Here is a 144,179-nt window from a genome sequence, read left to right on the forward strand (position 1 = left end):
CAGTTTTGGGCTCCCCAGTTCAAGAGAGACAGAGAACTGCTGGAGAGAATCCAAGGGAGAGCCACAAGGATGGTTAGGGGACTTGAGCATCTCCCCTGTGAAGAGAGACTGAAAGCCCTGGGGCTGTTTAGTCTTGAGAAGAGAAAACTGAGAGGGGATCTGATCAATGTCTATCAATATCTGAGGGGTGGGCATCAGGTGGACAGGGCTGAGTGCTGTTCGGTGGTGCAGAGTGATAAGATGAGGAACAACAGGTTCAAACTTGAACACAGAAGATTTCAGCTCCACATCAGGAGAAACTGTGTGGTCTGCTGGGAACTTTCACTGGGAGAGCTCTGAGCAGCAAAGGCTGTCCAAAATGGATATAAATACATCTCCAAACTACAGTGACAGATCCATTATGGGTGAGCAGCTTAGCAAAATGAACTCGATCTCAACTGTCTCACAATATAAATGCCACAAGCTCAGAAGGACTTCAGCCTCCAGTTCCCCCATCGTTTCCACTTATATTAGCAAGAGAGAGCTGCCATCAAAGAAGCAGTGGGTCAAGCCAAACCTTACCCACAAGAATAACTACTCTAGGAAAGACCCTCCTGTCTCATGCCAAATCTGCTGCACTGTATGACTACCCACTTTCAGAAACACAGACTCTCCCAGTGGCTGTCACTTGAAGGAAGGAAACTTCACTGCACTCACTGACAATAAAAAATTTGACTCTCTGTGCATGCTGATTTCTCAAGTTACACCAAAACATCAGGGCACATGATATTTTTTTCTGACTGAGAACTGAATGAAAGGGCACAAAAAGGATAAATGACCTCATGCTGATTGCAGCTTGAAACTTCTTGAATGATATCTCCCCAGAGGTACTTAGCAGTAAAATTTCCAAACTCAGTAAAATTTCCAAACTCTATGAGGTATAGATATGACATACATGTGTAAGTAAAAATCCAGAGCTTTTAAAATGTATTGAATTTTCAAACACAGAATATGTAACACAAAAATGAGTTTCTTTATAACAGTCAAGGCCAAGGTTTAAAATTTTGGCTGATGTGATTGTTCAGTAGAATCATAATCATAGAATCAAGCAGGTTGGAAGAGACCTCCAAGATCATCCAGTCCAACCTATCACCCAGCCCTGTCCAATCAACCAGACCATGGCACTGAGTGCCTCATCCAGGCTTCTCTTGAACATCTCCAGGGATGGTGACTCCACCACCTCCCTGGGCAGCACATCCCAATGGGCAATCTCTCTCTCTGTGAAGAACTTCCTCCTAACATCCAGCCTATACCTCCCCTGGCACAGCTTGAGACTGTGTCCCCTCCTTCTGCTGCTGCTTGCCTGGGAGAAGAGACCAACCCCCACCTGGCTACAACCTCCTTCAGGTAGTTGTAGACAGCAATGAGGTCACCCCTGAGCCTCCTCTTCTCCAGGCTAAACACCCCCAGCTCCCTCAGCCTCTCCTCATAGGGTTTGTGTTCCAGACCCCTCCCCAGCTTCGTTGCCCTTCTCTGGACACATTCCAGTACCTCAACATCTCTCTTGAATTGAGGAGCCCAGAACTGGACACAGGACTCAAGGTGTGGCCTGACCAGTGCTGAGTACAGGGGAAGAATAACCTCCCTTGTCCTGCTGGCCACACTATTCCTGATCCAGGCCAGGATGCCATTGGCTCTCCTGGCCACCTGGGCACACTGCTGGCTCATGTTCAGCCTACTGTCAACAAGCACCCCAAGGTCCCTTTCTGCCTGGCTGCTCTCCAGCCACTCTGTCCCCACCCTGTAGCCCTGCTTGGGGTTGTTGTGGCCAAAGTGTAGATCCCTGCACTTAGCCTTGTTAAATTTCATCCCATTGGCCTCTGCCCACCCAGCCAGCCTGTCCAGGTCCCTCTGCCGGGCCCTCCTACCCTCCAACAGATCAACACCTGCTCCTAACTTGGTGTCATCTGCAAACTTACTGATGATGGGCTCAATTCCCTCATCCAGATCATCAATAAAGATATTGAACAGGATGGGGCCCAGCACTGATTCCTGGGGGACACCACTAGTGACTGGCCACCAACTGGATGTGGCACCATTCACCACCATTCTCTGGGCCCAGCCCTCCAGACAGTTCTTGACCCATTTCAGAGTAAAAACAACTCCAGCATATGCTTCAGTGTCATTGAGGACTCAAGAATGTGAGCCTAGTTATTTGCTGAGCCATGGCATCAGGGAATGACTCATTGAGAAAACTGAAAGTATCTTCAGAGTATTCACAGCAGCAAGGTAGCAGTGAGGACTGAGGAATCGTGAAGTACGTCATTTTTCTCTCTTGAGTCACTTAATAGTTGTCTCTTCTGGTGCCTGGTGTTATTCCTCCCTAGATGAAGGGCACTACTCCTGTCCTTACTGAAATTGATGAGGTTCCCTTTGCCCTGCTCTTCAGCCTGTCCAGGTCTCTTTGGGTGGCAGCCAATGAGGGATGCTACCTCTCTCAGTTTGGGATCATTAGTGAACTTGATGAGGGTACACTCTATCCCCTCATCCAGACTGCTGATGTAGATATTGAACAAAAGTGATCATAGAATTGTTAGGGTTGGAAGGGACCACAAGGATCATCTAGTTCCAACCCCCTGCCATGGACAGGGATACCTCAATGCTCCATCAGGTTGCTCACAGCCATGTCCAGCCTGGCTGCAAAAACCTCCAGGGATGAGGCTTCCACCACCTCCCTGCACAACCTGTTCCAGTGTCTCACCACCATCATGGTGAAAAACTTCTTCCTAACATCCAGTCTGAATCTACCCATTTCTAGTTTTGCTCCAGTCCCCCCAGTCCTATCACTCCCTGACACCCTAAAAAAGTCCCTCCCCAGCTTTCTTGTAGCCCCCTTCAGATACTGGAAAGCCACAAGAAGGTCTCCTGGGAGCCTTCTCTTCTCCAGACTGAACAGCCCCAACTCTCTCAGTGTGTCCTCATAGCAGAGGTGCTCCAGCCCTTGATCCCTGGGGAACATCACTGGCCACAGGCTTCCAACTGGACTCTGTGCCATTGACCACAACCCTCTGAAGGCTGAAGTGGGGGAAGTAGAGAACAGAGAGTAGAACTGGGCCCAGGAAGAGGGGAAGTGTGTGGAGAAAGGGTTGTGATTAAAATCCAGTTGTATTTCTGACTGTCCTACTCTGATTCAATTGGTGAATTTCTGTTTTTTAAGTTAAATTTGTTTCCCTAAGTTGAATCTGTCTGTTGCCCATGACCATAACTGCTGAGTGAGCCCTCTCTGTCCTTTGTCTTGACAGCCTTTTTGTTGTATTTTTCACCACCCCATCCCACCAGAGTGGCAGGGGTAGGAGTAAGCAAAATGCTACTTGGTGCTTTGCTGCTAGCTGGGTGGGCTCAGACCACACCAGATATCTGATCTAACAAACTGAACATTTTGCACATGAAGCTGAAAGGACTGCATTGGATTATCAGTACCACTTGATCAAAGTGCTCTCCAAGCTTTCAGTGTGCCCATATAACATGAAGAGAAACACCAGCTCTATGTTCCCAACTCCCTGGAATCTCCTTCTCTGAACTATCTGCCTGCCCTCCATTTTTAACAAAGTGCCATTTCTCTTGCAAGAGTAAAAGTCTGGCTGACACTTATTTTCCTTTTTTTTTTTTTTTTTTTTTGAGGACATTAATAACATAATTTTCAGAAATTTCAGGTTTGTTCTATGTCTTGATAGCATTTTGTGTGTATCAGAGACTGCTATTCTATCCCCCTCATATTTCGTTTCAGCTCTGTGGTAAGGCTCTAACCTTCCAAAACAATGAACCCTTGCTCCTGACACAGTGAATGAAAATGTTGACCTTGCATATGTAGCCTCTTTTAAGAAAAGATCTAGCTATAGAACCACAGAATCATTGAGGCTGAAATAGACCTCTGAGATCATCAAGTCCAGCCTATGACCTAACACCACCACATTGAGAAGATCATGTCATTAAGTGCCACATCCAATTTTTCCCTAAACACCCCCAGGGATGGTGACTCCACCACCTCCCTGGGCAGTCCATTCCACTCACTAATTGCCCTTCCTGCGAGGAAGTGCTTCCTAACATCCAACCTCAACCTCCCCTGGCACAGCTTCAGGCCATGCCCTCTCCTCTTGTCACAGGTTGCCTGGGAGAAGAGCCTGACCCCCACCTAGATCTTTAGCTTATAGCAAAAACACTCACACAGAGGCATACATACAAAGAATAAAACCTCTTCTGAAAAGAGGAGTTCATGGAGTGTCCTCTGCTGATTATAAATCCTTCCCTTTCTGCAAGGAAGATGAATATATTTCTGCAGCACTGCGTTTCCTTTTTCTGCTTTCCCACAAGCAAGCAAGAATTGATTTATCCAATCCCTAATAAAAGGCAACACAGCAATGGAAAAATACATCCATCTGATCCAGTGTTAACCATTACACTCACACAAAACACACTCTCAACACTGATTTCTCTCATGCACTCCCACAATATGAGTGCACCTTGCATTTGAGGAATTCATGCTCAGACCACATTAAGTGCCTGCTTGTCTAATTTATCACAAGGTACTACACACACAGAACCCCCAAGTCAAAAAATTTTAGCTAGGAAGAGATGAATTTTTGAGCCACAAATCACCACATAGTGCCATTTTAGAAGCTACTCAATCTAGGTGTGATACAGAGGTGTGGCTAGCAAACTCTCCTGTTGTGGCTGCTGCTGTTCTGCAGGTGACAAAAGCTTCTAAGGCAATGCAGAAGGTATGGGCTTGTGAAGCCTTCCCTAAGTGAAGACCTACAAGCTGCAAACCTGTTTATGAAGAAAAAAAAAAACCCAAAACATTGTGTGCATGCCAAAAGAAACATCCTGCAAAAACTGGACCTCTGGATGTGCTTGGAATCGCTTTTATAGGGAACTGTTTTGTTTTTGTAGGGGACTGTTTTTAGCTTGTGTATGGGGCTGAATTCTTAATGTGCAAGATAAGAAATAATATAGATTTCAGTGATTTTGGGCAGTAAGGCATTTCTGGAATTCTGTAATCCTGCAATTCAGTTATAAAGCAATTCTGTTGTGAAGCAGCAAGAGGGTTCATGCCTTCATTCGCTGCCTTCTGGTGCTAAAAACATTCTATATTTGACATTCCCTGTGATTCAATTTACTGTCACTTCATTGTCCCAGTGTTGGACTGGTGCTACTAGTTTCCTTTAGATGGTCAGTACTAAAATGAATGAAAAATGCAAGTTAAAAAGATGCCCAAACGTTTTTGATACCTTTATAAGAAGTGGTGGAAGTAAAACAGACCTGAATGGAGGTAACTCTTTTCTATACAGTTTCATAAAAAGAGAGGTCTGAAGTATCAGTATCTAGACTAGTAGAGAAAACACTGACACTTTCTCCTAACTTTATTCTTCTATCCCAAACATAAAAAAAATGAATGTAGTCAGCAATATGTATTGCAAATAGGACTCAAAATCCTACAAGAAATACATGTTTTAGCTAAATTACTTCAGAAAAAGTTACCACTTGAAAAACTACATCATTAAGCAGTCTCCCACACCAGATTACAGAGGTGACAAACTAGTAGTTATTTGCTGTTCCAATGTTTTTTGCATAGTTGGAAATTTCTACAGCAAGTTGCAGTTCAACTCTGCCTGCAGATCAGCTCTGCCCAATTAAACACACTTCACCACAATGCATCTGCTTGAGGGACACAAGTAAGTGCAGGGCACTCCCAAATGTAGACCTGCTTTTGACTGTCACAACCCTTCCAGTAATCATTTCCACAGTGGATGGCCCTGCAACAAGGGGTTTCTAAAGCCTCACACATGCTTAGTTCAAATCCTTTCACATTTCACATGGAACAGCCTCACAAACTCCATGGAAAAGCAAAACTCCTGCTTGATCACAGCACTATTCCACAACTGTAAGAAGAAATAGGTCTGCAGATCTATGTCCCAAGTATTAAACAACTGTTATGAATAAAATTCAGTAAGCAACACAAATATAAAACTCTACCCTTAATTTAGTCTCTTTTTTTCTCTATTACTGGCATGTTTGGATATCTTCTTTACAATACTGCCCATCTGAAGAGAAGAGAAGAGAGGAGAGAGTGCTGCTAAGTAATTTAGTGTCGTTGACTACTATCATACTCAAACACCTATTAATTGCTCTATGTGCATCTAGACTACACATCAATTATACCCAGGTTTTCTGGGCTGTCTTCTTCAAAGCCTAAACACCCTTTTTCACAATAAAAGATCTCAACCACATTATTTCAGGAAATAAGGTATATCAATCTTACTTTTTTTTTTTTCTTTTTGCTCACTCTCTCCTGCTGTATATTATTGCTGAAGACTGAATTTGTTAGGAACAGTATAAACTATGGTTTTGAATTGTCATTTGGGAGACAGGAAAAGAGATTAATTTTCTTCTCAATTCCACCAGTGTAGATGCAAAATAAGTAAGACTATCTCTACATAGCAGCAGCACTTAACAGTAACAGCATAATCAAGATCAATATTTGTCACATAACAGCAATGGAATAAGACATGGCAAAATCAACTTACCTACCACATCAGATGTCCATGAGCCACAATTATTCCTCCATTTGAAGAAAAGTTGATCTGTTAAATACAAAGCAATAGATTTTCACCCATGATGAAGTTTAGATCTCTTCAGAGCAGTTTAAAAAGACATATTTTTGTGGGGAGAACAAAAAGCACTGTCACTACAGAGAGCTCAGCACCCCACAAATTTCTTTTTGCTTTCTGTTATAATTCAAATACTCAAAGATAACTTAGATTTGCCAACAGTAGCCTCTCCTGTTTTAGGATCACAGTATATCAGAGGTTGGAAGGGACCTCAAGAGATCATCATGTCCATTCCCCCTGCCACAGCAGGATCACTTAAGGGACTCTGCACAGGAATGCATCCAGGTGGGTTTGGAAAGTCTCCAGAGAAGGAGACTCCACAACCCCCCTGGGCAGCCTGTTCCAGGGCTCTGTCACCCTCACTGGAAAGAAGTTTCTCCTTGTGTTGAGCTGAAATCTTCTATGTTCTAGTTTGAACCCGTTGTTCCTTGTCTTATCACTGGGAACCACCAAAAAGAGCCTGGCCCCCTCCACTTGACACCCACCCCTCAGATATTGATAGACATTGATGAGATCCCCTCTCAGTCTTCTCTTCTCCAGACTAAACAGCCCCAGGGCCCTCTGTCTCTCTTCACAGGGGAGATGCTCAAGTCCCTTAAGCATCCTTGTGGCTCTTTGTATTTATACAGACTATTCATGGAGGTTCAGTTCTAAGAATTATCTCAGAAAGATTAAAAAAAAAAAAATAACTCTGACTGAAGATTACTGACTGTAAAAAATCTGTACACACCAATTTTTACAGTGCCCTTTGAACAAATCTGCCAAGACCGGAAAGCATTATTACTTTCTTTCCACTTTTCATCTTTTCTTCTTTCTACATATTATTTCACTCTCAGAGTAAAGTCAAAAGAAAGGAGTAGAAAAGTAGGGAAACTTAAAGAAATAATGACTGGGAATATGAGAGGGACTGTTTCCTGACAACAGTACTATTATATTAATTACATTTTTAGAAAATCAGCTCTCTGAAAAGCATAGCTGTCAAATATTTAATTTTCTTCTATTCACATAACCTAACTGAGATTTAAAACAGTTTTACTAAAATTTCTTGAGCTTTAAAGCAAGGCAAAAAAGGACTCTGTAGCAGCCTGTGTTCACTTGAAAGCAAGCAGGGGTTAACTTACCCTCATTAAGGCATGTCAAATATATTGTTAATGCTAACACTCTTCTTGGAAAGAAAACAGGTTGTGTTTCAACTCTACTAGCATAGCAATATAATAAAAAGTTTTATTATCTGACTGAATTTGAGATGATACATAATACAAAACCTACATATTTTGGTGTACAGAACTGTAGTGTCCTATATTAATTCCCTTTGAAGTGAAGCATAAAAACATGAATCCATCATTACTGACACCAACATGTTAAACTGTTTCACCAACTTCGCTTAACCAGTGCATGAGATGTGGTTTCAGGGTAGCTAGGAAAAGATACACAAGCAAGGAATGTTTAACTTATGACACCTGACATTCATTTCCACACCCCACCCCCCCCCCCCCCCCCCCACACACAATCTATATTAACATTGGCCTCCCTATTTCACCCATGGTTTTAAGGGTGCAGGAAATTCCAGTGCATCAGAATGAGGTCAGTAAGCAAAGGCTCAATCCTATTTCCACTTAACTGAGTGGCAGAACTTCTATTAACTTGAGAGAGAGAGGTACAACAGTGCCTGAATTGCAAAAGTTAACCTGCAGACCCCTTTTTCTTGCCTTGGGGAGGGATTATAGGTGACAGTATTTTAGGATATAAAAGAGAGGGGAGAGAGGAGATTATTTCCCTGGTTTTTTTTTGGTTTGTGTTGAGTTGTGTCGACGCACAGCCAAATGCAAATAGAAAGTAAAAACTAATGCTGTGCTACATGCTGCAAGGGAAGTAACAACAATCTGGTTTTGTAATGCATCAGGAAATTTCCTCAGGAATAATGCTGTCACAGCATGCTTGCATGCTATACAGAGGAAAGAGATGCAGAAATGAATAAACAGTTGAGCCAGGAGAAGATTTGTAACAGACCAGTTAAAGATCATCAAGACTCTGATATTGCCTGCAAGCGAATTGCCTTGTTACACACTTACTTACATAATCAATGATCCTACCAGTTTGTGTGGTAGGACATGCCAGAAGGGTGCTGAAGTTCTGCCAGGTGGACAATGAACCCCACCTGGCAGAAGGAAGCATTTGCCACAACTGACATAGCTTCCCAGACAGAGCTCCAGCAGGAACATGCAGCTACACAGAAGTCAGAACACAGACTGAGCCCTACTCTTACACCAATGCAGCAGAGCAGCACTAATCACACCTGTGGGAGGTGCATGCAGGTGAAGGAACTCCACTTAATGACAGAGCTCCAGGAGGAGCTGAGTAGGTTGAGAAGTATCAAGGAGGCAGAGAAAGTCTTCTGCAATCATACCCTACGTCCCCTGAGACAGTCCCAATAGGCTGATAGGATGCATGGTTACAGGATATTCCCTGTACTCTCTCCACCTGGCTGAACACAGTCACTTAAGGGGTAGGGGGAAATGGTGATATGTTCCTGTCCAGTGCAGCTGGTATGCCACTTCTGTGGCTACCACAGCATCCCAGGTTTCCTTGCATAACGGATGTGGCTCTACAAAGGAACCAATCAATAACAAAGACCATGGAGGTGGCTTGGAGATGTTGACAAGATTAAGCCAGCCCTTGCCCTGCATCAAAATTGCTTCCATAAATTAAGAAAGACAAAGCATTGTCATAGGAGACTCCTTTCTGAAGGGAATACTAATAATCAGAAGGCCCAATGCAGTGCAGAGTGGACCCACTTCTTAGGGAAGTCTGCTGCCTCCTTGGGGTCTGGGTTAAAGATGTGAAGAGAAAGCTTTCTTCTCCTGGTATAGACTTCAGATTACTCTCTATTATTGATTTTTTCAGGTCAGCAGTGGTGAAGTTGCAATAAGAAGTCCAAGGGCAATCGGTAGAGAATTCAGAGCCCTGGACTGGGCAACAGGTTAAGGGATCAGAAGCACAAGTAACATTTTCCTCTATCCTTATAATTGCTTTCAAACAAACAATCCAAAGCTGTTTTCTCTCAGCCCCCACTTGTGAACAAATCTTCACTTTGCTTTACCATTCTCTAGTTCTGGTGCCTGAATACCATTACATTGGCATTAAGTCCTTGGAAGCATTAAAACCTCTGCTTTTCTACTTACTAGGAGTCGGAAATGAAACCAGCTCCTTTGCTTCCCTGTTGTTCTCAGAAGGGTTTCTCTCTGCTTTTCCCTGAAGGTGGACTACAGCAAGTAGTCTAGACATCTGAAGAGGCTCTGCCCTAGTCACAGTCATAAATGAGAAAGGTTTTCACAGCCTCTTTCTATAAGCATCTCAAAACCTCTTGAAAGTTGAGTCCCAGAACAAACACTGGCACATCTACTACATCTTCATCACCTATTTACTAAAGACTGAAGGGGAAAAAAAGTCTTTAATATCCATAATGTCTTTGGGAATATTACTCACTGCATTTTTAACCTTTCTTGCCTTTTTGACTAGAGGAAGGCTTATGAATCAGCCACAGCATATATTCAATCATTTATACAGACATTCATCTAGATAACAAAATTACCTTGAAAATTCACACATTGAGTTTAATACACAACATTTTTCTTCTTTTAAACTGTGCTTCTTCACATACAGAATTTAAGTAGCATTTTGGTTTTTAGATTAAGATGAAGCCCATCACATAATCTTCTCTTTGCTTCTTTCTTTCAAAAAGATGGTCCTGTGCATCATTTTTCAGTGCACAGCACACAGTTATATGACACTAATGAATCAAGAGGTCTTTGAATGAATGCTGTTAGATGTGCTCATTGCTCCTTGCTTGCAGTACAGGTGTTTATGGTAGGGAACATTTTGTCTCTGAACTAGACCTTAAGAGAAGGAAATGTACTATAAAAAAGTTGATATGAATAGAATTAGAAAAATGTGCAAACAGAAAGCAGCACCTGATTTCTATAGAGTTAAAGCTTCCAAAAAGAGTAATGTGTTCAGTGGGGGTTGGTCTCTTCTCCCAGGCACCCAGCACCAGAACAAGAGGACACAGTCTCAAGCTGCACCAGGGGAGGCTTAGGCTGGAGGTGAGGAGAAAGTTCTTCACAGAGAGAGTTGTTAGATGTTGGAACGTGCTGCCCAGGGAGGTGGTGGAATCACCATCCCTGGAGGTGTTCAAGAAAAGATTGGATGTGGCACTTGGAGCCATGGTTTAGTTTGTCATGAAGTGTTAGGTATTAGGTAATAGGTTGGACTTGATGATCTCTGGGGTCTTTTCCAACCTGGCTGATTCTGTGATTAATATTAACTAATCAGCACAAAGTGTTATTCCATTTTCCTCTTAAGGTCATTTTACCTGTACAGAATGTGTGTTTATATTACATCAAGCAACAATTTAAACCCCTAAACTTTAAGTTACTATTCCCTGATGCCCGAGACAAGACATTAATTTCCTGTTTCTTGTATGGAAACAGCAACAGTTCAGATATTGGATCACCTCTAAAGACACAGGCTTGCTCAGCCACTGCTCTGCCCCTGAGCAGAGCTTCCCAGCAATGGGATAAGCAGAGCAAAACTGGATGCCCTGATGGTTAAACTGCTTCCCCTCATAGAAAGTACAGACACCAGAAGTCAATGCAAGCCAAAGACCCTGTGGGATCCTTGTCTGTTGCTTCCAAAGGAACAGGTATTCTGGGGAGATATTGCTGACATGAATTTTAAGAGAAATCCCATGATGCTGCTTCTTTTTTATGCCACTGGAAAAAATCCTGTGATGGAGCAATTTTTGTGTTGTAGCAGTGGTGCATCAGGAGACAATAACTCAAAGCCAAAACAAGAGAAAAAAAAAAAAAAGGCAAAGAAAGAACAATCAAAACAACATGTGAAAAGACAGGTTCTTGATTTGGGATCTAACTTTAATCTTTTGCACATTATTGTAAGAGACTGCATCTTGCCTCTCTTAATGTGAAGCAACAAAGATAAAATCACCTTTGTTCCTCACCCAAACATCAGCTGCCCAGGGAGGGGATGGTGAGAAGCCCCTCTGGGAACAGCAATGTGTAATGGGTGGACACCACTGGTACCTCCATACAATGGATTCAGCACCTGGCATGCTAAGCCCCTGATGTGTATTGTGTGTATGGGCAGGCAAAAGGTGAAGGAGGAGGCGGAGGTCCCCCCTGCTCCGCTGGACCCCTGTAAGCACAAAAGGAACACACAGGAAGATTCCCTGGGGGCAATACCTGGACACATACTGTGTCTGAAAGTCACACCTGTGACTACAAAAAATGTATAAAAGACCTGAGCAATGCCTGCTCAGGAGGAGAAAAAGGAGCAGAGAAAAAGACAGACACAGATGAAAAACCATCACCATGAACACCCAGCCTGGGAGCAGTCCAGGAGCCTTCTCTTCACCACCACCAGCAAAGCTGTGCCTGAAATTTTGCCTGCTGTAAGAAGAAAAGAAGAACTCCTAGAGAAGAGAAATGACATCTTACTGAAGACACCACATATTGGAGGCTGCTCAGACAAGGACTTGGACTTTGGGATCTCACCCTCCCCTCCTCCGGGGTGGACAGCACAAGCCACAGACCCAAATCGTCTTGGGGCAGGGTGTGGAGGGTGGTAATATAATGTGTTTCCTGCTCTCTCTCCAGTTTTCCTCTCTCTCTCCTTCCTTCTGCTAATAAATAGCCTGGCTTTTGATATTTTGGCCTCCTTTGTGCCTCTAATTTCACAATATGGGAATGTTCAAAAAGAGCCAAGTCTCTCTCCACCTCTGGACTGAGGCAATTATACTAGCCAGCACTCTACTGTAGTGATCAACCAAGATAAAGTTTCACTGTGCTCTGTTTCCTAGCCATGAAATGCTGTAAAGCACTAGAAGAATTACTACTTTTATCCAGCACACCAGGAGACTACTGGCAATTTATTTGAATGAAGAGGATTTTAGATAGAAACAGAAAAGTCAATGTTAACATAACTCAGTATTTGCTTTTAAAAGGGAGTTTAATGTATTTGAAAATGTGAAAGGTTGCTGATCTGAATTATGAACTATTTATACACTCAGAAAATACAGAATGAACATGAACAATGCAAGCTTTGCCAAGGCTGTTTCCCTTGGAAAGGTTCATTACCCATGGTCTTCTGAAAACAAACACACAAAACCCCAAACCCCTCAAAATCAATTCCACCAATCAAACCAACTACCCAAGCCTAAGAGATTAGTCAGGCTCCACTCATTCAAAAAATGAGTTGGCAGTTCCAGAATATAGATGCATGTCCTCAAAGAAATGAAGTTATACAACCAAACTAATTTCTTGAGGTAGTTCCACAACTTGTTAAACAATAGTTCACCACTAAAGATTTAAACCTGAAAACATTTCCCTTAATAAGCATATGATCTCCATTGCTGCTTTGTAAGTTGTGTAGGAATTTACACTTGCATAAAGGACAGAAAGAAAGCAAAATTTCTCTACCAGATCATGGTGGTAATATGTGACTGGCTGGAAGGCAGGAAAGGAGAGGGACTTGGGGGTGCTGGTGGACGAGAAGCTCAACATGAGCCAGCAGTGAGCACTTGCAGCCCAGAAAGCCAACCAGAGCCTGGGCTGCATCAAGAGAAGTGTGGCCAGCAGGGCCAGGGAGGTGATTCTCCCCCTCTGCTCTGCTCTGGTGAGACCCCACCTGGAGTACTGCATCCAGTTCTGGAGTCTCTATCACAAGAGGGATATGGACATGCTGGAAGGTGTCCAGAGAAGGGCCATGAGGATGATCAGAGGGCTGGAGCACCTCTCCTATGAGGAAAGACTGAAAGAGTTGGGCCTGGAGAAATCTGGAGAAGAGAAGGCTCCAAGGAGACCTAATTGTGGCTTTCTGGTATCTGAAGGGGGCTACAGGAAAGCTGGGGAGGGACTTTTTAGTATATCAGGTAGTGACAGGACTAGGGGCAATGGAATAAAGCTGGAAGTGGGGAGATTCAGACTGGATGTGAGGCAAAGTTCTTCCCCATGAGAGTGGTGAGAGCCTGGAATGGGTTGTCCAGGGAGGTGGTTGAGGCCCCATCCCTGAAGGTGTTTAAGGCCAGGCTGGATGAGGCTCTGGCCAGCCTGATGTAGTGTGAGGTGTCCCTGGCCATGGCAGGGGGGTTGGAACTAGATGATCCTTGTGGTCCCTTCCAACCCTGACTGATTCTATGATTCTATGATTCTATGAATGTTGCAGGACCATTTTACAATGGAACCACTGAAGACTGCTTGAGCATCTACCTCTATGTTACCAAGAAAACATTAATTTCTTCATTTTATTCCTTTTTTTTCTAATAGAAACAAAAGCATTTCACTTTATGCATATATACATATATTTAAATGTATATGCACACACATTTAAATCCACAACCATTACCAAACCTCAAACCAACTTGTTGTAGCCCCAACAGAATATTTCACATATGAAATTCCTTCACTGGAAGGAAAATTCCAGAATTAAAAATGTTAAAGGGTTAACACAGGCCCAAAACAGTAATTCTTTTTAAGAGATCTTCATTAACTTTCAAAACTGTTTGACCATCTGCAATGCCCTTGCCTGACAAATTTTGAAATCCAACATCACAGCTGTGTATGCAGCCTCTTAATCCTTCCAAAACAGACACACAAAGGAAGTCACAGAAATAATGCCTGAAATAAAAGCAGAGGGCTAGGTATTGTCATACCTATGGAACATTTACATTCACAGACTAAATCCATTCCAGATGTTGACAGTTTAGATCTATGTATTACAGTTTGAGGAATAAATGCCATTACACATTTAGCCTTTGCAGGGCAAAGCTTTTCTTTTGTGTATAAATCTGTGTTTAATGAGCCTTGAAAGAGATGATTGCTGAATAACAGCCTGCTGTATTCAAGCTCAACTGCCTCCAATTATATTGTTTATAATTACATAATTGTACAACATAATGTGTCCAACAACCCCTGTGCTTTAGTACTGCATGGCACCATGAAAGTGGCACATAAATCACCTTTTCACTTTCACAGCCAGCCTCTTTCATTTTGCTTACTCAGCCAACACAAAGGCACGTGGAACTGCACTTTTGACTGCTGAATGCATCAAAACATCTCACCAGCCTCAGCAGAAGAAAGGAATGGAAATGGTCAGCTCACAAAGATGAAAGGAGACAGAAATGCATTGTCTGTGCAAGGAAACGAGGGAGGCAAGACAGTAAAAAAAAATCATTTAAAAAAAAACAAACAAACAAAAAAACACAAAAAAACCCAAACCAAACCACCCACACATGGTGCTTGAGAGTTCTGATTCTTAGAGTGCTTCTTGTTGGCAGGTACTTCTGAACATACTGCCCATCAAAAATTCCCATTGGAACAATTGCAAAGGAGCTCACACTAACAGGCAATGTTCTTTGTGTTTTGTTCCTATATGGATACTGTGAGGTCTCCTGCTAATCTCCCCATAAGTAGAGGGCAGCATGCAACTGCCTGCTACAGTCACCTCTGCATCCTCTTTGCTCTTGCCTGCCTGTAAAGCATTGACTTTGAGTTGGTCCATCCTGACTTTTCAAGTCAGCAGTTTAGCCTTACTTGAAATCAATAGGCTGAGTTTTGCCCTTGTAAAACTCTGGTGTTTTATAAGGTTTGCAGTGTTGTTAGGTGGCTAAGGGATGAGCCCTTAAAAGGTGCTCCATGTTTACAGCCTCACATTCACTGAACTACCCATCCTGCCCTCCTCCCTCCTCAGCATTTATGTATCTTTAAATGTCCTGCACCAGCATGCCTACAGCAGAACATCTCTCTTGTTCTTGATTACTCAGATCATTGTCTTCTGAAATCTGCTCCTATCCTTCTTTTAACAACTTGGACAATTCTCCAAATTGGAAGAAGCTGGTTTAAAACTATGATTATTTTTTTTTTCAATGTTGCCAATAAAATTGCTGCAAACACTTTTGCAGGTCAATTAACTTCACTATTGCACATCAGTTCCTAAACAGTCCCTTAACTGGAGTCAATAACCATAGAGAGGCAAGTCAGCCAAACTTCTCTTCAGTTCAGACATTGTTTTGAAACTGAAGACATCTGAAACTGAAAACTAAATGAAAAAATAACCTGGCATTATAATCATGAAGTTATTTTCAAATAATCACTTTCTGATTTTGAGGAAAGGTTCTCTTCCCCCTCTGCTCTGCCCTGGTGTGACCTCACCTGGAATATTGCGTCCAGTTCTGGTCTCCCCAGTTCAAAAGGGACAAGGATCTGCTGGACAGAGTCTAACAGAGAGCTACCAGGATGATTAAGGGACAGGAGCATGTGCCCTATGAGGAGAGGCTGAGAACCCTGGGGCTGTTTAGTCTGGAGAAGAGAAGACTGAGAGGGGATTTAATAAATGTTTATAAATATCTGAGGGTTGGGGGTCAAGAGGGAGGGGACAGGCTCTTCTCTATTGCACCCTGTGACAGGTCAAGGAGCAAGGGATAGAAACTACAGCACAGGAGGTTCCACCTCAATGTGAGGAGGAATTTCTTCCCTGTGAGGGTCACAGAACACTGGCACAGGCTGCCCAGAGAGGTTGTGGAGTCTCCTTCTCTGGAGACTTTCAAGCCCCATCTGGATGTGCTCCTGTGTGACCTGTGCTAGATTCTGCAGTCCTGCTCTGGCAGGGGGGTTGGACTTGATGATCTTTGAAGGTCCCTTCCAACTCCTCACATCCTATGATCCTATGATCCTATGATCCTAATCAAGCAACCCACTTTTATGTGCCATCTCTCATAAAAATTCTTCAGACTGTGCCCATAATGCAAATCTTTGTACTATGTTAAAGAGAAAAGTATCAGGGAGTGACAAAGATGATTTTTTTTTTTTTTGCAAACTTGAAAAACCTGTTGTCACAGCAAGGAAAACCACACAAATGACAAACACCAATATTAACAAATATTAATATTTAATCATAGAATCATAGAATCAAGCAGGTTGGAAGAGACCTCCAAGATCATCCAGTCCAACCTATCACCCAGCCCTATCCAATCAACCAGACCATGGCACTAAGTGCCTCATCCAGGCTTCTCTTGAGCATCTCCAGCAATTGCGACTCCACCACCTCCCTGGGCAGCACATTCCAATGGGCAATCTCTCTCTCTGTGAAGAACTTCCTCCTAACATCCAGCCTAGACCTCCCCTGGCACAACTTCAGACTGTGGCCCCTCCTTCTGCTGCTGCTTGCCTGGGAGAAGAGACCAACCCCCACCTGGCTACAACCTCCCTTCAGGTAGTTGTAGACAGCAATGAGGTCTCCCCTGAGCCTCCTCTTCTCCAGGCTAAACACCCCCAGCTCCTTCAGCCTCTCCTCATAGGGTTTGTGTTCCAGACCCCTCACCAACTTCATCACCTTCTCTGGACACGTTCCAGTACCTCAACATCTTTCTTGAATTGAGGAGCCCAGAACTGGACACAGGACTCAAGGTGTGGCCTGACCAGTGCTGAGTACAGGGGCAGAATAACCTCCCTTGTCCTGCTGGCTACACTATTCCTGATCCAGGCCAGGATGCCATTGGCTCTCCTGGCCACCTGGGCACACTGCTGGCTCATGTTCAGCCTACTGTCAACCAGCACCCCCAGGTCCCTCTCTGTGTGGCTGCTCTCCAGCCACTCTGCCCCCAGCTTGGGGTTGTTGTGGCCAAAGTGTATAACTTAGCAAAGTGTATAATTTAGTAAAGCATTTCCTACAGCCAGGAAAATGTGTTAAAGTGCAAGCAGAAACCAGTTAAATGAAACATTCGAGAGCGGGAGAGAAAGCTGTAGTGAGAACGCAGGCTGCAGAGTCATGCAACCAATTCCACTGAGTCATTTCAAAGAAGTCTGTGGTTGACTATGGGGCCACAGGGAAAAGCAGCATGCTGTCAGTACAGAACATGGCACTGCTTGCATTTCCAGCCCAGAGATCTCCCACAGCTTCCAGATCACCAAACGTACTCAGTGGTACTGATAACATTTTCAAACTCACTACTTTGCGAGATAAAATAACCAGCACCCTCCCCAGGTGCATAGCCTCTTCCAAGGTGAGCATCTGTGCATCTTGCTTTGAACATTGCTCCTCATTACAGTAACAGGAACAATACTGCTAATGGAAGAAACATTTTCTGCTGAACTATGAGAATATATATACCTCAAATTCCTAAAGCTCTCAAAGAAGATATTTCTAAAATTCAGAGTCCTTTCATTTGCCTCCTTGTTTCCAGGTCTCTGGGATTTGCTCTCCCAGGTTTATAAATTTTACTTACACATTTTTGGCTTTTTTTCAAATTTTTTTTTTCCAAAGAAAAAGTTTCAAGTGTTCTCCTCATCCTTTTTCCATTTTGCTGTAGGGGAAGGAGGGGTGAGCATTGTGAGATTTGCTGTAAATGATCATTTTGAGTTCAGGCACCTTGGGGAGCAGCTCCCTATGGCTGCACTTTTTATAAGCAGCTTCCTGACACATGAATCTATGTCACCCCATTTGTTTTGACATTTTAGATAAAGAGGAATCTGAACTTTTCTCACCTGGCTTGTTCACAACCAGAAAACTAGGTACCAGCCACAGAGATAGGAAGCATTTGTGGGTTGGCAGCTAAAGGGTTGGCCAGGGGCAAATTTCAAAATGGCAATGGAGGCAGAAGAAATCAGACAAAAATTTGCTAACAGCTGCAGGAAAAACAAATATTACAAACTCCAAGGCAGCTTGTATCTTGAATTTGGGCTCTTTTTCTTTTTCTTTTTTATTTTTTTCCAATAGATCTATCTGCGTTTGGTTCTGCTTTCACAGTTCTGTAAAGTCAGGACTGTTGCAGTGGTTTGGGGGTTTCTGCATGTGTTTTAAGGGTTGTGCTCCTGACTGCTACACTTGTAGTCTTCCTCAAGACATCACTTTTGCTTTGCATTTTCAAGCTATCCATGTAATACAAGAAATTGTCTGCTGTAGAGAAACTGCTTCATAAGATACATTTCTATTTTTTTTTTGTTTGTTTGTTTTTTTGTCCCTCTCTGGAGAAATAGAATCATTAATTGAAGCAGTCATATTTGGGTTTTGTTTGTTTGTTTGCTTGCTTGTTTGTGGGTTTTGCTTGTTTGTTTGCTTGCTTGTTTGTTGGGTTGTTTTTTGTTGTTTTTTTTTTTTTGGGGGGGTGTTGTTTGTTAGTGCTGACAAGAATGATTAAACAATAGTGTTTGTTGCAACTCAAATGGAAAAAAGTACAGGAGATGGATAGAATAAGCAGATATATACAAATTTAAGAGTAAAGTCTTTTTGTCCTAACCATTGATAAAGGACACTGTCCATCATTCAGAGGGATACATTGACAGTAGATAAGGAAGGAGCAGAGAAAGACTACGCACTAGTTATCAGAATTTTTCCTGAGGATTAGAAACCCTGATACTCTGCAAATGGTGGGTGTACCAAACACTTCAAACTGATCTCAGCTTACTACACATACATAGAGGAACTGCATAGGGCAGTGATTTTTTGTAGGGCATTTTGAGACCAATTCCAAGCTTCACCTATGCAATCAGATCTTCAGTTGTCTGGCAGCTATACGAGAGCCCAAAACACCAACAGCCATATATCTGGAGATTGTCCCTAAAATGGTCTTAGGCTCTTCAGAAGTGCATGATTCTTGAGGGAACTGAGCACCACCACCAGATACTGCCCTATCCCCTCACTTTAATTACTCATCTCCTAAAGCAATTTATCAGCTTACTGGGAGAAGAGCTTCCCACAGGTAACTCTACCTTACAAGGAGAAAAGACAACTTAGTTCCCTTCTGTGACTTCACACAGTCTCTTTAAACTTCTCATAAATCCTCATTGGGAAGCTTCTCTGAAACATTTTGAGGACTCTGGAGTGTTGTTCTCCTTTCTGAAAATGCTGATGTTACTCCTGTGTCTCCCTTCAAAGATTTTGTCACAGTTAATACAGGCAGATTTTTGCCTTCTGGGACTATCAGTATCCCTCTGGGCTGTCAACCAGGAAAGTTTCCATTCATCTGATGCTTTTTTTTTTTTTTTTTCCATGTTAATGGCACTCTCCTCATAGGGCTTGTGCTCCAGACCTCTCCCCAGCCTTGTTGCCCTTCTCTGGACATATTCAAGTATCTCAATGTCCTTCTTGAATTGAGGAGCCCAGAACTGGACACAGGACTCAAGGTGTGGTCTAACCAGCGTTGAGTATAGGGGCAGAGTGATTTCCCTGCTCCTGCTGGCCACACTATTCCTGATCCAGACCAGGATGCCATTGGCCTTCTTGGCCACCTGGGCACACTGCTGGTTCATGTTCAGCTGCTGTCAACCAGTATCCCCACGTCCCTTTCTGCCTGGCTACTCTCCAGCCACTCTGACCCCAGCCTGTAGTGCTGCATGGGGTTGTTGTGGCCAAACCTCAAGCAGGAGAGTAAGCATGCATATGCATTATAAGGAGATGATAAATCAGATTCCTAAAACGTGGTATTTTAAGTCACAAATCCAGAGGACAGATACTGTCCTTTGTTGAGAGTCAGTGTTAACATTACTGCACTGCATAGAAGGTGGAAAGCATGTCTGTGCTGGAAAGAGAGGGGATGGAAAATAAGGAGATGGATATAAGTCCCAAGGCCTAGATATGGAGGCATCACAGTGGGAAAGTGGGGAAGGCAGTGAGATTTAACAATGCAAGATGTTAGGTGATAAGGTGGCTTACTTAACAGCTTATCCATTTATTTGGTTTGGGTAGCACACAGAAAAGTCATGAACTGATTTTAGATGATGTAGACATCTTCACTATTATTCAGTGCCTGCACAAAACAGCTGGACAAGAGATGGGAGTTTACTCTCTTTCCCAAGCACTTTAAAAGAGCCTTTCACATAAACAACTCCCTAGTTGCAAACAGCAGGCAGGTTATTAGAAGTAAGGATGTACCCCTGAAATGACTGCTTCATGTTCTTGGCAAACTGCACAGATTTTTGTCCTTTTATATTTTCAAGGCACTCTCCAAACTTACATATAACTACAGGTTTCAGAGATAAAAATGACATCACGATCCTCTGACCTCGAATGAGTAAAAGAAAAACAAAAGCAAAGATCTTCAGAAACGCTTCACTAATTCTGACATCTGACAGCTGGTCACTTGTAGCTATAGTCCAGGATTTTTTGACATGCTCTTGCTGACTTTCAGGAGTCAGATATCCCCCTCGCACCCTCCCCCCCCCCCCACAAAAAAAAAAAAAAATCACACTACATTTAATTTTAAAAGATTCATTCTCATATTTATCTCTTCATTTTCACCTGATAAACCTCCAAATTATCCAAAAATAGTTTAGGACTGAATCTTGACAAGGAAACCACAATCTTACATTCAAGACACTCATAATCCTTCTTCATTTAGAAAGGTCAAAGCTAGCTGTATAAACCAGAAAATGTTATTATAATAAATAATAATAAAAAAAAAAAAAACAACAGATCTAGAGTACTTGGCAAGTTATTTTTAACTTAGATACTTTAATCTTCAAAGCTCACACTTGAATTTCTGAAGACAAATAAACAAACAAAAATTAGGATTGTTTTGTATCATGGGTGAGATACCTAGAATTATATATAGGTAATTATACATTGTCTTTGTAGTCTTCTAGGGTGTATTGCACATCTGTGCAGTACACCTGACTGCTAGGCATGATTTTTTTTTCCTTTAAGCCAGCAAATGATTATAAAAGTTCTCATACACCTGACAGCTCACAGTTGAATACATTTCTCAGAGGATTTTACAAAGGGAGTTTTATTCCCACTAAGAAACATATATCTCAGTACATTTTTGCTAAAAATTTCCCTGGCCCACAGATCTACTACACAGGCAGCTGCTGAGTCAGACAGAGAATGATATTTCAAAACAAAATGAACCAGATTCAGAAGAAGGAAGAAGGATAAAAGAGTATGGAGATCTGCAGAAAACAGGAAAAATGAAAAAAAGAAAAGGGCAGACAGAGTCACTGAGTCACTCAGTGACAAAATAAACCAAAGAATCTATTAATGAAACTGGGGGTGAATTTCTGCATCTGTAAGCATCCTTTAGGATGAGTTAAATATGCTGGAAGGTGATTGACAATTTTCATTAGTCCTAAAGATTGAATGATTTTCATGCAGGGCTTCTTCTCATCTAACATAAATTTCTGAGCACAGAATGCTAAACAAAGACTGTTGAATTCAAATCTGGTCTGCACAAAATTTGAAATGAAGGAAACTGTCTAACCCAACATGAGCCTGCACACTCTGTGGCTGTAGTACCATCTGATTACTGAGAAAGCAGTAGGAAGATCTATCCTGACTGCAAAGGGAGAAAATAGAAGGCATATTCCACTCATCTGAAAAAAAAAAAAGCCAAGAACAACAAAAATCCCAGGCCCTGTAACTTTGCTAGTGTTATGTGTGTTTGCTCTGACTCTTGTTACAGCAAAGTGCTGTGTTAGTGGGAGATAAATCCAGATTCTCATGTGGCCCAGAAGAACCACACTGTTGTTTATAGAAAGCCTCAGAAGAGCTTCAGAACTACAGGAAAGAAGCAGAACAAATCCTTTAACTTGAGGAGGAACCTACAGGCACGTGGGCAGGCCAGCTGCACTCAGCAACTAGAGCCAAGGAAGCCGATGGACATGTGCTTCCTCTAGTGTCCCAGATCATAGCATCATAGAATCACAGAATGTTAGAGGGTGGAAGGGATCATCTAGTCCAACCCCCCTGCCGAAGCAGATCATTCTACATTATGAGTTGTTATTTCAACTCTGTTAAGCCAGTCCTTTTTAAAAGCCATTCATCTGGTCTTCCCAGCAATATTCACACAACTTAATTTCCATCATTTAATCTGCAAATTCATCCTAGAGTTGCTTTCTGTGGGCTTCACCATCACCAGCCAGTGACATATAACTCTGGTGGTGGAATGCTCTGGGACAGTCCTCTCACTTGGGTTTCGTTCTTCATAAAACTTGAGTTTTGTAAGATTTTCCTCTCTGCCTTTCCTCATATCTGCAAGACCCTTGCAACTCTGACAGTCTTGTCTTAGAGTCAAAACATCTCAGCCTTCAGCCTTCCATGCAGAATGTTCAGAACCACTCAATTTGTTATAGATTAGTATTCAATTTGGTGCCATTGCAGTTCTCTCTGTCCCTGTTGGGAAAGGGGTACAGAACTGCTGTAGAAAGATTCCCTTTGAAGAAAGGGAATCAAGCTTCAGCTAACCTACTGTCCTGTAAATAAAGTTGTGAACTTTACTTAATAATTATCTGTCCAGACTGCCAATGTCCACTATAGAACATCCAGATTTCCATAGGAGGGAGGTAAATAAGCCAATGCTCACTTAAAACCATATAGATTTAGGACATGGCATCAATGTCCTCATATAGATTTAGGACATTGCATCAATCTCCTCATAGGACTTGACTACAAATAAAACTGTGTTTGTAGCTTCTGGACAAGATATTCTGTTCTCCCATCTTCATTTTTATAAAACCACATCAAAAAGCAAGATAAATTCTGATGAGGATCAGAAAATGCATCAATATGAAAAGTGACATACATGCACATCTCTAAGACTTGAAATACCTCCAACAACATTAACATTAAACAACACATTTAGTGAATATAATTACCAGTTAAATAACATTAATAACCAAAGTGTGAAACATTTCTCTGATGATGAGATTTCACTGATGAGGCTCTGGCCAGCCTGATGTAGTGTGAGGTGTCCCTGCCCATGGCAGGGGGGTTGGAACTAGATGATCCTTATGGCCCCTTCCAACCCTGACTGATTCTATGATTCTACGATGCCCAGAAAGCTTGTCTTTTTCTTTTCATAATGTGTCACTACATTTTTCTTCAGTTTTAATCCAGATGCAATCTGGCATGACAGAAACTTCTGGCATCCCAGACATAGTCTGATAAGCCAAATTCCATGCTGATTTAAACCTTGCTTCAGTAGGAACATGTTTCAAAGGTTTCAAAGGCAGCATACAACACTTGGCACTGTTGAGATCAACTTCTGAAGGGAGCTGAATCACCACAGCCAAAGCAAAATTGCAAATTATGGAACAAGGATCCTAACAGCTTCCCTGTTTTCTTTCTAAGGTTACATGACTTCATAGTGGTCATTTTGTGCTTTCGTTACTGCTACATCAAACAATTTCATTTCTGTGCAAAGACCATATTCCACTGGAAAATAAATTAAAAAACAAACAAACAAACAAACAAACCAAATCCCAAACAAACAAAAAAAAAAAACCCACAACCCTGAAAATCACTGTTATGCTAAGCAGAATCATTGCTTTCCTATGCTGCCTTATTTTCCTTCCTGATAATAACAAGTGTTTTTTTCCAATTAACACTTCCATTTTTGCTGCCATAGTCTGGCAGCAAGAAGTTCTTTGCTCTATTATGAAAGCAAAAGAAGAATAAAACAGATTGAGTCATACTTTGATTCTCTATTTCAACTGTGAAACTGAGATGCATTGCCACTGACGTCAATAGAATTACCCAGATTTAGACATACAGCAATAAAAGACAGGTATAATCTAAATAGAAATTTGAATAGAAAAAAAAAATCAGGCTTAGCTTCACATAAAAGGTTCTGATAACATTGCAACTGACAGAGCACATTTAGCTAAATATGTATGGGTACAGATAAAGTAGCATATAGGCTGTGCTTGTACCTGGAAAAAATGAATGAAGATAAAGATGAAATCTGTTTCACCCTCTGAGAAAGTGAATGTGAAAACCAAATTGGAATCTGGAGCACTTTCACAAAAATATTCTTTCAGTTCATAAAGTATTCTTTTATAGCTACACATACATGCAGGAAGGCCTACTGCAAACTAGCTAATGCTTCTGTAACAGAATCACAGAATCAACCAGGTTGGAAAAGACCCCAGAGATCATCAAGTCCAACCTGTCACCTAACACCTCCTGACAACTAAACCATGGCTCCAAGTGCCACATCCAAGCTCCACCAGGGATGGTGACTCCACCACCTCCCTGGGCAGCACATTCCAGTGGGCAATTACTCTTTCTGTGAAGAACTTTCTCCTCACCTCGAGCCTAAACTTGCCCTGGCTCAGCTTGAGACTGTGTCCTCTTGTTCTGGCACTGGTTTCCTGGGAGAAGAGACCAACCCCCACCTGGCTACAACCTCCCTTCAGGTAGTTGTAGACAGCAATGAGGTCTCCCCTGAACCTCCTCTTCTCCAGGCTAAACACCCCCAGCTCCCTCAGCCTCTCCTCATAGGGTTTGTGTTCCAGACTCCTCCCCAGCCTCATTGCCCTTCTCTGGACATATTCAAGTATCTCAACATCCTTCTTAAATTGAGAAGCCCAGAACTGGACACAGTACTCAAGGTGTGGTCTGACCAGCATTGAGTGTAGGGGAAGAATAACCACACCTGATGAAACTCCAATGCATACCTATTTGTCAAGAAAAAGGATTTTCCCCAGTAAGTTAATGTCCTCAATTATAATTTGTCATAAAACCTTGCTATCAGTATCCATTCTGAGCAGAATGGCAGCTCTGATTATGTCTCCATGCATTTGATTTTTCTCTACACACGTGGCCCACCTGCTGCTAATTATCAGAGAACAAGCCTTGGGTATAGAAGTTTATATTAAACAGATGTTTTATAGGAACTAAACAAATTTTTAAAGTCAACACTGTTTCCAGCATCTATAACAGAAGATCCCAACTATGGAAGTCGAATCTTCTTTCAAATTCTCAGATCATATTTCATGTCTCTGATCTAAATCATTAAAGCACCAGGGCAAAAGAGAAACACAAAGTGGAAAGCACTATCCTGGGGACAGTAAGAGGGAGGGGATGATGTATGTGGTTAGAGAGCACAAGCTGGTGCCATTAAGAAGGAATCACATCCTTTCTTTAGTGGTCTGGGGGTGTCCATGTCAGGAGGATCACTCTTACAAACCTATTCAGTAGGGGCTCAGTAGCAGAAGACAAAAAATATGGCCCAGGGATTCTTTATACAAGCCTGAGAAGGCTACCGTAGTAAACTTCCAAACTTTCCCTTCCTTCCTGTCTTGCCTGACTACTGGTAAGTATATAAGTACATGATGGAAATGAAGAAAACAAAGAAAGTTTGTCCAAAAGGAGATAAAGGGAAGACAACTCAGTGAAAGTTAGAGAGTTACAGTCTGATCATGTTATGAGCTTTTAAGACTACACCAAAGAACCACCATAAAATGTAGAAAGAAAAGGAGCAGTTCCTTTAAATTTAGAGGCTCATCATCCTGGTTGGATGCAGTCCAGCTGGACATCCAGCCCTACCTCCACCACTGTGTAGGCTACTTCATTTAAACGTGCTAAGGCTTTTATGTAGCACCCTTGGTTCCTAAAGTTAAAACAAAACAAAACAACACCCCAAAAAACATCCCTCAATAAACTGACAACAACAACAACAAAAAAAACCCCAAACAAGCATTATTTTCAAGTCATGCATAAGAAATGCAGGAGCAAAACTGAACAAACATACAAACAAATAAATAACTATCTGTGCAAGGCAGTTTCTCAGACTGTGCCTGCTCTCAGTGCAAACCAGGCTCGCCTCGAACGTCCCAGAAACAACACTGCCAGCAGTACGAAGCGATCAGCACAATGGTTCAAGTGTGTGCTGAGAAAGAGGGAGAATCACTCTGGAACATAACCATGCTATGAAAATACACAAGCAATGCTGCCTGTGGGTAAGGTGCCCACATAAACCTACCCATTCCCAGATGCAGCATTAATTTGCCTGTAGGTGGAGCTCGAGAATACGGATACAATTCCTGCATTTTGTGGGATGAACACCTTCATGCATTACCCGGGCTCCCTCTCCTGAAGCTACACAAGCCTTACATGATAAGTTAGCAGAGAAATTTTAAATAGAAATTTCTATACAGGGTCCAAGCCACATAGGTGTTCGTTCAGGATACTACATACCTGACTGAGGAGATGAACTGTTCTTACTTTAAATTGCACAACGTTTGGTAATTTAGTTAACTATCCTACTAATCTATTCACAGAAGTGACTGTATCTCCTAGGAACTCCCTTCTTCCCTTGTCCCCACCTAGATTCAGGCCTTTTCCTGTAAACTGCAGGGAAACGGATCACAAAGATGACCCCCAAAGCCCAAACACCACAAGCAGTACCAACCAAGCCTCCATTTCCATTTATCCTAATTTTACATCAGCAAAACTATGTTTTTCAGGGGATCTTACAACATTATCAGAGCAAGGCAAGACCTCTCCTGGCATTGGTTTCATTCATTTTGCTCATAAAAGTATTCTAGATTTACACCAACAGAAGAACAGAATATGCCTTGTGGAAGATGTTGAAAGGTAGATACTAGTGGTGTTCCCCAGGGATCAGTGCTGGGCCCCATCCTATTCAATATCTTTATTGATGATCTGGATGAGGGAATTGAGCCCATCATCAGTAAGTTTGCAGATGACACCAAGTTAGGAGCAAGTGTTGATCTGTTAGAAGGTAGAAGGGCTCTGCAGAGGGACCTTGCCAGGCTGGATGGGTAGGCAGAGGCCAATGGGATGAAATTTAACAAGGCTAAGTGCAGGGTTCTACACTTTGGCCACAACAACCCCAAGCAGCACTACAGGCTGGGGACAGAGTGGCTGGAGAGCAGCCAGGCAGAAAGGGACCTGGGGGTATTGGTTGACAGTAGGCTGAACATGAGCCAGCAGTGTGCCCAGGTGGCCAGGAGAGCCAATGGCATCCTGGTCTGGATCAGGAATAGTGTAGCCAGCAGGACAAGGGAGGTTATTCTTCCCCTGTACTCAGCACTGGTCAGGCCACACCTTGAGTCCTGTGTCCAGTTCTGGGCCCCTCAGTTCAAGAGAGATGTTGAGGTATTGGAATGCGTCCAGAGAAGGGCAACGAAGCTGGGGAGGGGTCTGGAACACAAACCCTATGAGGAGAGGCTGAGGGAGCTGGGGGTGTTTAGCCTGGAGAAGAGGAGGCTCAGGGGTGACCTCATTGCTGTCTATAACTACCTGAAGGGAGGTTGTAGCCAGGTGGGGGTTGGTCTCTTCTCCCAGGCAACCAGCAGCAGAAGGAGGGGACACAGTCTCAAGTTGTGCCAGGGGAGGTATAGGCTGGATGTTAGGAGGAAGTTCTTCAGAGAGAGAGAGATTGCCCATTGGAATGGGCTGCCCAGGGAGGTGGTGGAGTCTCTGTCCCTGGAGATGCTCAAGAGAAGCCTGGATGAGGCACTTAGTGCCTTGGTCTAGTTGATTGGATAGGGCTGGGTGATAGGTTGGACTGGATGATCTTGGAGGTCTCTTCCAACCTGGCTGATTCTATGATTACATAAGTTTAGTGTAACAGTGACTTAAATGATTCACTAAGCTAGTATCCACTAGGGATTAGTGGACATATGCATGATCATGTTTGATTGATGCATATGTTCAAGAGGGCTATTCTAAGAATCATTTAAGAAAATTAGGAACGAGCCCAAAAGCAAAACCTTATAACTAATGTGAGTGAAATAGGAACAGTGATGGCCAAGGGCATCAGAACCTGAAGCACAACAAAAGCAGAAAGCAGCAGTGACATCAATGACTTTTTTGCATTCTTAAGAGAACTTTCTAACCATTTCTTATGAGAACCATTCTAACCAGAAGTTACAGCATCATTTGTGGAAAAATAAGTAAAAAAAATAAATAAAAATAATGGTGGCCAGAACTACAGAACTGACTGTGTAAGGAAACGGCCTGAAAGCAATCCAGGCCACACTGGCAAGGACAAAGGAGGAAATCCACACTGAAGGAACCAACACAGAAGAATCATAGAATTGTTAGGGTTGGAAGGGACCTCAAGGACCACCCAGTTTCAACCCCCCCTGCCATGGGCAGGGACACCTCACACTACAGCAGGTTGCTCACAGCCATGTCCAGCCTGGCTGCAAAAACCTCCAGGGATGAGGCTTCCACCACCTCCCTGGGCAACCTGTGCCAGTGTCTCACCACCCTCATGGGGAAAAGCTTCTTCCTAACATCCAATCTGAATCTACTCACTTTTAGTTTTGCTTCATTCCCCCTAGTCCTATCACTACCTGACACCCTAAAAAGTCCCTCCCCAGCTTTCTTGGAGCCCCCTTCAGATACTGGAAGGCCACAAGAAGGTCACCTCAGAGCCTTCTCTTCTCCAGACTGAACAGCCCCAACTCTCTCAGTCTGTCTTCATAGGAGAGGAGCTCCAGCCCTTTGCTCATCCTCATGGCCCTTTTCTGGACACCTTCCAGCACCTCCAGATCCTTCCTGTAACAGGAGCTCCAGAACTGGACTGTTTGCTCTGCAGAGTACTTTGCTCCACAGTAGTAAGCAGGCTAGCCAATAGCACTGAAAAGGTAAACCATCACAGGAAAACAATGATGGCAGCTGAAAAGTAAAAAGGGAAAAGTCTTAGATGTTCCACAGAGAGGCCCCAAACAAAGCAGTGATATTGAAAACTTAAAATGCAAAACAGAAAAAGATCTTCAGAGAATAGCATCTCTCTAGATGTCCTCCCACAATTTAGCATCTGACCTTGTTACTGGGATATTTACAGGATTTTTCTGCATGTAGTTCAAGTTAATTTACAAGTTAAGGGTTCAGATAAACACATGCAGTGCTTCTGTAAAACATAGAAGGTACAGACTGAAAAAGGTTCCCGTTGTTTCTACATTTACACTCTTGACTAGAGAGACACATCTCATGGCAGTGCTCTCTATTTTACATCTCCCAGTTTTATAGAAGTTGGCTCAGTAGCCAAAAACTCAGAAAGAAGCTTGGAAAAAGTACTCAGATGTACACCACCCCTTAACATGTTTTGAGTAGATTACTAAAAAAAAAAAAAAAAACAAAACCCCACATCAGTCCCTGAGGAGGGGGACTTGGGGGTGCTGGTGGACAAGAAGCTCAACATGAGCTGTCAATGTGCACTTGCAGCCCAGAAAGCCAAACAGAGCCTGGGCTGCAGCAAGAGAAGTGTGGCCAGCAGGACAAGGGAGGTGATTCTCCCCCTCTGCTCTGCTCTGGTGAGACCCCACCTGGAGTACTGCATCCAGTTCTGGAGCCTCTATTACAAGAAGGATATGGACATGCTGGAAGGTGTCCAGAGAAGGGCCACCAGGATGATCAGAGGGCTGGAGCACCTCTCCCATGAGGACAGACTGAGAGAGTTGGGGCTGTTCAGTCTGGAGAAGAGAAGGCTCTGAGGTGACCTTCTTGTGGCCTTCCAGTATCTGAAGGGGGCTACAAGAAAGCTGGGGAGGGACTTTTTAGGCTATCAGGTAGTGACAGGACTAGGGGGAATGGAATAAAGCTGGAAGTGGGAAGATTCAGACTGGACTTGAGGAAGAAGTTCTTCCCCATGAGAGTGGTGAGAGCCTGGAATGGGTTGTCCAGGGAGGTGGTTGGGGCTCCATCCCTGGAGGTGTTTAAGGCCAGGCTGGATGAGGCTCTGGCCAGCCTGTTGTGTGAGGTGTCCCTGGCCATGGCAGGGGGGTCGGAACTAGATGATCCTTGTGGTCCCTTCCAACCCTGACTGATTCTGTGATTCTATGATTCTAAGATGCCAAATGAATAAAATTATGAGAATGCTGTTATATCACTGTTGACCCATATAACTTAAGTGGCAAAAACTCCAGGGGTTCTGATGATCTTTATTAGCTAATAGAAGAAGCCTATTTTCTAATTTGTGCATGCCAGCTCCAGCACAGGATAATCAATTTTCAACAAAGGCTAAGTGGACATAGACTGTAGCAATGAGCAATAAATCTCCAGAGCTCTCTCTCTCTCTCACACTAAGAGTGAAAGTGGGAGAACAAACCAAGAACAGGAAAGGGCATTAGCAGGAAATGAGCCTGGTACATTAGCTAAATGCTCTTCCCTATGCAATACCAATGGAAGCTGTGCACCTCCTCCTCCAGTTTTGCTTTTCCCACTCCAGAAGGGTAGCAGCAGGATTTCCATTAACACAGGATGGGGTCCCCTTTATCAGCTTTCTGAGATTTGAAACACACACTCATCTCTGCATTTTTGTCATGCAAAACAGAGTTCTCATGAGGCAAAATGGAGACACTCAATTCCCAGACCAGTTGCCAGTAACTAAATTAAGTGAGTTAGCTCAAAATAGCCAGTACCTCCACCACTGGCTGCATCTGTGATTTAGCATTAAGACCCTTGTAGTCTGTTTGCCACACTTCCCTCATCAAATTTATGCACTAAATTTGAGCTATGTAGTGTGCTAAATATGTGCTGACTCAAACTCAACGTGTTTCCTGCAGACACATTCATTTCAACTTTCAATTCTTAATTATAGTACCTGAGATAAAGAAAATTTAGAAGCCTTGGAGAATGAGGTAAAATGGCAGCAACATCCCCCAGCTGACCAGAGCCTGCCCTTCCACTGATGGCAGATGCTCAGAGACAGGCTCTTTTATCCTGCTGTTTTGCTTGTCACATGTTATGCCAACACACACAGAGGTAAGGGAAAAATAAATTAAAAAAAATCATTAGCATTGGGTTTGGTTCTGTCAGTGAACCTCTGCTACCTTTCAATCATGACAAAAAAAAAAAAAAAAGAGAGACTTCAAAATGAATTTCTAGACTGTTCTTGAATAAAGAACTGCAACTGATCTGCAAACTCCTTAATGCTAATTAATAGTTTTGGACATTGTTTACATTGCTAAAGGTAACTGTAATTGTCCCTCAAGGCACCCTGGCAATGAACCACAACAAATCAAGTTAAATATATTAAGTGAACTGCAGTATCAGGTGGCATTGTTTTAACATTTTAACATCTGCTATAAGAATAACTTGAATGACAGGAACAACTGACCAGAAAAACAATGAGTTGAATGACACTTGAACAGCAAAACTGCCCTTCATTAACCACTGATATATCAGTCATCATTTCTATTTCATCCACTGTTCCATAGCAACAGGTTGAACAGATAGAGAAAGAGAAAAAGACAATGAAGGTGGTGAGGGGTCTCAAACACCAATCCTGTGGGGAGCAACTGGGGGATCTGGGGTTATTTCAGCCTTGGCAAGAGAAGGCTGAGGAGAGATTTCATTGCTCTCTACAACTACCTGAAAGGAGGTTGTAGTGAGGTGGGGGCTGGCCTCTTTTTCCAGGTAACAAGCAACAGGGTGAGAGGAAAGGGTCTCAAGTTGCACCAGGAGAGGTTTAGATTGGATATTAGAATCTTAGAATCAAGCAGGTTGGAAGAGACCTCCAAGATCATCCAGTCCAACCTATCACCCAGCCCTATCCAATCAACCAGACCATGGCACTAAGAGCCTCATCCAGGCTTCTCTTGAAGGGACAGAGACTCAACCACCTCCCTGGAGATGGAAACATCTTCAGCAGCACATGACCAACAGTAAAATTTTGCAGGAGTATTTAAGGCAAGTCAAATTACAAGGTAATTAATCCTGCACACTATAGACCTTATTCAGCATCTCTCTCCCAGTCAAAACTCCTGCTGAAACCCCATGTATTTCTGCATAACGAGGTACTAAGGTACAAAGGAAGTGGTTTCACAATTGCATCTGAGGAAATCTGGCTAGAGATGTGTGCCTCTGAACGATGGCAGCCACTTCAGAAGTATTGCCATGTCAGTGTTATGTTGCAAATCAGAATGAAAGATTGGGCAGTTCAAGCTAACAGGAGAACAAATAGTAAGTAAAAGAAGCCTTCACAAATATTAGAGCTCTCTTTTAGGGGAAAGCAGACACTTCCAAGTAGGACAGGATCTTCTGGCTTTGAGTCCTAGGAGATGCTGCAGTCCTGAGAGGACTAAACTGTCCCACCTGCCAGCTGTTGCCCTGCCTCCTCAGCATTGACATAAGCATTTGTCTAAGCCAGTGCCTGGACGTTTCACCTCACTAAACTGACAATAAACAATTCTTGGCTGCTCTGGATTTATGCTGCCTTATGTCTACAGTCCTGTGAAAGGAGGGTACTACAGCACCTAGCAGATAGATTGCCATGTACAGCTGTGGCTTTGCAGCACAAGGGCAGAGTGGCACAAGGCAAACTCCAATGCAGACAGATGGGGTGGTGCTACTCCCTTGCCTCTTCTTGCTTCTTCACAAGCATCCATCCTCTCCACCTAGAAGTGGCTCTAAGTATCTGAGTTAAACTAGAATAAGCCACTTCCATCTTAAGAAAGGAAATCAAACTGTTCAGGAGGAAAAATAAACTAAACAAATTAAAAACTCATCATTGTTTTTTTGCTGGCCAAGTGTGCTGGCTGGCCAGTTAGTAGCAGGGTAAAAGCAAGTGAGAAGGCAAGAAGTCAGTCACAGTTTTGGTTGGAAGAAGGAACAGGATCACCATTTTCGGTGACAGCCACCTGATGGATTAGGTGAGTAAATTTTTGCAACCTGAGAAGTTGTGTCAAACAGAAGGGTCTGCTTCTGAGAGTGACTCCTGAAAAGTCACCAAGATTAGGAAGATGGTTTGTCCTCTGCAGGACAAGTAAAGACAATGATTTCTTCTCTCCACAGCACACTTTTATAGAGCATGCCTTCTCCTAACTTGTCTTTCCCTTAATAAACATAACCCTCCCCCCCATCCCCTCCCAAAAAAATGTCCTTTTAATTTGAACTATTTCCTTCTCTTTAAGGCAGGGCATAGAACAAAATTTCAGATCAAGCACACTTCAATGCAACAGAGATCAAAATGGGAAAAATAATAAAAGACACCTTCTTACAAACCTTAAAAGCCAGGCTTAGTCTTACATCAATATGGAGTAGATCTGTACATACACTGGGGAGATGCCTCTATTACAGGAAGGATCTGGATGTGCTGGGATGTGTCCAGAGAAGGGCCACGAGGATGGTCAGAGGGCTGGAGCTCCTCTCCTATGAAAACAGACTGAGAGAGTTGGGGCTGTGCAGTCTGAAGAAAAGAAGGCTTCCAGGAGACCTTAGTGTCGCCTTCCTGTATCTGAAGGGGGCCTACAAGAAAGCTGGGGAAGGACTTTTGAGGGTGTCAGGTAGTGATAGGACTAGGGGGAATGGAGCAAAACTAGAAATGGGTAGATTCAGATTGGATGTTAGGAAGAAATTCTTCCCCATGAGGGTGGTGAGACCCTGGAACAGCTTGCCCAGGGAGGTGGTGGAAGCCTCATCCCTGGAGGTGTTTAAGGCCAGGCTGGACATGGCTCTGAGCAACCTGATCTAGTGTGAGGTGTCCCTACCCATGGCAAGGGGGGTTGGAACTGGGTGGTCCTTGAGATCCCTTCCAACCTTAACAATTCTATGATTCTATGTCAAGCCTGATAATACAGTTTCACAGACATCTAAATATACCAAACCCCACACCCCTGCAGCTGAGAAGTTTCCAGTCCAACTAATTTTCAAAGGGATAAGTTGTGCAAGTAACTTTAGATCTTGAAGAATTTGGATTCATTGAAGCAAGAGAAATACTGTATTTACACAGTAATTTTTAAATTGTGATTTTTTTTCAGATACAGGAAGGAGAGCTGTCAAGTTTGGCCATGCAAGAGGAAAGTGAAGGAAGGTTTAGAGTTGATGGCATAGTCATTCAGTTGGCTAGGCACTTCCTAATGGAGTAAAACTGTGTCAGGGCAATTTCAGGTTCAAGATGAAGAAAAGTTCCTCAATGAGAGGATAGTTGGTCATGGGAACAGGCTCACCAGCAAAGTGGTAAAGGAGCCAGGCCCATCAGAGTTCAAGGACAGCATTCTTCATCATATAGTTTAGTTTTAGGTCATCCTGAATGAAGCAGAGAGTTGCATTTGATGATTGTTATGATCATGATATATTCTATGGTTTGCTGAAGTCAGTGGAATTCCTGATGCAGAATTTTCATTATTTTCTCTAATACAAGCATGTTGCAAGCACATGGGAAATAATGAAGAAATCATTTTTTGGCATTCAGAAAGTTCAACAGAACAGTAACATATGTTCAAATCTGGCAAATTGTCCATGTCATCACTAAAATGATTAAACTCAGCATGGAGAAGACAGACTGCAGAACTTCTCATGTAAAAGAGACACTCAAGAGGGAATTTGTACCATGTGAAAAGATAAGAGAGCAATTCAGAAGTTTTAACTGCAATCTTCAACTAACTCCAAGTTTTAGATCAAATGTAAAGAAAAAAAGGAATAACATTTATCTACAGACCTCACCAGACGAAAGAAATGGACCACCTAAAGCAGCAACTAGAAAAACTTTATTTTTAGTAGTTATTTTTCACAGATTCTTTGCCAGTACAACTTGCAGCATATCCATTTAAAACACAGGTGACCACAGTTTATGTGCACATTTTTATTTACAGTGTTAAAATGTGTACACACACACACACTCCTAGAAAACAAGACACAGGTGTTCCATTGACACACCATCACAGAATCACACAGAATCACAGAATTAACCAGGTTGGAAAAGACCTTTGAGATCATCAAGTCCAACCTATCACCCAACACCATCTAATCAACTAAGCCATGGCATTAAGTGCCTCATCCAGGCTTATTTTAAACACTTCCAAAGACGGTGACACCACCAGACTCAAAACTGACCAAACTGATTTGCAATGTGAACACACTGAGACAGTTAATGCTCTTACCATGCAAATACATTAAACCACATCATCAAAAGTCTCCTTCTCTGGAGAATTTTCAAACCCACCTCGATGAACTCCTGTATGGACTCTCCTAAGTGATCCTGCTCTGGCAGGGGGGTTGGACCTGATGATCTCTTGAGGTCCCTTCTGACCTCTGATATACTGTGAGACTGTGAAAAGTAAAAGTGGATTAATTTGCAAGGAGGTGTGAATCTCCTTTGATTTACACAATTTACAACCCTTAATAATTGATAATTGCCATGGGTTGTTGGGGGTTTGGTTTGTTTTTTTAAAAAGAGAAACAATACAGCTTCCTTTGCCATGCATGACATGTTGCTCCCTAAGGAATATCTGGGAAAAACCAGCTCCTTGGAGGACAAGTGACATCTGAGGCTTGATATGAACTAATGTAAATAAGTCTGAGTGCTTATGACAGAAGTGTTTTGAAATGGAAGAAAGAGGTTACTGGTAATGCAATAAGCAGTTTTAGTGAGCCAAATCACACTTACATAATAAAGCATCTCTTAAGTGGCAAATAGGAAACTGACAAATATTCCTAGCACAAAGGGCTAGAGGGCAAGGGGGAAGGAAAGTATAAATTACAGTTTTATGAAAAATAAAGATGTGCTTAATGGCACTAAAAACAAGCAGTATATGGGAAGGAGCAAGGATTATGTGGTGTAGAGAACTAGAAGGGGCTCTAAGCACATTAGAAATGTGACTAGAAAGGCCACATTCAGTGTTATCCTGTTCTAAGAGGCAAAGTCCCTGTCCTGCTGCCAGCTGATGCATAGACTTCATTCCCTTTGAAGTTATAGTTGGCACATTACAATAGCTATTGTTCTGAAGATGGTTCTCATACCCATTTCCAAGAGCCATTAGTTTGCTCTGATAAAAAAAAAAAAAAGAGTAAGGCTTGAAAAGGTGACATGAATGGTTAACTTCTCTTTGTTAATAAATGGAATCCAAGAATTCTCCTTCCTTTCCTCTTAGAGTAGATTATCACAATATCACAGTAGCACCACCAAAAAGAGCCTGGCCCCCTTCACTTGACACCCACCCCTCAGATATTTAAGGCATTGATCAGATCCCCTCTCAGCCTTCTCTTCTCAAGACTAAACAGGGCTCTCAGTCTCTCTTCATAGGGGAGATGCTCAAGTCCCCTAAGCATCCTCATGGCTCTCCCTTGGATTCTCTCCAGCAGGTCTCTGTCTTTCTTGAACTGGGGAGCCCCAAACTGGACACAGGATTGCAGGTGTGGTCTCAGCAGGGCAGAGTAGAGAGGTAGAAGAACTTCCCTAGCCCTGCTGGACACACCTTTCTTGATGCACCCCAGGATCCCATTGGCTCTCTTGGCCACAAGAGCACATTGTTGTTCCATGCAGAACTTGCTGTCCACCAGCACTCCAAGCTCTTTCTCTGAGGAGCTGCTTTCCAGCAGGGCAGCCTCTAACCTGTCCTGGTGCCTGTTGTTATTTCTCCCCAGATGCAGGACCCTGCACTTGTCCTTATTAAACTCCATGAGGTTTGCCTGCAGCCAGCTCTCAGCCTGTCCAGGTCACGTTGGATGCTGCACAGCCTGACAGGTGTCAGCCACCCCCCAGTTTGTATCATCAGAACTTGCTGAGGGTACTCTCAATCCTCTCGGTCAGGATGTTAATAAAGATGTTGAACAAAACTGTCCCAGTGCCCATCCCTGGGGGACACCACTTGCTGCAGGCCTCCAAGTTAACTCTGTGCCACTGATGACAACCCTCTGAACCCTGTTGTGAAGCCAGTTTGCAATCCACCTCACTGACAGCCATCCATGCCATGTCTCCTGAGCTTTTCTATGAGGATGTTATGGGAGACAGTATCAAAAGCTCATCATCAACTCAAGTCTAATGGGTCTCCTGCTTGCATTCAAAAGATACCAGTTTTAGTCTAATGCTGTGTTCTTTTGGTATTTGGGGTGTGAAATACAACCTGTTACATATCAACCAAGCACACCCAAGAAATATCAGTCTGGAAGAGAATGATGTTCCTAAAAGTGAAGACTGATTTATGCCTCTTCATATAAAAATATCATGCATTTCAAAGGGGGAGAAGCTGCAAACCTAGAGTGTTTATGGAAATATGTTTGTTTTGCAGAGGAAGATGGTAGGCATTTCTAGAACCCAAAGAATGACTCCCTGTCCAGAATTCCTACCCCACGGTGAAAAAAAAGATCGACTTGACAAATAGCTGGCACTGCACACACAGAAAGACAACTAACTGTGATGAGCTATGTTACTGAAGTATAAAAGTATTAATACAAACTTCTAAAGATACAAGATTCTTTAATAAACATCAAGGAAGCAGGTAACTTCTCCAGGCTGACGGATGCAATACACAAATCAAAATCTCAGTGAGAGACTGACCATTAATTGGATACTCACTATGATCAGAAACAAACTCTTGAGTAAGAGGACTGCTTGAAACCTCAAATTAAAACCATTAAAAATTACTCATAATCCTGTTTGACGATAGCTACAGGTGCTAGGTGGGAATCCTTACTTCACTGAGCATGCCATAAAGAAAAAAAAAAACAACCCTCTTTGTCAAAGAGCAATCAGGGATCCTGAGAATGATCACTTCCCAGGGATCAATTCTGGGCCCCATCCTGTTCAATATCTTTATTGATGATCTGGACAAGGGGGTTGAGTCAGCCATCAGTAAATTTGCAGATGACACCAAGTTGGGAGCAGGTGTTGATCGGTTAGAGGGTAGAAGGGCTCTGTAGAGGGACCTTGACAGGCTGGACAGATGGGCAGAGTCCAACAGGATGGCATTCAACAAATCCAAGTGCTGGGTGCTGCACTTTGGCCACAACAACTCTATACAGTGTTGCAGGCTGGGGTCAGAGTAGCTGGAGAGCAGCCAGGCAGAAAGGGACCTGGGGGTACTGATTGCCAGCAGCTGAACATGAGCCAGCAGTGTGCCCAGGTGGCCAAGAGAGCCAATGGCATCCAGGCCTGGATCAGGAATAGTGTGGCCAGCAGGAGCAGGGAAGTCATCCTGCCCTGTGCTCAGTGCTGGTTAGACAACACCTTGAGTACTGTGTTCAGTTCTGGGGTCCTCAATTTAAGAAAGATTTTGAGATATTTGAACTTGTCCAGAGAAGGGCAATGAGGCTGGGGAGAGGCCTCAAACACAAAACCTACGAGGAGAGGCTGAGGGAACTGGGATTGTTTAGCCTGGAGAAGAGGAGGCTCAGGGCTGACCTCATTGCTGTCTACAACTACCTGAGGGGAGGTTGTAGCCAGAAGGGGCTTGGACTCTTCTCCCAGGCAAGCAGCAGCACCAGAACAAGAGGACACAGTCTCAAGCTGCACCAGGGGAAGTTTAGGCTCAGAGGTGAGGAGAAAGTTCTTCACAGAGAGAGTTGTTAGCTGTTGGAATGTGCTGCCCAGGGAGGTGGTGGAGTCACCGTCCCTGGAGGTGTTCAAGAGGGGATTGGACGTGGCACTTGATGCCATGGTTTAGTAGTCATGAGGTCTTGGGTGACAAATTGGACTTGGATGATCCTTGAGGTCTTTTCCAACCTTATTGATTCTGTGATTCTATGAAATTGACATTGTGATGGGACAGATTTCCTCTTTGTCCAAAGAACTTAAAGGCAGAGATTTTGGAAGTGTTTTGGTTTTGGTTGGTTGATTTGTTTTTATAATGTCCCTGTTGTCCATTTTCTCTGCAACAAAGGGGGCCACCAAATGTATAATATTAATCATTCCTTATAATATTAAACACTCCTTAGTGTTAAAAACAACCACCTGCTCTCTGGCTTTATGCATGAATTTCAGTTTATCCTGGAACTGGTGACACCCTGCATTCTCCTTGGGTCAGTTCTCCACTCCCATTCGCTGCAGAAGTTATCTGAGTCAGCTTTTTACTTCTAACCCTGAAAGAGAGAAACATGGCCACAGCAGACACCTGGAGTTTTCCTAAAGGTTACTTGGAGCTATTATATAGTCACTAAAGCTCTACTCTAGAGGGCAGGGAATAAAGTGCAGGCAGCAACAACACAAGACTAGCCGTTGTGGGATGAAAGATTTACATACTGCTCAGTGGCAACTGCTTCCACTTAACAAATATAAGACACAAAAGAAGTTAACTGTGTTAGTAACATAGTGAGCCCTGAAGAGTGCTGACCAATGCCTTGAAGTACCCTTAACCAATCTAGCAAAAAAGATCACTGATCTACACACCCTGTTCCCCTTACTTAGAGATATTTGAGCAGGAGAGCTACCAGTCATCACATTATGCTCTTTTACACTGAGGGTTTTCTCTAGGTACTGGGTGATACCCTGCAGCATACAGGGACTGGATGTAAGTCCCATCGAACTCTCAAGTTAGCATCCAACGACCTCCAAGAACTTCAAGCACCTAAGGCTAACTCTCCTGACTTCTCCAGCTATTATCAGTTGTTAAATACAAGTCATTGATCCATCACCATATAAATGACCTGAGCCTCAAATGCTGTTTAGTAGCAAAGTCTCTTCAAGAATTACAGTAGATAATGCCTAATGAACACTAATACGGAAATAAGTGCCTAGCTCCTTACCCTTTATTTAAAATACCCATAGAAACCATGAAAAAGCAGAAATAATAATAAAGTGCACCAGCAACAGAAGGAATTTAATCAAAAAAACATATGGTTCTTTCATAGAGGATTCCCACAGGTAGTGTTTGAAAAATGTATAGATCTTTGGAGGGTAAAAAAAAAAAACATCCATCAGTATACTATGTGTTATTGTTGTACAGCAGAAAATGTCATATTGAATTTATTGGAATTGTTGAGGGAACAGAAAGATAAAGAGAAGTGCTAGGGCTCAATGGTGAAAAACGTTTTGATGCTGTGTAGCAAGCTGACTTTATAAAGTATGGCAGTGCACCAGATTTCAGTTCATATGACCCTGAGCACCAAACTTGATACTGAGGCCAGTGATTCACCACTACTACTGAAGACAACAAAAATTATTTTGGGTAACTTTTGGCACAGGGAAAGAGTACTCACTAAGCCTCCTAAGTCTATGCCTTGTCCTTAGACCTTAATGACTAAGATAAAAGTGATAAGATGTTGCTCTGTTTATTTAAAAACAACAACAAAACAAAACCAACCAACCAAACAAACAAAAAAAAAAAAACATAAAAAACCCCCAAAACTAAACAAAAAGATTTCAGGAGAAGGAAGAAAATTTTTTTTAAAAAAATCAGGAAAGCACAGAACATTTGCACACAAGAAAATTGTAAACTACAGTATAAATACTTTGTTATTTTCCCTGGTGAATTTAGGAAAAAAAATAATTAGACAAGAGACAAGAATTTTAAAATTAAATAGTATGACTTTGGTTTTGTTTTGTTGTTGGTTTGTTTTGGTTTTGGTAGTTTGTTTTGTTTTGTTGTTGATTTGGTTTTGGTGGTTGATTGGTTGGTTTTTTTGGTTGGGTTTGGTTTGGTTTGGTTTTTATGGAAAGGCTGCTGCCTTTGGAACCATTTTCTTTGACAGCCCTATAGGCATTTCACCTAAAGTTACAGCTATACATTGTCATTTCAGGTCTAAGCCTCGGATCTTGCTATATAATCAAATATCCTTGGGATTTCCATGGTAAAGGAGAAAAAGTTGTGACCCAGAATAGTTTTTTTCTGGGCTTTCACTGACAGCAACTCACTGAGAGACAAAAAAAAATGTCTTACAAGTGATTTATATCTCTCACTAGAATGAACTTAACTCCAGCAACCAGCCTGGGGAGCATCACTATTAAGGACTAATGAAGGACAGGTTGCTAAAACTCTAGGTTTAAAAAATTGAATTATTTGCCAGTCATCTGAAAATTTGAATATTTTTTTGCCCTCTGTTTTTAATGTAGGGGTTTTTTGGGGGTGGGGGTCTTGAAGGTCTCCAGCGAAGGAGACTCCGCAACCACCCTGAGCAGCCTGTTCCAGCGCTCCGGGACCCTCACAGTGAAGTTCCTCCTTGTGTTGAGGTGGAACCTCCTGTGCTGTAGTTTATATCCATTGCCCCCTGTCCTATCACACACCATTCTGTTATGCCAAACTCACATTTACCAAAATTCTGAAGTATATACCTCAAATAGAAAAGAACTGCTGGGACACTTAGAAGCCAGAGGTATTATTTCATCAGAGAAGTTCATTTTTTTTTTCCTTTGGTCAGCTGAAATTGTGGTGTCCCCTGTATTTATTTGAGGACTGAACATTCTGAAAGCCAAGGGAAAAAAAAAATAGGATACTTGGGGGTAAAAATCTGTTACACTGCTTTTTAGTTTAAAAAGAAGGAAGCAATGAAAGTCATACATCCGTACAGGTCTCTCTCAGATGTTGCCTCTGAAGTCCTGTTGAAAGTGAAAATGAGAAACAATTCAAACATGCTGTTTTCTCCCCACTAGTTGTGCTACTTTAGTCATCACACCATCAAACCAGCCTTCTGACTGCTCTAACCTGAGCTGTGATAGTGAATCACAGACATGTAATAACCTGCTGCATCTCAGCTTCCTGTTTATGCCCTTCTCGAGCTGCTAGGGAAGGCTACCTTCCAAACCCGTGTTTCATAGGCACATTCCCCCTGGGATCGGTACTGCATCCAGTTTTGTTCAACATCTTTATTAACATCCTGGCTGAGGGGATTGAGAGTACCCTCAGCAAGGTCATTGATGATACAAAACTGGGGGGGTTGGCTGACACCTGTCAGGCTGTGCAGCATCCAACGTGACCTGGACAGGCTGAGAGCTGGCTGCAGGCAAACCTCATGGAGTTTAATAAGGACAAGTGCAGGGTCCTAAATCTGGGGAGGAATAACAACAGGCACCAGGACAGGTTAGAGGCTGCCCTGCTGGAAAGCAGCTCCACAGAGAAAGACCTTGGAGTGCTGGTGGACAGCAAGATCTCCATGGGACAGCAATGTGCTCTTGTGGCCAAGAGAGCCAATGGGATCCTGGGGTGCATGAAGAAAGGTGTGTCCAGCAGGGCTAGGGAAGTTCTTCTACCTCTCTACTCTGCCCTGCTGAGACCACACCTGCAATCCTCTGTCCAGTTTTGGGGCTCCCCAGTTCAAGAGAGACAGAGACCTGCTGGAGAGAATCCAAGGGAGAGCCATGAGGATGCTTAGGGGACTTGAGCATCTCCCCTGTGAAGAGAGACTGAGAGCCCTGGAGCTGTTTAGTCTGGAGAAGACTGAGAGGGGATCTGATCAATGTCTATTAATATCTGAGGGGTGGGTGTCAGGAGGAGGGGGCCAGGCTCTTCTTGGTGGTTCACAGTGATAAGACAAGGAACAATGGGTTCAAACTAGAACATAGAAGATTTCAGCTCAACATGAGGAGAAACTTCTTTCCAGTGAGGGTGACAGAGCACTGGAACAGGCTGCCTAGGGGGGTTGTGGAGTCTCCTTCTCTGGAGACTTTCCAAACCCACCTGGATGCATTCCTGTGCAGACTACCCTAAGTGATGCTGCTCTGGCAGGGGGTTTGGACCTGATGATCTCTTGAGGTCCCTTCCAACCTCTGATATAAATGTGAGACTGTGATACTGTGATCCTTTGCCTCACACAGAGCCTCTGAGTTTCTACCTAACCCTCCCCATGGTCACACAGGGACAGACATGTATCTTATGCTCAGAAAAACCATAGTTTCAAAATGGCAAGGAGTTGGAAAACAACACTTCCTCTCAAAAGCCAAAAAGTGTGTATTTTCTCAAAATTATCCAAAAGCCACAGAGTAAGGCCTGAAGATCCAAGCCTGTTTGAAAGCCACAGGAAAAAGTATACCAGGCTACAAATAATTTTAAAGATAGGAGGTCTGTTTCTCAAGCTTTTTATAAAGTGCAAACTCAGTTTTCACTGATTCTTGCTCATTTGTGAGCAAAAGTCTTCTCAACATTATAATCACTCAGCAAATTTGCTGCATGTGCTAAAACTGGATTCCTTATAAAATCCCAAATACTCCTAATTACTGGGAAAGTCAAAACCAACCAACCCCAAATAAAAATTTCTCTATCGTAGTTCTAGCTCTCCACTAGCACAAGTCTTTCCAATGTGAAAACTACTTCCTACCTCAAATACTAGCATTAAATATATGACACCCTCTCCTCTGAACAGGTAGAAATAAAGGCAGAAATAATTGTGCCAGGATTTTTGCACTCTGTTTACTGTCTACTCAGAGCTACTGTGATGTGAAATACTCCAAAAAATTTAGTGCCTGCATCCTGTGGGGGACTTAGGCACATCTCCACATCAGAGGTATAAGGATGGTCTCTGTTAAATGTGTTATGGCAAATACTTTTCTTTTTTTGTGGCAGGCATCACTACAAAATGTCTGTGGTCCAGCTGACATGCTGGAGGGAACAGATGCCATCCAGAGGGACTTGCACAGGCTTGAGAAGTGGGCCCAAGCCAATCTCATGAAGGACGAGTGCCAGGTCCTACATCTGGGTCAGGGCAATCCCAAGCACAAATATAGGCTGGGTGAGGAGTGGCTTGAGAGTGGTCTCAAGGACAAGGACTTGAGGGTGTCAGGTGATGATAAACTCATCATGAGTGGGTCCAGAGAAGGGCCAGGAAGATGATTAGAGGGGTGGAGTACCTCTCCTACGAGGACAGGCTGCAAGAGTTGGGGCTGTTCAGCCCAGAGAAAAGGGGGCTCTGGGGAGATCTTGTAGCAGCCTTCCAGTACCTGAATGGGGCTTACAAGAAAGCTGGGAAAGTGATAGGCTGAGAGAGAATGTTTCTAAGCCTGAGGAGGGTAGATTTCAACTAGGTATTAGGAAGAAATTCTCTACAGTGACAGTGGTGAGACACTGGAACAGGTTGTCCATTGAGGTAGTGGATGCCCCCTCCCTGGAGGTGTTCAAGGCCAGGTTGGATGACACCCTTGGGCAATCTGGTCTAGTGGAAGGTGTCCCTGCCCATGGCAGAGGAGGTGGAACTAGATGGTCTTTAAAGTCCATTCCAACCTAAACCAATCCACGAACCTACACGATTGACTGATTTATTCTTCATAGTCTGTCAAATACATTTCTCCTTAAAATGCTTGTTACAGTTTCAATTGCAAACCCAAGGTTGTCATCAAAACATTACAAAAATAAAACAGTTTTCCCTAAAATGGCTTCAGACAAGGAAGCCTTGAGATCCACACTTTACAAACAAGGCAACTGAGAGCATAAGAATTAAGTTTCAAAATAACACCGCTAGCAATAAGGAATGAACGCCGAATTTAGGTCAGCCTGTTGCATCATGTTCACTGAATCATCCTACCCTCAGTTTAATAAACCTGAATGCTAAGAAGGGCTCAGAAGATCATTTAAAAGAAATAAAATCCGAAACTTGTTTATTCTTCAGTCCTTCTTCACTCTTGATTATATGAAAATCTCACCTTCACGTTTCAGGGTAGGCAGCAAATAAAAAGCACAAGGCAAAGGCAAGCAAAGTCTGCACCATTACTATACTAAATTTAACTAATCAAATCAGTTCCCATGAAGACAAATGGATGGCAATACTAACCAGCCCAGAAAAATGCATGTGCATGGGCACAACTCAAAGGAGAGACCAGAAAGAAGATGGCATGATTTAGTTTTTTGGAGTTACTGATGTAATTCAGGGATGCAGTGAAGTGCTCTTGATTTCATGCTACCAGTCAATCAAAGCAGGCTTCCTGCTGCTAACAACATCAGCTCTCAGAATTGTTTTTAAGCTGTTAATGAGCCTGCAGGGCATCTGCAAGAGGGTTTATTTTGAGGTGTAAAAATCAGCATATTTTTGTGCAGGCTTACAGAATTAACCTAAATACCAGAGCAAGTCCTCAGCTAGAAAGATCTGTCCATTCATTTTGGCAGAGCTGCCTCCTCATATTTGCATATTTCCAATTGACCCTGTCAAAGACATTGGCAAGTATTACTTGCAGAAGACAAGCATCTCAAACGTTTTTACATTTTCATTGACCTTAAATTAAAAAAAAAAAAAAAGGAAAAAAAGAAAAAGTTAAAATAATCCTGGCACTTAAAGTAGATTAACTAATATCCATATTAACTAATATCTGAAAGAAATCATTACAAAAAATTGCAAATTACTTTCCCACTGCAATTACATTTCTTTTTCATGTTGCATGATATTTATAGTTGTGTTTGTTACATAGCAAAAAATAGCCTTATGAAAACAAAGGTGTTTAGGTTAATTCCATGCTGTTTAAGTGGGCTTTAGATTTTTTTTTTTTGTTTTCCTAAATGCATATGCAATTAAAAAAAAATATTCTATCTGGAAACAGAAGAAAGCAAACTTAAAGATTAACATTTCCTTTTTCAGTTTTTCAAAAGAGCTTTGTTGCCTCTGTGGTGTTTATGTGAAGTCTGCCAGATGCAAAATTAAAGATTTTGAAACTGGCCTAAAGTTTTGGACTTGGTTTCAAGGCATGAAGTTTTACAATATCAGATGCATGCTATACTGAAGAGACAAATAAAATAACCCCAAACCCTATGGAGACAAGTAAGTCTCTATGTCTTCTAAGCCAAAGATATTTTTTCTTTTCCACCTAAATTCCACTATTTTAAAGCAGTTTTGCATCTCTCATGAAACAAGACCCAGCTCTCAGGCATTAAGAGCAAGATGGTAAATGGTAAAAACTAAGATCAATAACAATTCCTTCTACCTTTTCTACAAATTCAGCATCTGAACCTTCCCTTTCTCTTACTCCAGACGCAAAGTGTCCAGAGAAGGGCAGTGAGGTTGGTGAGAGGTCTCAAGTACAAGCCCTATGAGGAGAGGCTGAGGGAGCTGAGGGTGTTTAGCCTGGAGAAGAGGAGGCTCGGGGGAGACCTCATTGCTGTCTACAACTACCTGAAGGGAGGTTGTAGCCAGGAGGGGATTGGTCTCTTCTCCCAGGCAACCAGCACCAGAGCAAGAGGACACAGTCTCAAGCTGTACCAGGCAAAGTTTAGGCTGGAGGTGAGGAGAAAGTTCTTCACAGAAAGAGTAATTGGCCTTTGGAATGTGCTGCCCAGGGAGGTGGTGGAGTCACCACCCCTGCAGGTGTTCACAAAAGTATTGGACGTGGCACTTGAAGCCATGGTTTAGTTAGCCATGAGGTGCTGGGTGCTAAGTTGGACTTGATGATGTCTGAGGTCTTTTCCAACCTTGTTGATTCTATGAAAACTCTCCTTGCAGCTAAATGATCTTGCTCAAGCACATGTGTACAATCTGAATGCTCAGTAAACTGAATGTGAATGTTCAGTAAAAGCTCTAACAGTAATCTCTTGCTCTTGCCACCAGTGAAGATTTTTTAGTTATTTAGTTGTCTGATACAACAAATTGATTTCTCTTGAGATCCATAACTGCTTCTTTCAGCTTCCCTATGAGAATCTTCACCTTTGATCAAAAACTTTAAGCTTAACTTAATATAGCAAAAGGCCAGAGATGAGCCAGTCTGCTCAGAAGCACCTAGAAATTCAAGCTGTACTGTTTTGACATTGCCAACAACTAATTTCATGCCGCATAGTGCCTCAAGTGCAAGAAAACTCCCAAACCTGTTGAAACCTCATTATGTAACGACAATAAACACTTTCAACAGCATTCAAGGTACATACCTGAGGGAAATACAGACTTAATTATCCGTTTACATATGAGATTGCTATTGCTTTGTCATATATTTTTTTCAAGGTGTCCCAACATATTTAGTTAATGCCTTACAACATGAATTAAGCTTTGCTCTGTATAGTGGGTTGAAAATTCCCCCCGGCATTAAATTTGCCAGACTAGCTCAGGTTGGAAGCAAATGAAGCTGTATTTACAAGCAAACCTACAATCTATGATGGAATCCAACGAATGTGTACAAAATATACAACATTTACATACATTTACAATATTTGCAATTTATAAACAGCACAAGAACCTCCCCTGGCCAAAAACCAAGGGAGCTGCAACAGCTTCTCCCCATGCTGCTCCTCTCCATACCCCACCTTGGACATAAAAGGGACAAGAGAAAGAGCAGAGAAGTTGTTGTTAATACCAGTTACAACACAAGGAATGCAGACAAGGTCAGTAAAGCCAGGAGAACCATCAGCCAGAGCCGAAGAAGTGAAAAGAGGGAGATTGTTTTGTACAACTAGTTTAAGTCCTCCCTGCCCATGGCAGGGCGGTTGGAACTAGATGATCCTTGAGGTCCCTTCCAACCCTAACAATTCTATGATTCTAAGTCCATCATTTTTACAATGGACTGTTTAGAAGTTATCATTATTTTCCTTTTGACAGGAAAATAGTGGTTTATTTACATTTTACCACTTTCTGTTCAAGATCTGTGAAAAATTTTTAAAGGCATATCTTAAAACTACCACACTCCTACATTTTCAGTGCTGCTTAGTCATGTTTGACTGAAAGCATACATTCTAGACCAAATCTGAGGCAACAGGAAACCTGAAATGAAATTTACTTTGTATTTAATCTATGCAGTTATTGTACAAGTATTGACATAAATTACGGAATTATTTCACACATATTTCACACATATAAAATGATTGCATTTTAGAATCATAGAATCAAGCAGGTTGGAAGACACCTCCAAGATCATCCAGTCCAACCTATCACCCAGCCCTATCCAATCAACCAGACCATGGCACTAAGTGCCTCATCCAGTCTCTTCTTGAACATCTCCAGGGATGGAGACTCCACCACCTCCCTGGGCAGCACATTCCAATGGCCAATCTCTCTCTCTCTGAAGAACTTCCTCCTAACATCCAGCCTAGACCTCCCCTGGCACAGCTTGAGACTGTGTCCTCTCCTTCTGCTGCTGGTTGCCTGGGAGAAGAGACCAACCCCCACCTGGCTACAACCTCCCTTCAGGTAGTTGTAGAGAGCAATGAGGTCTCCCCTGAGCCTCCTCTTCTCCAGGCTAAACACCCCCAGCTCCCTCAGCCTCTCCTCACAGGGTTTGTGTTCCAGACCCCTCCCCAGCTTTGTTGCCCTTCTCTGGACATGTTCCAGTCCCTCAACATCTCTCTTGAATTGAGGAGCCCAGAACTGGACACAGGACTCAAGGTGTGGCCTGACCAGTGCTGAGTACAGGGGAAGAATAACCTCCCTTGTCCTGCTGGCCACACTATTCCTGATACAGACCAGGATGCCATTGGCTCTCCTGGCCACCTGGGCACACTGCTGGCTCATGTTCAGCTACTATCACCCAACACTCCCAGGTCCCTTTCTGCCTGGCTGCTCTCCAGCCACTCTGTCCCCAGCCTGTAGCACTGCTTGGGGTTGTTGTGGCCAAAGTGTAGAACCCTGCACTTAGCCTTGTTAAATCTCATCCCATTGGCCTCTGCCCATGCATCAGGGTACTATGGTTTATGGTGGTTTGTAGCTTTTCGTTGTTATTGGTAGGGGAGTTTATTGGGTGGTTATGCTTGCTTTAAATAAATATATATATATATATATATACTCAGGTAGGTGAGAGTACAGAAACAGGCTTTCAGATTGCATAAGTGTCCACACAGCACCACAATAATTTTTATCCCTTTCAGCTTTTTTAGTTAAACAGGTACTTGAAGAACACATACAAGGCTTTATAAGAAGTAAGCAGGTTTACAGAAATTACCTTACCCTGACCCAGCTCTTGTCACCTGAGCTCCAAAGCAAGAAGCCCATGTGAACTGAATTGGGGAGGGGGTGGGGGTGGGGGGGGGAACCAAAAGCAAACTCAACAAATCCTTACAACCAAAGACTCTACCTTTACCCAGCATAGCAGATGTAGCCCATTTCCTTTCTCAAAAGCAGACAAAAGAGGATATTTGTTAGAACCAAGAGAAAACAAGGTCTTCTAATCTTTTTCCCTACCACACTGCCTAAAATTTGGCCTCTTACCTCAAGAGATGAACCTTGCATGGCTGACTTGAAGTGAAAACACCTATTGTCTCAAATCATATTCAAAAAAGTATAGGAGGTTTCAGTATCTGGAGTGGATACCTTTGCCTTGGAATAATACAAAAAAACTTTTCTCATGAGTGGTGTTCTACACTGAGCCATAGCAAAAGTACATAGAAGATTTCAGCTCAACAGGAGGAGAAACTTCTTTCCAGTGAGGGTGACAGAGCACTGGAACAGGCTGCCCAGGGGGGTTGTGGAGTCTCCTTCTCTGGAGACTTTCCAACCCCACCTGGATGCATTCCTGTGCAGACTCCCCTAAGTGATCCTGCTCTGGCAGGGGGGTTGGACCTGATGATCTCTTGAGGTCCCTTCCAGCCTCTGATATGCTGTGAGACTGTGATACAGAAGCCCATTGGCACTTCTCTCTGCTCTCTGTTGAGGAAATTTGAGTTCTGGTATTGCTATAAACATTGGCAGGAAACTGGCATCTTTAGGTCTGAGGGGAAACCTAGAATCTCCACCAAAGCATTCATTAGACAGCAATTAGCATCAAAAAAGTGAAGATATTAACAGGACCAATGACATTGTGTTCCATGCCTCCAACTTGCATATAGAAGTGCAAATAAGAAATAGAATACATAAGCTAATATGCACACAACCCTGTAGTATGCTGAACTACTATAAAGTTGTAAAACAAAAAACTCAGTACCAACATCTCCTTCGATAGAACTAAAAATTTACTGTATCACTGCCATTATCTAGTCAGCCTTTCTTAATGTCACTTCAGAGAATTTAATTTCCCCATTCTTGTATTCAGTCTTAATACACTTAGAAGAGTATCCTTCTCATGAAAAGACAGGCTTCAACAAAAATTACCTTTGACAAAGGCATCTGATACACAGCTGAAGGTCTAACAGTGCCAAGTTACCCACATACTTCAGCCTACCCTCACTGTTGTCAAATTGTGGTGCACTCCCAGTCTGGAAGGTCCTCAACCTCAACTTCCAGACACTGGATGTTGCTTTTCCTGGTAATACAAAACTTGTTTTCCAGTACAACCTCTTTATGTAGGTACTCAGAGGCATAAGCTAAAAGCTAGTTTCCAAAATTATTCAAATATCAAAGCCCTGTTTCATATAGAGTTGCTTGAGCAGCATCTTTTAATCAGAATCATGACATCCTATGAGACACAAGTGTCACTTTTCCATGTGTATCTCAGTATCCTTCCTTCTTCCTTCCTTCCTCCCTTCTTTCTTTCTTTCTTTCATTCCTCCCTTCTTTCTTTCTTTCCTTCCTTCCTTCTTCCCTTCCTCCCTCCCTTCCTTCCTCCCTCTCTCCCTCCCTTCCCCCTTCCTTCCTCCCTCCCTTCCTTTCTTTTCCTTCCTCCCTCCCTCCCCCCTTCCTTCTTCCTCCCTCCCTTCCTTTTCCTTCCTTCCTCCCTCCCTCCCTTCCTCCCTCCCTTCCTTCCTCCCTCCCTCCCTTCACTTCCTTTCTTTTTTCCCTGCTGCAAATAAGCTTGCAAAGAACAATATCCAAGAAGCCAATGTGAGCATCATTCCTCCACTGAATGGCTTGGCTTGAAGGACAGTTTTCCACTGTTAAAAGGAAGACTGTGGTACTAAACATTTTCATACACTTCACTGCCAGGAATATGCCAAATTTCTTTGTGTATTTATTTGCTTTTAGCAAGGATGCACAACCAAAAGTATTTCAGCGTTTCTCTGAAATCAGAACATCTGTTATGTACCAAGAGAGATGTCCTAAAAACCTACATTAATGCTAGATTTTATTTTTCTGTTAAGAAGCAAAGCATTCTATATTTCTGTGCATCAGCATCAGGATGCCAGGGACTTTATTAGGCACATAAGCTGAACATTCATCTGTTCAATACTGCCAGTAAACAACCCCTATACTTCAAACCCTGCCATACAAGATTTGTGAACGTCTTCCCCCACTCCCTGATTTTAGAATTGCTAATTTTGGCACAATGTCTCCCTGATAAATGTTTCCTCTCTGCCAAATCTTTATTGTCTCTTACAGAACCTGTACTATCCAATGTATGACTTCTTGGTATAAGTAATTAAAGTAGGGCCACCAGGATGATCAGAGGGCTGGAGCACCTCTCCTATGAGGACAGACTGAAAGAGTTGGGGCTGTTCAGTCTGGAGAAAAGAAGGCTCCAAGGTGACCTTCTTTTGGCCTTCCAGTATCTGAAGGGGGCTACAAGAAAGCTGGGGAGGGACTGTTTAGACTATCAGGTAGTGATAGGACTGGCGGGAATGGAATAAAGCTGGAAGTGGGGAGATTCAGACTGGATGTGAGGAAGAAGTTCTTCCCCATGAGAGTGGTGAGATCCTGGAATGGGTTGCACAGGGAGGTGGTTGAGGCCCCATCCCTGGAGGTGTTTAAGGCCAGGCTGGATGAGGCTCTGGCCAGCCTGATGTAGTGTGAGGTGTCCCTGGCCATGGCAGGGGAGGTGGAACTAGATGATCCTTGTGGTCCCTTCCAGCCCTGACTGATTCTATGATTCTATGAAAAACATCTAAGAAAAAAAGGCATACCTACCGTAACTCTATTTTTTAAAAATAGCAAAAATTGCAATGGAAACAAGTTTAATCAATGACCAAAGATATGGCAGTAATAGCTGTTAGTCATCCCTCCCTTTCTCAAATCTGCAGAGTGTTTGACTCATGTCTAATTTCATGCACCTAAATCAATGAAAGACCTTTTGCCTTTGCTACTCTCTGAAATAATGAAGTGATTGAGGAAGAGTTTTCTTTTTCAGGTGTGCAGGTTGACTCTTGTCATCACATCTGCACCGACCTTATTTTGCACAGGTAGTATCTTCAGGTACTACACACACACAGCTTTAACATGGTAAAATGCCTCACCTGATTGTTGCTAATTGTGTTGCAGACATTTCACGTCCATAAATATTTTGTAGAACCTGTAAGTATTCTAAACAAATTAGTAGGGCAGGAGAAACATCTCTCAGAATTTAATGTTTATTGTTCTGGCTGAAAATACTGCAAAGTTTCTTTTATTTCACCAGTTTAGTATAGTTTCTAATTCTAACCTGGAATAAAAGAATGTCAGAAATTAAATATATGATCATAACTAACCAAGGAATAATGTCCTAAAGAGCACTACCCTGTCTGTAAAGAATTACTTCCTGAGCAGTATCACACTCACAGAATCATTCTCAAGTGTTTCACCTCATTACTTATTTTTTGTGACTGTCACCACCACACACACAAGAGCTGTCTGCCAGCAAAATCTCCTGAGTAGGTGTTGCATTGCAGATACATCTAAGAAACCCAAATCAATAGAACAAGGCAAACCAATCTGAGAAGGAGCTTCATCAGGATAAACTTTACTTTCAGTTTTCTGACATGAAATGGAGCAAATTCCTTCCCATAACAGTGCTGCTAGGTACAGGGCTGGTACCACAGAGCAGGAATTTGCTTAACTACAGATGAGCAACAAATAAGATTAAGTCCTTTCCAATAAAAGCATTTTTAATAGTGTAGATGTGCAAATGTTTCTGCTGAATCTGTGATACCTCCCCAGGAGTTTTGGCAATTAGTTGTCTATGCCATGCCACACTGGGCAGCACAGCTGCAGTTCTCTGGTGCTGTCTGACAATTCCATCACTCTGCCCAGAGTATTCCCCTATCAGCTCTGCCACTGGGTATTTTCATCTGTTGACTTTAATAGGGGGGAAACTGGCTTCACCCATGAATTTTATAGCCTGGTTTGAATGCTGCCCTGGGAGAAAAAGCTGGAAATCTGCACAAACTGTTAGAAGAGCTTTAATAGCAATACCTTACAATAGGCTTATTAAATAGAAGCCCATGAGTGAAGGCAATTGCACAGCTTCTGCTGTCTAGGTAATTAACAATATTGCATGGAGGGACTTGCTTGCAATACATTTAAGGATTTAAATATTCACAAAGTATTCCCCCTCTTCTTACCTGCCCAGACCTAATCAGTTGTTATTGCCATTCTTTATTACTTGTTAAGCACCTTCTCTGTGCTTGGTGCCTGCAGGATCCTTCTTAGCAGACTGAAAACAGTATTTGAATTGTAAGTATCGTAAAGGGAATTCTTTATTCAGGTTATGGGAGTCAGAGAGCCTTTCACCGCCTTGGCTCTTTTGGCACAGCTCCAGCCACCTGATGTCACCAGGCAGGAACTCCCTCAGCTATGGCCAGACCCCATGCTCCTGGAAGTAACCAAGGAACATGCTGTACTGGCTCCCCATCAGTAACAGGACATCAGACAGAGAGGAGGCTTCCTTCTGGCCCTGGCATGTGACAGGTGTGCTACCCTCCTGAGGATATGTCATGATGGATGCAGGAAAGCTGAGTACGGAATTTGGCAGAAAGTTACCCCAGTCCTGTGATGGTCACCTCTCACACACTACAGTTCTACATGTTCAGATTTTCTCTTTTCCACTTTATTACTGACATGGGTGACTTAAGACTTTTAATTTGTAAGCCAAATTCATATATTTCTTACCTGTATAAAGATATTCAAAACCTTCTCATCTCTCAGACATTTTGGTGGACATGTAAGAAATAATTTTCAACCCAACACTTAGCTTATACCAATTTATTTTCCAAGAGAAGAGAGGTTTATGATCCTCCATACACCAAGATGCTCCTGGGTTAGTTTCCTTACCTAAAGAATTGAATAAATGGTCAGGCATCATTAGAGGCTTTAGACTTGAGTATCCCTTAAGAGAACCTTTGCAGTTTTGGGGGTTCTATATTTAAATAGTAGAATTATATAGAAATAATTTGCAGAAAACACATTTGAGCCCAATTATAAGCCATTATTTTTAAAGCTGGTTTGAACAATGCCAAACAAGCTTTAGATCTTGCAGCAGGAGTAGGAGATTCCTGCAGAGACAGGAAGCAATATTTTGTGGGCAGTGCTGCTCAGGAGAGCAGAGCCAGGAGCAGAGCCTTTGATAACAGGAACCAGTAGAAAAGATTCAAGAAGGCAGCAGAGGAGGATTGCTTTAGCTTTAGGAAAAAGGGGATGTGCTTCCTCAACTCCAAGTTAGAGCTCACTTACAATGTACCATAGGGATTCCTGCACCCATGAATTTAAACTAGATGCAAGATAGTTCTAATAACCTGCCAAGATTAAGTTGTTTTGGCTTTGGTGGTGTTTTTTTGTTCCAGAAGCTGATGCTTTTGCACATTGTTCCTCTTGAAGCCCTGAGTGGTTGAGGTGCTGATTAAAGGGAGGGGGGAAAAGACTCTCAAAAAGCTAATCTCTGCAAATTGATCACAGAATCATTTAGTCTAGAAAAGATATTTAAGATCATTCAGTCCAACTGTGAACCTAACATCACCAGGTCACCACTAAACCATGTCCCTAAGCACTACATCTATATATGTTTAAAAAACCCTCAAGGACTGGTGACCCAACCATTTACCTGGGCAGCCTGTTCCAGCACTTACCCACTCTTTCAGTGAAGAAATTTTCACTAATATCAAATGTAAACCACCCTTGGCATGACTTGATGCCAATTTCTTCTTGCCCTATTGCTTGTTACTTGGGAGAAGAAACCAGTCTTCACCTTGCTACAACCTCCTTTCAGGTAGCTGTAGAGAGCAGGAAGGTCTTCCCCCAGCCTCCTTTTCTCCAGGTTAAACAATCCCAGTTTCACTTGCCAATCTTCATAACAGCTGTGCTATAGACCCTTCACCAACTTCATTGCCCTTCTTCAAGCTCCAGCAGCAAAATGTCCTTCCTGTTGCAAGTGGCCCAAAACTGAACCCAGTATTTGAGAGGTGGCCCCAGCAGTGATTTGTATAGAGGGATGATCACTTCCTTTGTCCTGCTGGTCACATTATTTCTGATACAGTCCAGGATGCTACTGGCCTTCTTGGCTCCCTGGGCACACCGCTGACTCACATTCAAACAGACTCTTGACCAACACTCCTAGGTCCTTCTCCACCAAGCACCTTTCCAGCCACATTTCCCCAAGCTTGTTGAATGGGTTTGGTTTGACACAAGTACTAGACCCGATACCTGGCCTTGTTGAATCTCACATCACTGGCCTTAGCCCATCAATCCAGCCTGTCCAGATTCCTCTGCAGAGCCTTCCTAACCTCAAGCAGATCAACACTCCCTCCAAACTTAGAGTCACCTGCAAATTTACTAAGGGTGCACTCAATCCCTGTGTCCACATCTTCAATACAGATATTAAGCAGGATTAACCCCAAAACTGAGTCCTGGGGAACTCTGCTTGTGGCTGTCTACCAACTGGATTTAACTCCATTCACTACTACTCTTTGAGCTCAGCTCTTCAGCCATTTTTACCCAACAAAGAGTACAGCTGTCAAAGCTGTAGACAGCTAGTTTCTCTGGAGAATGCCATGGCAAGCAGTGTCAAAGGGTTTCCTAAAATCTAGGTAGACAACGTCCACAGCCTTTCCCAATGTCACAATAAATTAACTAGTACTTGAAGTACTCATTCCCTGCCAGTCTGTTACACTTTGCTACAGGATATTTTGCCTTTAACACAAGCAATCCCCTAGGGTTTTTCTTTTTTTTTTTTTCCCCAGAGTTTCTAATGCAATGGAAAGGGAAATAACAGCCCTGTATTGTATCTTCATTAGAAGATTAAGCAATCTGCTTTGTTACAATCCAGAAACTATGTATCTGTGTTGTCCCTCTTTTTGGTCATATCTTGACAAAGACACACACACACACAAAGGCAAGAGGGATAGACCATCTCTTCCTCCATATTTTTATTTTGACAGAGCATTGATCTTAAGGACTTTGTCTCAGTCTGTTTCTGGTCCCTCTAATCTATGCTCCTCTGCCATGCAGCAGATCTTGTGCCCTTTCTCTTCCTTACTCTTTTCCCTTACCATCCATTTCCTAGGAAAAAAGCTGTTGTTAAATTGCTGCTATTTATAGGGGCTCCCAGTCCTGCCTCTTTCCTTTGCTTTGGGGCCAGAGGAGACAGCAGACAGCATTTCTGAGTGGTCATTGGAGAAGATGCTGAGAGTCTCACTCATCTCCTGTCTGCCAAATTGCATCTGTGAGACTGTTCCCAGCCCCAGGCATAAAACAAAAGACATATTTCTTGCAGGTCTGGAGGGAGAGTACATTGGCTAATAAGAATATGACTCAGTATCTTTACTGCATGCTGTATAAAAATAGCTACATCAAACACTTGGCTTGTGTGACTGCTATCCTGAGATGGGCTTCTTTGCAAATGGCTTTTCAAATATTATTTTTTCAAAGCCCTTTTTTCCTTAAAAAAAAAAAAAAAAAAAAAAGAATTTTAAGCTTCTCACAGGTTTTTGAGGGTAGGCACTACCTCCATCTAGCTATCTGTTTGTGATTTCAAGACCACCCTCCCACCCCCGCCCCAGATGTCATCTTGAGCAAATAATTCCACCCAAGAGCATAATATTTTGGCTTGAAGTATTAAGGAACTTACAAGGTTCTCAAAAAAATCCCTTCAGCATATTGGTCATATTATAATAAAGTTTTGAGTGCCTCCAACAGCAGTGTTTTCAAAGTGCATCCTCTTTCTTCATGATGCATTTCTGTTAATTTTCTTTCTTAGAAAAAATAAATCAGTAATTCACTTTCCAAAAATGTTAGCATGTTGGGATTTTTGGTAAGGATTGACACTAACATGTAAGTATCATGACTGCCCCATTGTTCCCTCTCTCATATGCACTCATGCTGTCGCTTCCATACACACCTTTGCCATCAGGCCTTCCTAAATCTCTCCTGCCTTTTCCAATGCAGTTCAATAAAACCACTTCTGAATAGGTCTCATCTCTGACCAGCTAGTGTGGTATAAAGTCTGAAAGGTTCTGCTTTGCTAAACTGCCATAAGGTGCCTCTTGGTCACAGACATCACAAATCTTCCTTTCAGTTTATTCATGGCCACAGACGTGGTGGGCTGAAAATTCCCCCCCAACATAAAATTGCCAGACTAGCTCAGGTGGAAGCAAATGAAGCTGCATTTACAAGCAAAACTACAATCTAAAATGAAATGCAATGAATATGTACAAAATATACGATTATATATATAGTATATGAACAAGTATTTACAATTTATAAACAGCACAAGCACTTCCCTGGGCACAGCAGGGGGATAATAGCCTCCCCACTCCCTGCTCCCAACCCCCCTGTACATGATAGAGGAGAGAAAAGAGCAGAGGCTTGTTAGATACTCAGCCACAACAAAGCAATGCAGCAGAAGCACCAGCCAGAGCAGAGGAAAAGAGAAAGTTAGTTTACATTACTGGCTCATGTTTGTTAATCTGTTCAATGGGATTAATTAGAATTTCTCAGTATTTTCCTTTTTACCTCCAATGATGATTTATTTACATTCTCCTGCTTTCTTGTTCATCATCCAGCCGGGTGTAAGCACGAAATCACAGAATCACAGAATTAACCAGGTTGGAAAAAACCTTCAAGATCATCAAGTCCAACCTATCACCCAACACCATCTAATCAACTAAACCATGGCACTAAGTGCCTCATCCAGGCTTATTTTAAACACTTCCAGGGATGGTGACTCCACCACCTCCCTCGGCAGCACATTCCAATGGGCAATCTCTCCTTCTGGGAAGAATTTCTTCCTAACATTCAGCCTAAACCTCCCCTGGAGCAGCTTGAGACTGTGTCGACTCATTCTGTCACTGGTTGCCTGGGAGAAGAGACCAACCCCTGCCTGGTTACAACCTCCCTTCAGGTAGTTGTAGACAGCAATGAGGTCTCCCCTGAGCCTCCTCTTCTCCAGGCTGAACACCCCCAGCTCCCTCAGCCTCTCCTCACAGGGCTGTGCTCCAGACCCCTTCCCAGCTTCATTGCCCTTCTCTGGACACATTCCAGCATCTTAACATCTCTCTTAAACTGAGGGGCCTAGATCTGTGGAAAATTTTCCAGGCACAGCCTGAAACTACCACAAAAATCTAGTGCAGCCTTATGTGTTTCATCACTATACACTCAAAAAGATGGATATTCACATGTGCTTTTCCCACTCCCATATGCCCAGTCATATTAGAGCACCTAGACGTCCCACATTTTTTCTCAGTCTTGGCTTCATGTTTAATACAAAGTCCAGCAATTCTTCCTCTTTCAGCACTGGAACAGACAGCAATGCTAGAGCTTATTTGCTTCTGTGTTCAGAAAAACCACAGCACACAGCAACCCACTTGAAAAATAAAAATGGAGGTCTGTTTCTAAGCCGCTGCGTAAATTAGATTGTAAACAATAAACACAGAACAGAGCAACAACAAGTGAGACAAAACAATAAATCTGGCCAAGTGCTAACCTGAATAGCATTAAAACCAGCAATACACCAGAAAACATTCAAAAGCAGTTTGCTGTTGCTCAAGTGTCACTTCTCTGTTGTGGCAAGGATCAATAAGTCTTTCAAATTGCTTGACAGCCACACAGAACAGATTAGCATGGAAGTTAGTTTCACTTGAGAGAAGACCACAGAAGATTAATTCATGTCAAAGACTCCTGTGCAACTTCATGTTTCAGAACAAGAGCATAGATTAGAGAACAGAAAAGCACTCCCCTTCAACACAGAAAGGAATTTCATCAATTTAGAGAAGTGTGCTAGACCACAGCTAGTGTTACCTGGCTCAGAGGTAACAGGTGCATCACAGTATATCAGAGGCTGGAAGGGACCTCCAGAGATCATCAGGTCCAACCCCCCTGCCAGAGCAGGATCACTTAGGGTAGTCTGCACAGGAATGCAGCCAGGTGGGTTTGGAAAGTCTCCAGAGAAGGAGACTCCACAACCCCCCTGGGCAGCCTGTTCCAGGGCTCTGTCACCCTCACTGTAAAGAAGTTTCTCCTCCTGTTGAGCTGAAATCTTCTATGTTCTAGTTTGAACCCATTGTCCTTGTCTTATCACTGTGAACCACCCAAAAGAGCCTGGCCCCCTCCACTTGACACCCACCCCTCAATTAAACATGTGCCAGCATTATTTTAATATGGTAACAGTGTCAGTGCCACGTGGTACAAAGTATGCACAGGGCCCAAACCAATAGGTTTTGCTGTAACCAAGTCTTGTCCCAAAGCAGGACCCGAGAGTGGACAATTCATGTTCTTCCCAGCCTCTCTGGGCAAGGACTGTGCTGTAGGAAGGAAACTATCACAGCTGTGGGGGTTTATTTTTACTGTAAAATACATATGTTTAAAAACAAAAAACCCCAACCAACCAACCAAAAAACAACAACCACAACAAAAAAAAACCAATACAACCCCCCTCACACACCCTTTTATGGCTCTTTATGTGTTGCCCATATATAATAGGTGCTATGGGACTCACAGCACTGGCACAATTGCCTGTGATTGCAGAGGACTGGATGGGGAACTGATAGGCACACCCTGTCATCATTACATCCCTATGATTATTGGTGTAAATGAGCAGAGAACTGGATGCTGGTGTCTTACAAGTTTTAATTTGTAATGCATGTATGGTTGTGTTTAGATAGGACTTGATTGGGTTTGATACTGATGAGCTAGATAACCAGAGGGCCTGAATAACAGGTGATTTATCTATGAAAGGCAGTGATACCCACACAGGAGTGCTGTAGGTACACTTGTACCTGCTTTGCTGCACTCCTCAGGTCCAAATCTGAGAAGGAAAAGTAATGGTCTTACCATTCCTTGCACTGAGCCTCCTGTTCTCCAGGCTAAACACCCCCAGCTCCCTCAGCCTCTCCTCACAGGGTTTGTGTTCCAGACCCCTCCCCAGCTTCGCTGCCCTTTTCTGGACACCTTCCAGTACCTCAACATCTCTCTTGAATTTAGGAGCCCAGAACTGGACACAGGACTCAAGGTGTGGCCTGACCAGTGCTGAGTACAGGGCAAGAATAACCTCCCTTGTCCTGCTGGCCACACTATTCCTGATCCAGACCAGGATGCCATTGGCTCTCCTGGCCACCTGGGCACACTGCTGGCTCATGTTCAGCTACTATCACCCAGCACCCCCAGGTCCCTTTCTGTCTGGCTGCTCTCCAGCCACTCTGTCCCCAGCCTGTAGTGCTGCTTGGGGTTGTTGTGGCCAAAGTGTAGGACCCTGCACTTAGCCTTATTAAATCTCATCCCATTGGCCTCTGCCCACCCATCCAGCCTGTCCAGGTCCGTCTGCAGAGCCCTCCTACCCTCCAACAGATCAACACCTGCTCCTAACTTGCTGTCATCTGCAAACTTACTGATGATGGACTCAATTCCCTCGTCCAGATAATCAATAAAGATATTGAACAGGATTGGGCCCAGCACTGATCCCACTAGTGACTGGCCACCAACTGGATGTGGCACCATTCACCACCACTATCAATGAAACTGGTACCCTTAGCACACATTTTATAGGTAGGCATTTTGTGCAATACTGTTTGCCTACGTTCTTTACTTGCTATAAAATCACCTTCTAGGGGTGAATAGTTTGAAAGAACCCAAAATATCCATAAAGAGAATGTAAAAAGCAAATTATCTGATAGTCATGAGGTCAGAGAACACACACAATTGAAATGCAAAGAAACACCATCTAGCACTTATAAGTCAAGTACATATTTCCTCCTTAATCTTCATTCATTCCTTAATTTGGGGACTAGTTTTCTTAAAACCTACACAAGTTTTCTTAAAACAAATGGACCCTGTGTCCAACAGGTCTAGAGAAGTTCTTCTACCTCTCTACTCTGCCCTGCTGAGACCACACCTGCAATCCTGTGTCCAGTTTTGGGCTCCCCAGTTCAAGAGAGACAGAGACCTGCTGGAGAGAATCCAAGGGAGATTCACAAGGATGCTTAGGGGACTTGAGCATCTCCCCTGTGAAGGGAGACTGAGAGCCCTGGGGCTGTTTAGTCTGGAGAAGAGGTGACTGAGAGGGGATCTGATCAATGTCTATCAATATCTGAGGGGTGGGTGTCAAGTGGAGGGGGCCAGGCTCTTTGGGTGGTTCCCAGTGATAAGACAAGGAACAATGGGTTCAAACTTGAACATAGAAGATTTCAGCTCAACAGGAGGAGAAACTTCTTTCCAGTGAGGGTGACAGAGCACTGGAACAAGGAGGGTTGTGGAGTCTCCTTCTCTGGAGACTTTCCAACCCCACCTGGATGCCTTCCTGTGCAGACTCCCCTAAGTGATCCTGCTCTGGCAGGGGGATTGGACCTGATGATCTCTTGAGGTCCCTTCCAGCCTCTGATATACTGTGAGACTGTGATATTGCTGGTATGCAGTATCTTTCCTGGGCTGCTGAAAGGTTGTCACACTCCTCTGTTTTTCCTCAAGGCATACCACTTCTAAGGTGTCATGTCACAGCTGAAAAGCTTGTGGCATTCTTTTCATTTCACTTCGAGGCACGCTATGGAATGCAGCAGCCCTAACTGCAAAATGCCATCAGAGATCCCACACAGTGATCAAGCAGATAGTGTTACTGGACTACTTACAATTGCAGCAGCCTTGAAAAAGCTAAGAAACTGGGGGATAGAAGAATACCCATATGTCTGAATTTTTTTAGGTCACACATATGGTGGGTTAGCTGTGTTTGAACTTTTAGCAGCAGGTTGCTTATTCCACTCTTGCAGTTATGTTAAGCACACGTCTCTGATGCCCACTGAAGAATTGTTTATAAGCCCTCTTGCTGAGTAAGCAGTCAAGCTAAGACATAGAAAACCAGACAGCTTATATAGAAAGCTTTATATCAAGGGCACTTGGGTTAAACATGGGTTACATACAAGCCAAGTACAAAACTGAAGAACAGCTGCAAAGACAGATCTCTCTTAGAGCCACATGGAAAACCCTGAACTTGGCAGAAGTCAGTGACAGAAATCGTATTACCACCACTGGCACTTTAAATGTGTTTGTACAAGTCCTAAACTAATGTATCCAAAACACCCAACAGGGAACACCCTACTGCTGTTAGTAAACCTTGGCACAATTCTCCACACAAAAGGCAGCACTTAACTAACTTCACTATTTGTGGTAACAGAATAGGATCAGTTGGCTTATGGGAACAAAGACACAACTGAAACAACCAAAATCCCAGCCCCACAATAAAAAAAAACACCCAACCCAACCCAAACAACAACAACAACAAACCTCCAAAAAACAAACAAAACCCAAAAAAAAAACCCCACACCAAAGCAAAACCCACCCACACTAACAGCACAAAACACATAACATGAGGCACAGGACATATTTAGTACATTCAGCTTTGAAAGTATCCATTGCAGCCATCTCTAAAGAGCAGAGGAAACCTCAAGTGCAATCAGGTGAAGCAGACTTGATGCACATTGCATTCCCCAATCAGCAGCACTCCGATGCAGTTGGTGCTGCTGGAGAAGGGCTTAATGAAGTCATAACACAAGAGGTAACAGACAGATGGCTAGTTGTGTTACACCCAATCCCCTCTATGCACCCCCTCTTTATTCCACAAGTTCCCTGCTTCCTATGTTTGATTTCTGTCAGCATCACCTCCTATGTGGGTAACTGTTGCTGTAGCCGTCACCCCAGGGCAGCAGCAGGGCAGAGAAGGTGGTAAGGTGAGAAGAACTTCAGGTTCTGGTGATAGGGATTGCTGCAAGGAGTTGTATGGGCAAAAATTCATACCCAACCCAGAGCTGAACCTGCTTTTGCAGTGCCCCCTGTGCTGCAGCCTAAAACGGAAGCAACTGAAACTTTTTCATGTTCCTGGTCTTGAAGGTACCACTTGTGAGACCAAGAAAAATTAAAAAGCTTTGCTTCTTTGCTCCTTTGCTCCTTTGAAATTCAATGTAGAATCTGCCAGCTTGACCTGTGTCACCTACAGATGCCCCATCCTTGAAAGCAGACCAGTGGGAGAAAACGATGCAGCTTCAAGGAAAAGGTGGGGAAAAAAAGAATAAGAATCCCAGGCAAAAGGTAGAAAAGGACTGGAAGGGAAAGTGGAAAAGAAAGAAAAAAGTTGAAAAGGCAGAGAGCATGAAGATGTGGAAGACATCCTTTTTTTAAAGTCAGATTGTGCAGGTGCTGCAAGCACCATATTGATAGTTTCTACAGGAAATGAGGCTTAAATCTTAGAGGCCTTCACATATGTTGCTCACCAATGGTTGTTACTACAGTGTATAAAATCTTCAAGACTTCCACCCTCCCCTCAGAAATGGTCAGATTTGACAGATTTGGCAGCCACCTGTCTTCACAAATAAACTCTCCCACCCCGTGCACCCTACAATCAAAACCACTTCAGTCTTACTGAACACACTTGGTTGAGGCTCAGCTCAGTGAAGAATTCATTGCTCAGAAAAGGGCTTCCAACTTGCAAAAGAAACAAGTCAAGTGAAAGATAGTACTACTCCATCTGAAGAGTAGTATGCAAATACAACATTGATTGTCATGCTCATCAGAAGTGATGCAGGAGATAAGCTGTTAAAGCTTTGAGTATCACACATTCACAACTTTTTTCACATATTCTCTCCAGAATGTTATTAATAACTCCACTCAGAAACATTAGGAAAGTCCCCATCACTCAGCAGCAGCAGCAGCCCTGAGAAGCAGCAGGCAGCACTGCAAAGCTGCATGTAAGACTGAACACAGAATTTGTCGTGGTTGCCCTGTGCAGCCACTAAATGTTTCATATCAAACTCTATTTTAAGAATCTGATTAATTATTTAAAGATGAGAATGTTTCTCCTTACAGCATATGAGAGATCTGTGAGTTGCAAAGGCTAAATTTGTATAGAATATTATTGCCAAAACCACTTCTTGGTAGCAGTAATCTACTAAAGCCAGTTGTATATGAGTAGGGATAACAATAAGTTTAGCCTTCAAGATAAAACTATTTGTTGTAACAGGGATTTATGAAGCACCACTTAGACCAGCTTTGTGGTCTGTTAGGTGCTTCTATGAGCCAATTCCAGCTCCTTCTGAGAAAAGTGAAAAAAATCCATGTATTGATCTGATGATACATATATATATTTTTAAAAGATTTTTAATTAAAGTTAATTCATTACAGAGATCTGACTGCTTCTCCTTTATCTCCAAATATATCTTACTGATTTATTTTCAGCTGCATTGTATGCTGCTGAAGTCAAATAAATAACACTCTTTCTGGTTATTGAAAGTTTATCCTTGATAAGATAGAACACAAACTGTTACTAAATATATGAACCATCAAAGTATCAATTATGAGACACGTCCATGAAAAAAAAAATACTGATATTTTAAGGCTGAGAGAGTTGGAATTGCTCAGCCTGAAGAAGCAAAGGCTCTGAGACAAGAGAAAGGGCAGAGAGCTGTTTGTTAGATACTCAGCCACAGCAAAGCAATGCAGCCAAGGTCAGCAAAGCCAGCAGAAGCCAGAGCTAGTATCTGCCAGAGCAAAGGAAGAGAAGAGAGAGAAAGTTAGTTTCCATATCTAACTTTTATGTTTGTTATCTGTCCAACGGAATTATTTAGACCTCATCATTATTTTCCTTTTCACATCCAATAGTGATTTATTTACATTCTACTACTTTCTGTTCAAGACCTGTGGGAAAAATTTTTCAAGGCACAGCCTGAAACTACTACAACGCTCCAAGTGACAGGAGCAAACTGGCACTAAGAAAGAGGAGGAGCCACTAAACACAAAAACACTCTGCACAAAACACCTCTTCCTAATCTGTTCTGAGCACTTGATCTGGTTCACAGACTATTTCTGCTCATCCTTCCATATTTTCCCCGTGTCTTGTATGCCTGTGATATTTTAAGTGTATGCTTCTCACATGCATGCAAAGTCTGTAATTGGGTATGCACTTATTCTGAATAATCAACATGAATTCAGTCACCTAATAAATGTTTCTGAATATATCCTGTTAATTATGCACCAGGCAGCTATTCCATGCTACTCTGACACAGTGATGACAGCCTTTCTCTCCTCATGGCAGCATATGGTGTAATCACAGATCCTGAAAACACTAAATGCAGGCAATACCTAAGCAGGTGCTTAAAAGTGCACTACACATAACAAGCATGCAAATGATCCAAAAATAGAAGATTATACATTCCACAAGTGTAGAACTCTATGTTTCCAAAAGACTGATTAAATATTTCCAACAATCATCTCCATACAAGGATTGTCTGAAATCATTCAGTTGTCTTTCGTGACAAGGGTAAACATTTCTTCTATAGCTGCTCTATATGAATCGTTGATCTTTCTTTAAAACAGTTGCTACAAAGTCCAAGTTCATGTAATTGAATTTTCCTTTTTCAAGGCATATCACCACTAAATGATTGCTAAAAGGAAACGAGAAAAGATGGACATTAACATTAAAACTTCACTGGCGTTGTAATCCCACTTCCTCCCTCCCCAGTGAACTCTCAAATTCTCCATGACTAGACCAGTGGAACATATTGCTTGTAAATCCTCTCTTCTCTTGCCCAGCCCTAATCATAAGTAGATATTATTGTCTGTTAAGAATCCACATACAAATTCTATTAGACAAAGGAACCCAGGAATTTTGTCAGCTAAATCCTATCACGGCTGGAACTGATGGCAAGACTCCCGTGGACTTCAAAGGCAGAAGGATTTGGCAGGGGTTAAGTGCTCCACATAGCATTCAAACAACAGATGGGTATTCACTGTAGTTCAAAGACATGAGACATAAGTTGTGCCTTATTCATGTTAAAATCTTATCCAGTAGAGGATAGGCCACCAAGCCTTGTGCAAACCACCATGCAGCTGCTCTGAAACTGTAGTGAAAGTCAGCCAGTAGCATGAAGAAGAAAAATGGTGAAAGGTGGCTGTAAGCAGGCAGAGGATGTCTGTGCCCTGCTGAAATCCAGCTGTCTGTGGCAGATACTGGGGAGCAGGGATGCATGCCCTCCATCCCATGTTCACTCAAGACTTGACTTTATGCTTAGCATTTCACCCATGCTACAGAAATGTGCATATGCTTGCATCAAATTCCTCCTAGTCCTCTGTCTATCATTAAAATAGTTCCTTTCATTTTGTGATCTTATAAGACTAGTCCTGCCCTGCAAAAAAAAAAAAAAGGCAAACCCAAAAAAACCAAACAACAAAACCCAAACCAAATCAAAAAATGACAAAAACAAGCAAACAAATCCCCAACCCCAAATCCCAACCAACAAACCACCACCAACAACAACAAAAAAGACCCCAAATCATAAGGGTTCTACACATTATTAATGAAAATTTAATGAACAAGCATGTCTGTCAGTTAAAATGGGAAATTCAGAAATTTAAAAGAAAGCAATCATTCATACTGCTCTCATTTAATCTCTTGGTACCTTTCCAACTTAATCCATTTTACTAACTTTCCTACACACTGTAGAAAACATCATTCATAGGTGTGTGGTCTCAGCATCATTAAAATTACTTCTATACTGTCATGTCTATTCAAAACTGAAACCCTGGGATATCACTCATGCTGTAGAATGCAGTGTTGTAGTGTTTCTTGGAAAGCCACTAATTTCGTCGTGAAGATGAAGAGGAAGAATTTTATAACCTCAAGAGTGGGTTAAACACACTTAACTGAAAGCAAAAATATGGTGCTAAGGGCCCTGATAAAGATCTGGAAAACACATTTGCTCCAAACACAGCCAACATAAGCACCACTCATGGTCAGAGTACCCAGGTGTGGGACTAGACAGGCTCCAGGCACAAAGCATCTGTGCTGGCTCCAGGCAGAGTCAGCTCAGACTCAGTACCCAAACACACAGGCTCCAATGGCAAGTGTCCAAGTGGCTTAAGTGAGTGCTTGATTACCAACATCCCATCTCCATCACACTTTTGCTGTGCATTTTTACAGTGTGATTTGGGTTTATTCAGTCTGGAGAAGAGAAGGCTCCCAGGAGACTTTATTGTGGCCTTCCAGTATCAGAAGGGGGCCTACAAGAAAGCTGGGGAGGGACTTTTTAGGGTGTCAGGTAATGATAGGATAGGGGGAATGGAGCAAAATTAGAAGTGGGTAGACTGAGATTGGATGTTAGGAAGAAGTTTTTCCCCATGAGGGTTGTGAGACACTGGAACAGGTTGCCCAGGGAGGTGGTGGAAGCCTCATCCCTGGAGGTTTTTAAGACCAGGCTGGATGTGGCTCTGGGCTACCAGATGTAATGTGAGGAGTCCTTGCCCATGGCAGGGGGGTTGGAACTGGATGATCCTTGAAGTCCTTTCCAACCCTAACAATTCTATGACTCTATGATTTCTTGTGTTATTTGTATTTGTTGTTCACAGCCAAGTAGTGCCATTATTTTTTCTCTGCTGTTTCCTACCACCACGGATAAGCAGGAGCCCCTTGCCTACATGAAATGTTATTTAGGTCAGGTGTGAGGTTGAAGGAAGCCCTGCAACATACACACGAAACAAAAGTACACCACTGAAATTTAGACAGACCAACCAGCGAGCATAAATAAGCACTTTAAGCAGTTCTTTGCTGCAATGTTCACATCAGTTTTGCTCTTTCCTCCTTTCTAAGTCTAATCTGGTATTCTCAGTGCATGGAAACCAGTTCAAAGATACATTAGAGTTCCAAAGAACAGCCCAAACTACTTCAGAGTTACCATTCAGCTTCTTGCAAAAAAAAACAAAAAAAAAAACCAAAAAACAAAAACCCAAAAGGTTCCTTTTTTCTTTCTGAATGCCTCCGAGAACAACTTTGCTTTGCAAGTCCCTACTTTGCATTCTGTCTGGGCAAGCACAGTTTGGAAGCAAAGTGCTCTAAAAACAAGAGAGTTATTAAAGGCTCTTTGGAAAACTGACAGATTCTATGCAAGTAGCCCTGACAGCAAAAACATTTCACCAGCAATTTGACAATTACCCTCTGGAACTGAGGGCTAATGCAGGTTTTCATTCACAAATAGCTACTCTAGGCACTATCTTTATAACAGTATCCTCCAAAATGTAAATTGAAGATGACTGTTAGAGGCTTTTTTAATATAATAATTTTCCTGTCCTTGTAGGTAAAGTATGTTAGGCAAACTGTCAAATGAAATCCTGTGCAGGGTGCAATGAAATCATTGTTACCCTAAAGTTCATGCCCTTGTGCCTAATATAACATGGATCTAAGCCACCTCTTGACCCAAAAGCTCTCCCCATAGTTGGATGTTCTCTAGAGAAAACAAACAGCACCCATGAAAACCCAACCATGACAAAACCAACAACCACACCTGCCACCAACACAACAGCAACAACAGCAGCAACTACCAATAAATAAAAGCAAATACAAACCACAAATCAATAAGAAAACAACAACAAAAAGCCAAACCAAAACACAAACAAACCCCCCAACCAAACAAAAAAACCCAAAACCCCTCAAACAAACAACAAATGTTTGAGCAGTTTGAGATCTCCTCTTGGCCACTGAATAAAAGCCAACTTGAACAAAAGGAAATGTGAATGAACATGTGAATTTTGCACCTGGGCCAGACTAACCCCATGCACCAGGACAGGTTAGGGGTTGACCTGTTGGAAAGCAGCTCCATGGAGAAGGACTCTTGTCGCTGGAGAGAGTCCAACAGAGGGTGAAAGGATGATTAAAGAAATGGAATCTCTCTTATGAGGAAAGTCTGAGAGACCTGAGGCTGTTTAGCTGGAGAAGGCTGAGAGAGGATCTGATGAATGTTCATAAATACATGAATAGTGGGCGTCAAGAAGAAAGGGCCAGTCTCTTTTCACTGATGCCCAGTGCTAGGATGAAGGGCAATGGAACACAGGAAGTTCTGCCTTGACATGAGGAGAAACATTTTTACTTTGAGAGTGATGGAGCACTGGAATGGGCTGCCCAGAGAGGATGTAGAGTCTCCTTCACTGTAGACTTTTGAAACCCACCTGGATGCATTCCTGTTGAATGTGCCCTAGGTAATCCTGCTTTGGCAAGGGGGATAGACTCAATCTCCAGAGGTCCATTCCAACCCTTACCATTTTGTGATTCTGTCAATGCACAAAACCTCACAGTGGTTTTCATAGAATGGCTTAGGTTGGAATGGACCTTAGAGATCATCTCCTCTAACCTCCCCACCATGGGCGGGGATGCTTCACAACTAGACTCAGCTGCTCAAGGCCTCATCCAACTTAGCCTTGAAAACCCCCAGGGAGGAAGCATCCACAACCTCCCCAGGCAGCCTATTCCAGAGTCTCACCACCCTTGTACTGAAGAGCTTCTTCCTAAGATCCAGTCAAAACCTGCTCTCCCTCAGCTTCAAACCATTCCACTTCATCCTATCTCTAGACACCCTTACAAAAAGTCCCCCTCCAGCCTTCCTGTAGGCTCTCTTCAGGTATTGGAAGGCAGATCTAAGGTCCCCCTGAAGTCTTCTTGTCTCTAGGCTCCCTCAGCCTATCCTCATAGCAGAGGTGTTCCAGCCCCTTTGTGGCCCTTCTCTGGACTTGCTCCAAAGCTCTGTGTCATTCTTGTGATGGGGACACCAGAACTGGACACAGTATTCAAGGTGGCATCTCACAGGAACAAAGGGGAAGAATCACTCCTCTTACCTCGCTGGCCACACTCGTCTTGATGCAGCCTAGGATACAATTTGCCTTCTGGGCTGCATCAACTCACTGCCAGCTCATGGTGAGTTTCTCATCAACCAATACACTGAAGTCTCTTTTTTCAGAGCTACTCTCAACCCACTCTGCACCCTGTATTTGAGTCTGGGACTGGCCTGATCCAGATGCAGGACCTTGCACTTTGACTCGTTAAACCTCGTGCAGTTGTCACTGGCTCAAGCCTGTCAAGATCCTTCTGGATGGCATCCATCCCCTTGAATGATTCCAAGCACCACATGGCTTGTTGTCATCAACAAACCTGCTAAGAGTGCCATTGTCCATGTTGCTGGCAAAGATGTTAAACAACACTGGGCCCACTACAGATCCCTGAGGAACTCAGCTTGTCACTGGTCTCCACCTGGACATTGAGCCATTGATCACAACCCTTTGAGTCCATCTGTCTAGCCAGTTCCTTATCCATCAGGTGGTTGACCCATCAAGTCCATATCTCCATCTTAGAGACAAGGATGTAATGTGGGACAGTGTCAAATGTCTTGTACAAGTCCAGGCAGATGTCAACTGCTCTTCCCATATCTACCAGAACTGTAACTGTCAGAGAAGGCCACCAGATTCATCAGGCACAGTTTGCCTTTTATGAAGCCCTGTTGGCATTTCTTTGTATTCAGATCAAACGAAGGTTTCTACCAGATCCAAAACTAAGTGTATGAGTTTGAGCACTTCTAAATAAATGAAGGATGCACATAAATACAGAAGTAGAAAGCCCTGGTCTGACTTTTTTTGTTTTTTCCATATTTAACAAAATTAAATCAAACTAATCACCTACCACAACTAGGATGGATATTTTTTTAAGCACCAGATTGTTTTGATATTGTTTGTGAGATGCTTTGCAACAATATGTGAGAAGTATTGCACTGGAGAGACATACTCCCCTCCCATTAGAAACAGCATTTCATGCACCTTTGTGTGAAATATATATGGCCTGTATGCATACTCATTTTCAGCTTATCCTTAACATATCAGCCTAAACATGAGATATTCCTTATCCTCAACCATCTTCTTGACTCAGATCCACTTCCACAGAGTTGTTGGTCAAAACATACCTGCTTCACAAGAGGGAGTGCCCTCAGTGGAGGAACACCCTGCCCCTTAGAAACTCAACATGAAGCAGCATTCCTGCTGCTCTGGATGTGTGGAAGGAATGTGTCATTTCAGGAATCCTGACAATGCTTCTGACCTTGGCCATTCCACCAAACGCCACGGCGTCAGGTGCAGCATGTAAAGAGTTCACGCAGCTGTGTAAACAGGTTGTCCCCTTATTTATCCCTGTGCAGCCCCACACCAGCAGAGCACATGCCCCTGCAGCCACAAAGACCAGCTATTGTGATTCTCTCCATATTAAGTTTCCCTGCAGAGTCTCCCTGCCTTGTGCAGTTAGGGTGGTATGCAGGAGTGAGTCAGCCAGCGGAACAGAGTCGCAATGATCACATTACAGCCACCCAGCATGGTGCCCCGTATTTAGGCTAAAGAATGCCTTCAGAACAAAAGCACTGCACAGAATCTCTTCACCACTGTTTGCAGAGTTGCATTTTCTTAATATCCCCTCATTCGACCTAACAGGAAAGAAATGTTAGGTACGTTTTCCTCCAGGTCAACACTTTCCCTAAAAGAAGCTCTGTGTGCACTGGAGGAGCATAGCTGCCATACACACAACTCCTGCATGTTCTGCCAGCCTTTGAGTCTATGAACAATTTTACCTTTCAAAATGCTTACCTTTAATCACTGCCTTTGAGATCTTCAAGTCCAACCTATCACCCAACACCATCTAATCAACTAAACCACGGCACTAAATGCTTCACACAGGCTTATTTTAAATGCTTCCAGGGATGGGGACTCCACCACCTCCCTCGGCAGCACATTCCAATAGGAGATCTCTCTTTCTGGGAAGAATTTCTTCCTAACATCCAGTCTAAACCTCCCCTGGTGCAGCTTGAGACTGTGTCCTCTTGTTCTTTTGCTGGTTGCCCGGGAGAAGAGAGCAACCCCCACCTGGCTACAGCCTCCCTGCAGGCAGTTGTAAATAGCAATAAGGTCTCCCCTGAGCATCCTCTTCTCCAGGCTAAACACCCCCAGCTCCCTCAGCCTCTCCTCACAGGGTTTGTGTTCCAGACCCCTCCCACCCTTCTCTGGACACATTCTAGCATCTCAACATCTTTCTTAGACTGAGGGGCCCAGAACTGGACACAGTACTCAAGGTGTGGTCTAACCAGTGCTGAGTACAGGGCAGAATGACTTCCCTGCTCCTGCTGGCCACACTATTCCTGATCCAGGCCAGGATGCCATTGGCCTTCTTGGCCACCTGGGCACACTGCTGGCTCATGTTCAGCCTACTGTCAACTCAGATACATAAACCCCACAGTTCCTGCACATTTTTTTTTACATTAATTGGAGGGGACAGGACTCATTAGTGGCAATGTTTCAACAATCAAAAAGTAAATTCAAAGATGATCTGGGCAAAAGCAGCCTGCCATTGTTCCATGAGAGTTACTATCCTTGTTAAACACAGTTCTTTAAAAATGAGTCAACTCCGGCAACACATTGAGCGATGGATCCTTGGCTCTCTCCTCCTCTCCCTACCTCCCAGGCATCAAATATTGAAATAAAACTTGTTTAAATTGCTGAGGTACTGATGAGTTGTTTACTGGCCTCTTAAATTTTATATTATAACATACTGCTGTGCTAAAACTGTGAGCACAGAGCTGCCTCACCTCACATTGTAGTTGGAGCACAATTCACCAGAAGACATCAATTCTGCATTTTTAAGATGAGGAACAGCTACAATGGCCTAGAAATTAATTACAAGGCACATTGCTCCAACTGAAGTGTAGCTGCCTTCAAGTGCATCAACCTGCCAATTACAGCTGCAGAAAACATTCAAGGCTCAGAGGTTCAAGAGCCTGGAACAAAGAAGAAAAGAGAACTCACTGACTCAGTGCCACATCTGTAGCAGGGATAATGTGCACACTTAGAGGCAAGAACAGATAGGGCAAGAGGGTCAGAACAACCTGTTGCTGGCTTTTTTTTTTCCCTTTTGGAGGAAGAGTATGCCATAGTGAAGACAGGAATGTTGTTTATCATAGACTCCACCACCTCCCTGGGCAGCACATTCCAATGGTTAACAACTCTCTCCATGAAGAACTTTCTCCTCACCTCGAGCCTAAACCTCCCTTGGTGCAGCTTGAGACTGTGTCCTCTTGTTCTGGTACTGGTTGCCTTGGAGAAGAGACCAATCTTCTCCTGCATACAACCTCCCTTCAGGTAGTTGTAGACAGCAATGAGGTCACCCCTGAGCCTCCTCTTCTCCAGGCTAAACAATCCCAGCTCCTTCAGCCTCTCCTTGTAGGGTTTGTGTTCGAGGACTCTCCCCAGCGTCATTGCCCTTCTCTGGACACGTTCAAGTATCTCAATGTCCTTCTTAAATTGAGGGCCCCAGAACTGGACACAGTAAATGGAACGGAAGTAAGGAAAGGAAGACACGTCCCTGTTGCGACCCCAGTCCAAGCCTTGTGCTCAGAGCCAAAGGCAGATATTAGGCTGCTGCTCTAGGGCTATGTCCTTCAAGAATAATGAGGAAGGAAAGGAAAGGAGGAAAAGGCAGGTGGCTTCTTTTCTGTTTGCAAAACAAGAACACACTTGTTGGACAGTTTATACCAAGTTTACTGAGGAAGTAATTAACAATTTAGTATGAAATGTGTTTTCCCTGCAGCTCGTGCTAAATATAGTGCCTAAAAACTGCTGTTAAGCCCACAATTTAAGAAATAATGGTATGTCCAGCTGGCACAGAGACAATGACAGGTCTGATCTCTGCAGACCTGCAGCAGCATTGTGCATCTGACCACAGCAGATACAGCTAATGCCAGGGAGAGGAGGAAAGAGTCTGTGTTGTGCTATGGCTCTGCAAAGCCAACAAATAAAGCTGTGAATGAAATCACTTGCTTTGTGGACCACAGCACTTCACTCCACACAACATGTTGCCTTAAACAAAAAGGCAAAGATGTTCTGTAGCATTATTCAATTTACTATGGGAACATTGACTTGAGAAATCTGATTTAAGTTCTTGAACTTCATTAGTATTAACTTTACTCCTTTACAAAGCAGTAAGTGCACATAGATTTAAACTTTCCTAGAATAGGAATTATTAGTAAAATGAAAGTTTTCATTTGAGACTTCAGGTGAGTGATAGAGGCAGAAGAAAACAGGAAAGCAAGAAAATGTCTGTGTTGAGGACAACAGTTTAGCTTGCCTGTAGGAAACAAAGCATTGTAATAAAACACCACCTGTGAATGAGAAGGTGTAAGATGAAAGGGAAAAAATGTCTTCTGAACTCCAGTTTAGAAAAAGGTGGGAGAAACTTTCATATCTAGTAGAGACTATATTTTTAGGAAGATGTTTAAATGAAGTGAAAGAAGGACATGTGTGTGTTTGAAGATATACCAGCTAGTCCCTCATAGGTAATTGTCTTAAAAGCCACGTCATCTCTGTAGTGGATTTTGTAGAATGGGGAAAAAAAAGAATAGTAAAAAAAGCCTCAAAAAAAGTATGAGAGCATTTCCTTTCCCCCAAATTTAATTTATAGGAGGTGATATCACTCAAGAAATATCACATACATTTCATTATACAGATAATTCTGCTAAAATAAGGTACTGTGTGCATTTGATAGAGAAGAGATGCACTGTGCACAAGTGCAGAGCAGATCTGGTGGAAAGGATAGGTTTGAAACATTTCAAGGTGGAAAAAATTCTAAGCTTAAACCAAAGTCAATAATAAGTTGTACTACCAAGTACAAAACATGATTAGAACAGCACCTGGATCCTGGATGCTTTCCTGGATCAGTATAAAATACAGTATTGATCAGTGAAGTTTGTATTAATTGGGTTCCACCATGAAACTATAGCAAAACGATTCTATTACACTCTCCTTTGTTGTGGTGGGTTGAACATTCCCCCCAACATAAAATTGCCAGACCAGCTCAGTTAGCAAGCAAATGAAGATGCATTTACAAGCAAAACTACAGTCTAGAAATGAAATATGATGAATATATACAAAATATACAATATTTACATACATGTAACATTTATAAACAGCACAAGAACCCCCCTAGACAAACCAGGGGGCTACTAATAGCTTCCTCTCCATTCTCCCTTCCCTACCCCCTTGTACACAGACAAGAGAAAGAGCAGAGAGCTGCTGTTAGTTACTTAACCACAAAAAGAATGCATTCAAGGTCAGCAAAGCCAGCAGAAGCACAAGTTAGTATCTGCCAGAGCAAGGAAGCCAAAAAAAGAAAGCGAGTTAGTGTACAAAACTAACTTTTATAGTAGATATCTGTCCAATGGGATTATTTAGACCTTATCATCGTTTCCCCTTTTACATCCAATGGTGATTTATTTACATTCTACTACTTTCTGTTCAAGATCTGTGGAAAATTTTCTAGGCACAGCCTAAAGCTACCACACTCGTGCATGGATGAATCCAGAGTAACAGCTGACATTGATGCTGTTTTGTACCTTTGAGGCTTGACAGGGAATAGAGTGGGAAAACACAACAGGAGGGAAAACACAACGGGAGGACTTTCAAACACCTTTAGCATGCAATGGAAGGACTTTCATACACCTTTAGCAGCTATGTGTTAATACTTTCCACATTTATCTCAGAAGGTGCCCAGGATATATATTATAATAATGTCAAAAGTGAAGCGAGAAGAAATTGTTTTTCTAGTACTTCAGAAGGGGAACAAAAAGAAACTACCTGTTGAGGCCCTGAAATATAACACAGAGCATCTGTAAAAAAAAAAAAAAAAAAATCTCAAAACACCCACCCCCTTCCTCATCCCCAAATGCAACTTGCCCCTATCCCTTGTAAGAATTGCTCTGTTACCCAAAGCTGTAATAGATCTACTTGCTTCTACTTACAGGCAAGAAGAGTTCCAGAGTCTGGGAAATCCATAGTAAATTTTAACAGGTTTTCTCTCATTTCCCAAGCTGCTTGTTAAAAAGGCAGTCTGCAAGCAATTTACATCTTAAAAAAAAAAATAAAGCAATCTGTTGAGATCTCTCATTCCCTCCTTGGATGGAAACTAGTAGTAGCCAGTTTGAGAAAAGACCCTAGCCTGTCTCTTTGAATGAAATGAACAGAAAACCTGCTCTCATGCAAGGTCTCCCTTGCTTTGGGTCTGCTGATCAGCACTAAGCCACCTGTTAATAATTACCATCTAAGCAATATCAGAATCACATGAATATCTTTCAGAAACACAGGATAAAACTTTCAATGACAACCTCATGAGGTTCAACAAGACCAAATGTAAGGTCCTATATCTGGATCAGGGCAATCGCAGCACCGATATTGGCTGGGCAGGGACTGGTACGAGAGTAGCCTTGAAGAGAAGAACTTGATGAATGAGAAGCTCAACATGAGCCACCAGTGTGCAATTGCAGCCCAGAAAGCCAATCACATCACAGTATCGTGGTGTACCAGAGGTTGGAAGGGACGTCAAGAGATCATCAGGTCCAACCCCCCTGTCAGAGCAGGATCATTTAGGGGAGTCTGCACAGGAATGCATCCAGGTGGGTTTGGAAAGTCTCCTGAGAAGGAGACTCCACAACCCCCCTGGGCAGCCTGTTCCAGTGCTCTGTCACCCTCACTGGAAAGAAGTTTCTCCTCCTGTTGAGCTGAAATCTTCTAGTTTGAACCCATTGTTCCTTGTCTTATAACTGTGAACCACTGAAAAGAGCCTGGCCCCCTCCACTTGACACCTACCCCTCAGATATTTATAGACATTGATCAGATCTCCTCTCAGTCTTCTCTTCTTCAGACTAAGTAACCCCAGGGCTCTCAGTCTCTCTTCATAAGGGAGATGCTCAAGTCCCTTAATCATCCTGGGCTGCATCAAGAGAAGCATAGCCAGCAGGTCAAGGGAGGTGATTCTTTCCTTCTACTCTGCTCTGGTGAGATCCCACCTGGAGTATTGCATCCAGTTCTGGAGCCTCTATTACAGGAAAGATCTGGAGGTGCTGGAAGGTGTCCAGAAAAGGGCCATGAGGATGATCAGAGGGCTGGAGCTCCTCTCCTATGGAGACAGACTGAGAGAGTTGGGGCTGTTCAGTCTGGAGAAGAGAAGGCTCCAAGGAGATTTTACTGTGGCCTTCCAGTATCTGAAGAGGGCCTACAAGAAAGCTGAGGAGGGACTTTTTAGGGTGTCAGGTAGTGATAAGACTGGGGGGAATGGAACAAAGCTGGAAGTGGGGAGATTCAGACTGGACGTGAGGAAGAAGTTCTTCACCACAAGACTGGTGAGACCCTGGAATGAGTTGCCCAGGGAGGTGGTAGATGCCTCATCCTTGGAGGCTTTTAAGGTGTGAGACATGAACTACTCTAATAGTGGAGAAGCTAAAAAAATTCATTCCTAGTGCTCAGTAAGTCTCCACGTTTACCACTCTAATCTCTGCTTCCACCACACAGAGTATCTCAATACAAGAGAGATGAGGAAGTGCTAGAGTGAGTGCAGGGCAAGGTGAAGGGCCTGGAGAAAAAATCTTATGAAGAGTGACTGAAGGATATAGGGCTGGTTAGTTTGGAAAAGAAGAGACTGAGGGGAGACCTCATTGCTCTCTACAACTGCCTAAAAGGATATTGTAGAGAAGCTGGTGCTGATCTCTTCTCACAGGTAATTAGCAATGGAACAAGAGGGAATGGCCTCAAGCTGCAACTGGGTAGGTTTAGACTGGACATTAGGAAAAAATTTTTGATGGATAGAGTGGTCAGGAATTGGAATGTGCTGCCCAGTTAGGAGGTTGACTCATCAACCTAGAATGTGTTTAAAGGTGGTTTGGATTTGGTGCTTGGGGTATAGGTGCTTAGGGGTGAACCTTTGGCTCCAGAACTATTTAATCAACTAGCATCAAGACTGAAAATAGACCTGTTGAAATGAACTGATTTTTGTACTGTCCAAAGGTGTGTTTCCCTTTGAGCACAAAATGACAAATTTATGAGACCTCTATGGGTTTCATCAAGCTGAACTACAATCACCCACATCGCTCCTTCATAAGATGTTAGAAGTGACATGATTCACAGAATCACAGAGTGTTAGGGGCTGGAAGGGACCTTGAAAGATAATCAGTCCAACCCTCCTGCCAGAGCAGGATCACCTATACCAAGTCATACAGGAACTCACCCAGCTGGGTCTTGAATATCTCCAGAGAGGGAGAGTCCACAACCCCCCTGGACAGCCTGTTCCACTGTTCTGTCACCTTCGCAGTGAAATAATTCTTCCTTCTGTTTCCATGGAACTTCCTATGCCTCAACTTCCACCCTTTGTCCCTTATCCTGTCATTGGGCATCACCAAGAAGAGCCTGGCTCCATCCTCTTAGCACTCACCCTTTACATATTTATAAACACGTATGAGGTCACCTCTTAGTCGCCTCTTCTCCAAGTTTGAGACTGTGTCCTCTTGTTCTGGTGCTGGTTGCCTGGGAGAAGAGACCAACCCCCACCTGGCTACATCCTCCTTTCAGGGAGTTGTAGAGAGCAATAAAGTCTCCCCTGAGCCTCCTCTTCTCCAGGCTAAACACCCCCAGCTCCCTCAGCCTCTCCTCATAGGGCTTGTGTTCAAGACCTCCCCTCAGCCTTGTCACACTTCTCTGGACACGTTCAAGTATCTCCATGTCCTTCTTAAATTGAGGAGCCCAGAACTGGACACAGTACTCAGGGTGATGCCTGGGGGATGTGACTTTTGATGCCTGAGGGTGTGTCGCACAAATCAGTGAATACAAATTGGCCTCACGATGAGTAGGATGGCCCTCAGAATAGATCTGGTTTTAAAGCACCCCACAACTTCACTGATAAACCTTGCTTATCTTCAAGGATTAAGTGCTTCAAAAGCCAGCAAAACAAAGTCAGTGTGTTCCAAACACAGCGTTCTATGTTTGGAAGGGGAATCAAGGTCAATTCGTTATCACAAAAGGCAAACCCCAAATGCAGTCTTCTAAAGGTAGATGCAGTCATGATGCACTCATCCTTAGACTGCAACAGCAGATGATACAATGATTGAGCAGTGTTAGGATCCTGTGAAACATAAAATCTTACAATATCCTCATTTGCAACAGATATGATTTCCAAGGTAAAAGATGCACTTGCACTGTGGAATTCCACAAGGCTAGGTTATAAATGACTGAAACAAGTTAAACACTCACTCTGGCAAACTGCTTCCATGCTATGACAGTAGGTACAGCCAAGTGAGACAAAACAAAGTTTCATCATTTGTAGCTGGCTCACAAGACTTTAAGGAAGCTGGCAATGGAATGCTAACGAAAAGTATGATATGAAGTGATAGTGAAATGTGATAGGAATGGTAGTGAAAAGACTGATGTGAACTAGGAATAGCTTCATTAGACTACAGAGCAGTGCTGTTAATGAAGAAAGCAGATCCTACACAAGGTCTACAAACTGAGCAGAAGCATAGTATTAGATGATCCACACTGCCCTAAAAATAATTTCTCAGTCCTACAACTATATGTGATGGTTTGAAACTGTCTTTTTAATTTTTTCTTTACAAAGTTCAAAACAGAGAAAGTGAAAGAGTGTAAATAAGTCACTATTGGGTGTAAGAAAGCAAAATACTGATTGTTCTAAACACTTCCATTGGATAGATAGAAATGTTTAAGAACTATTACTCAAAACAAAGTAGGCACTCTGCACATTCTGCGTTCTGCAGTCGGGGCAGTTGCTGGGCTGTCTGGCTGCTGTTTCTTCTTCTCTTCTGGCTGAAGATGACACACTGACCTTGGCAGCTAAGTTAACAACTTTCTGCTCTAACTAACTCTGCTTTCTGTCCAGGGGGGTCTGGGCGGGAAGCTCCTGGGGGAGAGAGGCCCCTTTGGGAAGGGTCCCCTTTGGGGGGAAGCAAAGGGAGATTGGTTGTGCTTTTTCTGTTGATTGTATATATTTGTAAATGTTGTGAATTTTGTATATTTGTGCATATTCATTGCATTTCATCAGAGGTTGTAGATTCTGCTTTGTAAATATAGCTTTCATTTGCTTCCAGACGGGGCTAGCCTCGTTATTGTCGGGGGGGGGGGGGGGGGGTTGGGGTGGGGGGCGGAATTTCAGCTCACACTGACACACTATAGGAGCAACTGCAAGTGATATCAAAAGGCTCTGGCAGCTGTTGGTCAATGGGAGCACAGACTCTGGACAGCCTCTGTCAGGCCTGCCTCCACAAGAGCACAAATGTACAGTGAAGCTCATGCAGGTCAAGTCAAACAGCAGAGTGACTTGTGAATAAGAAAGACTGTAACAAAATTGGGTTTATCCATTCATAAACCATCAAGGTGATGCACAACCAGGAGATGTGAACTAGACGAACGTTGTCACCAATTCAGAAAGTGCAACTCTGCCATGAAACAAGCAAATCAATATTTCAAGTTCTATGAAGTGGCAACATAAAAAAGCTATATACCTCTTTTTTTTTGTCCTGGCAGACAAATCTGTCTGTGGGACTTCCATTTACACTGAATGGTGTGGCCAAGACATAAAGCCTATTTCTAATCCTTCAATATCCTCCACAGAATTTCATTCCCTTTACACTTCACAGCAATAAGAGCATCTCAATTTCCTATGAACACAACAAAGCTACCTGCCCCACCCTGCTCCACACAAAGCACCAACTCCTCCAAAGGCTTTGAGCTATCTAAGCTCTATTTGCTCCCCTTATGCATCTCACTTCTCTGTGTATTTGAGCAGCTCTGAACAGGCACTGCCTGAAAACAAAGGAATGTGTTACCCCTTTCCCCAAAGTGGAAGTGTTTCCCCAGCTTGCATTGCCCTCCAGCCCTGGAGGACTAATATTCTTTGGTTTAAAGACCACTCATTCTGAGCAAGTTATTCTGCTTGGAGGGAGGGAAGCAAGCAGCAGGCTAGGCATGTTAAGAACTCATTAACTCTCAGGATCATAGCTGGCCACTAGAATATGTGTTGGGGAAGACACCTCTTTCAAATATTTTTTGGACTGACTTTCAGTATGTTTCCTGATATACTGCTTACAAGGCTTGTGGATAACTGTGAAACATTCCCAAACAGGATGTTCCAAATAATTATGACTATTTGCCATTCAGTAGGCCTTTATGGACATTGTTGCCTCCTTAGAAAAGGGACTGATTTAGAACATTCAATTAATAGAAGCCCAAGATGACCCTTGGGTTTAGCATGAGATGGAAAACTAGCCTTCAAGCATTTTGAACACTTTTGTACTTCCTTCAAGGACTGTGTAGGACTAAATGACCTTGAAAATTCCTGATTTACACTAGGTGCTTGATGATATTACTTGGCCATGAATTAACACCTAGATAATAGTTTCATTTTGTAAAAGCCTACCACTGTAGTCTAGCATTTTGCCATTCATAGGATCATGGGATGTTGGGGGTTGGAGTCCAACCCCCCTGCCAGAACAGGACCATACAATCTAGCACAGGACACACAGGAACACATCCAGATGGGGCTTGAAAGTCTCCAGAGAGGGAGACTCCACAACCTCTCTGGGTAGCCTATTCCAGGGCTCTGTGACCCTCACAGTGAAGAAGTTCCTCCTCATGTTGAGGTGGAACTTCCTGTGCTGTAGTTTATATCCATTGCTCCTTGTTCTATCACAGGGTGCAACAGAGAAGAGCCTTTCCCCTCCCTCTTGACACTCAGCCCTCAGATATTTATGAACATTTATTAAATCCCCTCTCAGTCTTCTCTTCTCCAGACTAAAAAGCCCCAGGGCTCTCAGCCTCTCCTCCTAGGGCACATGCTCCAGTCCCTTCATCATCCTGGTAGCTCTCCATTGGATTCTCTCCAACAGATCCCTGTCCCTCTTGAACTGGGGAGCCCAGAACTGGATGCAATATTCCAGGTGAGGTCTCACCAGGGCAGAGTAGAGGGGGAGAGAACCTCCCTGGATCTGCTGGACACACTCTTCTTAATCCACCCTAGGATCCCATTGGCCTTCTTGGCCACAAGGGCACATTGCTGAGCCATGGATAACTTCTTGTCCACCAGCACTCCCAGGTCCTTTTCCACAGGGCTGCTCTCCAGCAGATCACCTCCTAACCTGTACTGCTGCAGTTTATTCTTCCTTCCCAGATGAAGGACTGTGCACTTAGCCTTGTTGAACCTCATTAGGTTCCTCTCTGCCCAGCTCTCCAGTCTGTCCAGATTTCACTTGAAAGGCCGCATAGCCTTCACAGGTGTCTCAGCCAAGCCTCCTAGTTTGGTATCATCAGCAACACTCTGTCCCCTCATCAATGTCCCTCTCCAGCTGGACTTGGCATTGTTACTCCTGCTGTTTACCAGTGCTTTGTTGAATTTCTTTACTTTGAGGTTCAGAGCACTGGGCAGAAATCACATCATGTCACCACCCACTGGGCGCATTCGCGATGCTTTGTTTTCATCAGTCGGATTCCCCTGGTCCACACCAGTTCTAAACTGGCTGCTAGGCGCTGGCCGAGGTGGGGCGCCAGGCCAGGGACCCCCCCCGGGGACACCCTGTGCCACCCAGCCACGCACCGACTGTCATGGTAGGGCCACGACATGGCCCGGTAGAAACCCAGACAGGCCTTAAGATGTCTAGACAGGGTCCCTTTTCCTCCCCTCCTTCCTGCAGAAAGACAGGGCAACGTGGGAAAAAGAACAAAGAGGACAGGTTTCCTGCCTGTCTGGTAAACAAGATGTTTACCTGGGTGAGAGCACGTAAGCTGACCACTGCACCCCAGAAACAAGGTCCTTGCTTCTGCCTTTGATGGATATACCCTGGCAGAACGCCTTTCCATTGGGCAGCTACACATTAGCTTCAGTGCCCCATTGGACCAATCGATCTCAGGCAAGTTGTATATATACAAGTGACTTGGTAGTCTCTCTTGCCTTGCTTCAAGCCTTGCTTCAAACCTTGCTTTCAAGCCTACTTGGACCCACCTTGCAGAAGCTGTCTCGAGTTGCCTTGCCCTGCCTTGAGTGCCTGGTCCAGAGACTGGGATAAAACCATGGCATACACAGCAAGCCAGAGAAGCCACAAGCCTGCTTCCCCTTGCCACTAGAGTCGTGCTGTTCTTCAGTTTACCCAGAGACCAAGCAAGCACCCATCACAAAGAGCATTGTTAACTGCCTGCCACCTGCTGAAACCAGATCAGCCTGGGACCATGCGGTAACCTCTCCTTGCCAGCAATCTTCCATGCCCACACCCTGCAAGAGTGCCTCAAAGCCAACACAGCAGCAGCAGCGTCCCCCATGTGGGTAAAACCAGCTGTGAGTAATTAATCCACTGCACTTTGGGTTTAAAGGTTCTTATCGAGCCTTCCCCCGCTGGAATTGAGCACTGTCTGCTCTCAGGGACCTTCACTTTCCAAGTTATTGCCTCCTAGTTTGCATAAAAACCGTTTGTATTTTGCCTTAAGACTGTATATTCCCATTGTAAATATATATTCCAACTGTACAACCATCCTATTTAATGAGTTTTGGCAACTTTCATTAATAAAGAGTTAGTGTTTTTATTAATATCCATTTGCCATATTGTTTATTATTGTTGTGAGGGTTCTTAGTAATTCCCCCTCCACCACAGCACTGATGCCGACAGAAGTAGCTGCACTCATAGATGGTAACAAGAATTACCACTATAACCCTGGAAATAATCTTACAGTCAGAAGAAGCAGGATTATTCTGATTAAAAGCAGACATTCTCAGCAATACAAGTCACCCCAGGCTTCCATGGCTCTCAGGGATTTAGGACATGATCCCTTTGAATCTGAGTTAGATAGGTCAGATTAATCTTGCCCTAACTCTGCTCAAGATGCCTACAAGCTATCAATAAGCTCTTTCCCTGCAGGGCAGCCCAAAATATAGCAAGAAATGTGTTTACATTAGGCAGCATCAATCCTGTAGAAACTGGTGGAAAAAATCCCTTGAAGTGTTGAGTAATCATAGCCCTACACATCTCCAAGAAAGAACAATCAACAACAACAACAAAAAAAGGAAGAAAACAGAATGCTAATCAAAATGGCAAAACAACGACAGAACTGACCTTCCCACCCCACTTACCTGAAAAGACACATTTCAAAGGCCTCAGTTTGCCAACTTTCACAAAAGTAAAACCTGAGAAAGTTTTGCATGCAACAGAGAGGCAAAATCGTTTGCATTAAAGGGCAATACTGGCAGTAAAACAAATACTAATAAACCAGTTTTGAACTTGCGTTAGCTAAAAAGAAAGCAGCTTCTGATTTTCACAGGAGCTCAGCTAAGGAACAACCAGTCTATACAGGGCAAAGAGCCCTACTAAATTGCAGATGGACAGCCTTCTCAAAGGGATTTATCTATTACAGCAGCTGCGATATCAAGAAGAAAAACACAAGGACTCTGGAGGTCTTTTCCAATCCTATACTCCCCATTTAAGTTTCTACTAAATAGCAGAGGTCACACTGACAAAAGAGCAAATAGCACCAATATTCATATAATTCAAGATACATCTTCAAATCTCTCCTCTTCTTCCCCTATCTCACACACATCTACCCTCTACCTTCATCTGATCCTCAGTCACTAGTGCCAGATGAACTAAGCAGCCCTATTGTTTTCTTCAGGCAAATCACCTCTGCCCTCATACTGAAGTAATTAAAAAGGCAGCTTCCAATTCTTCTTCCTTCATTACCACAGAAAGGATACTACACAGCTAGACAACAGAAAATAATTTGAATTCAGCCCAGCAGAACCCATATTTATGCACTATAAGATGTTGCATTTCAAAGCTGAAGGGTAACAAAAGCCATACTGGTAAAATACTTCATTCAGAAAACTAGCTACTATTTAACACATTTGTGATAACCAATCACAAGATATAATCTAGGAAACAGATCCTACTTTCATTTGCAAGGCAAGTGTCTGTCACCACAAGAATTTGCTTGGTTTCACTTCAGCAGATCTTCACACCATAAAAGAACTCTAGTGATGGTTGGTAGGCACCAGCTAAGAACTGGCTGCAATGAGAAAAGAGCTTTCATCAGGAAATTTCACTTTGGGAGGAGAGTCAATTACCAGGATTAAGAAAGCAAAACAGCAGCACCTGCAGCAGCACAGAGACTCGGAAAAATGGATCCCTCAGGAAATTTTCTTGCAAAGGCTGTATACTTTATGTGCTACCTAAGTAAAATAAAAAGCATCTAAAAAGGCTGCAGTGCCTGCACTGAGGTGTGAATGACCATTTGGAAATACTTAAATTTTAGGGAAAAAAAAAGAAAAATAAATGAATGTGCATATAGCAACATACACCCCCAAAATACAGACCAGTTGCCCTCTCTGAAGAGTAGACAGCACCCAAAAGATCACTTAATGCTCAAACACAATATGGCTAGCTCAGGAAAGATGTGCCATGACATGGCCCGTCCTTTTGGCACTCACCATTACACCAATTTGCACTACATTCAGGAGGGAAGAGGTAGGGACTTGAGGCACCTATGGCTGTGTGGAACCTGCACATCAGGTTGTTGGCAACAGATGTAAAAGATGTCATCTGTGGCAAAGTGCAGTAAGTGTCTCTGTGCTGTCTGGCAGGGAAGAGAGAAGTTCAATGGGTCCAGGGAAATGTGGGTTGGTGTTGGTGTTGACAGGGGAGTTTTGCATAGTGTGTAGTGGTAAGGTGGTGGACATTGTAAGGGGATGTATTCATGCAATGCAGCACAATGTGTCTGAAAGTTCTATCTGGGCTTGATTAAAGGAAAAGTTTCTTCAGGCAGTTACTGATAGAAAAAAAAAGCCATTATTCAATGGAATAGAAGTGACTTGTGACAGCAGTCATATTCTTTGACTATTTTTGGTGATTCAGATTGGTTTAATTGACCAAAGTAATTTTTTTTTTTTCAGTGAAACTCTATGACAGAAAAACTACAACTGTTCAATCCCTGTTGTAACTGGAGCCTGGACTTCAGTTCTCCTGTGAGAACATGATGGAGGGCAATTTGCATGAGTTATTGTGAGGGGAGCAGTATTTGCATAACTAACCTTTTAGTTGATTAAGCACTAAAGTGATTCATGGCAGCAAATCACTGAACCTAAAAGCTCCTTATTGAAAAAGTAAAGAAAAATAGGAGGCAAAATTGAGTGGCTTTTTATGGTTCCCTCACAGCTTGAAACTAGTCCAAAACTCAATGAAAACTACTGACATCAAGGAAAACTCATTATGAAGAAAGAACATGATGTTATAAAAGGTAAAGGACAAGTATCTTCTCCAAAATGCTGCTGATTCTGGTGAGAAGGTACATACCGACTATATAGGTAATTTCTGAACAAATAATTTTTCCAAAAATACACTTTATAGTTTTCTGAGATGCTAAAAGGGATCATTGCTGCTCTTAGGCAAGCTCTCCCCCCCTAATTGCATTGCAGCTGCTATTAGCCAATTCCCTTGGCCTCTCCAGCTTCCACAGTGTTTTGAAACCCTGATAATGTTTTTCATTTTGTTTCTTCTGTAGACAGAAGCAAGCAAAAGCATTTCCTTTCCTACACCATTACACAGGCTACAGACAGCCAGACGCCAAAGCTTTCTACAGATCAATATATTTAATGCATGTGAAGTCAGTCAAGTCTTCCAGGCTAGTCCAGAGTTGCCTGAGGATAAACAAAGGCAAAAGGCTAGAAAGCTGTGTGGATACAGATTTAATGCACAAGGATCTCTCCATTTTAGCAGAAGCCCATTTATGTTACCTGGGGTTGTAATTCAGAGTATTCTTCTCAAAACATTTTGGTGAGCATTGAGAAAAATTTAACGTAGTAAGTGGAGTCAAACCCAGTTTGGTGAAGGTATGTTTAGATGTATAAAGACAAAACAGTGAAAAAAATCCCAAAGACTGTGGAACAAAAATACTGTCAATCCCATCACACCCATTCTCCTTCTTCCTGACTCCTAAGTTTATTTTTGTTTCCTTGAATATTGCTCCAGCTAATCTGGCCTTTCCCACAGGCTTTCCTCATTTAATTAAGATACCTCTCATTTTCTTTAACTTTCAATCTCTCTTGCTCCAAAGCATCTTTCTGGCTCATCAAAGTTTTGCTGCCTCTTAAATACAACAGCCAGAGGCAATCACTCAGTTGAGGAAGCCAGTCATTCGCCTTTCAAACCCATCAGAATTGTTCTTCTATCACTCAGCATCAAAAATTCCTCCCAAATTCCCATTTGCTATACCTTCTTCCCTGCTCCCACTCCACAAAACTATATATTGGAGCAAGCCTCACTCAAATAGCTGACATACTTTTAAATCTTATTTCATATCCATCATAATCCATGATTATATATTAGCCTGAACTGTAAAACTCTCTAACATTACAGAGCAATTGCTATGCAGCTGTCAGTCTTTAAAAGCTCTGAAATAATGCTACTCCAAGTTCACTATTTGCCTTGCAAAACAAGCATTATTTTTTTTTTTTGCTTATGATTGAAAAAGCAACTTAAAAAACTTCAGCTGGGCTGAACAACAACCTTAGACTGCCAGAAATAGTGAATAAAATAACATCCTCCACTTTAACGCTGTGTTAACTATGATGCTCTCACACACATTGCTTTAAATGCAAATATTAATTATTTCATGCTAATATTTCAGCAAGAATGAAGGCAATTCTTTCATCAAAGCAGACACAGTGGGAAGTAAGCAAGAAGAGGTAGCTGGTACTGGTTAGTGGGAAATAAATTGAGTAATTTTCTCTGCCATTATTTCTTGTAAGGATTTGATGTTTAAAAAGAAATTCTGCTTTTCTGTCACATCAAAAGGTCTGGCTATGAAGTTGCAGACCACTTGTGCTGCTTTCCTGAATACTAATAGTCCAGGTTAAGCCAATAAGATTTGCAAAGTGTTTATAAAATTTTTTATAGGGTTTCTACTGAAAATCGGGAAAGTGAGAATCAAGGTATATCACACAATCATTTGAATTAATATCACTTGTTTCTCTCTCTGAGTGCATCCCACTCTGTCACAAATGGAATGTGCTACAAGAAAGGAGAGTCCATGCCACAAATTCCAGGACTGTCTGACTACAGCAGCTTTTGAGAATGGCACTTTCTTCCTTTATAGCACGTATACAAGGGCAGCAGGTGAATTGGCCGCAACCCATTGCAGTGCTACAGGCTGGGGACAGAATGGCTGGAGAGCAGAATGGCTGGAGAGTAGCCAGGCAGAAAGGGACCTTGGGGTACTGACTGACAGTGGGCTGAACATGAGCCAGCAGTGTGCCCAGGTGGCCAAGAAGGCCAATGGCATCTTGGCCTGCATCAGGAATAGTGTGGCCAGCAGGAGCAGGGAGGTCATTGTACCCCTGTACTCAGCCCTGGTTAGGTCACGCCTTGAGTACTGTGTCCAGTTCTGGGCCCCCCGGATTAAGAAAGATGTTGAGATGCTGGAACGTGTCCAGAGAAGGGCAACAAAGCTGGGGAGGGGTCTGGAGCACAAGCCTTAAGAGAAGAGGCTGAGGGAGCTGGGGGTGTTTAGCCTGGAGAAGAGGAGGCTCAGGGGTGACCTCATTGCTGTTTACAACTACCTGAAGGGAGGTTGTAGCCAGGTGGGGATTGGGCTCTTCTCCCAGGCAATCAGTGACAGAATAAGAGGACACAGTCTCAAGCTGCACCAGGGGAGGTTTAGGCTCGAGGTGAGGAAGAAATTCTTCACAGAAAGAAAGGCTGGCCATTGGAATGTGCTGCCCAGGGAGGTGGTGGAGTCCCCATCCCTGGAAGTGTTTAAAATAAGACTGGATGAGGCACTTAGTGCCATGGTTTGGGTGATAGGTTGGACTTGATGATCTCAAAAGTCTTTTCCAACCTGGTTAATTCTGTGATTCTGTGATAACATCTGGGTTCAGCACAGCAGAATTGGAGAGGATTAGAGCATGGCTTCAGTGTCTGATTTTTGTGCAGTGCTGTCTTGGGTTTTAAATGGGGGAAACCAGTTGTGGGTATTTCACCCTGAGACCAGGTCTGTCTGATGCCATCTGGGAGGGGTTGAGCAGCAGCCCAGCTCTCTGCTTGACTCTGCTTACCAAGTCAAATGGCAGATGTGCTGCTTCTGCCAGAAGCTTTATGTAATGCATATCGAAGTTCCTAGAGAACTCAGTGATCATAAAAGACACAATCCTCTCTCAGAAAAACCACCTTCCTGTGAGGCCTGAGGCCTTTAGTGGCTTGAAGTTCTTGTGGTGTAAGTAGGCAATAAAAATTTGCACATGCATTGACATCATGATGCTAACTCTTTTCTGTGTAAACTTCTCATTGAACCAACTCTTCCTAGCTGCTTGCCCCTGCTGTTCAGCAATGCATAGCAGACACAGGCATCTTAGAGAGCAAGCACCATTTCCCTTGTATTTATTCTTCCTTGTGGTCTAGAGAAAGCAGGCTTTTCTCATGCTTTCTGGAGAAACAGTTGCATGCTAAAAAGGCATATTTTAAAAGGCCTTACCAGAGTTGTGATTTCTTACAACTTCCTGGAACAGCATGTTCTTGTTAGTCACCAACAAAAAAAAACAACCAACCAACCAAATCCCAAATCAAAAGCAACCTAAAGAAATTACAGAAAAAAAAAAAACACCAACCAAAAAACCCAACCGACCAACGACCCAACCAAACAACAACAACAAAATAGTTGAAAAATATTAGGGCAATTAAAAACTTGCCAAAAGGACAGAGACATACAAAACAGAAAGTCACTTTTACACTCTTGTATTCTGCTATAATTCTGTGAACTTCTCAGAAGTGTCTACTGTAATTGTTGTAGAGGATTAAAAAGAAAAAAAAAATGGCCCAAATATTTTCAGTGACAACAAAGAGTAAGAACAAACACAATAAGATTGTATAGAATCACACAGAATCACAGAAACATTAAAGTTAGAAAAGACCCTCAGGATCACCAAGTCCAACCAACAACCCTACTCAAAGTTTCTGTTTCTAGCTTGCATTCTGGAGAATCTGCACTGTAATTTTTGTATCCTACACTATGGGCCTCAAAATTTGCACATGATTTCAGAGTCCATGGAAATGTCTGTCCTGCCTCTTAGCTTTAAATATGTAATAGTGCACCACCTAGAGAGTCCAACAGCATCTAGAGAGTCAGACAGATGACAGAAAAAATACTCTGCTTGCAGACTTGTGCTGTTTCATATGACAGTAGCACACAGGTAATTGCTACAGTACAGTCCATCAGCATATGGACTTTCCTTTCTGCTGTGTGTTAGAAAGGATCAACCAGCTGACTTCAAATAACCCACACCATTTCATTCCAGCAAAGCTTTTGCCCAGGGGTCTTGCTACCACTTTTGATCATAAGCACTAAAAAAGTAGTAATTCTCAAGCTCAGATGAAGCAACATGCTGGGTTCTATGGCTCAGAAGAAGCAAAAGCTGCTCATTTCACTGTGTAAAGAAGGCCTTGGTCTGACAAATGAGAAAGAAAAAAAAAAAATCCACCACAGAGTGTTGTCAAACAATAAGCATGCATATTATGCTTACAAATTGCAAATTATTCAGTTCTAAGTTCATACAAGGCACAACTTTATGGATGACAGGACATAGCAATGCTCTTCTGAAAAGTTCTCATGAGAAAGGCAAATAGAGAAAGAGGAGGTTGTAGCCAGGTGGGGGTTGGGCTCTTCTCCCAGGCAACCAGCACCAGAACAAGAGGACACAATCTCAAGCTGTGCCAGGGGAAGTTTAGGCTGGAGGTGAGGAGAAAGTTCTTCACAGAAAGAGTGATCTGCCGCTGGAATGTGCTGCCCAAGGGGGTGGTGGAGTCACCGTCCCTGGAGGTGTTCGAAAAAGGATTGGACGTGGCACTTGAAGCCATGGTTTAGTTAGTCATGAGGTGCTGGGTGATAGGTTGGACTTGATGATCTCTGAGGTCTTTTCCAACCTTGTTGATTCTATGATTCTACTGCACTCTTTAACCTTGCTCAAGGAAGCCCACTGAAATCACAGCAACTATTCACCTGGCTGTGAGGTGTCCTACCTCTGCATTTCACAGTGCAAGACTAGAAATGTCTACCACCCTAAAGGGTAGCCAATACTACACTTATTTTTTGTACTCATGAAATGAGTTAGACCAAGTGACTTTGAACAATGGCAAGAGGTGAATAAGAGGGCGCAACACGGTAGTGCTATAGGCCTGGATTTGTGCACATATTTAATTATTATTCTAAAGAAGAGGTAATGAGCAAATATTAATTAAGCCACCCAGAGCTGAAGACAGTTGTAAGGCACCTTTGAGGAACCTCTGATTCAAAGGGGCACTGTGATGGCAGGGGAAATCCCAGGCTGCCAGTTAGAGGTCTGCTGACTGAGTAGAGTAACAGGAATTTCTCATGCAGATTGCTATACCTTAAACTAGCTATTACCATTCAAGGAAAATCACTAACTTCATGCAAACAAACCCTTCCTTAAAAGCAAACACACCTTTGCTCAAAAAGTAGCGATATCATCCTCCAAAAAATATTTTAAAAGGCCTTACCAGAGTTACAATTTCTTACAACTTCCTGGAACAGCATGTTCTTGTTAGTTACTAACAAAAAAAAAAACAACCAACCAAACAAATCCCAAATCAAAAGCAAACCAAAGAAATAAAGAAATGACAGTAAAAGAAAAAAACAAAAAGATACAACAGCTGAAAAATATTAGGGCAATTAAAAACTCACCAAAAAGACAGAGAGATACAAAACAGAAAGTCATATTTACACTCTTGTATTCTGCTATAATTCTGTGAAGATCTCTTCTTCTCAGAAATTTCTACTGTAATGGTTGCAGAGGATTAAAAAAAAAATGGTCCAAATATTTTCAGTGGCACAAAGAGTAAGAAGAAACACACTAAGATTATACAGAATCACACAGAAACATTAAGGTTAGAAAAGACCCTCAGGATCACCAAGTCCAACCAATAACCCTACTCTACAAGGTTCACTCCTAATCTATATCCCCAAACACCACATCCAAATGACCTTTAAACACATCCAGGGTTGGTGACTCAACCACCTCCCTGAGCAGCACTCTCCAATGCCTGACCACTCTTGCTGGGTAAGAAATCTACCCAGTCACAGCTTGAGGCTGTTCCCTCTTGTTCTATCACTTACTACCTGTGAGAAGAGACCATCAGCAGGCTCTCCTCAACATCCTTTCAGGTAACATGTTTACAATATATTGTATATTTATACAATAGTATGGAGAAAGTAAATTACAATACCTTCAACAGAGCATAATTAAAATGTATTTAACATTACTGTGAACTGGAATAATTGCATCTCTATACCATATTTAGGTCAAACCACTGAAGACAAGACAATACATTTTTTTTCTGCTCAGTTTACCATCAACAGGTGATGTTAACATGAATATGAATTCAAACTCCCAACCAGAAATAAACCCCAAGCTATTTCATCCAGCAATAGTCTGGAAAAGAGCAGCACTTCTTTTGTGAAATTACTCTGAAGAGGAGAATTTTAGTAACATAGGTGGTAAAAGATTTTTTTTTTCCTTTGAGTTCCTGGTGATGAGGAAATTTGGACCACACAGAAATGTATATGGCTAAATATGAAAAAATAAGACCAAATGCTTGATCAGTGGCTTTTGAAGCTCATGTCTTACTCTGCCTCACAAACTCCACCTCATCAATGAGCTGCTCAAATTCAGGAACCACTGTGACACTGAAACAACACCTAAGCCCCAAAATATCAGATCTGCAAAGGATACACCCAACAAGCATAGGCAGATTTGCCCTTCTCAGAAAATACCCTTATTTTCAAACCCTCAGCTGAAAGAGGTAGCATACTGGATTACACAAAGAACACTGCTGGAGCACTCTCTTGAGAGTGAGGGATCTCATTCCCAGGCTTTCCCCACCCTGAGGCAGCCTGGATGCCTGCCTTCCAGCAGAACTACGAGCTTGTCTGGGAAACCCGAATGGAAAGCAGTCCACTAGTTCCTTTCCAGCCCTGCTAGAGAAAAGCTGCAGACTTCATGCATCTGGCAGAAAGCCTTGGGAGATGATAGCACAGCCCAGAGGCTGGGCAGCTTGGGAAGGAGGGGAAGCCCTCAGTTTCATACAAGCAATGCCACATTATCTGTCAGGCTGCAATGGTGACCACCAAGCCTGAGGAGTCCTTTTAAAACAGCCCTGCTGTGGGGACCTACCTCTGACGAGGATCCTGGACTCTGCAGCTTATAGGCACTGGGCTATACTCAGCCCTTCCTATGGGCTATTTCAAGGCAGTTTCTGCTGTGTTTGCAGGTTTCCACCCAATTCTGGCATGCACTACAGAGGGAGATTGTGTGTCCCAGCCCCCTGTCTTTATTGAGCCTTCCTGTGACAGGCTGCTGAAGACACCTGCTTCAGCCCTAAATATGACAGCAGAGAAGTTCAGAGACTACATCCTGCTCTTTGTTCTTACACGTAAAGCATTTCTGGCCCAGCACAGTAAATGCTTCACAATTCTCCCACCAACTGCAGTGGGAAGTATATTGCATCTTCCATGTGTTGATTTAAATTTACTCCTTACCTTGCAGCTGAGGATAAAAATGTTGTCTTTGTGATAAATTTATTTACCATAAGATTACAGACACTAGCAACAGTGAAGGAAAATGTACTGTATTACTTAGACCAAAGAATGTAAACCATAAATCACTCCAGTAACAAAATTATACATTAAATTTTAATTAAATTTACATTACTAATTATGCTGAAAACCAAGCAAAGCAAAGCAATAAAACCCAACCCAACCCAAATAATTAGCAAAAATCTCCTTCTTCTACTGGAGAGAAAGGCAAAGTCCAGACGGCCTTCATATTTACACAGAACCTATCAAAGGAAGTGCAGTAGGAAAAAGCAGATTTTCATCAAAAGCAGACTTTCATCAAAATGGGGTTGTTTAGTCTGGAGAAGAGAAGGCTAAGGGGAGACCATATTGCTCTCTACAAGTACCTGAAAGGAGGTTGTAGCCAGGTGAGGATTGGTCTCTTCTCCCAGGCAACCAGTGACAGAACAAGAGGGCAGTCTCAAAGTGCACCAGGGGAAGTTTAGGCTTGAGGTGAGGAGGAAATTCTTCACAGAAAGAGTAATTTGCCATTGGAATGTGCTGCCCAGGGAGGTGGTGGAGTCACCATCCCTGAAGGTGTTAAAAAAAAGGTTGGATGTGGTACTTGGAGCCATGGTTCAGCTGTTATGAGGTGTTAGGTGTTAGGTAATAGGTTGGAGTTGATCTCTGAGATCTTTTCCAACCTGGTTGATTCTGTGATTCTGTAAACATTGCTCGTATGCTAAGGAAAAGAGTCAAATATTACACTAAACACATCATCTACTAGCAATTGTAAAAGCATTATTGCGCTGCTAGATATTGCATTGTATATCAGAGAGCTGTTGGCAGGGTAGTACTTGTGCTTGGTTTTCTTCTGTCGTGTTGCAGGCTCTGACAAACTGCCTTAAGGTTCCTAGCTGGGGTGGACTGTCACACTGTTAAAACCATAGTTCAGCTGCTCTATGTTTTATCCCAGTATCACAGTACATCAGAGGTTGGAAGGGACCTCGAGAGATCATCAGGTCCAACCCCCTGCCACAGCAGGATCACATAGGGGAGTCTGCACAGAAATGCATCCAGGTGGGGTTGGAAAGTCTCCAGAGAAGGACACTCCACAACCTCCCTGGGCAGCCTGTTCCAGGGCTCTGTCACCCTCACTGGAAAGAAGTTTCGCCTCCTGTTGAGCTGAAATCTTCTATGTTCAAGTTTGAACCCATTGTTCCTTGTCTTATCACTGTGAACCACCCAAAAGAGCCTGGCCCCCTCCCCTTGACACCCACCCCTCAGATATTGCTAGACATTGAATGAGATCCCCTCTCAGTCATTTTTTGGAAAAGTGTCCACTGGGCCTGGGTTGCAGGGAAGATGAGTTTGCCTTCCTCCTTCAATTCATTGTGTTTGCCCCACCACAGAAGACAGAAGCAGACAGGGCCTTGCCAGTGCTTAGGGTGTAGAAATGGACAAGACCAAATACAGTGGGGAAGCAGACATCCAGTGGGAGTTTCAGCCATCCCAGTGGAGAAAGGCAACATTTTCATTATGTCTTTCGTAGAGATATGAACCACCAAATGGAGGACTCTGAGATAATCTTCAGGGTTTTTTTTTTGATTTTCTGACATGTTAGTAATTCATCATTTGCTGTTATTTGCTCCCCAAGCCACTTTCCATCATTTACCAGGAGTCCTGGATAACTGAGGAGGTTGCAGAAGACAAGAGACTGGCAAATGTGTCACTCACCTACAAGAAAGTCCAGAAGGAGGACCCAGGACACTACAGATTGTAACTTAGACCTTGGTACTGGGAAGGTCATGGAGCAGATCATCTTAAGTGCCATTATGCAGCATGCTCAAGGCAACCAGGTGATCATGCCCAATCAACAGGGGTTCATGAAGGACTTGGTGAATGTGATGTCCTTCTACAAGGTGACCCATTCAGTGATTGAGAGAAAGGCTGTAGGTGGTGGTTGCCTGGGCTTTAGAAACTCATTTGACACTGCATCCCACAGCATCCTCCTGGAGCAACAGAATGCTCATGGTTCAGATGGGTGGTTGCATTCTGGCCAAGCCAAAAGAGTGATGATGAAAGGAGTTAAATCCAGTTGGCAACTGGTCACAATTGGTGTTCTTCAGAGCTCAGCCTTGTTTAGTATCTTTATCAACTATCTGGAAGAGGGGATGGAGTGCACCCTCAGTCAGTTTGCAGGTGACACCAAATCGGGTGGGACTGTTGATCTACTCTAAGATAGGAAGGTTCTACAGAGGGATCTCAACAGGCTGGATTGATGGGCTGAGTTCAGCTGTATGAGGTTTTGCAAGGACAAGTGCCAGGTCCTGCATTTGGGTCTCAACAACCCCAGGCAACACTACAGGCTTGGGGGAGAGTGGCTGGAAAGTTGCCTGTCAGAAAAGGAGCCAGCAGTGTGCTCAGTGGCCAAGAAGGCCAACAGCATCCTGACCTATATCAAAACCAATATGGCCAGCAGGAGTAGGGAAGTGACTGTGCACCTGTACTTGGTACTGGTGAGGCCACAACTGGAATACTGTGTTCAGTTTTGGATACCTTACTACATGAAGGACACTGAGTTGCTAGAGCATGTCCAGAGAAGGGCAACAAAGCTGCTGAAGGGCCTAGAGAACAAGTCTTAAGAGGACTGGCTGAGGGAACTGGAACTGTTTAGACCCAAGAAGAGAAGGCTCCTGAAAGGAAGGTCTAGTGAAGTGGATGCTGGTCTCTTTTTCCTAGTATCAAGTGTTTGAACAAGATTAAAGGGCCTCAGATTGTGCCAGGGGAAGTTTAGATTGGATACCAGGAAAAGTTTTACTGAAAGGGTGGTCAGGCACAGGAATAGGCTGCTCAGGGACTGGAGTCACTCTCCATGGAGGTATTCAATACAAGTATAGACTTGGCACTTTGGCATGTGGTTTAATGCCCATGGTGGTGTTAGGTTCAACAGTTAGACCTGATAACCTTGGAGATCCTTTCCAACCAAAACAAATCTATGATTCTATGATCCTAGGATTTGGATATCTTTTTTTTTTTTTTTTTTTTTAAAAAAAAAGGTCACCCTGTGTACATGGAACTCTTTAACCAGTTGGATTGGCTTGTTGGTACTTGATAGACCTCCAGTCTCACTGCTATGAACTGGAAGAAATGCTCCAGACTGCCATGGTCTCTGGATATACCACTTTTTGGAACAGGCAAACCCAGAAAGAAAAGGGAATCATATAATTAGATTCTGGCTATCACATAAGTTGGCTTTCTTCTCATCTAGGTAAATTTTCCCATTGTATTAGAAGCAGGAAAACTGCCTAGAGAAAGCAAGGGACACAGGCCCAGATCTCCAGGAGTCTAAGTATGGTCAGCACTAGGAAAACGAGTTTTTTTCCTTTCCTTTCTCTTTTGGATCTCCTTTTGAATCAAAAGGATTTTGGATTAATTTGATAAAAGATACTTGTTTCACCCACCTGAGTTGAAAAGGGCTTTAAAAGCCTAACATAAAATAAAATAAAAAAACCCCCAAACACAACAAAGCATGAGTCAGTACTGCCTATTCTGCTAAATCCATGTTCAATGCTGAAACTGAAAATATAGGAGGTGCCTGGCTTAGCACTTCTGAACACAGTTGGAGCACTAGTGTCAAAGAGCTGGAAGCAGGTGACATTTTTATAATAATTTCCTCAGAAATGACTGGAAGTGAGTGCCTGAGGCAGGATTGCTCCATAGTACCTGACAACACAGGACTGAGGTGCTCAGACACTTACTCACTCTGCCAGCAAGGTGATCTATAGGTCTGTGGAGCTTTTTCTCTGTTTCCTTTCTCTAGTCCACTCACACATCAGATCCCTCAGAGATATGTGACAGCTGAGTGAATTTACATTTCTTGCTCTGGGTGTGATCGTTTCCTGTGACAGAGAGGATATAGAGACCAAAAGTGGCATATCAGGGCACTGCAACAATCATTTCCAACCACACTATAATTCTAGTTCCTACCTTCTATCATCAACAATAGCCAATATAGAAGAATAAAAAACACAACAGAGAGTTACCAAATAGGTGTCATGTGGGAACTATCCCTTAGCAAGTGCCAGAATCTTTCATACTGCCCTATTTAGTTGTAAAGAAATAATGTGTGAGGAGTTTCCAGTGTTTTATTCAATAATATATTATATTAATCAATTATTCTAGTTAACAAAGCACATTTCAAGTCAGCTTTTCTTTCCTTAATGTCAAATGCATTTATTTGTGATGTTTCTCTCCCTTTTTCAGTTACTACAGCAATGATCATGATCCTCTCTGAAAGGATTAACTCAATCCCATCATTCTATGCAGTTATTTCCCTCTGTCTTCTATAAACTGTTTTTTTTTTTCCTAGCAGTTTTTCAACCCAGAATGTCTTCCTTCAAAATTAGTTTTTAGTTTTGTGGATTTTTTTTTTAATACCTGTAGGCATTTCAGAATAGTGACCAAGCATTTTTGTTTCCCTCTTTTCCTCTCTGTACCACCAAATGAGATGTAGGAGATCAGTTCAAAGTCAAGCATGGTAATCATCTATGGCACTTTTCTGCTCCACTTCCTTCAGAAAATTATTGTATCTGGTAGAGAAGCAGAAGAGGAGAATTCGGAACATAAACATGAATCTCATCCTCTACAAGTGCTGGGCTGCCATGGTTCAAACAAAGGAAAGCAACATGGAGTACCTCAAAGGTATTCATCAAATCACAGAATCAGCCAGGTTGGGAAAGACCTTAGAGATCATCAAGTCCAACCTATTACCTAATACTTTAACACCTCATGACAACTAAACCATGGCTTCAGGTGCCACATCCAATCATTTTTTGAACACCTCCAGGGATGGTGACTCCACCACCTCCCAGGCCAGCACATTCCAATGGCCAATTACTCTTTCTGTGACGAACTTTCTCCTCACCTCCAGCCTAAACTTTGCCTGGTACAGCTTGAGACTGTGTCCTCTTGTTCTGGTGCTGGTTGCCTGGGAGAAGAGACCAACCCCCACCTGGCTACAACCTCCCTTCAGGTAGTTGTAGACAGCAATGAGGTCTTCCCTGAGCCTCCTCTTCTCCAGGCTAAACACCCCCAGCTCCCTCAGCCTCTCCTCACAGGGCTGTGCTCCAGACCTCTCAGCAGCCTCATTGCCCTTCTCTGGACATGTTCAAGTATCTCAATGTCCTTCTTAAACTGATGAGTCCAGAACTGGACACAGCACTCAAGGTGTGGTCTAACCAATGCTGAGTATAGGGACAGAATGACGTCCCTGCTCCTGCTGGCCACACTATTCCTGATGCAGGCCAGGGTGACATTAGTCTTCTTGGCCACCTGGGCACACTGCTGAGTCATGTTCAGCCAGCTATTCCACTTAAGAGCATTATTAAACACAGAAATGGGCAACTACCTAGCTTTTAAAATTACTGAACTCCAATGAATATTTTTTCTTATTTGTCAACTGAAGAGCTAAGAGATTGAAATAATTAAAAAAACGAAACAAAACAACAACAAAAAAGAGAAACCAACCAACAAGAGGCAATTATTCAAATTGCTTCACACAGTCTAAAATAAAAAGGACTTTCAGTAAAGGTAATTTTGGAGCTGCAATTGGAAACTTGTCTTTAGAGATTTATTTTTTTTTTCCTTAAATGTCATGTGTACCAAAAGCTATCATCTCACTCCAGATCAGTTATAAAACTACTATAAATAAAGTCTCCTATATGGCACCTTGTCATCGATTCTCACTTCACTGTAATCATCACTGCAGACACAGGAAACCCTTAAAATAAACAGCAACATTCTCTACTTACTGCACTTAAAATGAAGTCAGGAGTTCTGTACTTTTATTTTAAGATATTCACTCTAACTGATCATGTAACTATGACAACATTAATTCATAGCTTGCCACTCTTTTTACTACTAAGCAAACTAAGCAATTTTGCTGAATTGTGTGTTCATAATAAAAATATGATAATTTCCAAGCAGCAGTGTTAGTATTTACTCAGAACACTTCTATCACAATAGTAAATACTTTAATATATCTTTCTTGGATATCTTTCTGCCCTATGAAGAGAGACTGAGATCCCTAGTCTTGAGAAAAGAAGACTCATCGGGGATCTCATAACTGTATAAATATCTGAGGGGTGGGTGTCAAGTGGAGGGGGCCAGGCTCTTTTCAGTAGTGCACAGGAATAAGACAAGAAACTACAGGTTCAAACTTGAATATAGAAGATCTCACCTCAACATGAGGAGAAACTTTACAGTGAGGGTGACAGAGCCCTGGAACAGGCTGCCCAGGGGGGTTGTGGAGTCTCCTTCTCTGGAGACTTTCCAAACCCAACTGGCTGCATTCCTGTGCAGACTACCCTCAGTGATCCTGCTCTGGCAGGGGGGTTGGACCTGATGATATTTTGAGCTCCCTTCCAACCTCTGATATACTGTGTGATACTGTGATAAAAATAGATCATGTTTATGTTAATGTTATTTATATATATATGTATATATTATATTATTTTATATATATAATGTTATTTTATATATACAATATTTATATTAATGTTTATAAAAACATAAAGGGTGAGTGCCAAAAGGATGGAGCCAGGCTCTGCTCAGTGATGCCCAATAACAGGAGCATGTGGAGGTTCCTCAGGTGGTCCTGAACTTGATCTTCCCTTATGGTGGGAGAGACTTTACCCTGCTGGTCCGCACCTAGAGGTCCATAGACTTGGGAAGGGGACAGAGCAAGATTGCCAGTGAAGACTGAGGCAAAAAACTTATTGAGTAGCTCAGTCTTCTCATCTGTTGACACCAGCTCTCCATTCTCACTCCTCAGAAGGGGAATGCTTTCTTTAACCTTTCTTTGCTGGTTAATGTACCGGCAGAAGCCCTCTAGAGGTCTGTTCTAACCAACCTGATTCTGTGATTCTGTGTAGTTCTATGAAATACGTAATTTGCCTGCAGTTTTCTTCCCTCTGAATAGGGGAAGTATCTTTTCAGTGATAGGATGTGACAGGGTGAGGGGCAGTGGAGACAAAAGGGAACACAAGAAGTTCCACCTCAATATGAGGAAAGAATTTTTTACTGTAAGGGTGAAGGAGTTCTGGAACAGGCCGCCCAGAGAGGTTGTGGAGTGTCCTTCTCTGGAGACTTTAAACACTTGTCTGGATGCACTCCTGTGTGACCTGCCCTAAGTGATCCTGCTTGGGGAGGGGGATTGGACTTGACCTCTGGAGGCCCATTCCAACTCCTACCATTCTTATGATTCTATGAGCAAAAGAAGGATTGAAATAAAAAAGAAAAGAACACGGAAAAACCCAATGTAACAATCTATTTCTTATCTATTCTTTTCTGAGAGAAGAGATGCAAAATTAAAATAGAAAGTACTGTGAATGGGGTAGAACTGTTAGACCACTACTAACTGCACTTTTTACATTCTATTTTTCACACTCTGTCACTTATATTACTTTATAAGCCATTCATTTTTTCCCCCTGACTTTTTCCTTTTACTGAATTAAGGTAGACTGATGGAAGATTAACCGACAACCACGTTCTCTTCAGATTCTTGACTGATTTATGTAAGCTCCAAGTCTATGTAGGTGCTAGGATTAATTAGCACAATGCAGTGGGCAGCTCTCACTGTGCCACATCCCATCAGTTCACAACTTAATAAGTGTGAACAGATGGGACATGGGGATCTTGAGTCTATCCTTCACAAAAGTATTTATGGGGGTCTTTCGTTTCAGTTGATGTTTCCCTGGGCACAGAATTTTCACTATACCATGGGATGGCACCAGAGTGTAAAAGCTATCATTTTCCCAGGTGTATGCTCCATCTGTTTCTCCATTTTTGCCTCTTCACCTTTACCCAAGAAAAGGCAAGAATTTAGCACTTTTCAAGCCTGAGAAAGCAGCTTAATTATTCAGGCAAAATACCACTGATTTCAGCATGTCTGAAAAAATGAAGTTCAGTCTGCCCCACATCATTGAGGATGACAGCCAACCTTCCCAGGGCATGTCCACTTGTGTCACTTACAGCTCTGGCTCCTTTCTTTCCTTTCAGAAGCATTTGATACAATGCAGTTCAATGTCACACACACAGCTGCTTCTGAAGTCAGAAGAGACTTTGCTTAATATGTGGACTTTCAGCTTCCTCTGAATTCAAAAGCAACCTATGATGGATGAGACCCCACCTTGAATACTGTGTCCAGTTCTGGTGTCCCCACTGTAAGAGAGACAAGTCCAGAGGAGCCACAAAGGTGATCCAAGGGTTGGAACACCTCTGCTGTGAGGATAGGCTAAAGAAATTCGGATTGTTCAGCCTGGAGAAGAGAAGATGCTGAGGGGACCTTATAACTGCCTTCCAATACCTGAAGGTAACCTAGAGGAATGCTGGAGAGGGACATTTTACAAGAGTTTCCAAGGACAAGGGGAAATGGAATTAAATTGAAGGAGAATAGGTTTAGATTGGATCTTAGGAAGAAATTCTTCACTACAAGACTCTGGAATGGATTGTCCAGAGAGGTTGTGAGCGTCCCCTTCGTGGAGATGTTCAAGGCCAGGTTGGATGGGGCCTTGAGTAACCTGGTTTAGTTGAGAGGCATCCCTACCCATGGCAGAGGGGTTGGATTAGATGATCTGTCTCATCCAGTATAAGGTGTCGTATGGTTCTGTGTGCACGTGAAGACAACATACAAATCAGAGAAGATGACAGAAATGATAAAAATGCAAATGGCAGGCTCCATTAAGCAGTCACTAAACCAAACAGGACTAGATACACCTATGACAGTGCTACCCTTAAACAGGAAGTGACATTCTGTCACTGACTTCATAGATTCATAGAATGGTCTGGCTTGGAAGGGAAGGTTTGGAAGAGACATTAAATATCATATAGTTCCAAGCCCTCTGCCATGGGCAGGGACACCATCCACTAGACCACATTGCTCGAGGCCTCATCCAACCTAGCCTTGAACACTTCCAGGGAAGGGGCATCTACTGTCTTCCTGGGCAACCTCTTCCATTGTCTCATCACCCTTACTGGAAAGAGTTTCTCAAGCTTCAGTCCATTCTTCCTCTTCTATCACTACATGCCCTTGTAAAAAGTCTTTCCTGGCTTTTTTATAGGCCCCCTTCAAGTACTGGAAGGCTGCTATGAGGTTTCCCTGTAGCCTTCTTTTCTCCAGGCTGAACAGTCCCAATTCTTGCAGCCTGTCCCCACAGGGAGGTGCTCCAGCCCTCTGATCATCTTTGTTACCCTCCTCTGGACCCACTCCTGCCGTTTGCTGTCCTCCTCATGCTGGGGTACTCCAGGTAGGCTTTCATGGGAGCAGAGCAGAGGGGGGGAATGCCCTCCCTTATCTTGGTGGTCACACTTCTTTTGATGCAGCCTGCTGGGCTGCAAGTGCCTATTAAAGTGATGTCATTTCATAGAGTCATTTTCCAACGAGCCATGCCTTTTCTAATTCAATCTTTCCATTTAGACAATGGACAATCATATTCACAAATATTAATTTTTATCACAGTTGGCATACTACAGAAGAGAGACCTTACATACTGCATTGACTGAATGTGGAGGCAACTGACCAGGCTATAAATGGATCATTATGTTATTTGCTGTAATAGCTGAACACCAATGAGTGGCAGATCCAACAAACAGCAAAAAAGGTCGACCCAAAAAGCCCTCAGATTAAGTTCTTGACAGATAATAACTAATGCTATACAGCCCTACTCTTTGTATTATGAACAATATGCATACTACTGTTACGCAGAGGAAACAGGTATTTAAAACTCTTACATTTATTTAAAAAAAAGGAAAAGATTTTATTATAGAACACAGTGCTTTCTCATCAGAGGTTTACAATAGATTAAAAAGGATGGCTTGTCCTAAAATGCTTACATGATTGCATGTGAGGAAAACAGATGGTCTGTGTAACAGTAATTTGATTTCTTCCAGTAAACATTACTCATGATACAGGAACCACTTATGCTGATCTCTTCCAGAATGATGTGTGCACTTTGCATCTCTCTTTAAATGGAACCAGTAATTCCATTCAAGAAACAGCACAGCAGCTCTGGTTTCCCAGGAAATCGGTTAGAATCAGGTAGTCTAATGCATCATCCCTTACTTAAGAGCCTGACAACATAGAGACTGATTTTAACTTTTCATTCTTCCAAAAGTGCTTAACATAATGCCGTGATAATTTCTCATTTACTCCTTTTCTAACACTTCTTTTTACTAAAAAAAAGGAAAAAAGTTAAAAAAAAAAAAAAAAAAAAGAGATCATGATTTCTGCCTTCATCTCTGCCTCAGAGAAGTACCATAAACCAAAACACAAAGCTGGGGAGGGACTTTTTAGGATATCAGGTAGTGATAGGACTAGGGGGAATGGAATAAAGCTGGAAGTGGGGAGATTCAGACTGGACGTGAGGAAGAAGTTCTTCCCCATGAGAGTGGTGAGAGCCTGGAATGGGTTGTCCAGGGAGGTGGTTGAGGCCCCATCCCTGGAGGTGTTTAAGGCCAGGCTGGATGAGGCTCTGGCCAGCCTGATGTAGTGTGAGGTGTCCCTGGCCATGGCAGGGGGGTTGGAACTGGATGATCCTTGTGGTCCCTTATGATTCTATGTCCATTGTATTCTTATTGCATCTAACATTCTTTATATAGCTGCAGGTACCTAAGAAGGGAAAAAAGTCTTACTGGTAAATCTCCACCTGTCCACCTCAAATCTTGTTCTGTCCCTTTAGTCACACCAAGAATGCCACTTAAAGAATTTTAGCACCCATATTATTTCCCTAAAATGACTCTACTCAAGCACAGGGTGAAATGTCATCTGCCTTTGTAAGGTGAGCAGTGTTCCTGAGGTTATCAAAATCACTGAAGTCCTTGGGACCAAACCAAGGATGGGAATCATGTTACTTATTGCCACAGGATGACACCCCCCAGGCTGATAAAGGATTCATACTGCATTTTACAAATATTGGGATAAGCACAGGTAGATCTTTCTCTAAGGCACAAATTTAACCCCTAAGCTGCACCCTTAAATCTAGCCCTAATGCTTGCAAGGGCTTCACACCACACACACTTGTCTGCAAGCTTTAAAATTCCTGCTGGGGTGTAACCCTTTTTGTCATTATCTTGTCTTGATTGATTACTGTTGCTTCACCTGACTGGCCTGGATTTACCCCCAACCAAATGAAGTAAGGGCACAATAGTATTAAATGCCTGCTGGGAACATCCTAAGCTGCCATTCTTGTCGTTGGGAATTAAGGGTTCTTGTCACATTGTAACAGGTACTCAGACCCTTGAGAATTTTGGTTCATAATTAGATATTCCCTCATGACATTGCATGATTATTTAATGCTCTTACAAGATGGCTCAGCAAACTCACAAGCCCTGAATTAACTATCCTAGAAGAGTTCTTTGCCAACTGCAATTCTGTGAAACTTTTGTCATGTTTGGCTATGGAAGCAAATTACATTTCAGGGAGCATATGAAATGATTTACCCCATGCATTGCCTGAGCTGTATATAGCATGAACTACTGGTGAGGCTTGAGATGTCCAGTTTTAAATAGCTGTTCTTTCTTTGTCCCTTTCCTAATCCCTTGCCTGTGCCCTCCCCTCCATCCATACTCAACTTTTTTTATTGTCCCACTTGCTGGCAGAGCTCAGCAGCAGCAGTCCTTGTGGCAATGTGGGATGATTCATTACACAGGCTGCACGAGGCAGAGTAATAATGCCAGAGCAGCCCCTCATTACAAATTTCCCTTTATCCTGTCTGGTTTATCTGCATTATAATATTTATTACACACATATAAATTTCCAACTCAAGCCTGTCCATCCAGGGGCTGGTGAAGTTTTTTTTTTTTTAATTTGTTCTGAAAAGTTTAACAAAACCCTAAACAAGTGAATGTTTTTGCCTTGCAGCTGATGCCGTGTTATCAAACACATCAATAAAAGCTACAATAAGTATGAAGAGCAAAGTGTAAGTAAATGGAAGAGTGCTGGACTTTTTAAGGTGCCAGGTAATGATAGCAGTAGGAGGAATGGAACAAAAATAGAAATGGGTAAATTCAGACTGGATGTTAGGTAGCAGTTCTTCACCATGAAGCTGGTGAGAACCTGGAACAGGTTGCCCAGGGAGGTGGTGGAAGCCTCATCCCTGGGGGTCTTTAAGGCCAGGCTGGATGTGGCTCTGAGCAACCTGATCTAGTGTGAGGTGTCCCTGCCCAAGGTGGGGAGGTTGGAACTAGATGATCCTTGAGGTCTCTTCCAACCCTAACAATTCTATGATTCTATGAATGACATAGAATGTCACACACCAAAATGCATACAACAAATTATCATCCTTTAATCATTCATTATGCAGAACAGCTTTAGGAATGATAATCTCAGGGGGAAAGAGGACAGAGTCAAACGTTTCCCATGGGATTTTAGAAACAATCCCATCGCTGTGACTAAACCCTGCCTCAATCAATATTCATTTCCCCTCCACTTTGAAGAAATGGAAGGTAAAGAAGTAATATCTGGACCACCTACTCTAACTCCTAGGACACACAAATAACCACCTCAGACCCAAGGAGTGTATTCAGAGTATATCAGCTACAGACAACTGAAACATATGCTGCAGGTAAACAATAAGAGAGGCAATGACTGTCACATGAGGTATTCAAATACACTCCAAAGAACGTATATTTAGGAAAAATTCTACAAAACATGGAACTTTGTGGTGTTTTGAACCTGGCATAGGGGCCAGATGCCCACCAAAGCTGCTCTATCATTCCCCCTCTTAAATAAAACAACAAAAGCCAGTAATGAGGTAGAAGAAATTTAATAACAATAATAAGCAAAGGCAATAGACTGAGCAGAAGTGAAAGCACAGAGAGAGAGATGTTAGTCTCTGCTTCCCATCAGCAAGACAATGGTAGGTCTCAGGCAGCAGGGCTCTCTAAACTTCGTGGTTACTTAGGAGGATAAATTCCATGGATGAATCCCCCACTTCCTTCTTTCACTTCATTCTTATATCTGAGCTGATGTCATATGGCATGAAATACCTCCTTGGCCAGTCTGGGTCAGCTGGCTCAGCTGTGTCCCCTCCCAAGATCTTGCCCACAACTCAGCACACCCTTGGGGCAGTGATACTTATTCAACAGTAGCCAAAACGCTGCTGTGTTATCAACTACTGCTGCAAAACACAGCATTAGAAGGATGGTGTTAGGAGAATTAACTCCAGCTCAGCCAAACCAAATACAAACTTCTTTTAATCCTTGCTGTGTTACAAGACACTTTCTGACGCCTTTATGCAGAAACCCCAGCTCTTGCATGTCCTCCATTAAGGCTCTTAGCTCCTATGCTGGCAACTGCTGTTCAAAGGTGTATTCAACTTCATTTATTTGTAGTCACAGTTTTCACTAAGTCCAACTCAAAGAATCAAGGAATCACAGAATCAGTCAAGTTTGGAAGGGACCACAAGGATCATCTAGTTTTGTCCCCCATGCCATGTCCAGGGACACCTCACACTACATCAGGCTGGCCAGAGCCTCATCCAAGTCTGACCTTAAAACACCTCCAGGGATGGGGCCTCAACCACCTCCCTGGACAACCCGTTCCAGGGTTTCACCACTCTCATGGTGAAGAACTTCTTCCTCACATCCAGTCTGAATCTCCCCACTTCCAGCTTTGTTCCATTCCCCCTAGTCCTATCACTACCTGATAACCTAAAAAGTCCCTCCCCAGTTTTCTTGTAGCCCATTTCAGATGCTGCAAGGCCAATCCACAGGTATGGAGCCCCCTCCCTTTCCTCCTAACCAGCCAAGACACTTGCTTTACCTGCTTATCTTTTAAGAAGGCTTTTTTAATCCTCCTATTGTTAATATTTCCATTGACTCTGTATTTTTTTTGTGACCCTTAAAATGCAAACTTAAATTGTGTCTCATCAAATCCATATCCAAAATGAGGAATCTCACTTCAGATAAATCATTCCACCAACTAGTTTCAACTACAAAAAAACCCAGTTTCCTGAGTGCTTTATGCATTCTGTCAAGCATCTGCTTTGCCAGGAGTGGATTGAATAAAACTACCTCTATTATTCTAATAGTATGGAAGATCATATAAAATATTTATATGGTGAACTGCAGGCAAAATGCCTACTCTAAATTATGTTCTGGAAGCTCAGCAAGATCTTATATTGATAGAAAAATACCTCAGTTTAAATAATTGGGCAATTTTAGTTATTCCTTTTTCTATGAGTCTCATGCAATTTTGCTGTTTCTCCCTTGGGAACCTGATCTATTTTTAGTAAGCACTGCTTTTTGTGTTCAAGGTTTTCATGTCTACTAGAATAAACATCTCACCCACATCATACTGAACCATGGGGCCAGCACAGAAGTAGCTGTAAAAAAAATTACAAAGGTTGTCAGTGCAAATCAGTGTTTTTTCCTGAGTTTCTTCATTGCATTATACAGGGTATCAAATATTTTATAGTACATATCTAAGAAGAAATTTGTTTAAGGTTCAATTTTCAGATCTCTTCCAAATTTGCAAACAAAGACTTTGCATGTGCAGTTATTTGCAAAGACTGTCTTGACAAAGCTTTTGCAGTGTAGTAAGCTGGCACCAATCTGCATGTGCAATAATGTTTATAAAATCCAAATACTGCCTCTCCCCAGAGCTGTATTCTCAGTTTTATTAGGATTCCAAGATCATTCTCACAAAAGTCACTTGTTTCAACAGACTCAAGTTCTAATTCAAATGACTTATTTTTCTCTCAAAGCACAGCAAACTGTATTCTTTCCCCATATATTATGATTATACAGTGCACAGTATCAGAGTATATTAGAGGTTGGAAGGGACCTCAAGAGATCATCAGGTCCAAAGCCCCTGCCAGAGCAGGATCACTTAGGGTAGTCTGCACAGGAATGCATCCAGGTGGGTTTGGAAAGTCTCCAGAGAAGGAGACTCCACAACCTCTCTGAGCAGCCTGTTCCAGTGCTCTGTCACCCTCACTGGAAAGAAGTTTCTCCTCAGGTTGAGCTGAAATCTTCTGTGTTCAAGTTTGAACCCATTGTTCCTTGTCCTATCACTGTGAACCACCAAAAAGAGCCTGGCCCCCCTCCACTTGACACCCACCCCTCAGATATTTATACACCTTGATGAGCAAGACAGTTGGCATTAGATTTGCAACTGGCTACATGCAATATACACATGCTTGTGTGTTTTGTACACTCCCAGGACAAGGAAGAAGATCATAAGCCATTCCTGTGCAGAATTTTCCCTTGGTTGCAGAATTTTCCCTGGGTTGCAGAATTTTCCCTGGGAAGCAGGATTTTCCCTGGGAAGGAGCATTTTCAGTCAGTCTGAAGCCAGTAAGCACAGCTCACTCAATATGCACCAACTTTGTGCTGATGCTTTGCTGAACATCATCAGCAAGAAAAGGAATGACGACATGGGCAGATAAAAGGAAAATTGGTACAAAACAGAGAACACACTGTGCCTCCCCCTCCACTGGCAGGAAGCATCTAAAGCACTTCCACTGAAGCTCCTATGCAGCCTTTCACACACTATAGGCAATCTCTTTAAAGGTGGGTAACCCAGTTAACATCTGAAATCAGCTGCCAAGCAGATGTCCAAGAATTTTTGGTGACCCTGCAGAGTCTTCACATGTGGTTGTGTTCACAATTCAGGGTCTACTCTATGTTGCTCTTGCCCAGGTCAGTTCCTATTGCACAAAATTTCCCTGAGGAAACTCTGTGCTGCTGGTATGTGAGGCTCACCTCCTCGAGTGCATGGCAAATGCCTTACCCTTCAGCCTTGTGCCCATTAGTAAGGTCAGGCATGGGTAAGTGTAGCAGGTGGAAGCAATGTGGCAAGAGATGGAGAACAGGTTTTCCCTGACTGTCTTGCTTCTGTCAATTCTGTTTCAGCTTGAGCATTGCCACTTGGCAAGGGCAGAGATGAGGCAGCAAGATCAGCTCTTTCCAAACAGGACAATAAGCAGTGCCTGCTTTCCCTGATCTCTCCCCAGTGCATGCATTCTGCTGATCTATTTTGCAGGCACCTCCCACCGAAGTGCCCTCCAGCCCTCTCTCCTATTTCCCTCAAGGGCTCCTTTTCCCTGGACTGAACAGGAATGCCTTCAGAGCAGTTCACAGCCCTCTCATTGCCCAGGCTGCAACAGTTTCATGGCAGCCACTGAAAACCAGTGCAGTCAGAGGAGTAACTGGTTTGTCCTTTCATCCTTTCTGGGAGAGGTGACGGACTTGGCGTACCCAGTACTCTCAGCTTCAGTGGATCCAGATGTATAAAGTCAATCCTACACAAAATCAGGGTGATTTTCCAGAAAGAAAATATCAGACATGTTATTGTAGTCTGTTTTGTGACTTGTTAACTTCTCTCCTTTCAGCCAGGATATGCAAAACTCCAGTAAATTCAGACTGAAAAGTCAGCCTTGAATGCTTTTTAAATGTTCACCTTTCCTTTGCTGTTTATGCAGATACCACACTGACTCCCTGGTCACATCTATAACAAAAACTATGCATTTCCCCTCACTGGTCTGATTTCTTCCTCCTTTCTTAGCTTGATTTTCATGCTGACCTTCACGTTCCTGCACTCCCACCAGTCCTTTTCTCCTTATACTGTCCCCAGTAGAAACAAACAAACAAACAAACAAACAAAGTTAGAAAAGTGAACAATGAACCTCCATAAGCCAGTAAGCACTCATTCTATGCATTAAGTTTTCAAATTATTTTTCAAGACAGATTTTTCAGCTGCCTTGAGAGTGGATGGTAAAGCCCTTGGACAAACACTACCTTTTCTAGCTTACTAATTCAAAAATACTTAAATTTTTTAAGCAAAATGTAGTGAATTCTCAATCATTCAAAGAATGTAAGCCACTTTTGCACCACTTTCTTGCTTTGCAGTTATCATTGACTATAGAAAAAACCCAGAAATTATCAAATAAATTTTGCTTATTGCTCAATAAATACAGTCAATAATATACTGCGCAGCAAACAGTTTTTATTAAAGAAAACAGCAATGGAATTATCCAAATATATAAAATAATTAATTTCAGACTTGTTCCATGCCAGGGACCCAAAAGGAACATTCAAAAATCTGTTCCTTCAGTGTATCCTCAGACACAGGAACAACAGAAGCCTGTTTAAGCAGTCACATACAGCAGAACAGAAGAGCATCTCACTTGATTGAGAGAACCCTTCTCAATATCCTCACAGAAATTGTGAGGTGTTTGAATTTCACTTCCATTCTAATCAAGATACTATTTTCCCCACTGTGTAGACATAACCTTAGCATCAGATGCACCATGGACTATTTCAAGAGGTCTACTCCAGACAGTAAACAATTAAGGATATAGATGGAATGTCCATAAGAGTGTAGCCTACGTACAACTGTAACTGTGAGAGCTGAAATCCCCCAACACCAACAATGACCAGGCTAGCTCAGTTTGGGAGCAAACGAAAGCTATATTTACAAGCAAACTTACAATCTATGATGAAATGCAATGAATATGTACAAATAGACACTATTCACAACATTTACAAATATATACAACCAACAGAAAAGCACAACTAAGCCTCCTTCGCTTCCCCCAGGGGGTCTTTCCCAAGGTGCCTCTCCCCCCAGGCCCCCCCTGGCACAAGGCAGAGAGTCAAGAAGCAGAGAGGCTGTTAGACTTAGCTTGTCAAGGTCAGTGTGTTATCTTCAGCCAGAAAAGAAGCAGCAGCAGGTAGACAGAAGCCAAGCAAGCAAGCTGAGACCCAGATTGCCCAACTCCCCAACCTTGTTTTGAGTAGTGGTTCTTAACCATTTCTCTCTCTCCAATGGAACTGTTTAGAACAATCATTATTTTGCTTTCTTAAACCCAATAGTGACTTATTTACATTCTTTAGCTTTCTCTGATTGAACTTTGAGAAGAAAATTTAAAAAGACTGTTTCAAACCCTCACAACCTGCATTCAGCTGAAAATTTCAAGTAGAATACAGTAGTCTGATATTGGTGAAGGGAAAAGTTTCAGGTAACCTGAAAGGATCCAGTCCTACAACAGGATTGTGCTCAGATATGGAGCTGTTTATTTTAGACTTAAATATCCTTCCTGGTGTTAGTATGCTCTGCAGAGCAAGGAGGTAGATAAGACTTCAAGTCAGGTATTCACCTACTTAGGTGGCAAAGAGTGTTGAATTTTTGCATCTTCCTAGTCCACAAATACAAAGAAGCAAATGTGGACCAATCATTTGAGTAAGAACTGCTGAATCAGACAAAAAAAAAACAAAAAAAAACAAAAAAACAAACAAAAAACAAACAAACAAACAAAAAAAAAAACCAGAAAATCCGCTGTGCTTTGAATTTCCTTGCCCTAAGATGTTTGGCAACAACATGTCAGCAGGTAGGATTCTACTGATGAAATCCTCCTCCCATGGCAAAATAAGAAGCAGGTCCCCCAATCCCCATTTAAATATTAAAACCTGTTCAGAGAGAGACTTTTTCAGGTTCTCACTGCAAGTCTTGTTTGGCTTCCTGGCTTGTCACAGCTGACATGATTCTTAATCAGAACTCCTTTGAAAGCACAGTGAATAGATAATAACACCTGGAAAACTAGGACATTTAAACTTTGATTCACACATCACATCTCTCTACTCTTCTATGTTGTACACAGCTGAACTATATTTTGAAGAAAACTTTTGGGACGTGTTTTCAGTGGGAGATAGAAGCGTGACTACAGACGTTACAGCATAGTAAAAAAAAAAAAAATCAAGATTCTGATCTGTGGAAGTTGTTCAGAAAATTAGACCAAACTGCAATACAAGAACTTTTTTGCCCCATATCAGAAATATTTTGGTTTGGTAATGAAACATTTGGATTCCATATTACCATGGAAGCATCTCATGGGAGTTATAGTTTGGGCACCTCAGCAGCCCAGTGTCAAGGATATTTAGTTTTCCTAAAAACTCCAATTTGCCAGGTGAAGACTATGTCATTGGAAATATTCAAAACCCAGTTGATATACAATGAAGATTCACAGCTACCTATGAGATATTTTTTGCTTTTTAATTTTATTGATAAATTGGCATTAACTCTGATCTTTTTAGGTGCGATGTAGATGAATTTTCATTCTTATCATTTCCTTGACGCTGCTAACATCATATCTCCACTTTAATGATGTGACTGAATTTAAAGATTCATATATTCTTTACTACAGTACACATCAAGGTTACAAGAGGGAGAATTCCCTTATCAGTATGAAGGACTCATAGAGTTTGCAGCAATCCTAGATGAAATTACCCTTTTGTCTTTCAACAAGCAGAAATTTCCTGCAGTGGCAAATATTCATAATGGACTGCTTCATCTTGGCAATCATCTGAAAAGCATCTAATTTAATTAAAGCTTTAGGACAAAGTGGTCTCTCCTTTAAGAATTAAATATTTATGTTAATACACATATCACTTAATTGGGCATAACATACCAAAGGATACCAACTGATTAGACAGTGTGCAAGGACTGAAAAAGGTTCTAGCACAGGTTTGGAAGTCTTTTCTAAACAAAAAAAAAAAAAAGAATTGCAAGGCAACAAAAGGGCATCAAAGACACAATAATAAGCAGGAATGAAGACAACTGAGATGTTAATGGTTATTAGCTCTGCTAACTGCTGGCAGTCCAAGATACATGACAAGTTGCCCTGAAAGCTGTGTTCACAGAAGCCACATTAACTAATGCTGAAATTGAGAGAAAGAACAGGAGCAGAGACTAGAGAGATCCTAGACTCAACAGCAGGTCTGTGTATTCTTGGCCATTAATCACTGCTGAACACTTGATTCCAGAGCTATGCTGAAGGAGCTATAAGTGGCATAATACTGTTTTTGTTAACGTGAGTTGTACAGTGGAAAGCTATCTGCAGCCTACATCACCTAGACAAAGATCAAAAGAACAGATCACGTTGTATTCACTCATCTGGCAGAGAGGCACAGAATTTAAATATGTGAAAGCCACACTAATTGGAAACATCCTTTCCAGGCTATTTTCAGCCTTTTTCCTAGGGAATTAGAACATATCTGTGAAAGGGAGGAGGTGAGAATTTGTCTGAACAGTTGCTAAAATTAACTGGAGTCTGCAGTTGCAGGCCATCTCTTCAGCTAACAAGCACTGATACCCTGTTATTTAGTAGGAAGCTGACTTCTATTGGTAACAAGTAGCTCAATGGGGAGCACTGAAACAACCTCATGGGGGGGGGAAATTAGAAATTAAGACCTGGTATACTATTATTTTACAGACTCTACTGTTAAAGTCATTTTTTTTTTAATTGTTCTATCAAAAGTTGGAAAGGAAAACCAATAATTAACAGATTTAGGTCAGTACCAATTTAAGGGACTAGTTCTGATGTAGATGCATATGATTACCCTGTTACACAGTCATTTGTAAGTGTAAAAGCTGGTCACTGAAGCTGCAAATATTAGCAAATAAAGCCTGTTTAAGCTCTAGTGTTAACACTTTAAGCTGGCATGAACAGAGGCTGCTACCAAACGTAGCCCTGGATCTTTATGTTGCTGCCTTTGTGGGCTTATGCCAGGCTGGTTCACTCCAGAAACACTTGTGACTATATCAGAGACAACACAGGCAAGGGAATAAAGCACTGTGGTGGAGTGAGGGCAAAAGAATTTCCTTCAGTGGCACCATACATTTAAAGTGTTTAATGTCATCCCCTCTCTCTATAGAAGGACATGGACCTGCTGAAACAGGTCCAGAGGTGGTCCATGAAGAGGACTGGAGCACCTCTCCTATGAAGACAGCCCAATAGAGTTGGGACTGTTCAGCATTGAGAAAAGAAGGCTGTAAGAGACCTTATAACTGCATTTCAGTGTTTGAAGGGACAATAAATAAAAACATGGTGAAAAAAAATAAGAATCCATATATATATTATAATATATTATTATATATTATTATTGTTGTTGCTGCTAGTAGTAGTAGTAGTAGTAGTAGTAGTAGTAGTAGTAGTAGTAGTATGCTACTGGGCAAAACTAGCATGTCTCCATACCTTCAATGATGCACACAGTTCTGCTCTACACTGTGAGAAACAGAGTGAGAAACAACAAGGTGTATATTATACACTACACCACACAGATCTCAACAAGCTGGAAGAATTGACCAACACAAATTGCATGATGTTTAACAAAGTTAATGATAACACCCTGCATCTGGGATGGCCAACATGAGCTGTCAATGAGCACTTGCAGCCCAGAAAGCCAACAAGATCCTGGCTGCATCAAGAGAAGTGTAGCCACCAGGTCAGGTGAGGTGATTCTCCCCCTCTACTCAGCTCTGGTGAGACCCCACCTGGAGTACTGCATCCAGTTCTGGAGCCCCTATTACAAGAGGGATTTGGACATGCTGGAAGGTGTCCAGAGAAGGGCCACCAGGATGATCAGAGGGCTGGAGCTCCTCTCCTATGAGGACAGACTGAGAGAGTTGGGGCTGTTCAGTCTGGAGAAGAGAAGGCTCCCAGGTGACCTTCTTGTGGCCTTCCAGTATCTGAAGGGGGCTTTTTAGGCTATCAGGTAGTGATAGGACTAGGAGGAATGGAATGAAGCTGGAATTGGGGAGATTCAGGCTGGCCGTGAGGAAGAAGTTCTTCCCCATGAGAGTGGTGAGAGCCTGGAATGGGTTGTCCAGGGAGGTGGTTGAGGCCCCATCCCTGGAGGTGTTTAAGGCCAGGCTGGATGAGGCTCTGGCCAGCCTGATGTAGTGTGAGGTGTCCCTGGCCATGGCAGGGGGGTTGGAACTAAATGATCCTTGTGGTCCCTTCCAACCCTGACTGATTCTATGATTCTATGAGTCTATGATTCCATGGAATAAGGTCGAGCATCAGTGAAGGCCAGGGAGTGAGTGGACTACATGCGCATGCTTGCAGCAATGAAAACAATCTGGGCCATGACCATCAGCCAAAGCATAACCAACAGATGAAAGATTGTAACTTTTTCATTTGCCATTTGTTAGGTCACACTTGAAATAATGTGTCAAGTTTTGGACCTCCACTTCAAAATAGACATTAAAATGTTGGAGATGATCCAGTGAAGATCATCCAAGCTGATGCATTTTGAAAGGTCAAAGGAATTCAGCTGGGTTACCATAACAAAGAGAAGGAGGGAAAGGAAGTTTAATCAAATTCTCTCAATACCTAAAAGGTAGTTACAGAGAAGAAAGCACTCTTTTTACAAGGACAAGGGCAAAAATCAATGGGCAGAAGTTGTTTCAAAAGGAAATTTCATCTGTCTATATGAAAAAGTTCTTCGCTGTGAAAACAATCAAATAATAGGAAAAGGTTGTTCAGAGAAGTGGTGGAATCTCACTTCCTGGAGGTAATTCAGGATTTATCTTGTTGGGCCAGTGGATAACCTAATTCAAGTGATGTCCAGAGGTCCCTTCCAACCTAGGCTTTTCTTGGCTTCTACACAGGAGGGCAACAGGTACAGACAAATTTTTGAAAGAGCTGCCACAGCAGGCAAGGTGCAGTAGACTAGCACTCTTTTAACAATGAAAAAGAGGTGACAGGGGACAGAAGGGGGGAAGAGAGTTGTACAGCATCATCAAAGACCAAGGGAAGGTAAGCATGAAACAGAATGAAACAGATATTCAATCTTTTTCACAACTGAGGAAGGATCCGACATAGAATGAAATTTTTCAAAGGGAAGACTTGAAAGAAGCTGAAGTATTTTTTCCAACAAAATGTAACTGACCTCACTGACTTGTATTTTGGGGACATCAAAAGAATAAAGAGAATCAAAAGGACATGCTGAAATGAGTCCATCAAGAGCTGTTAATAGATGAGATGCAGAATCACACTCTGTACAGGAAGTCACCAAACACTGTATGGCCTGAACGTGGGAGAGTATACATCAGCAAGGACCTCAGTGTGTACTTGTGCCTCTTCTGAAAGGATTTCTCATATTTGGAAAGTTAGAATTTCTGGGGGAATAAGAATATTCAACCTAAACAAAACTCAGCAGAAAGAAATTCTGATGCCTTTACTGCCGTGTCTGAATCAGGAAAATATTCAGTATCTGAGTGGCTCATCACTTCTGTTTGGTTTTTTTATTATTATTCTTATTTTAATTTTCTTTTTTAGTGTTTTCTGTTTTAGCTTGATTCTTTCTTTGTTTTGTTGGGGTTTTTTTGTGGGTTTTTTTGTTTCTTTTTTTTTTTTTTTTTAAGAATTCCACTGCACGTCTAATTCTTTTCCCAAGGACAAAATGAAACCCTGCAAAAGATACCAAGTCCTAAACTTTGGGAGATCTGACTACATCACTACCAACAATTGGCCTATTTTTCTTTTTTAACTGATGCTGGGAGCACTGAGATGGAAGACAGATCATGCATATGATTATAACAACAGTGGGATTTCTCCTGGCTTTGCAAATGAGAACCATGGCTTACCACAGGGAAGCCACAGAATGCCTTAAGGCCCCAACTGTAGCATCCTGTCCGCGCCTGCTGTGCAGCAGAATTTGTTTCTTTAAATTCACAATTTACAACTTTTTTTTTTTTTTTTTGCCAGAAGGGAGGTTGAATGTTCTTCTATTAAAAAAAAATAATAGAAAAGAAGATCTTATCAGTAGACTTTAGTATTTACTTCTTTTTTTCTAATCTAAAGACTCCAAAGGGAACTTGACTTGTTTAAAAATGAAAGATGATCTCACGTGCATTTTCTTGGTAGCATTCCCAGAGCATGCTGCATGAAGCTGCAATGTTGCCCTACCACAATGGAGCTCTGGTTAGTTCATTTTCCCCATTACAAAACCTCAGGGGGAGCTAAATTGCCCAGGTACACCAACAGGACAGGAATAGCCATAACATATTTCCACTGGGATCAAGGTCAGAATTTTGACTGGTTTAATTTCAGACACAATTCCCTATTCTAGTAGTTCATATGGACTATAGAAGGGCAGGCATACTGACATCACAATTGCTCTAGGCTGTTGCACATTATCAACAGTAGAGAACTGAGAATTAAAATTGTCATTTCTTCAAAAAAAATCATTTTCTGTTAGATACAGACTTCACTGCTGCTTCACTGCTGTCTAATCAAGTACCAAACCCAAATGCAGTATCCTCGGATGATCCATGTCTTTGAGACATACTGTCACAGTAGGGCCATGACATTGCCCAGTACAAACCCAGACAGGCCTTAAGATGCCTAGGCATGGTCTTGTTTTCTCCCCTCCTTCCTGCAGAAAGTCAGGGCAACATGGGAAAAGGAACAAAGGGGACAGGATCCTTGCATGTCTGGTGAGCAAGTTGTTTACCCAGGGTGAGAGCAGGTATGCCGACCGCTGCTCCCCCAGAAACAAGGTTGTTGTTTCTGCCTTTGATGGTTATAGCCTGGCAGAATGCCTTTCCACTGGGCAGCTACACATTAGCTTCACTGGCCCAGCTGATCTTGGGCAAGTTGTGTATATACAGGCTGACTTGTCATCACCTTGCCTTGCTTAAGCCTTGCTTCAAGCCTTGCTTTCAAGCCTTGCTTTCAAGCCTTGCTTCAAGCCTTGCTGCCTCAAGTTGCCCTGCCCTACCTTGAGTGCCTGGCCCAGAGCCTGGGATAAAGCCATGAGCCATACACAGCAAGCCTGAGAAGGCAGAAGCCTAGAAGCCAGATCCACCTAGCCTGCTTCCCCTTGCACTAGAGTCGTGCCATGCCTCAGTTTCCCCAGGAACCACGCAAGCGCCTGTCGCCAGAAGCGTCATTAACTGCCCACCATCCACTGAAGCCAGATCAGCCCTGGGACAACATTGCAAACCCTTCTTGCTGTCAATCTGCCATGCCAGCGCCATACTAGAGCACCCCAAAGCTTCATAGTGAACACAGCAGCAGCAGCAGCATCCCCCACGTGGCTGTGACCAATTAATCCATTGCCTTTGGGTTTAAAGGTTCTTACTGAGTCACCCCCCACTGTGATTGAGCCCTATCTGCTCCCAGGGACCTTCTCATTCCGTGTTATTTCCTCCCAGTTTACATGGAATTGTTGTGTTTTGCCCAAAGACTGTACATTCCCTACTGTAAATATATATCCCAACAGTACAGCAATCCTATTCAACAAGTTTTGGCAATTATTCATATCAATAAAGGGTTACCAATGTTTTTATTAATACCTGTTTGCCATATTGTTTATTGGTTAAGTGCAATTCCTTAACATTATGCATATTCACAGGCATCTTGCCTCACTGGTTTAATCAATATTAAGGCTGTGTATTGCACCTATCCTGTCAAAATATTGATAAGAAATTTGAACATCCACAGTTGAGTCGCTCACAGCACGTGGCTCAGACATTCATTTCCCAAAATAAACAGAAGAGTATTAAATTTCTTTATCCTTTGCTCTTTGGAAGTTCTTTAGAAATCAGAGATAAATCAGCAGGCCCATTCATGTATAAATATCTCATTTATTGGATCCATTGTGGAGCATCATTTCAATGTGAGGCGGTTTTTTTTGTTTGTTTTTGTGAGCAAATGTAGATTCTTCAAAGGATTCAATTCTGTTTATATAAAAAAAAAAATCTGTACATTCAGTGACAAAGAAGCAAAATTTTCTTTTCCAGATGGTGGTAAGCAATTGTCCAAAAGTGCTTAAATCTCCTTTATTCCAAGCCACTACAGTAATTTCCTATTGCTGTGACTTTCAAACCATAATTTATCAATTTCTTTTCATTTGTGACAGTCAGTTGTGTTCTTTAGCAGGGACATTCTTTGGGTTGCCTTGGTTTCACCATAGAAAAGACACACTTCTGTTTTCTGATGTGTTTGGACAGATTAAAAGGGCAGGTGGCTGCAACAAGAATGCCCAGCAGATCATTTGCATTTGAAATACAAGGGGAAACAAGAAAGCCATCCAGCTCCATTCACTTAATATTGGTGTTAATCTGGTGAGAAATGTCAAGTTATAGGCTGCCTGGGGGGGGGTGTGGGGTGTGGGGGTGTGGAGTCTCCCTCTCTGGAGATATTCAAGAACCCCCTGGATGAGTTCCTGTGTGACCTGGTATAGGTGATCCTGCTTTGGCAAGGGGGGTTGGACTGGATGATCTCTCAGGTCCCTTCCAACCCCTAACATTCTCTGAATCTGTGAAATGGATAATCATGAAAGATTGTACAAGAATTTTTTAAAAGCTCAAAGAGATAAAAACTCAGTCTCAGTAGATTAAATAACGTTAATGAATGCATACACTGTTTTAAGAGGCCTCTCTCATTTATGAGAGAAAGCAAATAAAATACCGGGCAATGACAGAATCCCCAGATAAATATATTCTTTAAGGCAGTAAAAAGAGCAATTCATTTTATCTAAAATCAGGATTTGTTTAAATGAATCACTAATTACTCTTTAAATGCTTTTTCTTTTTTTTTTTCCAGAATAAATAAACCAGACTACAGTTATTCTAACCGAATTCCAAATATATTTGGCCCCATTTTGTTGCTGTTTGGAACATATTTAACGAAGTGGGAAAGGTTTGTTTATCTGTTCCACTAAGTCAATGAGCTCTTATGAGCAGATAATCAATGGATTTCAGATAGGGTTGTCAGCTTCTTAGACACAAACAGAAAACCAAACTTTGGAGGAGAACTGATGTGATTACCCTGTGACCTTAACTGAAGGTGAGTTTTCAACCATTATGAGCTCTCGTGGCCAAGAGAGCCAATGGGATCCTGGGATGTGTCAAGAAAGGTGTGTCCAGCAGGGCTAGGGAAGTTCTTCTACCTCTCTACTCTGCCCTGCTGAGACCACACCTGCAATCCTCTGTCCAGTTTGGGGCTCCCCAGTTCAAGAGAGACAGAGACCTGCTGGAGAGAATCCAAGGGAGAGCCATGAGGATGCTTAGGGGACTTGAGCATCTCCCCTGTGAAGAGAGACTGAGAGCCCTGAGGCTGTTTAGTCTGGAGAAGAGAAGACTGAGAGGGGATCTGATCAATGTCTACCAATGTCTGAGGGGTAGGTGTCAAGTGGAGGGGGCCAGGCTCTTTTTGGTGGTTCACAGTGATAAGAAAAGGAACAATGAGTTCAAACTTGAACACAGAAGATTTCAGGTCAACATGAGGAGAAACTTCTTTCCAGTGAGGGTGACAGAGCACTGGAACAGGCTGCCCAGGTGGGTTGTGGAGTATCCTTCTCAGGAGACTTTCCAAACCCACCTGGATGCATTCCTGTGCAGACTACCCTAAGTGATCCTGCTCTGGCAGGGGGGTTGGACCTGATGATCTCTTGAAGTCCTTTCCAACCTCTGATATACTGTGAGACTGTGATACTGTGATGAATTACCTAGTGCTCTGCAGCTACTGCATTGAAAATACCCCAAGGTGCATCATTTTGTCAAAAGGCTTTTAAAATCTATCTACATGGCAGTGATAGAACCATGCAGCAATTATTCACAAGTCGTTTTTATTTTTTAATGTTTTCTTTTTTTTTTTTTTTTGTCAGTAAGACAAACCACCTAAGAGACTGTGTTGTGAATTTTGTAAGATTTTTATGTTCACAAATACAGTATCAGGCTAATAAAATTGTAGTTGGTGTTAAGTTAAAAGCCCAATAATATACATCAGCTCTGTTCCTTTCTTCAAGATAAGTGGATAAGCTAATCTCTTTTCAGGACTGGTCCTACTTGTACATGCACAGAAATCTACAATATCTAAACTTTGACTTCAAATTGGCTTTTTTGCAACTCAGTATCCTGAAATTTCTTGTGGGATTTCAGGTTTTCAAACATGATATGTTCAATTTTCCACCACATCAATAAATCAGAGGAACAGATGAAGTAAACAGCCTGACTGGGAGCATTCTAAGCCAATGCCTGACTTTTGCCTCAAATTCACTTCTGCCCTGCTTCCACAGCTTGAGCTTATTCCCTCTTCCAAGAACTGAGGGAGAGAAACACCACAGAAATGTTACTTTTCTGCATGAAGGGACAAAGTACATGCTACCCTCTCGTCCCAGGATGTGGGAAATCACAGCAGTAGTGGTAGGCTAAACATACCCTTTGGCTTCCCTTCCCTCTAAATATACCCTCCTGCTCATGGGTAGAAGAGTACCTATCAGTATGATTTAGATAGATGAGTCTAAATATTGTATTGAAAGTCCATTCTGCAGTAGTTCTGAGCTCTTCCTCCAAGAGAAGAGGTGAACCTCATCAGTGTTCAGTGTATGATGTTGATGTACACAATAAAGTTGGTGAGCATTGTTTTAATCTATAGAAAACAGTTAGAATCATTTTAATAAAGCATCTTTTACCTCATCCCAAGTGCCTCACACTCTAAGAGGTTCTTTTTAATGCTAATGAGGAGAAGGAATGGAGGATTTTTTCTTCCTTTGAAGACATTTGGAAGTGGAATTACTTTTCCACAGACAAACACATTGAACAAGGAGAGATGCTTCTGAAAGGGTTACTGACTGCATTACCTTCCTCCATACCAAAATTAGCTAAAGCAACAGCTAGTGTCAGCACTGAGAGAGATGAATTAATCTTTAAATAAACCAAAACTGGACTATATGAAGCTAAAAGCAACAGTAGATGAAAAAAAATGACTGAAAGCAGCTGACTACCTTGCAGACATTGATGGAATGCCATGAAACATGACAAAGGTGGAATTGTCTGTTTTTAAGCATTATGTGCACACTGACCAAACCCTGACTGCTGAGTCAATGAGAGAGATGAAATTAAAAAATAGAAAAGAAAAGTAATTAGTTAGGTCATAAATGTTCTATTCAAAAATTAAAAAAAAAAAATAAGGAAAAAGAAAAAGAAAAAGAAGAAAAGAAAAAGAAAAAGAAAAAGAAAAAGAAAAAGAAAAAGAAAAAGAAAAAGAAAAAGAAACAGAAACAGAAAAAGAAAAAGAAAAAGAAAAAGCAAAAGAAAAAGAAAAAGAAAAAGAAAAAGAAAAAGAGAAAGAAAAAGAAAAAGGAAAAGAAAAAAAAGAAAAAAGAAAAAGAGGAAAAGAAAAAGAAAAAGGAAAAGAAAAAGGAAAAGAAAAAGAAAAAGAAAAAGAAAAAGGAAAAGAAAAAGAAAAAGAAAAAGAAAAAGAAAAAGAAAAAGAAAAAGAAAAAGAAAAAGAAAAAGAAAAAAAGAAAAAGAAAAAGAAAAAGAAAAAGAAAAACAAAAACAAAAACAAAAAGAAAAAGAAAAAGAAAAAGAAAAACAAAAAGAAAAAGAAAAAGAAAAAAGAAAAAAAAAGAAAAAGAAAAAGACAGAAAGAGATCAAGTCCTCAGAGCACTTCTGTTGCACAGCTACATACAACAACATGTAGAGAGTAAAACCAGAGCTGATCATGAACGGAAAAAGGTTAAATATTTATTCATAGTAGTACCTCTGTAGACTATTTTCACATATCTGCTTTGTTTCTGAGTCAAAAATGACAAAGTGTTACCTGGTGTTGCATTCTCTTTTGGAAAAGAAAACACTGGAATTGCAACTTCTGGTGAAGTGGTAATTACAGTTTCTGAAGAGTTCTAGAGAGGAATAGCTGTCATGAAAGCTTTGCCTTGGACTGTTAGTACCAGTCACTTATGCTGGGGAAAGAAACCCTCATCTTTCTCAGAGAGGCAGAAATTCCTGTAGAATACCCAACAAAAACTTCATCTGAGAGCAAAATGTCTACAAGCAGGCAGTCTAATTGCCCATTCAACATCAAGCTTGAAATCAAGATTCCTTTTATCTTTTTTGACAGGCTCTGGCTCACTTTCATAACCAATACAAAAGAAGCCAGCAATCACCATGCAATTTATTAGTGTTCAATATATGCTCCCCCCAAGGGCTGTTGCTTAGACTCATTCACTGTGTCAAGGACAGTTTAAAAAGCATGGCCTGGGAATCCACCTTTCTAACTAAGTGCTGCCATTTGATTTTCTCATTTGAGGCTCATTACTCTTTGTACTGTCCTTAACACCCCATATATACATAGGGCAAGAAAATTCTCTGCCTCATATGGAGCAGATCATCTTGAGTGTAATCACATGGCACACACAGGACAAGCAGGGGCTCAGGTCCAGTCAGCAAGAATTTATGAAAGGCAGATCCTACTTGACTAACCTGTCAAGTTACTTGACATTGTCTTGATACTTGATACTGTCTCCCATAACATCCTCATAGAAAAGCTCAGGAGATGTGGCATAGATGGCTGCTCAGTGAGGTGGATTGCAAACTGCCTCCACAACAGAGTTCAGAGGGTTGCAACCAGTGGCACGGGGTCAACTGGGAGGCCTGTGGCCAGTGATGTCCCCTAGGGATCAGTACTGGGTCCAGTTTTGATCAGTATCTTTGTTTTCTTTTACAACTAGATGATTTGTAAAACCCTAGCAGCAACTGTTACAACATGTGGCCTATCTATATAAATAAATTTGGAAACAGTTGTAGATCTCAGCTTCAGAGAACAGTAGAGCAAAGCTGGCTTTCTTCCTCAGTAAATGTGGAAGGCTGTTTCAGCAAATAGGTTGCAACTACCTGCAGCAGTTGGGACAACCATCTCCATATAGGTAGCACACCAGCACATTTTCCTGTCCTTGTGCCACATATGTGCTGGCCCAAGAGCCAAACTTGTTCTGTGAGATAGAGCCATTGAATAAGGTCACTGCTTACCAAAAAAATGAAGATGGAAAGACCTATGGAGACATTCACCAAACAGCCAAACATTTCAAGGCTCAGCCTCAGGCCTACATAGCACATATTTACTCTCCCACCTGCCTATCTTTCAAAACCAGTAAGAGTCCTGCCCTATGCTCTGCATTTCTCCTCTCACAAGTCAGCCTTCCTGTTTCAGCTCCATTCTCCAACTGCTTTGCTAGGCAAGCAACACCACCTTATCCTCCCTCTAGCACAAACAAGAGAGAGTGTTGCTTACTCCCTCTGCTCCCATTTATGTCACATCTGATTGGACCAATTATAACTATTAATCTCTATATGCTATCTTTGGTACATACTCTACTATGCTGAGTCCAAGAAGCCTTTGTTTGCAACATGGGCAGTGACATTGAGTGCACCCCCAGCAAGTTTGCTGATGACACCAAGCTGTGGGGTGCAACAGACAGGCTGGAGGGAAGGGATCAATCTAGAGGGACCTTGACACCTGGAGAGGTGAGCCCTTGGCAACCTCATGAGGTTCAACAAGACCAAGTGCAAGGTCCTGCATCTGGGTCAGAGCAATCCCAAGCACTGATATAGGCTGGGCAGGGACTGGCTTGAGAGCAGTCCTGAAGAAAAGGCCTTGGGGGTGCTGGTGGATGAGAAGCTCAACAGGAGCCAGCAGTGAGCACTTGCAGCCCAGAAAGCCAACCAGAGCCTGGGATGCATCAAGAGAAGCATAGCCAGCAGGTCAAGGGAGGTGATTCTCCCCCTCTGCTCAGCTCTGGTGAGACCCCACCTGGAGTACTGCATCCAGTTCTAGAGCCTCTATTACAAGAGGGATATGAAGGAGCTGGAGTCTGTCCAAAGAAGGGCCACTAGGATGATCAGAGGGCTGGAGAACCTCTCCTACAAGGAGAGACTGAGAGAGTTGGGGCTGTTCAGTCTGGAGAAGAGAAGACCCCGAGGAGATCTTATTGTGGCCTTCCACTATCTGAAGGGGGCTACAAGAAAGATGGGGAGGGATTCTTTATGGTGTCAGGTAGTGATAGGACTAAGGGGAATGGAACAAAACTAGAAATTGGCAGATTCAGATTGGATGTTAGGAAGAAATTCTTCCCCATGAGATTGGTGAGACACTGGAACAGGTTGCCCAGGGAGGTGGTGGAAGCCTCATCCCTGGGGGTTTTTAAGGCCAGTCTGGATGTGGCTGTGAGCAACCAGATGTAGTGTGAGGTGTCCCTGCCCATGGCAGGGGGGTTGTAACTAGATGATCCTTGAGGTCCCTTCCAACCCTAACAGTTCTATAATTCTATGAGTCTGTAAATTATATACTGTAGAAAATGCTTCATTTACCATTTTAAGAAGACCCTTCCCATCACTCCTTCACTAAGACATTTTTCAGTTCTCTCTGTAATACATGACTTTGGACAGAGTCAGTTCTTACCTTTACAGATAACTGAGTGAAGAAATATTGAATAGGTATAGGGGAAAAAACCAATTCTATTGTGTCGTCCATTGAGGATAACAACGTGTAATAAAGTGCTGAAGATATCTGCAAGTGTCCAAACTACACACCATAGAGGAAGTCCATGTGAAACACATAGCGAAATGCAGTCACTTTAGTCCAGCTTCACACAATTGTCTTCTGTATGACTTATGAGTCTCCAGCTTTGAAAGTACCACAGGAGGAATTAATGAATTATCTTCTATAAGACTTTATCTACCATCCCTTTGTCCTCTGACATTCTTATATACTACTCTGAAAGGAAAGGGAAATACTTCCTTCCTGGAGGTTTGTTTTTGTTTTTTTTTTTTAATGAGTGGCTTAATTTGGTGTAATGGTTTGTGGCTTAATTTTATGTTTTGATTGTGTCCAGTTCTGGGCCCCTCAAATTAAGAAGGACATTGAGATACTTGAACATGTCCAGAGAAGGGCAATGAGGCTGGGGAGAGTCCTCAAACACAAACCCTACAAGGAGAGGCTGAGGGAGCTGGGGGTGTTTAGCCTGGAGAAGAGGAGTCTCAGGGATGACCTCATTGCTGTCTACAATTACCTGAAGGGAGGTTGTAGCCAGGAGGGGGTTGGGCTCTTCTCCCAGGCAACCAGCACCAGAACAAGAGGACATAGTCTCAAGCTGCACCAGGGGAGGTTTAGGCTCGAGGTGAGGAAGAAGTTCTTCACAGAGAGAGTTTGGTCATTGGAATGTGATGCCTAGGGGGGTGGTGGAGTCACCATCCCTGGAGGTGTTCAAGAGGGGATTGGACGTGGCACTTGGTGCCATGGTTTAGTAGTCATGAGGTCTTGGGTGACAGGTTGGACTTTGATGATCCTTGAGGTCTTTTCCAACCTTATGGATTCTGTGATTGATTCATTCAAGAGGAAAATGAAAGTTTTCAGTTTTTAATACCATCTCTTGAATCATTATTCTTCAACCACAATGAGTCAGGTTTGTGATTTTTTTTCCCCCCTTAACTCCCTGCGTCCGCTCATCAGTTTTATAAGCGACTGCTTCATCCTCTTTGCATTTAGACAGCCCTTATGTTTACATAGGGGTGTGTGTGTGGTTGTGTATGCATTTCTATACACAAATAAATACTGTTCTTAACACTTGTGCTGTTAGGCTAGATTACCCAATTATCAAGATAGGATTTTTCATATGGTAGTGTTCCAGGTGCTGAAAACTATGCTCTTGAATAGAAATTGTAGCCACAACGGTGGCAGTTTTCTGCTTCTATTAGTCTTGTCACTTGTGTAAAGGGACAGTATCATCATGAGTATGGCATTTGGAAGAGGGATTTTTTAATTTAGTAGCAACTTTTTCCTAAGTCATAGTTTCACATCTTTCAAATCTTCAGAAACCAAGCTATAGACTCATTAGAAATCTATCTAATGACAGGACAGTATAAGTACAACTACATGGACTGAGGATTTTATATGGCCAGATCAAAGGAGAAATGTTTTCTGCTGCTATCCACACAGGCTCTTAGGGGTTACTGTTCCTCCTCTGGAACCAGAAAATGTTTCATAATTTTCATGACTTATGACTGCAAAGACCATAGCAATTATGAGACTCAGACACCAGTTAATTTATCCTGAAGGGGCAGAATGACAATTGGGTCAGTCATGCATGAGCTGGAGTGCTTTGAGGCACAAAGACAAAGCTTGAGATCTCTGTTCTTGGGAAAAGTGGGATCAAGCTTTTAAATGGTCAGAATTGGTATAATATGCAGCTACTTGTTTTACAAAAGGGTGAGATCAGGGGGCTTTCATCAGGGGCTTTGATCCTGTGGCTCACTGAGGTCACCCACTCAATCATTAAACCCCATTTTTACATACTTTAATTTCCCCTTTGAAGATCTCTTGTACAAGCTGTAGTGAAATCTGATCTTGTACAGTTAGTAGCAGTTCATAGCCCAAGGTCACATTTTATGTTTGAGGACTAAGATATAGATGGATAATAAGACATTATGTTTAATGAGATGGGCCCAGTAGGGCAATTAGGAGTTGACTATAGGGCACATATTTCCTCCAGGTTCACATGAGTGTTTCTATAGAGGCTTGAAAAGCAGCAGTGCCAGGGAAATGGATGCACAAAGAATTAAAAGAATCATGTGGAAGATTTTCAAAGACTGAGAGGAGACTCTGAAGCCTATTCACTAGAAATATCAACCCAGTGAAAAACAGACACGCAAAGAGGATTAATGCATCTTCCTGTCTTTGAAAATCTCCCATGATAGTGTAAAAAATAAGTGAACAGACTCACCACTTACCTGAAAAAAAAAATCTACTTGGGAGAAGGAAAATAATCCCCTGGATTTTGTCAGTAAAATATTTTTCAGAGAATAACATCTGGGGCTTTATGGTCTTGTAGGAACTAAAATTGCCTAAGTCAACACCTTCTGAAAACCAAAAGTGCAAATGCCTGTAGTCACACCAGCTAAAGAACAGACTGCATCTGGGCTACTTCATGAGGCAGGGTTGAAGTGGCATGTGAAAAGTTATGCTGCTTTATTCTGGCTTTGCAAAGAACCTGCCTTTTAAGATTTTTTTTCAAAGGTTTTCAGATCTTCTGGCACATAAATAAACTGCTCCCTTCAAGAAGTGATATAAACTTTAGACAGAAACACAGTCTTAGAAAACAATGATTTATAGGAAATGCTATGTATCAAGGTAGCATATTGAGAACATCAATAGCCAGGTCACAGAGTCTGCTGTGAAGGATTTCAGCACAGAATTGCTCCTGCTACAATAATTCCTCCGTCTGATGCAGTAAGTAAACCAGAGAAAATTTAGGTTTGAAAGGTGTGGGAGTTTGAGGCTATGCCTATAAAACTGTTACTAAAAATTAACCACTATTGGGGGTCAAAAGGAAAATAATGATTATTCTAAGCAATTCTGTTGGAGATCTCACCATAGCACAGTATCACAGTCTCACAGTATATCAGAGGTTGGAAGGGACCTCAAGAGATCATCAGGTCCAACCCCCCTGCCTGAGCAGGATCACTTAGGGGAGTCCACACAAGAACCTGGAAGGTGGGTTTGGAAAGTCTCCAGAGAAGGAGACTCCACAACCCCGTGGACAGCCTGTTCCAGTGCTCTGTCACCCTCACCGAAAAGAAGCTTCTGCTCATGTTGAGCTGAAATCTTCTATGTTCAAGTTTGAACCCATTGTTACTTCTCTTATTACTGTGAACCACTGAAGAGAGCCTGGCCCCCTCCATTTGACACCCACCCCTCAGCTATTGATAGACATTGATCAGATCCCTCTCAGTCTTCTCTTCTCCAGACTAAACAGCCCCAGGGCTCTCAGTCTCTCTTCACAGGGGAGATGCTCAAGTCCCCTAAGCATCCTCATGGCTCTCCCTTGGATTCTCTCCAGCAGGTCTCTGTCTCTCTTGAACTGGGGAGCCCCAAACTGGACACAGGATTGCAGGTGTGGTCTCAGCAGGGCAGAGTAGAAGAACTTCCCTAGCCCTGCTGGACACACCTTTCTTGATGCACCCCAGGATCCCATTGGCTCTCTTGGCCACAAGAGCACATTGTTGTTCCATGGAGAACTTGCTGTCCACCAGCACTCCAAGGGCTTTCTCTGTGGAGCTGCTTTCCCATGAGATCTGCTTCTCAAAACAATCTTTAGCAGTGTGACAGTGTGTTCTGCTCTCTTCTTGCTTCTTTGCTGGGGAAATACACTAAGAGGCTTTGTGGACCTTGGCTGCATCTCTTTGTTTTGGTATTAACCTATCCTGCTTCTTTCTCTCTTCCGTTTGTACATGGGGGGCAGGGAGAGGGAGGCAGGGAGGCAACTTTCCCTGGTCTTTTGGCCAGGGGGGTACCTATACTGTTTAGCTCATTGTAGATGCTTGTAAATATTGTCAATGCTGTATATTTTGTACATATTCATTGCATTCCATTGTAGATTGTAGTTTTGCTTTTAAATATGGCTCCATTTGCTTCCAAACTGAGCTAGTCTGGTAAAGTTAACGTTGGGGGAGAGGGGGGAGGAATTTCCAAACTCACCACAAAAGACTACATAAAGAAATGCCCTTGTAGAGTGTGGCCTCTGTGAACAGGATTAAGTTTATTTTAAGAACACCTGAATCCACATTCTTGCTCCTGGCTTACTGTTAGAGACAGATTGTCTCACCCTAAATTACCACATAGGGGGACAGAGACTGTTTTGCATGAGTAACTTTACCCCTCAAAATCAGCAGTTTTCACTGTATGACTAAATTCCCCACCCTACAAAGGGCCAATGTTAGTTTGTTTGGGTTTTTTTTTTTTGAGAAGCGGGGGTAGCATAAAAGTCAAATCCTCTGAAACAAAGCATTCCATTACAGCAAAGTATACTTTGAAAGATTAACTGATTCAGACTTCTGCATCAGGTTTGGAATTGCTAGCAGGGGACCTATTCTGAGGAAACTGCTTCAAAAGTTCCAAAGAAGCCAAAGGAAAAGGAAAAAGAAAAAAAGATAAGAAAAAAAGATACCAAAAAAAAGGTAGAAAAACAAGGAGACATAATAATATAGACAAAATAATATAGATGGTGAATTATGTGCTGGAATGACATAACAAGTAGAAGAAATTTTGCAGATATAACTGCAGCATCCTTTCTATTAAGTAAACACAAATACAAACACCATAAACAACACATAGTCCAGATGGAACTATATAGAATCATAGAATGGTTTGGGTTAGAGAAGACCTCAAGAGGTCATCTAGTCCAACCCCCCCTGCAGTGAGCAGGGACATCCTCCAGTAGATTAGATTGCACACTCATGGTTAAGAACTTCCACCCACCCACTCTCCAACCTAATCTGCTCTTCTCTAATTTCAAACCATTGTCCCTCATCCTATCACTACAGGCCTTTATAAACAGGTCCTCTCCAGCCTTCTTGTAGGCCCCTTTCAGGTACTGGAAAGCCACTAGTAGGTCTCCCCAGAGTCTTCTCCAGACTGAACACCCCCAGCTCCCTCAGCCTGTCCTTGTAGGAGAGGTGTTCCAGCCCCTCATCATTTTCATGGCCCTCCTCTCTCTCTCCCTCTCATAGAATCATAGAAACAAACAGGTTGGAAGAGACCTCCAAGATCATCCAGTCCAACCTATCACCCAGCCAGGGTGGAACATCTCCAGGGACAGAGACCCCACCACCTCCCTGGGCAGACCATTCCAATGGGCAATCACTCTCTCTGTGAAGAACTTCCTCCTCACATCCAGCCTATACTTCTATACCTCCCCTGGCACAACTTGAGACTCTCCCTCTTTCTCTCATCTATCTCTCTCCCCCTCTCTCTCTGTGTATATATATGTATGTATGTATATATATGTAAATCAAGAAACCTTTTAGGAATCCCTTTTTTCAGGAAGATCCAACTAGGTGCAGGAGCTCAAAATTAGCTTTTTCTGGGGTTTTTTTTGGATGTGGCCATGATTAAAAGGAACTGTGTATTTTCACTGAATTCCCTCATTAAATGAAAACAGAATGAATTATTGGCTGTTACCTAACCAAGGAGTCTCAGAGGGAGAAAAGACTGGTCTCCTTTCACTGAGCAAGTGAGGCAAGGTGTATTCAGGTAATAAAGGTAGCCCCTTGACAGATTTCACAGAATCACAGAATGTTAGGGGCTGGAAGGGACCTCAAGAGACCATCCAGTCCAACCCCCCTGCCAGAGCAGGATCACCTCTACCAGGTCACAAAGGAACTCATCCAGGCAGGTCTTGAATATCTCCAGAGAAGCAGACTCCATAACCCCCCTGGGCAGCCTGTTCCAGTGTTCTGTCACCCTCATATTGAAATAATTATTCCTTCTGTTTCCATTGAACTTCCTGTGCCTCAACTTCCACCCTTTGTCCCTTGTCCTGTTACTGGGCATCACTGACCAGAGCCTGGCTCCATCCTCTTGACACTCACCCTTTACATATTTGTAAACATGAATGAGGTCACCCCTTAGTCTCCTCTTTTCCAAGCTAAAGAGCCCCAGCTCCCTCAGTCTCTCCTTGTAAGGAAGATGTTCTACTCCCTTAGTCATTTTCGTGCCTCTGTGCTGGACTCTTTCAAGCAGTTCCTTGAGGTCCTTCCTGAATTGAAAGGGCCCAGAACTGAACACAATATCCCAGATGTGCCCTCACCAGATTTGCTGTACTAGTAACCACTTCAAGTGTATTATTCTTCCTTTGTAATGCTAAAGTCTCAGCAACATATCAGATACTCTAGAAGAAAGGGGAAAGGTGTTATCACAGTGTGCAAGTCATCGAAGGTAAGACAATAGCTGAAATTCTTGGCTTTTTGTTGGTTGTGCAGGAATTTGGGAAGTGACATGCACTTGACTCACAAGACCTTTTCCTTGCTGAACCCTGTGGGCTTTGGAAAGGTGAAATTGCTTTGTATTTTTGAATGGAGCAAGTTGGAGTGAATCCATCTTGTTACGTGCCACTCAGCACTTGGGTAGCTAGAGAGAGGCTTTTGCAATTCCCTGTGATTTTGAGCAATTATTTAGATGGTCTTATTGCTTTCTACCAAAAGTGACTACAGACAGTATCATGTCATTGTCGAGGGCTGAAAGCTACCTAAAAGATTCAAGAATGGCCAATACTACAGGTGATAGGTTTGCTGTAATGCCACCCATAAGAGAGAGACAGTCCTTTCACAGAATCGTTGTAGTGTTTAGAATAATCATTATTTTGTTTTCTTACACCAAATTGTGATTTATTTACATTCTTTTACCTTTTTGCTCAAACTCTGTGAGAAGAAATTAAAAGTATAGCCTTAAAACCACCACAATCACAGAATCAACCAGGTTGGAAGAGACCTCCAAGATCATCAAGTCCAACTGATCACCCAGCCCTACCTAATCAACTAAACCATGGCACTAAATGCCTCATCCAGTCTCTTCTTAAACACCTCCAGGAATGTTGATCCCCACCACCAACCTGGGCATCTTGTTTGCATTCCAGGGAAAAAAAAATAAATAATCATTTGTGATTGACTTGCTAACGGTAAATTGGCCAACTGTCCTCTGTGTAATTCAGCATAGTTGTTTCATAAACTGAGACTTCACACCTCGGTCAGAAATAAAACACATCTTTTGGTTGACAATCTCATGTTGATCAAAGTGGTTTTCTGAGCCCTGGACTACTCAAGTGATACACATTGCACAGTAAAGTCTGTGAGAAACAAATGTTACATAACGCAGCAAAGGAACAAATCACTTATCAGTGTTAAGAGGCAAAACAGAAAGTGAATATTGATCAAGCATCCCTGGAATTGTTCTTGAACAAAGAAGGACTGCTGCAGAAAGAAAACTAGAGAATCTGAATCCTCAGCTATCCCAGAGGAACACAACCATAGTCTTTCTAGCTCACAGGCACTGTCCTCAAACTATTCATTTTTCATACCTGTCTTTCAAGGCACCAGTTCTACTCAATCCAAATGAATGCTGTATTTTCAGGCTGTCCACAGAACCAGCTGTCTGTTGGTGAGCATCTCTCTGTTTTGGCTCCTGCTTCCAAACGAATACAAATCTGCTCACATTTTCCCAGTCACAATACCCAGACAGGCCAGTTACCAATTGTTACCCTGGCAGGATTTAAGAGCAGTCTTTTTTGCCATCTGACTCACAGGCTCACAGGATATTAGGGGTTGGAAGGGACCTCTGAAGATCATCAAGTCCAACCCCGCTGCCAGTGCAGGACCACAGAATTGTCCTTGAGCAGGAAGCTGCCCCAGCTTGGCAGTTTGATGGTACAACCCAAGACACAGGCTGCCTTCTTTTCTTAGTGGTGTCTGAATTTCTAACAACAAGTGGATGCCCACAAGATCCAGGTGTGGGACATCAAGTCTCAGCTTAGGCAGTGCAGCAGGGGACTGGGCTGGGCAGAGGCAGCCAGGATGCTTCCTGAGGCCAATTAAAGGGTATAGCAATGCTGCCTTTTGAAACAGCTTAAGCACAGCTTTTTTAAAGCATGTTTCTGCATTAACCTGCTAGAAAGCCACAGACAGATGAAGACTGTATCATCTCACTTCATGTCAAGGTCCACAGGGTGGGAAAAAAGTGCATCTTCCTGAGCAACCCAATCTGCAGGGCTACATGGTGATATTTAACAACAATGGAGTTCCAAGTATTTTCCTCTGATGCACTCTGTTACTGCTCTGTTTACTGTTTTCAAAGTGGAGCCCAATGTTCAGCACCTATACTCTAATTATTTAGCAAGATTAAAGAATATATTTAAGGCATTTACTTGGAGTTATATGCAAATAAATACTGTCTCCTTTCTTTCCTTCCTTCTTTCTTTCTTTCTTTTCTTTCTTTTCTTTCTTTCTTTCTTTCTTTCTTTCTTTCTTTCTTTCTTTCTTTCTTTCTTTCTTTCTTTATTTCTTACTTTCTTTCTTTCTTTCTTTCTTTCTTTCTTTTCTTTCTTTCTGTCTTTGTTTCTTTCTTTCTTTCTTTCTTTCTTTCTTTCTTTCTTTCTTTCTTTCTTTCTTTCTCTTTCTTTCTTTCTTTCTTTCTTTCTTTCTTTCTTTCTTTCTTTCTTTCTTTCTTTCTTTCTTTCTTTCTTTCTTTCTTTCTTTCTTTCTTTCTTTCCCTTTTATTTCTCTCTTTCATTTTTTCTTTTTTTTGTTCTTTTCTTTCTTTCTTTCTTTCCCTCCTCTCTTTTGGACCAGAGATTAGCTGATTTACACTGAGAAGCATATTTCTTATCTTATAGTATAATATAATAATATCAATAACATTATATATAATAGTATATGCTATATTCTATATTATATATATGTTATTTATTATACATGTTTATTATATATATTATAATATATATAATAATTATTATATTCTTCTTTATATGATAACATTTTTCAGCCAAAGTTTTCCAAATGCAGCTTCTGGGTTTTAACTATTGTATAGACCTTCCTTTACCCTCACTTTAGAGACTTACTCTTAGAGGAAAGGACTGGTTTAATTCTATTCAATAAAACTATAAAAATACCATTCAATGTAGGCTCCTCAGATCTGACCCTCAAAGAGATTTCCATGGACATGCAGTGGTAATACAATTATTGTTATTGCTATTATTGGTTTCTTGGTTTGAACATTACCCAAAACTGGGTAATGATTTTTTTTTTTCTGATAAAGTAAGAAATGTACTTGTTTCTACTAAAGTAAGAAACAGCTTACAAACATTTTGGATAATTGTAGTGCTGCTTACACACACATACACAAATAGGGGAAAAAAGTTATTAAAGGACAAGTAGTCTTGCTTCCCCGAATGCAGCAGAAAGAAGGATTTTCTTCTAACCAGGTCTTCTATTACAACAAATCATGTGCACAAGAATTTCTCCCTCTTCCTTATTTAAGGGTCACACAGATTCCCAGACTGGCTTCTCATACAGCCTGCACCTGACATTTCTCCTACCAAACACAAGGCCATTTGGGTAATTTCTCTCTAACATTTTATTCTGCCCAAATCATCAGATCAAGCCTTCAGCCAGTACTGTTTAGCTACATGCAGTGAGTGTTTATTCCTGCTTCCACTGAAAAGCATTGGTTTGGACAATCACAGGCTACTGCATAGGGGCATCGATGCCCTTGGATCTGAGACTGCCTGCCTAATAGATGGTATACAGCTGTGAATGCCCTCTAAGGTACCTTGCAGCTGCCCACATCTTGAATCACATGCTAATCCTGAAAGAACTGCTCTGAACAAAATAAAATGCTTGCTTTTGAAATGCTTTTGTTCACCTTTGTCCCCTCTACAGAAGAAAAACTTTCCCTGCTTTCTGAGATGCCTCTGGTTTTGTCTTAAAGAATCACAGAATCAACCAAGTTGGGAAAGAACTCAGAGATCATCAAGTCCAAGCTATTACCTAACACCACCTGACAACTAAACCATGGCTCCAAGTGCCACATCCAACCCTGTTTTGAACACCTCCAGGGATGGTGACTCCACCACCTCCCTGAGCAGCACATTCCTATGGCCAATTACTCTTTCTGCGAAGAACTTTCTCCTCACTTCCAGCCTAAACTTTCCCTGGTGCAGCTTGAGACTGTGTCCTCTTGTTCTGGTGCTGGTTGCCTGGGAGAAGAGACCAACCCCCACCTGGCTACAACCTCCTTTCAGGTAGTTGTAGTGAGCAATATGGTCTCCCCTGAGCCTCCTCTTCTCCAGGCAAGAGCTGCATCTTAGCAACTCTTCACATTTTCTTGTTGCATAACCTAGTTGACTGCTTCAATCCAGTTTTATGGATAGGGTACTGTAATTCAGTATTTTATTTTAGCAAAGGGTTTATCATCTACACTTATCCTACTTACTGCCCAAACAAAAATGTTGTTCTTTGAGTGTTTTTCTTCAGTGTATATGTATTTATTTTTCATTTCTCATGAAAGACTCCTAGTACCCTGCAAAAATCCATACCTATTTTTTTCAGTTTCTAGCATCACATGTTCACACAAAGACACAAAAAATAGCCTAAAATTATCAACTACATCATTTTAAATTAAAAGACATTTCCTGGTGTCCTGCAAGAATAACATATCCTATATAGCTGTCATAGATAAATATTAGTGATTACATTTCACAGACCTATAAATAATACAGTTCATAGACCTATAAATTCTAGCGAATGTTAGAAATCCATACAACATTTCTGACTATCCAAATATCTATAGGAATTGAAGGATACATAAAACTTCTTGTCATCTAAGAACCCCTTGTATTGCACATATCACTAAGTACACTCATTTAAATTGTTTGTCCATGTACTAAAAGAAATGAGATATGTGAAAAATAAAATTGTAAATACTAGGCAGAAAAAGCCAAACCTCCAGACAGGTGAAAACTCTACCCTCTCCCATTCTAAATTTATTTTCAAAGGAATATCTGGAGCTACTATGACTATCAGGCAGGAGAAAAAAATCCTGCTCTTAAACCACAGGAAATGTAGACAATGGCAAAGAAAATCATCTGTACTTGGATTATATTTTATAATCCTTTTTTTTTTAAGAGCAAGGTGAGCTTCAGATGTCCAGGTTTTTATGTATGCTTTCCATCAAGTGATCTTGTGTGCATTTGAAGACATTGTTTCTAAAGTTAGAAAAAAAATAATGTCTATATCTTAGCTTCACTCTTATTGTATATAGCACTACATTATTTAAAGATTGATAGCAATGGGAAATGCTTAACACACTGGAACCAATTGCCTAGAGAGCTTTAGGGCCTTGATCTGTGGAGATACTCAGTACTCAACTGTACAGGGTCCCAGGCAAACTGTTCTAGCTGAGGTCAGGTGGTGAACAGGAGGAGAGAACTGGATGATCCCAAGAGGCTCCTTCCAATCCCAATGACTCTGTGGTTCTGTGAAATGAATTTATTCACTTTCACCTGTTATAAGCCAGGTAAGTCCTTTAACGACTTTTGCTTATGTCCTTTAACTACAAATGATTAAACAATTTGATATATCCTTACAACTCCTTTCAGTGGAGAGATTTTTCACTTTCTTAATTTTGCTGTTGCATGGACAAATCCCAAATTACAATAGCCCCTTCAAAACTAAAGTGGCACATTAAACATGATTGTAACAGTGTGAGAGCTGAAATCCGCCCCACCCCCACCCCCCCCCCCCCCCAACCCCCCGACAATCACCAGGCTAGCTCAGTCTGGAAGCAAATGAAAGCTGTATTTACAAGCAAAACTACAATCTATGATGAAATGCAATGAATATGTACAAATAGACACTATTCACAACATTTACAAATAGGTACAATCAACAGAAAAGCACAACCAAGCCCCCTTTGCTTCCCCCAAGAGGCCTCTCCCCCCAGACCAGAAGGAATCCCCCCAGACTCCCCTGGCAGAAGGCAGAGAGTCAAGAAGCAGAGAGGCTGTTAGACTTAGCTTGTCAAGATCAGTGTGTTATCTTCAGCCAGAAAAGAAGAAGCAGCCAGACAGAAGCCCAGCAAACAAGCTGCAGACTGCCCAACTCCCCAGCCTTGTTTTGAGTAGAGATTCTTAAACATTTCTATCCCTCCAATGGAAGTGTTTAGAACAATCATTATTTTGCTTTCTTACACCCAGTAGTGATTTGTTCACATTCTTTCACTTTCTCTGCTTGAACTTTGTGAATAAAAATTAAAAAGACAGTCTTAAAACATCACAATGATCAATAATTAAATACAGAAAAATTTATTCTTGATTTTACTGATAATCTGTGAATGCCTATACAGGCATGCGCTGAGATAACCACCTACTTGTAAACATACACACTGTGTCATACTGCTCCTGCATGGCTGTGACTCATTTTGAGAGAACTTCAGCAGCTTAGACTAGACGCTGAAAGTTTGGTGAGATAGACTCAAAATTAACATGATGCAGTCAGGTAGTCCCAAATATTTACATAATGGGCTGAATTCCATAACTCATATAGAATCATAGAATAGAATTAGTCAGGGTTGGAAGGGACCACAAGGATCATCTGGTTCCAACCCCCCTGCCATGGGCAGGGACACCTCACACTAGATCAGGCTGGCCAGAGCCTCATCCAGCCTGGCCTTAAACACCTCCAGGGAAATATATCGAGCCATAGATGTGCAATGAGACCTGTTTCCCTCAAAAAGCTGTCTGTGTAAATGAAGGCAATTTTCTGGGGGCTCAGCACCCAACCTCCTTCCCAGAGATGGCTGAATGTCAAAAAAAAACAAACTGTAGAGCTCAGCAGAAAATGCCTTCTGGCTCACATGGATTACCACAGAAGTCGAACAATTTGCTCATCTAGCATCACAAAAGTGGGAGGACACAGTAATAAAAATAATTGTTTGTAATGTAATTACTGGGACTCTTGTTTGCTGCTTCTTTTATTAGTAGAAACCAGCATTACAGTTACAGTGTTTAAAAATATATATAAAAATAAAAAAGAAGTCTTCCCTAAATCGAAAGGCTTTCAACCAGTAAGCCTAGTACCTTCACCAGTGCCAGAGGTAAAAATACCAGGCAGACTGATAGTTAATCCACATGCACTCACAAGCAAAAATTCAAAAGCCACTTAACATGTGCTTGTCAGTCCTGGTCTCATCCACACCTACTAGCCTGCAAGATGTTCAGTCACTCAGTAATGAACAGAGTAGGGGTGGCAGAACACAGGAACAAGACAGCAAAGAGATGGAACCCTAGCAAAAACATCATTTCCCATTCATGTTAATGGGAGAAGGACATTTTAAATGGAGACATACAAGGTGGTTTAAATAATTTCAGGACCAAACATCTCTGTAATGTATCAGCGTCTCATGATCACTCTTTGCTGTTTTGTTTTGTAATCCCCTATCTTCTTTCCCACCTCCCCTTTCCTACTCCCTACCATTGTCAGCATTTCTGTCTTGGCAACATCACAGCAAACAGAGAAGGGACTGAAACAAGAGAATCACATAGAAGAGATTGTTTTGGCTGGGCTATGCAGGGCTGCCTTACTAATCCAGCACACAGAAGGTATCAGTAACTGGTATTCTATTAAAAATATTAGCAGAGTGAAAAAGCATCCCATGCCAAATCCAAGGGCTACTGAGCTCCACATAAAGTTCTCTCTCACAGTCTTCACCTTCGATTCACACTTTGCAAATGAGACAGAAAGAGGAGACACCATAGTTTTTGTTTGCCTAATAGCAGCTTTAAAAATGGCAACATGTGTGCAAACCCAGTGTGCTCAGTAATTTGATCAGCCATGCCTGACTGACATACATGTTCCCCTGAACTGTGATTTAAGTTACAGGGCATCTCTGCATCAAAGGGGAGCTTTGCTATCTTCTCTAACAGCTGTGGGATGAAAGCACTGATCGACAATGCAATTTTACACAGATACATGAACAAGGCACTTAATTCCTTTAGGCATCTTGAAAAAAAAATCCCATCTGAACATACTCCTACAGAGGAATCTTCCCATGATTCCATGTGAGGGATACACCGATATTCCCACTGAAGTTTTGCAGAAAATATGGCCCTAAAGCTTTGCAGTTACAAAGTTTGGCAGCGTTTCAGATGCACCATTCTCATAAACTTTGCCTTGGTGTCAGTATTCATGAACAAAGACTAGCATGCTGGTCATTGAAGATGAAAAAACAAAACCTGTCTTAGGTGAATTTGCCAATGAAAACACCATTACATTATCATTTTGCTCAAGCAGGTTATTATTATTCAGTGAATCTGAAGGCTAATGTAAGACTTGCAGAACTGATCTTCCAATCCTCAGATATTTATTCAGTAATACCATATAGTAAGGAAATATTTCAGTAAAGCCATATTGTATCATTAAGATCACAGGATCACACAGGATGTCAGGGGTTGGAAGGGACCCAAAGAGATCATTGAGTCCACCCCCCACTGCCAGAGCAGGACCATACAATCTAGCTCAGGTCACAGAGGAACACATCCAATGGGCCTTGAAAGTCCCCAGAGAAGGAGACTCCACAACCTCTCTGGGCAGCCTGTTCCACTGCTCTGTGATCCTTACAGTAAAGAAGTTCTCCCTTGTGTTGAGGTGGAACCTCCTGTGCTGCAGCTTACATCCACTGCTCCTTGTCCTATCACAGGGAGCAAGTGAGCAGAGCCTGTCCCTTCCCTCCTGACACCCAGCCCTCAGATATTTATAAACATTTATTAAATCCCCTCGAAGTCTTCTCTTCTCCAGACTAAAAAGCTCCAGGGCTCTCAGCCTCTCCTCACCAGGCAGTGCTCCAGTCCCCTAATCATCCTCCTAGCCCTCTGCTGGACCCTCTCCAGCAGGTCCCTGTCCCTCTTAAATTGCCCAAAACTGAACACAGTGCTCAAGATGAGGTCTCACCAGGGCAGTGGAGGGGGAGGATCTGGACCTCCCTTGATCTGGACACACTCTTCTGAATACATCCCAGGATCCCAAGATCTGACATTTTGTGAGAAAACAGAACATGCTCAGCAGTACACGTGTTGGATATAATGTGTGGACTGGCAGACAGTGGGATCAAAGGAACATTAATAGGCACATTTCTCAGCTTTATCCTTTAAATTCCTCTGTCTGAAACATAATGGACACCCAAATTTTCTACTTCTGCAGCATTAAAGAAGATGAGACTCCTCTAGCTATTTGTGAATATATGCAAGACTCCTTGGGGGAATAAATTTGCTCACCAAACAGGCAGAATTCACGGGATCATAGGATGTTAGGGGTTGAAAGGGATCTCTGAAGGTCATCGAGTCCAACCCCCCTGCCAGAGCAGGACCATGATAGCCCAAATACTGTTAGTCACCTTTTCTTTTGTAGAAACAACAAAAAGCTGCAAAAGGAAAGAAACAAACAAACCAACCAAACAAACAAAAAAAAAAAAAAACAAAAAACAAAACAACCAAACAACCAAACAAAAACCCCCAAACTAACAAAACATTTGTGCAACTACATTTTAGCACCATGGTTATTTCCTTATTCTATTTTTGGCCTTTTACCAATGTCTTTGAAAGAGCTGAACAACAGAGCTTTGAGATGCAACAATCAAATTCTTGAATCCTCTCTTTCCCCATTTCTCCCAGACATTAATCTAATTGTAGCAAAGCTGCTTGTTATTTAGAGGCTCCAGATGACAGCTTGATATATTGATGCAATGGTAGTTGAAGCAGATATACTGGACTGTAATTTGCAGCTGCTGAGAAGCTGATGCATGTTCTCTTCTGTTTTTTCTGCTCCAGGATCCTTGTCCACTGGAGGATGGATAGCACAGATCACAGGTTGCTATAACCTTTTATACCACTGGAGCAAGATTCAGCAGAACTTGATCCACTTGTGACTTTGTTAGATTTGCTGTTTTAAGCACCAAATCTGCAGCTGGGACACATATCTGGCAGTTTCTGATGACACCTTCCCAACAGAGGAAAAGTCTTCAACTTGAGAAAGCCATGATCCCTTGGGAAAAGCTTGAGCCTGTACTGATAGACGGGTTGCACTTTGCTCACTACCAACTTCTCAAGGAGCTCTGTTTGCTTGAACATATTTTAACCTTCTGCAGGCACAGATCAATGTGAAATTATGACTCCTCAGAAAGCAAAAAGTAGTACGAGATGAACTAAGCTGCTGGGACAGTGGCAGAACAAGAGGACACAGTCTCAAGCTGCGCCAGGGGAGGTTTAGGCTGGAGGTGAGGAGAAAGTTCTTCACAGAAAGAGAGATTGGCCATTGGAATGTGCTGCTCAGGGAAGTGGTGGAGTCACCGACCCTGGAGGTGTTCAAAAAAAACATTGGATGTGGCACTTGGAGCCATGGATTAGTTGTCAGGTGGTGTTAGGTGTTAGGTAATAGGTTGGATTTGATGATCTCTGAGGTCTTTTCCAACCTGGCTGATTCTGTGATTCTCTGATTAATTCACACTGACTCAGACTTCTCCCATCTCTGCCAAACACACTGACCCACTGACAACACCAGCACCAACACCAGATCGTCACGTGCACTTTTCTTCAGTTGTCTCAACTTTTATTTTTAAATGCAGACCTGATTTGTTGCTTATCCATGTGACCCATGTGAATGTGAACATTCACATTCAGTGAAACAAACAAACAAACACAACAAAACCCAACAAAACATTATAAACACAAGGCAGGCTGTGTGCATGTAAATGTGCTAGTTTATTATGAGATGAAATGAAAGATCAGCCCACTGAGGAAAATAAAGATAAACCTCGAAATATCACAGTGATTTTTCCAAGATCAAATTTTCAAAGGAATGGATGAGCATCATGTGATGGTTAACCACTGTACAGGGAAAGCTAAAGGGGGAAAAATCCAGAAGAAATTTGGTTGTTTATTATTATTTTTTTCTAATATGATTTGATTAGTCATAATGGCCCACACGAGGACACCACATTAGACAGACATTTGCTTTGTTTTGGTTTTGGTTTTTTTTTTGCAACATGAAACAAATGCTATATTGCAAAACTAGTCAGCGTCTTTAAGCTATGCTGCAGACAAACTTACTGTTTTAATTCCAAGATACTGTTGGGTACTGTGCTACTGAGAATTAATGGAACAACTGAGTATATTGAAAAGAAAATGAGTCAGAGGATGATAACAAAAATCTCACACATTCTGCTAAAATGTTTACTCTCCTTGGTGTACCACATCCCATTGGTTAGATAGCACTGCAACCTTAATTCATTACATTCTAAGGATTACTTTCTTTTGGCTAGGTTTCTTCTTTTTTTTCCTGCAAGTCAGCAGGAATAAAGGCATTTGTCATTCAGTACTTCTTTTCTGTCTGTCTCCAAAGAGGTTCAATGCCTGTCTATCTGTGCCAGTCATAAAAACCTCAAGAAACAAAACATAAAACCCCTTGTCTAATTTAGTGGCTCAGCGATTACATTGAAGATGTATTCAGAAAGGAAAATAAAAATCTTCATAGTTCATCTTCCACTTTCAAATAATTCAGGCTTTCAAGGATTATATTCCACTCACTTGTGCTAATCCATTAATTTAATTTTCTTATTTTTATTGCTTGTGAATGCAAAGATCATGAACTAAGCTGGTATGAAAGCCCCAGTGAATAAAACTCCCTGTCTGGGTTTTGTATCTGTGTTTGGTGCAACATTCTCTTTACAGTCATGCTGTACACATCAAGGGCAATGACAGCAACAAATTGCTCTATCCCTGTGACCAGTGCAAATCCAGTAACTGTTTCAATTATGACGTTTGTCTTTTGCTGTCATTTACCAAGGAATATGCCATTTATTTATGTAAAATAATGATAAAATCTTCATAGTTATACTTTTTATAGTCATTCACTAGCACAGATGTAAACACTTGAGCCAGATACTAGAGGATCAGGTAACACCAAAGCAAAGGGGAGCACAATGGAGAATTCAGGCCTTGTAGCACTTAGCATGCTCAAAGAAGGCGGCTAGCAAAGGAACTAATCAGTGGTAGGCATAATCTTTCTGTGACCTGAGTATCTCTATGTTAGGAACAGGAAAAACTGTGTCAGACCCTCCAAGGCCACTCTTCAGAAGAGTTCAGCACCTTGCATCTTGTGCTCAGGGAATCCAAAGCAAGTTTAACCTTCTGAGCAGGTGACTGTATGAAGGACACTTTCACTTAAGCTATCAAAGGGCCTCACTCTGCTTCCATTACTGCCAGCATCTACCCACTGAAAAGTACTCCCCTGATCTGAGGGGAGAACAAAGATGCTTGTTCATGCTTCACGTTTCATGTTTCATCTCAATAGTACTATTTTTCCTGAGGTATGGGAATACATTTTCAAGGGTTGAGGGCAGTTGTGCCATTGATTAGGTGCTACACTGAAGAAGTGAGAACCTGGTAGATATTTGACTGAATTCTGGAACTTCCTGTGGTTTTAATTCCTGATTATGCAAACTAATATTTCTCCAGCAGGTTTTGTTGGCAGTAGTGTATGTATATGCTTTATGTGTTTGTGTGTGTGTGCATACACCTATCCAGAAGACAGAGGAATTATGCAGCCCTTATGACATGGAATACATGCAGGTTTAGCACAGATGCATAATTTCCTGATTTGGGGGATTTACATCAGTGATAGTACTTATCTAAATCTAACTAACTTGAGGAAGCCAGAGCAAGTGTGTGTATAAATAAATAAAAATAAAAGAGGAACTTGAACATCGCATCCAGTTCTGGGCTCCCCAGTTCAAGAGGGACAGGGATCTACTTAAGAGATGGCTTACAGATGGCTACAAGGATGATTAAGGGAGGGGAGCACTGCCTTATGTGGAAAGGCTGAGAGACCTGGGACTGTTTAGTCTGGCGAGGAGAAGACTGAGAGGGGATCTAATCAATCATAGAATCATAGAATCATAGAATCAAACAGG

Source organism: Indicator indicator, chromosome 6 (genome assembly GCF_027791375.1).
Source record: "Indicator indicator isolate 239-I01 chromosome 6, UM_Iind_1.1, whole genome shotgun sequence".
Lineage (NCBI taxonomy): Eukaryota > Metazoa > Chordata > Aves > Piciformes > Indicatoridae > Indicator > Indicator indicator.